At 43.9% G+C, this 113,668-nt stretch overlaps 1 protein-coding gene and 1 pseudogene across 2 annotated transcripts; one reads left to right on the forward strand and one right to left on the reverse strand.

The window, feature by feature from the left end:
* The first annotated feature begins 15,667 nt into the window (after positions 1-15,667).
* CSNK1D (casein kinase 1 delta) lies at positions 15,668-77,768 on the forward strand. 2 transcript variants are annotated; one of them, XM_073606697.1, is made up of 10 exons: positions 15,668-16,030; positions 32,650-32,760; positions 32,898-33,046; positions 49,051-49,279; positions 52,781-52,951; positions 55,883-56,031; positions 57,889-58,060; positions 61,666-61,805; positions 64,132-64,199; positions 75,951-77,768. In XM_073606697.1, exons 1-9 carry the CDS (start codon positions 15,955-15,957, stop codon positions 64,162-64,164), a joined length of 1,230 nt encoding a protein of 409 aa, XP_073462798.1. In that variant the 5' UTR covers positions 15,668-15,954; the 3' UTR covers positions 64,165-64,199; positions 75,951-77,768. The 2 variants fall into 2 exon arrangements, with proteins under 2 accessions (XP_073462798.1, XP_073462796.1); XM_073606695.1 differs by lacking the exon at positions 64,132-64,199.
* A 30,310-nt stretch (positions 77,769-108,078) lies between these two features.
* On the reverse strand, positions 108,079-108,143 carry LOC141114672 (U4 spliceosomal RNA; annotated as a pseudogene).
* Between the last annotated feature and the right edge of the window lie 5,525 nt (positions 108,144-113,668).

Below are 113,668 nucleotides of genomic sequence, written 5' to 3' on the forward strand. Positions count from 1 at the left end.
ACCTCAGAAAAACACTCAGCCACTTGGGCTCCTTGGATAATATTTCAGTCCACCCCCTTATATAAGGATATCATAGTGCAAACCTCATAAATTATTATATATACATCATTACCAAAAATTTTGATAACTCAACACTTTGTACATGTATGCCAGCACTTCCCCCCCCCCTTACCCTCTCCCTTCCCATCTTACTCTCTATTCTATTCACTATCCCCTTTCTCTCTTTTTATTTTCTCTTCTACTATCTAATTTTATGTATTCTATGCTTTCTGATCGCTTTATCATTCCTTTCTTTTCTAATTGAAGCAAGATTTTTCACCTTGATCTTACATCTTGAGTTCTATGTTTACATTGAAAGAAGCCTCTTTTCTACTCAACCACTACATTAATTCTCACCCTCCTTTTTGAATATACAGAACTGGTTAATGTATCTTTGGCTTCTTGAAACTCATCGTAAATATCCGAGCATTGACATTGACTTTGCTTCTTCATAATGTTTATACTCAGTTTGTGACATAACTGTTTATTCTTGTACTTATTTTCTTTAATAAAAATTTATTAAACAAAAAAACTCACAGGTTTGCTAATCTGACAGAACACTGCTGCTTTTATAATTCAACATGTAAAGAGTCCGATGCATTTCTAAATACTGTATTTGACCATATATGCTCCGTTTACTGTCCAAAATATCTGCAATGCAAAACTCTGGTGGGTGTAACAAGATGTAAGCTTGCCCCCTTCTCAGTGTGTCCTTACTGTGGAGGAGTGTGGGGTGTAGCAAGATGGCAGCAACGAGACCTCACTTCCGTTACCAAATCTGAAGGGTCGCCAAATCTTACGGAACAGAGGCATGAATTGGATGTTGTGTGTGAGAGGTGGGTCAAGAGGAAGTAGAGAGGAGACATTGCTGGAATTGGCAGCAGAGGAGGATGTATGATTAAGCCTTTGTTACATTTCCTTCCTCCTGACTGCAACTTCCAATTTGAAGTATAAATATAAGCAAAAGGTAACATTTTCAGGATATTGCTTAACACTTCTTTTCCCTGTAGGATAGCAAATCTTCACTTCTTAAGGTTTTTCCCACTTCCTACTAAAATGGCAATACCGAATGCTGAAGCTGATGGAATTCCTGTGCATGTGTGGGAGTCACTCGGCCCGGCCAGTGATAGAGACCTATAAGGCAGCCGCCCGAAGATGTCAGCTGGGGGCGGTGAATCGCTGGATTTAAAATGGAGTTCCACCCACTTTTACAACTCTTCAGCATCCCTCACTAAACTGCGCACTGTAAACGAATTGGATATTTTTAAATTTTTTTTCTCAGCACCTACTGTATATCTGCTGTATTCATTTTTCACTTCCTCCTCCCTGGCCGCGGCCCATCGCATCATTTCCTGTTTGCAATGCCTTCTGGGAAGGGGCGGCAACTTCCTCTGACACTGACGTTGCTATGGAAACCTGACCTGAAACCTATTACACTGCTTGTGCTGCACTGAGCATGTGCGAGATCTGCAAGGATGAGGTCCAGGAAGAAATACGATCTGGCTTCACATGCCCACACTTAAGATGGCCATGGCCTGCTGGAAGTTTATAAAATAACAAACTACTGCTATAAACTAACAAAACTGACCTTAGTTTACAGACTAACTTTACTAGAATACATTAAGCTTGTGTATTATAGGGGTATTTTTATTTAAAATGTATAATTTCGGCCGGAACACCACTTTAAGGTGAGTATAATTACACTTTAAGGCTGGGTTCACATACGTGCAAATTGTATGCAGGTTTCCCCCCCATCCAATACGCATGGCATGCGAGTGTGACCGGCTCTCAATGGAGCAGGTTCACACAGGACCAGGATGGCCGCGGTCCACATTCCAAAAGGGTCCTGTGCTTCTTTGGGTCCAGTTCAGGTACAAATTCAGGCAAAAATTTGGACCTGATTCACACCTGAACCGGTGAACAGGAACACACTGGACCCCATGCTGGCAACTGCGGCTGCACATATGTGAACCCGGCCTTAATCAAATCCCAGAAGCTCCACCCTTTGTTCAATTCCCCGCCCATCTTTTCATTGGATTTAGAGCTTGCGCAGCGCTGACTTCCTCCACTCCACTGTGACAGCGCATATCACATGCTTCCCCATACCTGGATGCACCTGAAATTTTTCTCTCTTAGAGGGGTAGTCATGTGAAGGGGAGTTGGGCTGCTGGAGGGGCCACCACTAAAGTGAACCTGCCTCGCTTTGCTGTGAATGGACAAAGTATAGAAGCATTTTAGGAATGGCATATGCTGACCTTTATTAATGCTGGTGCCAAACTTTGGTTTTGGAAAACTGATTGGGCAGTCCTGACCTACCAGCTGATGGTGACATACAGGCCTCAACCTGGGTCGCATTAAGCCGCGCACACATGATCGGAAATGCCGCCAGCAAAACTCAGATGAGAGCTTTTTGTCGGAAAATGCGACCGTGTGTATGCTCCATCAGTCTTTTGCTGGCGGAATTCCAGCCAGCAAAAGATTGAAAGCAGGTTCTCTATTTTACATATATATGCAATTCGGACGCGTAAAAAAAATCACGCATGCTCGGAAACAATTCGACGCGTGCTCGGAAGCATTGAACTTCATTTTCTCAGCTCGTCGTAGTGTTGTACGTCACGGCGTTCTTGATGGTCGAAAGTTCAGAGAACTTTTGTGTGACCGTGTGTATGCAAGGCAAGCTTGAGCGGAATTCCGTCGGGAAAGCCATCCAAGTTTTTTCTGACGGAAATTCCGATCGTGTGTACAGGGCATAAGTCTTAATCAGGATTGACTATAACCGCTATTCTTCCATACGTTCTGTCTCAGCCTCCCTTCTCCCTGGCAAGTTCTCCCCCCATTCCCTCCCTTTTTTTTTCTTTTTCCACCTTCTTTTCTTTTTTTTTTTCCTTAGTTCCTGTTCTTTTCCATCCTTACTCATACTCTTTCAAAAATATTTTTATGAAAACAATTTTTGCTGGAAGGTACTGGGTTCAGAAGTTTGTCAAGAAGTTAGGTGTGGGTGTGGCGCTATTCTGGTATCAAACAAGATACTATGCCTCTGTTATTGTCACCTCAGTTGGATCAGTATGAGTGATAAGATGGCTTGAGTTCCCAAAACCCTTTTTTTTCCAAAGGAAAAAGAAATCCTTAAATCAAGAGTAATAAAATAGAAATGCTGTGTATATAATTCCTTCAGCTCACCATCTATCATGTGATACTTAAAGTGGGGTTCCACCCAAAAAAACAAAAATACCTCAAAAATTCTAAAAAAAAAACAAAAAAAATTTGGATATTTTTTTTTTTTCACTTACCTCTAAATGCCTGTTGCTAGGTGGTCCCTCGTAGTCTGCCTCTTCCTTTGCCTGGGCTGGTGACATCACTTCCCCCTCGGCACAGGAAGGGCTCCGCTCTGCTCCCTCCCTCCTGTCAATCATCTGGGACCCATTACAGGTCCCAGGTGATCGAGCGGCCAATCACGGCGCGCTGCGCCGCTCGCGCATGCGCAGTGGGTGCCAGGCTGTGAAGCCACAGCCCGGCGCCCACAGTTGAAATGCCGGCGCCGATGAGCGGAGGGGGGGGATGAGCGGGGCTTCGAACCCCCGCATCGCTGGACCCTGGGACAGGTAAGTGTCCAATTATAAGTCAGCAGCTGCAGTATTTGTAGCTGCTGACTTTTAATTTTTTTTTTTTTTTTTGACGGCCCCCCTGGGTGGAACTCCTCTTTAATATGAAAAATATTATGAAACAACAATCTTCTTAATCCTGTGTTCTATTCGTGACTGTGTCTTTTAAACGTGCTCCTACTGTGCAAACACTCACCGGATACTCTCACCCCTACACCCCCCCCCACATGACTACACCACCCCAATGACGAAACGCGTAGGGCATGGCTTGAACGAACGTCTTGCGTCATCTCCTAACGGATCGAACATAGGATTTCTCTGACGGTTCAATTTCAAATCGTTTATGCTTAATTTGCATTTTTACAATGTGAGTACCATTCTATTTATTTTGGAATAAAAAGTTTTAAAACGTTTTTACGCTATGGGCACCCCTTCTTTCTGTATACCAACATAAACATGATCCGGAAAGCCAGGAATTGCTGCACAGTGGCACAAACTGTGACCGCGCTATACCCCTGTAAGGGTGAGAGTATCCGGTGAGTGTTTGCACAGTAGGAGCACGTTTAAAGGCACAGTCACGAATAGAACACAGGAATAAGAAGATTGTTGGTTCATAATATTTTTCATAATTTTTTCACAATATTGTTTTATTAAGAGGAATAAGCTTTTTAAGCACAGTATCAGTTGTGCTTTCTCAATTGGACTATCTAAATTAATATTGTCCTTTTTTGGATAACACTTGTTAACTTTGAGCACAAGTCACTATATCACTGCCCTGGTTTTCCCATCCCATTTCCTTCCCCATCTTTTGGACCTTTTTAGCTGTTATTGTGCTGCTATGTCATTGCTCGAGCAAATGTTAATTGTGTCTGTTAACCTATGCCTTTGTTAACCACTTAAAGCGGGGGTTCACCCACACCGCCAAAAAAAAAAAAATATTAAAAGCCAGCAGCTACAAATACTGCAGCTGCTGACTTTTAATACATGGCCACTTACCAGTCCCGGGGTCCAGCGATGTCGGCAGGGGACGCCGAGAACCCGCTCGGTTCTCGGCAGCTGCCGCCGCCATCCTAGGTGAGGGAATCAGGAAGTGAAGCGTTGGGGCTTCACTTCCCAGTTCCCTACTGCGCATGCGCGAGTCGCGCTGCGCATCCCTAGTGGTCCTCGCTCTCTCCTGGGAGCTGTGTGTTCCCAGCAGACAGCGCGGTCGGGACGGGAAGAGGCATTGACTCCCATGGGAGTCTATGCCGGAAGTGGGTGCAAATACCTGTTTTAGACAGGTATCTGCACCCCCCTCCCCCCTGAAAGGTGCCAAATGTGACACCGGAGGGGGGGAGGGTTCCGAAAAGCGGAAGTTCCATTTTTGTGTGGAACTCCGCTTTAAGCCCCGGACCATTTGGCTGGCCAAAGACCAGAGCACTTTTTGCGATTCGGCGCTGCGTCGCTTTAACTGACAATTGCGCGGTGGTGCGACGTGGCTCCCAAACAAAATTGAAGTCCTTTTTTTCCCACAAATAGAGCTTTCTTTTGGTGCTATTTGATCTCCTCTGCGGTTTTTATTTTTTGCGCTATAAACAAAATTTTGAAAAAAACGTATTATTTTTTACTTTTTGCTATAATAAATATCCCCAAAAAATATATAAAAACATTTTTTTTCCTCAGTTTAGACCGATACGTATTCTTCTACATATTTTTGGTAAAAAAAAAAATCGCAAAAAACGTTTATTGATTGGTTTGCGCAAAAGTTATAGCGTCTACAAAATAGGGGATAGTTTTATGTAATATTTATTCATAATTTTTTTTTTACTAGTTATGGTGGCGATCTGCGATTTTTATCGTGACTGCGACATTATGGCGGACACATCGGACAATTTTGACACATTTTTGGGACCATTGGCATTAATACAGCGATCAATGCTAAAAAAAATTGCATTGATTACTGTAAAAATGTCACTGGCAGTGAAGGGGTTAACCACTAGGTGGCGATGTAGGGATTAAGTGTGTCCTAGGGAGTGTTTCTAACTGTGGGGGGCTGTGTGTGACACGTCACTGATCACAGCTCCCGATCACAGGGAGCAGAGATCAGTGTCCTGTCACTAGGCAGAACGGGGAGATAGACTTCACTGGATCAAAAACGTGTATTGAAAAACGCAAGATGAAAACTGTAACCTACTTAGGTGTGACCCAGGCTTTAAAGGAAGCTGAATATCCCTAAAATGCATTACGATTTCTACCCTACCGGGCCCCTTGACTGCCCACCAAATTTTATTATAAAGGTGAACTAACCCTCGAACTAAGCAAAGCCTCATGCACACAGGATGTTTTTTTTTTCCTCCCCTAAATGTCTATACTCCGGGGAGGAAAAAGCAGCACAACGGTAAAGACAAACCTAAAGCAGCGTTTTGCAAACATGTTTAGGAGCATCAAGCGTTTTTTTCAGCTGAATTGCTCCTTTCCTGAACGCACTGGCCCTGAGTTTTTTTTTTTTCTGCCTGTAAGTGCATGGACACATAGGCTTAAGCCTCGTACACACGATCGGATTATTGGCCAAAAAGACCACAGACTTTTGTCCGAAGGGCGTTGGCCCAAACTTGTCTTGCATACACACGGCCACACAATTGTCGGCCAACAATCACAAACGTGGTTTTTCAGCTCTTTAGCGCCACCCTTTGGGCTCCTTCTGCTAATTTCGCTTTAGTAGAAGTTTGGTGAGTGTTGATTTGCACTTTTCATTTTGTGTTTTTCATTTAGCGCTTTTCAGGTTGCGCTTTTTATTTTGTGCTTTTCAGTTCGTTTCTAAACGGCCGTTCGTCAATCAGTGGAATCGGAGGAGATAACGTGTTATTTATTATTGGCCTTGGAGTTATTGCTTTGACATTATTTTTTTGGTTGAATAATGATTTGATTTGTTATATTTTCTATTTCCTGACAGACTCCATGGCAGCCTACGTGTGGGTTAACCCCGCCTCCTCTCCAATGCTATAGGACCCCATTCCCATAAATGAGCACTCACCACTAGCTGCTGCGTTCCTTTTTTTGTACTCCTCCAATGGACCTACACATGACGTTCGCGTCCGATCGGATGGATCCAAGATGTTGGCATACTTCAAGCGGTGCAGCTCAGAGTCCAGCCACGGGCGGACGAGTAACGTTTAGAGGCTGGAGTAATACCCTTATGGTGGAGGGATGGTAGCCTCTGTATGCCGGATGGATGGACGCACCAACGGCTGGCAAGGTCTGCAACAGTGTCCGTTTTTTCTCCATGGCAGTGTATTCTGTGTAATTTGTTATCCCCTCTATGCTGTCAAAGTCGGTCCTGTGGCTTATTGTGGCCGTTGTCAGGCCGTTTTTTCCCCTCATGGCGGCTGGAGCGCTTGTGCGTTCCAGCTCGCCTTGGCACTTACGGGTGCAGCCGTCTTCGCCGTTCGCGCATGCGCTGTAGCCTCCTCAGGACCGAGGCTTGGCTTGCGCGTGCGCTGTACGACGGGCCGCCCGGTGGCCGCGCATGCGCAGTGCGATCACCGCCCCACAGCGCAGGCGCATGGTGGGGGCAATGACGTCACGGGCGGGGAATTTAAAATCCGCTCTTAGCTCCTGTGCAATGGGGACCTCCTGTCAGTGAGAAGGAGTGGCGCGCTGAGCAGAGCGGTTTTCCCCAGCCCTGACCTCAGGTTAGTGCCTGCCTTGCTGTGTTTTGCAGCTATTTGATGTGGCTCTTCCTGGGACATGTCTATTTATTTAAAAAGAAAAAGAAAAAAAAACTTTTGGTAAATAAATAAAAAAAAAAAAAAAAAAATTAATATATACATAATAAAAAATTTTTATAATATAAAAAAAAAAAACACAAAAACAAAGGAAGAAAAGAGGATATAATATTAATATATTTATTTTGGGGGCGAGTTTGTTTTATAATTTCCCTCACTGGCGCCTTGGTTTTTTCATGGCATTCTTTGTCTGCAGACCATCCGTACTGTGTCGCTATTCGTCCAAAAATCATGGACAAGTCACCGCCTTTAAGTGGCCAGCCCTCACGCACAAGGTATGTGCTGGTGAGGGGAGGGGTTGAGGTACAGTCGCAAATGATTGCCTTTTTTGTGATGTTGTGTCTTGCCTTCCCCTTTTTCTTTTTTCAGCCCTTCTAGATCGGACCCTCGGATCATGGTCCAGAATGAACCAGACCTTGCCAGGCCACAATACCACTCGCCATCTAGATTCAGACGAGACTCTTCGCATGGAAACCACCACCAGAGGAGACGTTCCCATTCCTCCTCCAGACACCGCTCCCACCGCCATGACAGCCGCTCTGATCGGAGAGCCTGCTGGGGATGTGGAACATGAGTGCCGGAGGGCAAGTCACTGTGTGACCGTTGCTATGCCCGGGAAAAAGAGACGGAGAACCAACGTTTGGAGTCTCTCGTGAAATGTGTAGTGCAACAATCCCTGAAAGAATTGGATACACCACACACGTTGAGCCAGTCTACAACTTTATCTGGCCCTCCGGCTGACGAGGCCCGTGACAGTCCGGGCACTCCCCAGCCCTACGTTGCCTCTCTTGACTCTTCGGATGATGAACCTCAAGAAGAAGAGGACATCGGAGGCTTTGACTTCAGTATGGTTTCACCATTAATCAAGGCGATCAAGGAGGCCCTTAAGTGGAAAGACCCCTCCACCCCCCCAGCTAAACAGAAGAAGTTCCATCTGGGGAAGGAACGCTCAAACTTTCCGCTCCTTTCTGAATTAAAAGACATCATCGATGAGGAATGGAGTAGGACGGACAAGAAGTCCTCCATGTCAAATAAAACCTCCAGATTATACCCCTTCAAGTCAGAAGAGGTGAAGTGTCTGGAAAACGCTCCCCTTGTGGACGCAGCCTTAATGCGTCTGGCCAAACATGTTACTCTCCCTTTGGAAGATGCAGTGTCCTTCAAGGATGATCTTGAAAGAAGGATAGATCAGGATTTGAAGAAAATTTACGGTCTAGCAGGCACGGCCTGTAAACCGGCCCTGGCACTAGCGGCCATGTCGAAGGCCATGGAGGCCTGGACGGAGAATGTTGATTCCTTCCTTAAGGGTGTTTCGGAGGAGCTGGCGGGAAGTTCAGCAGCTGCAGAATTGAAACTAGCGGCAGTCTTCCTGGGGGAGGCGTCTATCGATTTGATCCGCCTATTGGCGCGAATTATGTTAGCATCGGTCACGGCTAAACGGGCTTTATGATTGTATCCTTGGCTCGCTGACCCGGTCTCCAAGCAAGCCTGGTGTAAAATCCCCTTTGAGGGGTCTTCACTGTTCGGCAACAAGTTAGATGATGCCATAACGTGGGCCACGGGTGGCAAGTCAGGCTTCCTCCCCCAGGACAGGCGTCTACTTGGACGGAAGAAACCCCAGTATAGAAGACGCACTCCGAAGCGCTCCAGGGAAGCACACTCCTACAAGCCTGGCCGGGACTTCAGGAAAAATTGGAGCAGAGGGCAGGCATCCTTTCATAAGCCCGCTAAAGGCCAGACATCCAGTGGTCGTGAGCAGGCGAAGTCCTTTTGAGATCGCACCCGCCCCGGCGGGTCGGTGGGGGCTCGTCTGCTCTTCTTCCGGCACGTCTGGGTGGCCTCAATCTCGGACTACTGGGTCATAAGGACAGTTTCGTCAGGGCACAGATGGGCCTTCTCCAGTACTCCTACCCCCAGATTCCTGCCCACTCTACTTCCTCGTTCAGAAGAGCAGAGACAAGTGTTACTGTCCTACGTGGACTTACTAAAGACTCAGGGAGCAGTGGTACATGTCCCAAAGGACGAATGGTTTCAGGGGATATACTCCCCTCTCTTCCTAGTTCAAAAGAAGAGTGGCTCTTGGCGCCCAGTCATAGACCTGACCTACCTCAACAAATTCATAGAGCACGGGAAGTTCAAGATGGAAACCCTATCAACCATCCAGCAAGCCATTCAGCCAGGCGATTGGATGATTTCAATCGACTTAAGAGACGCTTATTTTCATGTCCCGGTGGAAAAAGAACTTCATAAGTTTCTCCGGTTCCAAGTCGGGCAAGAATACCTACAATTTATTTGCCTCCCCTTCGGGCTGACAACATCCCCCCGGGTCTTTTCAAAGGTTCTCCTGGCCACAGTGACTTTCATCAGATTAAAAGGGGTACGTCTTTTCCATTACCTCGACAACCTCCTGGTGTTGTCTCAAATCAGAGAGCAGTTGCTGGTCCACCGGGAACAAGTGATCTCCACCTTGTCCAACTTCGGGTGGCTTTTTAATTGGGAACAAAGTAATCTGGATCCGGTTTAACGGCTAATATACTTAGGGGCTCAGTTTGACACAGTGGAAAACACCATCTCCCTTCCACTACTGAAAATCCCAGCTGTTCGAGACAGAATTTCCCAGGCCCTACACGCCCCGCACCTGAAAGCCTCCCAGTGCCTGGAGATAGTCGACACAATGGTCTCCACGACTCCCATGATCAAATGGGCCTTGTGGAGGTTACGCCCTTTCCAGTCAGGCTTCCTCAGGCAATGGAAGTCGGGAGACAAAAATCAAATAGTCCATATAACCACGACAATGAGGAACAGCCTCTTCTGGTGGCTTCAACGCAACAACCTTCTGAATTTCCACTCCATTGCTCCCATTTCTTGGGTCACGGTCACGACCGATGCCAGCGGGATACTGGGTGGGGAGCCCTCTGCGGGTCGAACCTTGCTCAGGGCATATGGGACACTCGCCTCCACAATCCAGGCTCGAATGTCCTGGAACTTTGAGCGGCATGGTGTGCTCTCCAGTCCTTCTCTCACATTCTAAAAGGGGAGTCGGTGTTATTAAGGATGGGCAACACCACGGCGGTCTCCTATGTGAAAAGGCAAGGGGGTACGTGGAGCTCCACACTCCTGCGAGAAGTCAAACCCATTCTATCATGGGCACAGCAGAATCTATCAAACATCTCAGCAGTCTTCATCCCAGGAGTCCAGAACACTCAAGCGGACTTCGAGTGGATCCTGACGTTGGGCATCGATCCCGAGGTAGATCTATTCGCTTCCCCCTGCAACTTCAAGGTGAAGAAATTCTACACCCGAGGCCGTTGCAGCCAGGCCTTCGGAACAGATGCCCTGACGGATCAATGGAGGTTCAGGAGGGTGTATGCCTTTCCCCCGCTCCCGGTTATCCTGAGATTCCTGCAGAGGCTCCGGGCGGAAGCAGTCAAAGTGGTGACAATAGCTCCCTATTGGTCGAACAGGCCGTGGTTCCCCCTCCTCGTCCAACTCAGTTTCCGGGACACGGTGCCTCTCCCTCTCAGGCCGGACCTTCTTTCTCAGGGGACAGTTCTACACCCTTGTCCGGCAGTACTGAGACTGATGGTCTGGTTCTTGAGAGGGAGAGGCTAGAATCACTTGGCTGTGCCCCAAGAGTGATCTCCACCCTAATGAGCTCAAGAAGACCAAGCACAAATAAGGTGTATGGGAGAATCTGGACCAAATTTGTGGAATTTTGCTCTTCTGTGCATAGGTCTTTCAGATACCCGGAAGTTCAGGATATCCTCAGCTTCCTTCAAACTGGTCTTGACCTACCCTTATCTATCAGCTCTCTCAGGGTCCAGGTATCTGCTTTATCGGCTTTCTCCGGTACTTCATGGGCGGTTCATCCCTTAATTCGGCAATTTTTCTGTGGAGCTTTTAGACTCAAGCCCCAAAGGAAACCCAGGTTCCCCAAGTGGGACCTTCCACTTGTCCTCGACTCAATCTGTGGACTCACGGGGCCCTCCCCGCTCTCCATCAAGGACTTTTCAGCAAAAGTGGCCTTTTTGGTAGCCGTCACCTCGGCTAAAAGGGTCTCTGAGATCGGATCACTGGGTCATGAAGAGCCCTTCTTGACGTTTTTCCCGGACCGTGTAGTTCTCATCCCTATGCTGGGTTCAAACCCAAAATTTTCTTCTGTGTTTCATGAGAATGAGGAGATCGTCTTACCTACTTTCAGGTCTCCGGGATCCACTGAAACTCACCCTTTGGATGTAGGTGAAGCTATTAAAAAATATCTATGAATTACTTCTTCCTTTAGACGTTCTGAGCACCTCTTTATCTTGCACTCGGGTAGCAACAAAGGGAAAAAAGCCTCAACCAGGACACTCACGGCCTGGATAGTGCAGACCATCCAGCAAGCATACAGGGCTAAGGGCTTGGCTCCTCCAGAGGCGGTGACAGTTCACTCCACCAGGGAATTGGCAGCTTCGTGGGCGGCGGCTCGACATGTGGCTCCAGACACCATTTGCAAGGCCTCTTGGGCCTCTATTAACACATTTATGGCTCATTACTGCATAGAGCCTGCATTTCTCTGTCTTCTGTAAACTTTGGTTTGAGAATCCTATCGGTTGATAGGACAAATTTAAATTATGATTTGTTCAGCATACCCACCCGTGTGGTCGGCTAGTTATTTTCCACACGTAGGCTGCCATGGAGTCTGTCAGGAAAAAGGAAAATTTATTATCAAATACTTACGGTAATTTTCCTTTCCTGATGGACTCCATGGCAGACGGAGTTCCCACCCATTGGTCTAAGAGTAGGCTAGTTACGGAACGCAGCAGCTAGTGGTGAGTGCTCATTTATGGGAATGGGGTCCTATAGCATTGGAGAGGAGGCGGGGTTAACCCACACGTAGGCTTCCATGGAGTCCATCAGGAAAGGAAAATTACGGTAAGTATTTGATAATAAATTTTCCTTTATTTTTGGATACATAGAATACACTTTTTGGTTAAGTTCTATTGGCTGATAGCATGTCTAATTGTATTTGTTTTCTTTTTTTTAATGCACAATAAAAAAAATTGTGTAGAATAATACTTGGCTATGTGTTTTACTTCAAATGACAGTTTGGGAGTAGGAAGTTACATTTAAAAAAAATACAACGTAAAATTGACAAGGGACACCAACATAGTTTCTTTGTATCTTTGATCTTAAAAACTACAGGATAATGGTGTTGTGGTAATTTGCACAAATAAAAAAAAAAAAACATAATAATATTATTCTTGATATCACTAGAAAAAAAAAAGCCTTTGAAAATTTGTTTGCAATAACTCCATCAGTATCACCAGCTAAGCAGCTTCATTATTATCCCATTAAAGAAGAAGAGAATTGTGCGCTGCATTTGGAGATTTCATAATTTGCCGCGTCACGAATGTTAATTCTCCATTACGAACGCTAGTTTACAAGACCGACCGCTTCCGGCTCGCCCTTGCTTCCAAGCATGCGTGTTTGTACTTTGGAATTTTGTCCGACGGACTTGTGTACACATGCTCGGAAAATCCGACAACACACATTTGTCCGCGGAAAATTTGAAAACCTGCCATCCAACATTTGTCTGCGGAAAATCCAACAATTGTCCGATGGAGCGTACACACGGTCGGATTTACCGCCAACAGCCTGTCATCACACGATTCCCATCGGAAAATCCGATCGTGTGTACGAGGCTTAACAGTGAGGGGTGTTTAGAGGCAGGAAAATAATGCAAAATGCCTCTAGAAACTGCGTTTTTTTCTTAACGCTTTCTGTGCATGAGGTCAAAATGTTAATTTCTTGATTTGTTTTGAATTCTTTGATTGGGTAAAAAGGTTAATTGACACAACAAAACGAATGACACTTTTTTAACATTCTGTCCAATCTTCTCTTCAAATCAGCGGAAAGTATTTGAATAAATATTACAGCTTATTCGTAAATACAATTAGAATACTTAAAAAAAAAACAAAAAAAACAAAAAAAACAAACAGAACACATAAGTAACAACAAAAGTTAAAACAAATTATTTTGCTAGCCCCTGCGTGGGCGGAATGATAGCATGTTAGCTACTTGTTAAAGAGGAACTGCAGTCTGCTCACATCATTTGTAATAAAAACATCTTTGCCATTCTGAAGCTTCCCTCCAACCACTTTGCATATTATTTTATATATACTGTGATTGTGATTCTATACTTGCCAAATGTACTGCAGAAATCTCTGGCTCCAACCATTTTAACTGTGGGCAGCTGAAGCTGCTGCCTGTTCACTTCCTGGATTTACACAGAGGCACACCTCCAGCTCTGCGGCTCTGCAGCTCTCATTGGCCCTCTTATGACTCATTCCCCCTTCCCTTCCTGGCAAACTCTCAGGAGAGTGAGCGAGAGAGAGAGAGCTGCGCATGATGTCATAAGCCTAGGCTAATGACCAGACAAGTAAGTGGGTTGTATAAGGTATTTACTGGCAGAAAAAAAATGTTTTACTATCCAAAGTTAAAACAACAACAAGGGCAGAAGATTTATTAGATGGAAAGTTGAAAAAATGACTGAAGGTCCGCTTTAAACTGAATAAAAATGATAGAAACAGGAAAAACATTTTTTATTTATTTTTAATTTGTAGCATTCATTTAAATAATAGCTGTGTTGTTTTGTAAAAAAAAAAAATAATAATAGCTGTGTTATAGGGTGACAACGCTCCCTCTAATATTAATAAAAACAAAATAAAAAAATAATAATAATCATAAAAAATATATATATATGAAAAATAACATAAACATATAGGTAAATAACCATAAAAAATATATAAAACATTTAAATAAACAAATACGAAAATAAGCAAATGAAACAGAAAATAAACAACTTTTTTTGGGGGGGGGTTGGTTTGGTGTGAGTTCTATTGTTATGGTTTTGTCTGTATTGTGTCAATGTTGTTTTCATATAAAATAATAAAAAGGATTTGATTAAAAAAAATAATAATAGCTGTGTTATAGGGTGAAACGCTCCCTCTAATATTAATAAGAACAAAATAAAAAAATAATAATAATCATAAAAATATATATATGAAAAATAACATAAACATATAGGTAAATAAACATTAAAAAAATATAAAACATTTAAATAAACAAACACGAAAACAAACAAATGACAAAGAAAATAAAACAACTTTTTTTGGGGGTGGGGTTGGTTTGGTGGGATTTCTATTTTATGGTTTTGTCTGTATTGTGTCAATGTTATTTTCATATAAAATAATAAAAAGGATTTGATTTCAAAGATTAAAAATAAAAATAAATAATAGCTGTGTTATAAGGTGACAACGCTCTCTCTAATATTAATAAAAACAAAATAAAAATAATAATAATCATAAAATATATATATATATATATGAAAAATAACATAAACATATAGGTAAATAAACATAAAAAATAATATAAAACAATTAAATAAACAACAAAATTAACAAATGGAAAAGAAAATAAACAACTTTTTTTTTGGGGGGGGGGGGGTTGGTTTGGTGTGATTTCTATTTTTATGGTTTTGTCTGTGTTGTGTCAATGTTGTTTTCATATAAAATAATAAAAAGGATTTGGTTTAAAAAAATATATAATAAATAATAGCTGTGTTATAGGGTGATAACACTCCCTCTAATATTCATAAAAACAAAATAAAAAAATAATAATAATCATACAAAAATATATATATGAAAAATAACATAAACATATAGGTAAATAAACATAAAAAATATAAAACATTTAAATAAACAAACACGAAAATAAACAAATGAGAAAGAAAATAAAACAACTTTTTTGGGGGGGTGGGGGGTGGGTTGGTTTGGTGTGATTTTTATTTTATGGTTTTGTCTGTATTGTGTCAATGTTATTTTCATATAAAATAATAAAAAAAGGATTTGATTTAAAAAAATAAAAAAAATAATAGCTGTGTTATAAGGCGACAACGCTCCCTCTAATATGAATAAAAACAAAATAAAAAAAATAATAATAATCATACAAAAATATATATGTGAAAAATAACATAAACATGTAGGTAAATAAAGATAAAAAAAATATATAAAACATTTAAATAAACAAACACGAAAATAAACAAATGAAAAATAAAATAAACAACTTTTTTTTTTTCTAACTGGAATTCCACCATGCACTCAGATGCAGTACCACAGCCGGGCCCTGCAGGTGGCAGCACCGAGAACACCCGCAGCCCTCTTTCGCGATCGATACTTTATGATCGCCGGTCACATGGTTACCTCGGAAAACACCGCCCATCGCATCGCAGCTTGTTGCTAGGTGGGGTGACGTCACCAGCCTTTAGTGACAGCCTCTTGCTAGGGTTATTTTCCGGGACGGAAGAAGAGGGGGGTCGGAGAAAATCCGCAGTAATCCTCCGTTACCGAGCCACCGAGGAGTCCCGGAGCAGCGGGGGACAGCGAGTACGGAGCCTGCCGTCACCTTCCAGCCCGGTATCGTTGGCCCTGAGCGCGGATGGAGGCCGGGAACTGATGGTGAAAAGTGCCCCGGGGTTCAGAGACGGAGTACGGGCCTGAGGAGCCGCCATGGAGCTGAGGGTCGGGAACCGGTACCGGCTGGGCCGGAAGATCGGCAGTGGTTCTTTTGGAGACATTTATTTAGGTAAGGAAGCTATTGGTGGGGAGGTAAGGGGGAAGTGGGGGGCCCCTGAGGTTGGGGGGTGGGGCCCCTGGGCTCCTCCTGCCTTGGGTGTCCTATGGACAATATTGGGGGGGCTGTGGGCCTCTGGTCAGGTTTGCCCAAGCCAGAGGGGCCTTCTGGGTCTTGGATTAGCAATGCTGGTACTTGTAGTTCAACCACACCCAGGATGTCCTCTCATTTCCCCACCATACATGGTCCTTCATCATTGGATTGGGTTATGGTCCCAAGGTTGGCCGCAGTGGACAACCATGGCTGACCACTTTTTAGAAGGGATCATGATTGGGCAGGATTGAACCCCCAAATCGGTATTGTTCCCCACTGTCTAGAGGCCCCCCCCCCCCCGATAAACATGCACACTCGGCTTGTAGTAGCGTACATATGTAGGTGACAGCGAGCCAATAGATGTTCCCCCGATTTCCTTTTAACTGACGCCCATTATAGGTCTATAGGTAGCCAAAGGGGCCTTCTATATTTGGTGGAGCAATGCCTGTACTTGTAGTTCAACCACACCCAGGATGTCCTCTCATTTCCCCACCATACATGGTCCTTCATCATTGGCTTGGGTTATGGTCCCAAGGTTGGCCACAGTGGACAACAATGACTGACCACTTTCAGGAGGGATCATGATCGGGCAGGATTGAACCCCCAAATCGGTATTGTTCCCCACTGTCTAGACGCTCCCCCCCCCCCAGATAAAAATGCACACCTGGCTCGTGGTCACGTACATATGTAGGTGACAGTGAGCCAATAGATGTTCCCCCGATTCTTTTGTAACTGACGGCCATTATAGGTCTATAGGTAGCCAAAGGGGCCTTCTATGTTTGGTGGAGCAATACTGGTACTTGTTCCACCACAACCAGGAGGTCCTCTCATTGCCCCACCATAGAGGACCTTCTATTACAGGATTGGTGTATGATCTTGTCGGCGGACAACCATTGGCTGACCGCTTTCGGGAGGGATCATGATTGGACTGCCCCAGATAAACGAACATGCTCGGCTCGTGCTGGCGTACATTTCTAGGTGACGGTGAGCCAATAGATGTTCCTCCGTTTCTTTTGTAACTGATGGCCGTTCTAGGTAGCCAAAGGGGTCTTCTATGTTTGGGGGAGCAATGCTGGTACTTGTAGTTTAGCCATACCCAGGAGGTCCTCTCATCCCATGGTAAAAGATCCTCCATCACTGGATTGATTCTATGATCTCGTGGGTGACAGCAGTGGTTGACCACTTTCAAGGGAGACCATGATTTGGCAGGATTGAGCATTCTGATTGCGATTTGTTCTCCACTGTCTAGATGCCCCCCCCCCCCCCTAGATAAATGTACATGCTAAGCTCAGCAAACTGATGGTCTCCTTGGTGTGTCTTTTGACCATTATAGGTCTGTAAGTAGCCAGCGGGGCCTTCCTGTTCTGGCTGGAGACCTTGTTTGTTCTACAGACTATTATGACTATGAGTTGCAATATTGTGGTCAGCCGATTGTTTGGCCAAGCCAAATTGACCCTCCATGTCTTGGAGGAGCAATGTTGGTACTTGTAGTTCATCCACACCCTGGAGGTCTTCTCATTTCCCCATCATACATGATCTTTCATCATTGGATTGGGTTATGGTCCCAAGGTTGGCAGCAGCGGACAACCATTGGTCGACTGCTTTCAGGGGGGCAGGATTGAACACCCTGATCGTTCTTGTTCCCCACTGTCTGGACGCTCCTCTCCACAGATAAACGGACACGCTCGGCTAATACTAGCGTACATATGTAGGTGACAGCGAGCTGATAGATGTTCCCCCGGTTCTTTTGTAACTGGCGGCCATTATAGGTCTACAGGTAGCCAAAGGAGCCTTCTATGTTTAGGGGAGCAATGCTGGTACTTGTAGTTCAACGACAACCAGGGGTCCTTCCATTGCCCCACCATAGAGGACCCTCTATCACTGTATTGATCTATGATCCCATGGGTGGCAGCGATGGATAACCATTGGGAGACCATAATTGGGCAGGATTGAGCACCCTGAACGTTGTTGTTTCCCACTGTCTAGATGCCCCCCCCCCCCCCGCCAGATAAACATACACACTCGGCTTATCCTAGCATACAGTGAGCTGATGGTCTCCTTGGTGTCTTTATTGATTATTATAGGTCTGTAAGTAGCCAGAGGGGTCTGGCTGGAGAAATTCTTGCTTGTTCTACAGACCATTATGGGGTGCTATATTGTGGTCAGCCAACTGTTTGGCCAAGCCAAAGGGGCCCTCCATGTCTTGGAGGAGCAATGTTGGTACTTTAAGTTCAACCACACCCAGGAGGCTTTCTCATTGCTCCACCATACAGTAGATGACTCTCCATCACTGGGTTGATCTGTAATACTGTGGTTGACTATTGATTGACCACTTTCAAGGGAGATCGTGATTGGACAGGATTAATACACCCTTATTGTTATTGTTTACTGCTGTCTAGGCGCTCCTCCCCCTAGATAAATCTACGTGCTTGGCTCGTCCAAGCGTACATATGTAGCTGACAGCAAGCCGATAGCTGCTCTCCTGAGTCTCTAGGTTGTCATGGGGGCCTTCTATGTTTGGGGGAGCAATATTGGTTCTTTTTAGTGCAACCACACCCTCTCATTGCTCCACCATAGAGGACCTTCCATCTCTGGGTTTGTCTATGATCCCATGGGTGACAGCAGTTGACGACTATTGGTTGACCATTTTCAAGGGAGACTATAATTGGGCAGGATGGAACACCCTGATCGACGATGTTCTCTAGACGCTCCTCCCTCTGGATAAACATACATATTCGACTTGTCCAATCATACTTATGCAGGTGACAGAGAGCCTATAGTTGTTCCTCTTGGTGCCTTTGTGATTGATGGATGTTATAGGTCTGTAGGTAGCCAAAGGGGCCTTCCTGGGGACGTTCTGTGTTGTTTGTCCTCTAAACTATATTGGGATGCAGTGGGCCTCTGGTCAGGTTTGGCCAAGCCAAAGGGGCCTTCTGTATTTGAGGAGCACTGCTGGTACTTGTAATTCAACCACACCCAAGAGGTCTAGTTGTTGGCCCACCACAGATGACCCTCCATTGCTATGATCCCATAAGTGTCAGTACCATGGGCTGCGCACTTTTGAGGGGGGGCAGTGCAGAGTTAAACAGCCTGAACGTTATTGTTCTTCCATTTAGCTGCCCCTCCCTTAGCTAAGTGAGGACTCTTGGTTTGTCCAAGCATACAGAATGACTGCCGTCTAGCTAGTCATACATACTTGGCTCATCCATGCGTACATACAGTATCTCACAAAAGTGAGTACACCCCTCACATTTTTGTAAATATTTTATTCTATCTTTTCATGTGACAACACTGAAGAAATGACACTTTAGTACAATGTAAAGCAGTGAGTGTACAACTTGTATAACAGTGAAAATTTGCTGCCCCCTCAAAATAACTCAACACAGCCATTAATGTCTAAACCGCTGGCAACAAAAGTGAGTACACCCCTAAGTGAAAATGTCCAAATTGGGCCCAATTAGCCACTTTGCCTCCGTGGTGTCATGTGACTTGCTAGTGTTACAAGGTCTTAGGTGTGAATGGGGAGCAGATGTGTTAAATTTGGTGTTATCGCTCTCACACTCTCATACTTTTCACTGGTAGTTCAACATGGCACCTCATGGCAAACGACTTTCTGAGGATCTGAAAAAAATAATTGTTGCTCTACATAAAGATGACCTAGGCTATAGGTAGATTGCCAAGACCCTGAAACTGTGCTGCAGCATGATGGCTAAGACCATACAGCAGTTTAACAGAGCAGGTTCCACTCGGAACAGGCCTCACCATGGTTGACCAAAGAATTTGAATGCATGTGCTCAGCGTCATATACAGATGTTGCCTTTGGGAAATAGACGAATGAGTGCTGCTAACATTGCTGCAGTGGTTGAAGGGGTGGGGGGGTCAGCCTGTTAGTGCTCAGACCATATGTAGCACACTGGATCAAATTGGTCTGCATGGCTGTTGTACCAGAAGGAAGCCTCTTCTTAAGATTTGCTGAGGACAAGAAGACTACGGACATGGATTCCTGGAACCATGTCCTGTGGTCTGATGAGACCAAGATTACCTTATTTGGTTCAGATGGTGTCAAGCGTGTGTGGTGGCAACCAGGTGAGGAGTACAAAGACAAGTGTCTTGCCTACAGTCAAGCATGGTGGTGGGAGTGTCATGGTCTGCATGAGTGCTGCCAGCACTGGGGAGCTACAGTTCAATGAGGGAACCATGAATGCCAACATGTACTGTGACATACTGAAGCAGAGCATGATCCCCTCCCTTCGGAGACTGGGCCGCAGGGCAGTATTCCAACATAAGGACCCCAAACACACCTCCAAGGCGACCACTGCCTTGCTGAAGAAGCTGAGGGTAAAGGTGATGGACTGGCCAAGCATGTCTCCAGACCTACCTAAACCCTATGGAGCTTCCTCGAACGGAAGGTGGAGGAGCGCAAAGTCTCTAACATCCACCAGTTTCATGATGTTGTCATGGAGGAGTGGAAGAGGACTCCAGTGGCAACCTGTGAAGCTCTGGTGAACTCCATGCCCAAGAGGGTTAAGGCAGTGCTGGAAAATAATGGTGGCCACACATAATATTGACACTTTGTGCCCAATTTGGACATTTTCACTTAGGGATGTACTCACTTTTGTTGCCAGACAATAGATATTGGCTGTGTTGAGTTATTTACACTGTCCTACAAGCTGTACACTCATTACTTTACATTGTGGCAAAGTGTCTTTTCTTCAGTGTCACACGAAAAGATCTAATAAAATATTTACAAAAATGTGAGGGGTGTGCTCACTTTTGTGAGATACTGTATGTAGGTGACAGCAAGGCGATAATTTTCCCCTTTTGCTTTTGTGACTGACAACCATTATTAAGTCTTTATGAAGCCAAACGAGCCCTCTGTTTTGGGGGGAGCAATTCTGGTACTTGTAGTTTAACCACACCCAGGAGATCCTGTCACTGCCCCACCATAGAGGACTTTCCATCACTGGTTTGGTCTGTGATCCCATAGTTGACAGAAGTGAAGGACTATTGGTAAACTATTTTCAAGGGAGATTATGATTGGGCAGGATTAAACACCCCGATCGTGATTGTTCTCCACTGTCTAGGCGCTCTTCTCCCTAGATAAACGTACGTGCTCGACTCATCCTAGCATACAGCAAGCCTATACAGTCTTCCTGGTGTCTTTGTGATTGACAGCCATTATCAATCTGCAGGTAGCCAAAGGCGCCTTCTGTTCTGGCTGGAGACATTCTTGTTTGTCCTATAGACTATAATGGGGTGCGATATTGTGGTCAGCCAAAGGAGCCTTTTGTATCTTGAAGGGGCAATGCTGGTACTTGTAGTTTAACCACACCCCAGGGGGCCCAGTTGTTGCACCACCATAGATTATACTCTCACTATAGCTGGATTGGGTTATAACAGCGGCAGACTACTATTGGATGACCAATTTCGAGGGGGAAATTAAATGGGCAGAGGTAAACAGCCTGATCGTTATTGCTCTTCCCAAGACTGGCCACCATCTAGCCACCCATCCCTTAGCGTAAATGCTTGGTTTGTACAAGCTTACAAGATGACTGCCATCTAGCTAAATGTACGCGCTCAGCTCTTCTGAGCATACATATACAGGTGACAGCGAGCCAATAGATGTTCCCCTTGGTGCCTTTGTGGTTGACAGACATTATAGGTCTGTAGGTAGGCCAAAGTGCCTTCCATGTTTTGGAGGAGCAATGCTGGTACTTGTTTATCCACACCCCAGGAGGTTCTGTATTGCCCCACCCTAGATGAACCTTCATCACTGGATTGGGCTATGGTCCCATAGGTAGTGGCTGCGGCAAACTTCTGTTGGCTGACCACTTTCGGGAAGGATCATGATCGGGCAGGATTAAATACCCTGACCGTCATTGTTCTCCACTGTCTAGACGCTCTTCTCCCTAGATAAAAGTACGTGCTCTGCTTATCCTATCATCCATATACAGGTGACAGTAAGCTGATAGATGTTCTCCCTGAAGCCTTTTGTGATTGACAGCCATTATAGGTCCTTAGGATGCCAAATGGGCCTTCTATGTTTTGAGGCAGAAATGCTGGTATCTGTAGTTTAATCACACCCAGGAGATCCTGTTTGTTTTTTTTTGTTTTTTACCCTCCCTAGACGACACTGGAATGAGCTATGGTCCTATGGGTGGCAGCAGCGAATTACCATTGGCTGACCACTTTCGAGGGAGATCATGATTGGTCAGTATTGAACACCTGATCGGTATTGTTCCCCAAAATCTAGCCACTCCTCCCCCTAGATAAACGTATACGCTCGGCTTATCCAAGCATATGTATGTAGGTGACAGCTAGCTAATACGCGTTCCTCTGGTGTCTTTATGATTGACAGCAATTTATAGATCTGTAGGTAGCCAAAGGGGCTTGCCATGCTTTGGTGGACTTCTAGTTCAACCACACCCAGGAGGTCCTGTTATTGCCACACCATAGATAACCCTCCATCATTGGGTTGGGCTATGACGCCATGGGTGGTAGTGGCGGACTACTATTGGCTAACTACTTTTGAAGGAGATCATGATCGGTATTGTTCCTTGCCATGTAGACACACACACTCACACACTCTTGGCTTATTCAAATGTATGTAGGTAACTGCTAACTGATAGATGTTCCCTCTGGTGTCTTTGTGATTGACAGTCATTATAGGCTGGTACTCGTAGTTCAACCACATGTAGGAAAGTCCAGTTGTTGCACCACCATAGGTGACCCTCCATCACTATGGCTGGATTGGGCTCTGATCTCACAGGTGGCAGTGGTGGACTATCATGGGTTGGCCACTTTTGAGGGGGAAAGTGATTGGGCGGTGTTAAACAGCCTGATTTGTTGTTGTGCGTCTCAAGACTGGCCACTGTCTAGCTGTTCCTTCTTTAGCTAAACATACACACTCAGCTGGTCCAAGTATACAAAACTGGCCACGATATAGCCTCATTTCTATTGATTTATCTAAGGTCAGTGATGGTAAGCCTTGGCACTCCAGATGTTTTGGAACTACATTTCCCATGATGCTCATGCACTCTGCAGTGTAGTGGAGCATCATGGGAAATGTAAATGCATCTGGGGTGCCAACTTTCACCATCACTGATCTAAGGTGATCTAAGTTGTCAGCAAGCCAATAGATGTCCCCCTGGTGCCTTTGTGTTTTGGTGGTCATTAAAAAGTCGGTAGGTAGTCAAAGGGGCCTTCCACATTTTGAGGAGTAGTTTTGGTGCTTCCAATTCAACCACACCCAGGAGGTCTTGGTGTTTCATCACCAGACATGATAGTCCATCATTATGGCTGTATTGAGCTATGATCCTATGGGTGGCAGCAGCCAATTGCTCCCATAGCTAAACCTACATGCTTGGAAGATGATTGTTGTGTTGTCTGTACTTTTGTATGTTTGTACCATATCAAAATCCAATACGTTTTTCAAATAAATAAATAAAACCTACACTTGAGTCATCTGAGGATACACATGCAGTTGACAGTGGGCCAAATAGATGTTTCCCTTGGTGCCTTTGTGACTGATCACTATTTATAGGTCTGTAGGTAGCCGAAGGGGCCTTCCATGCTTTGAAGGAGCAGTATTGGTACTTGTAGTTGAACCTCTCCCAAGAGGCCTTGTTGTTGCACCACAATAGATGACTCTCCAGCACTATGGCTGGATTGGGCTATGATCCTAGGGGTGGCAGTGGCAGATGACTAGTGGCCAACCACTTTAGAGGGGAAATTTATGGGGCAGGTATGAATACTGTTATTGTTCCCCTCGAGACTAGCCACACCTCCCTTAGCTAACCATATGTGTTTATCTCGTCCAAGGGTGCAAGTTTAGTCACTGTCTAGCCAAATCTCCCTTAGCTAAATCTACATGCTCAGTTCGTCCAAATGTACATATGCAGATTACAGCGGCTGGTAGTTTCCCCTGATGCCTTCATGATTCACAGTCATTATCAGTCTGTAGGCAGGCAAAGGGTTCTTCCTTGTTTTGAAAGAACAGCTAGGCATGTGGACACTTGTCGTTTCTCCACACCTAAGAGCTGCGTTTTTTAAGTTTGCGACTATTAATTTCTATTAAAATCCTGCATGCTACATCTGTGATGCGCTTTTATCAAAACACGTGTTTTTCATAGAGTTCAGTGGTAGCGTGCATAAAAAAGCATTGCCAAAACTGCACCACACACGTGAACCAGCCCTATGGATCAACCCTGATGGGAGTTGACAGTTGCTTGTTCCGGCCACAACTTTTGTGTGTCTGGCATTAGTCAACTGTTCTTGGGTGTGAGAACTGCTGTTCCCCCAAGATAGGTGATCAACCGAGCTGCTGGCTTGTTCTCCCCTCTACATTCAGCTAGATGTATGTCTAGCTGAATGGCCAGAGCAGACGTATTTAGCAGATGGCTGGCTGGTGCATTTTCGGTACAGGTTTTGGCCATTTAAGTGAATATTGAAGCACCTTCCCCTATTTAAAAAGAAAATGCTATATGGAAGCAATAAAAGAATGTAAACCTTGGAACAAAACTCTTGCCTTACGCTCAGGCTTCTGGCCCATCCCTATAGGCATTAGTCATCATTGGACTTTATTATGGGATCACTGGAATGTTGAGGATCCCAAATCTTGTGAGAAGATGATGAAATACAGTTACCAGGATCCAATCTATAGGATTTGGGATCCTTGCCTTTCCCAGGTTTCCTTGAAAATATCCGGCTGACACAGGCCTCCATACAACTGCATTTGTATGTTTGGGGCCAACATGTAAAGTGAACCTTGAAGTGTCTCTCCCAATAAAATAAAAGGCGACCTGGAAGCAATAGAAGAATGTTAACAATACAACAAAGATTCACCGGGCTTCACTGTGGAATCCTGGAACCGTTGAGTATCCCAAATCTTGTGAGAAGATGCTGGTATTGGTCTGGAGGGCATTCTTGTGGGATTTGAGATGTTTGGCTTTCTTGGGATCCTGCTGAAAGACCCAATGATATCACCCTTGCCTAGGAGAGCTCACCTAGAAGCTAAGTGTCTACGGCTTCATGTACACGAGACGTTTTTACAACCTCTCCTGAACTATTTAACTTGACAGATAGTAACTCACGTTTAAAACGTCTGTTTTGCTGCGTTTACATGCCGCGTTTAGCGGCGTTTTGCCATGTTTGCGCTTACAGGTGTTTTTCATTTTTGACAGTTTTTTTTAAACGAATCGCGGCTAAATGCGAGTTGCCGCGGTTAGCCGTGATTTAGAAGCATTAGGCACTTGAAATGCGTTCCAAAAAAAGCCTCTAAACTCAACTACCTAGAAACGACTAAACGATCCTGTGTACATGTACTGATAAAATAACAGAGGAGTTGAAAAAAAATGCCCAACTGCTCCTAAACGTCCGTTTACCAGCAGCAGTGTACATGAGGCCTTACAAGTGGTGTGTGTTATTTATTTTGGGGGGTAAGGGAGGGGGTGTTCTTTACATTTTTCTTCTAATATTATTATTATTTTATTTAAAAAAAAAAAAAAAAAAAATTTAAGGAGCATCCATGGTCAGCTTGAAAGGTGGCCCCAAACATACGATTGTGATCAATCATGCAGGCATTTGTTGGTATACCTTTAGGGAATAAGTGCACTTTCAGACAAAGTGCTCCCATTTGTTTTGCTCTGATCTAAACGATTCCCCTCTCCCCCTCTACAGATGTATACTTATTGAGATTTGACGGCCGTGACCTCCATTATTTATATCCAGCAGTGAAAGGCTTCCTCTCCTGGCTGCACCTGTGCAACCCCATAAATGACTGTAGGCTTCTCGACTGGGACATAGCACCATAAGTCTCTGGGGATGTATTGCGCAGGCGTGACCAGGAGAGGGAGTCTTTCACGGTTGGATGTAAACAAACACCAGATGCTGCAGCCATCAGATCTCAGTGAGGCAGCCTATAGGTGAGTCAGTTTTTTTTTGGGGGGGGGGGGGGTTTTCTTTTCCGTTTTAACCAGCAATTGGAACAAAAAAAAACTGACTTAATTCCCCCATCCACATATTTCGAGGTGGATGAGGGAATCCTCCATGCTTTCAAAATACAATGACTTAGTTCTCTGACATCGGGATACGCTGATCAGCGCTGAAGTCTATAGCCTGCAGTTCTGATCTAGCGTCTAAAATCCGACCAGGCAAATCAACTTCTGTTGAGCCACCGTGGCCATACATGGATCCATGTATGGCCAGTTGCAGAGGGGGAGGGGGTAGGGTGGCTAAAATCCGACTAGGCAAATGAACTTCTGTTGACCCACCGTGGCCATACATGGATCCATGTATGGCCAGTTGCAGAGGGGGAGGGGGTAGGGTGGTTTAAGTCAAGGCACAAGGGTGAAAAGAAAAAGTGCATTTATTCTTTAACCCGCCTAGCTTCAATGTCCCTTAAGTTATTATGCCTGGGGTCACGAAGGTCTGTACAATCGCATGACCAATGTAATGTCACAGTGGTCACATGATCAGGAGCTGGTCCCACTGGCTCCTGATCATTAATGGAGACTAGGAGCTACCATTGACAGCTTGGACATTGTGCTAGGAGTGTACGATGAGTCCACGTTCAGCACAGAAACCTTTTACTACCCGTGGATACATAAGTGGGCATTGAAGCCCACCCTCTTTGCTGCGGCACCTATGCATTACGTTGGTAACGGCATGGTAAAAATGTCAGTCTGGTTCAGGCAAGAGTTTTGTCTATGGCTACTTTGAGCTGCTCCAGGTAGACGGTCCTCTGAATCAATTGACTTGTGAGCTTCCTGTTGTTGTTTCCAGAGAGTTGCTAATACAGGGAGATCATGCAAGACGTTGAAATTGAGGTCAGTCATTAGCAAATGTACAATGAGCAAGAGACATGTCTGTGCTGAACGAAGGATGTGCGTCAGCTTTCAGATCCTCCGTTGCCAATTGAATGAAAAATTGTAGCCTAGCCAATAGCCCCTTTGCCTTGACACAGATGACCCAAGGAGGTCCTGAATGTGTATAACTGTCACTCCACAGGAGCCCTGATCTAAAAGGCTTTAGGTTGGGAGGTGTCCCCAGCCCTTCCCCCACCACCACCGTGGCTTCTGCAGTGATACTGGATAAATAAAGCACTTCCTCTCTCTCGGCTGATAATTGTAGTGTGTGTGTGTTTTGTTGCTTTTTATATGACAGCTGTATATAAAATTCTGCACGCATCATATAAGATTAGTATTGTGTTTTGGTTTCTGACATTTTAGCGATGTTTTAGTAGTATTGCTGCTTCCTCTATATAGACCCCACATCATTTTATGTGACAGATCTCCTGTTTGACATGTTATTTTAAATCCGTGTTTTGAATTGTGAATGAGGAAGGCCCAATCCTTCTAATAGAGTGTAATATGACTTATGAGATGTATGCAGCATTAATGCTGATTGGTCAGTGTGAGATCTTCTTGCCCTCATTGGTCAGCTGCCCAGGTCTATTGTGATGATCGTCTAATACAGTAATACCTTGGATTCCGAGCATAATTCCTTCCAGAAGAATGCTTGTCGTCCAAAGCACTCGTATATCAAAGCGAGTTTCCCTATAGGAAATAATGGAAACTAGAGCTGTACGATTCTGGCTAAAATAAGAATCACGATTTTTTTTTGCTTAGAAGATAGATCGCGATTCACGCTGCGTTTTCGGGGTGTTTTTTTTTTATTCATTGAAGTGTATTTTTTTCCAAAAAAAATTCCGTTTGAAAGACCTCTGGGCGAATACAGTGTGACATAAAATATTGCAGCAATTGCCATTTTATTCCATAGGGTCTCTGCTAAAATATATATATAATGTTTGGGGGTTCCAAGTTTCTAGCAAAAAATATTGATTTTAACTTAAGAAATGTCAGAAAAAGATTTAAACTTTAAGACCCCTTTCACACCGAGGGCGTTTTGCAGGCGCTATAGCGTTTAAAAATAGCGCCTGCAATCCGCCCTCAAACAGCTGCTACCCGAGGGCTTTCACACCGGAGCGGTGCGCTGGCAGGACATCAGGAAAAGTCCTGTCAGCAGCTTCTTTGGAGCGGTAAAGTAGCGGTGTGTTTACCGCTCCTCCACCGCTGCTCCCCATTGAAATCAATGGGGCAGCGCTGGGATACCGCCGGCAAAACGCCGCTATTGTGGGTGGTTTTAACCCTTTCTCGGCTGCTAGCGGGGGTAAAAGCGCCCCGCTAGCAGCCGACATGCGCCGCAAATCCGACGGCGTTTTACCGCTGACGCCATAGGCGGGGGGGGGGGGGGGGGGCTGGCTGGAGACACTTGGAAATGCTCGGGAACTGAGTGTTTCCTAATGTCTCTGGTGCCCCTGCACCTCTGGCCAAATGCGGTACTGCACACCTCAGCTTTGAATCCTGCTTGTCTTGCGAGTCGGGTTTTAAGAAAAATTAAAAATAAAAAAGCTTGTGTTTTGCGAAGCACTCGTAAACCACGTTACTCGCAATGCAATGTACTAACAAAAGCATAAACACGGTACTTTTTTCCTTTATCCGTACTAAAGGGAGAATATACAATGGGGGGGGGGGAGGAGTATTTGATCTCCTGCTGATTTTGTACGGTTGCCCACTGACAAAGAAATGATCAGGCTATAATTTTAATGGTAGGTTTATTTTAACAGCGCGAGACAGAATAACAACAAAAATATCCAGGAAAAAACGCATTTCAAAAAAGTTATAAATTGATTTGTATTTTAACGAGTGAAACAAGTATTTGATCAGCTTTAAGGGCTCATTGAAAGACGGTCCAATTCACATGTTATGCGAATTGCATGCGGTGAAAAAAATGCATCCGATTCGCATATGTGTGAACTGAGCCTAAAGTTGATACAAAACGCATAGTTTAATTTATGTTGTCCCTTCTATTTCTGTATGTGGATAATCGCACTAATTTAATGGTTAAAAAAAATCAAAGTACCTTTTTCCTAATCGATATCCAGCTATCACATGACCCAGATCTCTCCCAGCCTGTCTGCAGGGAAACATAAGCAGGAGGAGCTTCTAGTCCTCTGCTGCTGGTCACATGTTCAAAGTGAAAAAAAAAATAATAATAATTTGAGATGCAGAGTAAAAAAATTTAATAAAAATCAAACTTTTAAGTTGTCCTACAAATCCTTTTTTTTTTTTCTTTTCCTTTTTTGGCAATAACACAGTGTGGGCAAATTTCTGCCAGTCACAGGCTGTGTCACTCCTCTCCAGCCTGTGTCTTAGACCCCTTTCACACTGGGGCGGTTTGCAGGCGCTATTGCGCTAAAAATAGCGCCTGCAAACCGACCCAAAACAGCCACTGCTGTGTCTCCAGTGTGAAAGCCCCGAGGGCATTCACACTGGAGCGTGTGCTGGCAGGACAGGAAAAAAAGTCCTGCTAGCAGCATCTTCGGAGCTCCTTCACCGCTCCTGCCCATTGAAATCAGTGGGGCAGCGCGGCTATACTGCCGGCAAAGCGCCTCTGCAGAGGCGATTTTTGGTGGTTTTTAACCCTTTCTCGGCCGCTAGCGGGGGGGTAAAACCGCCCCCCGCTAGCACCCGAATATCGCTGCAAAAATGACAGTAAAGCGCCATTATTATTATTACCGCCGACACACCTCCCGCCCCAGTGTGAAAGGGGCCTTAGAGAAGGAGGGAGGAAAAGCCCTCATTAAGCACTTAAGGCCCGGAAGATTTGCCCCCTTAATGACCAGGCTGGTTGGAAAGTAGTTAATCTACATGTAATATCCCACCTTTGTTGTGTTTTAGCTGGTTAGTGGACATGGTGGGAGGGAGTGGGCTGTCATTTACCACTCTGTAGACACCCACATGTGTGACTCTATAGTCACATGGGCTGCTCGGATGTGATGGGGGGGAAATGCTCAGCATAGAAACGCACTGAAAACTGAGCATGTGCAGAGTTGCCATCACAGCTGTAAAATCCGTAGCCGATTTGAAGACATGAACAGAAGGGGGAGATAGAGAGCAGCAGGATCAACTATATTTACAGAAAACTAAGTATGAACAGCATTGTAACACACCATTTTTTTTATATTTATTTATTTATTTATTTTTTTTATGATGTGGGTTTAGTGACACTTTATCGCAAACTGAAATTCAATGGATCCAGGGCCGCAGCTGAGAAGGAAAGAGCTAGATTTTGTTTGACGTCCTCCTGCCAGGAAATGAGGCGGGCTCGATCTGATGTGCTGCAGTTTCTAATTCACACTGTGAGAAGCTCGCAGTGTGCAGTGAGTAAATGCTTTCAGTACAGGAGAGGAGGCGGTACAACTGTGCAAGACTGGAGCTAGACCAAGCCCTCCCTATAATGCCGCTGTCCCTCCTGGGCTTTTGCAAAGTGCTGAAGGATGTAAGCGCTGCCTGCTCATGTTGGCTGGGTAATGCAGAGCAAGGATCTTCCTGCACAGCGGCACCCATTCTAATCTCTTCATAATGTTTCTTTTCTACCCCTCTCCTCTAACCATGGGCGGGGAATGTAGAAGCCTCTTGGCCGTGCTTCTCCCATCATTATCTTGCCAACCAAGGACAAGGTACACTATATAGTTGCTTTTAACAGACACAATTTTTTTTTTTGTTTACTTAGAAATCCATAGATCAGTAAATATAAAACTATAAGGCTACTTTCACACTGAGGCGCTTTACAGGCGTTTTATCGCTAAAAAAAAAAGTGCCTGTAAAGCGCCTCTCCTCTCACTCTTTAGAGCAGTGGGACGCTCAAAGTCCTGCAAGCCGCATCTTTGAGGCCCTTTAAGAGCGGTGTATACCGCCGGCGCCTACCTGCCCCAGTGTGAAGGTGTCCTAGGGCTGCTTTCACACTGAGGCGTTTTACAGGTGTTTTTGCACTAAAAATAGTGCATGAAAAACGCCTGTAAACTGGCTTGAGCGGTGCTTTACGGGCGCTTTTTTTAGCACAAAAACTCTTGAAAAGCGCCCCAGTGTGAAAGGGGTCTAAGGGTTTGACATTTTGTGCATTTGTCAACCATGGGTATCACTTATGGCTCATTCAAACAAGCTTTGGTCACTGAAGAGCTATTCACATTTGGATCCCTCTTCAGAGAGCATTTGACAGGTGGTGGCATTTTTTTCATCTCCTGCTTTTACCCCCCTTGATTGCTGTTTGCAGGGCACTTGCCGAGAGGTAAGGATGAGCTCAGGCGTGTTTGCACAGCCCACGTGCCGAGCCCGCCAGGAAGTCGGCACTGCGCTAATCGCAGGCGGTGAGTCATTTCCTGATCTCTGCAGCCACACATCGGGACAACGTCTCACTGCCTGTGATCAGCGCAGTGCCGGCTTCCTGGCGGGCTCGGCACGTGGGCTGTGCGAACACGCCGGAGCTCATCCTTACCGAGAGGCCCCATTCACTTAGGTGGGTCTCATGAGGCAGTGCATGGTGAAAGCGACGAGGTATAGTCCCTGCCGGGGCCACAAAGCTCACAGCCACAACATGTGTACACCCTCACAGCTATAGGGGGTAGTGGTGATGGTCGGAGGAGCCCCCCCCAAACTGCTTAGTGTGAATGAGCCCTTAAAGCGGAGCTCCACCCAAAAGGGGAAGTTCCGCTTTAAGGACTCATTCCCCACGCCTCTTAAACAGTTGCCACTTTTAGGGGTGGGGGGTGCAGGTACCGGATTTTGACAGGTACCCACTTTCGTTCGGAAGCTGAAGTTCTCCACCCTCCCCCCTGCAGTTCTTCTGACAGGTCCCAGAAGACGGGCATCCACCACTCACGATGCGCGACTCGCGCATGTGCAGTGGGCACCCCGGCTGTGAAGCCACAAGCTGTCACAGCCGGGTGCCCATAGTGAAGATGCCGGGGACCGAAGACCGGGGGTGAGGCAGACACGGGTGACACACCGCTTGGTCAAGGGACAGATGAGTGGCTGCTTTTTAAAAAGCGGCTACAGTTTTTATACCTGCTGAATTTTTTTTATATTTTTTTTCCCAGGTGGCTGGAACTCCTCTTTGAGGTCCGTACACTCGATCAGAAAATCGTACAAAAAAATACCGCTTTTGAAGCGATCGTACAATAATCTGATCATTGGTACACAGCTTTCGTCCAAAAGGACAAATACGAAAAAATTTTCTTGTACTATACCAGATCATACAATTTTTGTTTAACCCTTTTCACCCCTGTAAGAGGTTTATGACTTTCTGTTAAAATAAAAATAAAAAGAGTTTAATGCTGGGAGGCGGGGCCAAGCGGTCGCATGTTTACGTGCAGCCGGCGCCAAGGGGCTAATCGGTACAGTTTTTGACCAAAAATACAATACAAATGCACTACAACACATGACATCACTTCCAAATTTTTATTGTCGTACGAGATTTTTCGTATTCTTTATTTTCGATCTGGAGACTAGCATGCAAAAAAACAAAAAAAAAAAAACGAAGGTCATTTGTCCGATAATCTGCTAGGCTTTACAACGATTTATCTGCTTTATGTGGTAAAGCAGTTTGATATCTATCATTATTATTTTATTTTTTCTAGCTTTGTTAGCCTTAGAATTACTTTATAAAATATTTAATATTTGATATCTGTTTATTTGCAGGCACTGACATCGCAGCCGCTGAGGAAGTTGCAATAAAGTTAGAATGTGTGAAGACGAAACATCCCCAGCTCCACATCGAGAGCAAGATCTACAAGATGATGCAAGGAGGAGGTGAGGACCACCTGGACATAAAGATGTCCTCAGCTTCTTGTGACACGCCACAAACTACCTACAGCCTCGGCAAGGAGACTTTCCATTCTGTGTCCAGCATTGTTTACCAGCTTGTTTTTTTTTTTTTTTCTCTTTAGTGGGAATCCCGACCATAAAGTGGTGTGGAGCGGAGGGTGACTATAACGTCATGGTGATGGAGCTTCTGGGACCAAGCTTGGAAGATCTTTTCAACTTTTGTTCCAGGAAATTCAGCTTGAAAACCGTACTGCTGCTAGCCGACCAGATGGTAAGTTTGTTTTGGCAATGAACATGATGGGGGAGGGGGGGTCCGCGTCTCGTGTGGTAATTATGCGGAATAAGTAAGGAACTGTTGAATGGTAGGACAATTAAGAACGTAATCTGTTGATGAGCACGTGAAAAGACAACCCCTTTGGCTATTTGATGTCTGAATTGATATCTGGAAGGATGTTGCACGGGGAACACATTACTTGACATCATATGACCATGTCTGTTTTGCTCCTGCTGTGTGTGTTGCTTTGTTAACCACTTGACCTCTGGAAGTTTTACCCCCCCCCCCCCCCCCTCGTGACCAGGGTATTTTTTGTGATACAGCCCCTCGTTACTTTAACTGACAATTGCACGGACGCGTGACACTGTACTCAAATGAAGTGTGTCTTCTTTTTTTTTTTTTTCCCCTACAAATAGCTTTCTTTTGGTGGTATTTGATCATCTTTCTATTTGTTTTTTTTTTTTTTTTTTTGCGCTATAAACAAAAAAACCTACAATTTTGGGGAAAAAATGTTTTTTTTACTTTTTTTTACTTTCTGCTATAAAACGCATCTAATAAAATTTTGAAAAACAATCTAATTTCTTCATCAATTTAGGCCAGGGGTCTCAAACTGGCAGCCCTCTAGTTTTTTGCGAAACTACAATTCTCATGAGGCATTGCAAGGCTGACAGTTCCAAGCATGATTCTCACAGGCATGATGGGACTTGTAGTTTTGCAACAGCTGGGGGGGGGGGGGGGGGCGCCAGTTTGAGACCCCTGATTTAGGCCAATATGTATTCTTCTACACATTTTTGGTTAGAAAAAAAATCCCAATAAGCGTATATTGATTTGTCTGCGCAAAAGTTATAGGTTCTACAAACCTGGTTTATTTTTATTTATTTATTTTTTTACTTTTTTTTACTAGTAATAGAGGCGATCAGTGACTTATAGCGGGACTGTGATAATGCGGTGGACATTCTGACACTTTTTGGGGGCCAGTGACACTAATACAGTGATCAGTGCTAAAAATATGCACTCTCACTGTACTAATGACACTGGCAGGAAAGGTGTTAAAAGGAGCAATCAAAGGGTTAAATGTGTGCCTAGCCAGTGTTTTACTACCATGGGGGAGGTGCTTTTACTAGGGGAAGAGATGGAATTTATGCCCTGCTTTGCACACAAACTCCATGCCCCCCCCCCCCATCAGGATGGTGACCCGCCTTGTTTACATAGGCACATCGCAGTTATGTCTCTGCCTGACGATTGGCGGGTGCCGGAGGACATCAGGTATCCTGCACCCGCTGATCGGCTTCCACTGTGTGTAATCGCAGCGGAAGCGCGCATGCATGCCCCCTACCCGGAAGTGTCTGATCGTGTGTGTATATAGAGTGGCGTGATCTAGAGCACAGGTTCCGTCCTGTAGCAGTAAAACTGCTATAGGGAGGGGGACTTAAAGTGGACTGTTCAGTACTTTTGATAAATTATACTGTTGCTGTAAAATTATATTTTTCAAATTTGTATCAGTATATGGGCTCTTTTCGATCAGGCCCGCCTGTCAGTTTTTCAGGTGGACCAGATCGTTTACACCTGACCACGGGGCGGTCACTGCCAGGTGTCAAAGGTTTACAACCCCTTCACTTCAATACCTCAGGGCATCATATGACTTTGTGCGGAGATACCTGAATGATGCCTGCAGCTACAGGCATCATTCAGATATCATTATTTCCAGCCGGCGATTCTGTGCACGATAAGAACGATCATAGCGGCTGCTCCACCACTTGATCGTTCTACTAGATGGGAGGAGGCGACCCTCCCGGTGCCGATTCTTTCTCCGGGCCCCCTGGGTTCTGAGTAGTTTTCTAGCAAAAAAAATGATGATTTTTACATGTAGGAGAGAAGTGCCAGAATAGGCCCGGTATTGAAGTGGTTAAACGTGAAAGATCACTCCACACTCACCAGATCACTCCACACTCACCAGATCACTCCACACTCACCAGGTCTCATCCAATTGGGATGTGGTGGAACTGAGATCGGCATCATGGATCTGCAGCAACAGTGTGATGCCATCATGTCACTATGGAGCAAAATCTCAGAGAAATTTTTCCAACACCTTTTTATCTATGCCACAAAGAATGAAGGCAAAAGGGGGTCCAACCCGATACTAGCAAGGTGTACCTAATAATAAAGTGGCCAGTAAATGTAAAATTCAATTATGTTTACAGCTGTTGGCCTGAAGTTCCCCTTCATAATAGGCGAATTGTTCTCGGCATAACCTCGTCTAATTAGAATTTTAGGTTTGTCTATCGTGTGGGCGAGAGGGATTGATTGCCACAGTTTTTTGTAGAAAGTTATTTGGGAGAAAAACAGCTGACTATGAGGATCAAAATTCCCCAACAAGGGCGCTCCCTCCAGCAGACAGACGGTGGCTGCCAAATTCAGGACAGCTGTGTTTGAGTGTGATTGGTGATGGCTGATTATGGCCTGAGGATGGGCCAGATGCATTTGTTTAAGGAAGAGGAAGTTTGCCCAATTAGCATCATTGGTCTAATATGATGTGAGCCCGGTGTTTTGGCTCGTCAGATCGTTCTGGATTTGTACATTTACTTAAATAATCCGTCTTTTCCTGTTTTCACGTGTCAGTGTAACAAGATACGGCTTTTTTATTTATTTCACATTTTTTATTTCCGTATTTTTTTTAGGTAAAGGTCTACTGTGGAGAAACGCAGTGCTGTAAAAATACTATACATGAGAGGATCTAATGTTTGAAAACTGAACAGGCTTTCCCTCCCAATGTGTCAGCCCGGGTTCACACTGCTGCGGTTTGAGACAACACATGTAATTCGTACAGGAATCGCAGCACATTCCTGTGTGAATTACATGCGGTGTCTCTAGGGTGCGATTTTGAGCCATTGTTTTGTATGGCTCAGATTGCACCGCATTCGCAGCAAACTCGTGCAGGCCCTTTTTTTTCTTTTTTTCCCCACACCAGAATCGGATCGCATGGGTGTTCATACCCATGTGATCCGATTCTGGGAATTGCACTGCATTTTCCAAACCGATTATGGGGTGCCGTTAACATAGTCTTTTTTTTTTTTTTGCGGTGCATACTAGCTCATTATGCCTTTGTCTTGCAGGTGTTTTGTTTTTAGGGATGGTTTTACAACCACTTTAAAGCTTGTAGGAGATGAAAAGAATTTAAAAAAAAAAAAAAAAAAAAAGCTTGGAGGAGTTTTCATTCTCCTATAAGGCTGCAGGACCCTTGACCCTCTGTCTGGGCAGTGCTTATTGGCCCTGTGCTGATCACATGCACTCTCCCAAGAAAAAAGAAAAACTCTCTAGCAGTGCACACCAGACTGAGCATGTGCAGAGTGTCCCCAAGGCTCTGTTCTTTCAGGAGATGGTTTGAGGACAGTGGAAGAAGGGGAGTATCGGAGAATACAGGATCAAACAGCCTTTTTACACAATGCAGAGGATTAACCCCTTAGGTTCCACAATGAGTGTAACAAGCATGCTTTACTGCATATACACACTATATACGCACAAGGTCGTAGCGAGCCACGTCACGATGAAGCTATCCAGCTGTATTTTTTTTATTTTTTTTTTTGCTGTTTTGTTTGTTTTGATGTAAGCCGATTGATGCTTGAAGAATTGAGCTTCATCACCCATTTAATTACAATGAAATTGTGATTCCACGGTGTAGCTGTTCCTGTAAAATAAAGGCCGTCTGCTGGGATTGGTCTGACTCACTAGACCTACGCCCCGTGTACAGTGAACACTTCGGATGACTTGTCTCTTGCAAAATTATTTAGTGACACCTTCAAAACAGAAAGTGGTGTCATGGTAGGTTGAAAGGATTGACTCATCAAGTGATGCACCTCGAGGAACCAGTCCTCGTTCTCACAGTGTCACGTTTGTTTAGACACCCGTGTACTGCTTGTGAGTACGCCATGATCTGCAGTTTAATCCTGGAGCTCAGCAGGGCAGCGTGTTTACCTTACGTAAACAAAGCTGCTTTGTGTCGCAAGCTGCTTGCTTTCTATTACTGCTGCCGACATCTGCCCAGTGTCATGGGGTGCGACGTTATACAAAGATTGGTTTAAAGGGAAACTGTGTATTTTCAGCAAGTGCATATTTTGGGTCATTTTAACGCCTGCCAGAATTTTTTTTTTTTTTTTTTTTTGCATATTCAAGTCAAGCTGTAGAGTTCTCTACAGTAGTGGTTCTCAACCCTGTCCTCAAGTACCCCCAACAGGCCATGTTTTGGGAATTTCTCTTAGATAAAATAGCTGTCCAAAATACCAAGCCATTGAAGGAAAACCTGCAAACATGGCCTGTTGGGGGTACTTGAGGACAGGGATGAGAACCACTGCTGTACAGGATTACTGGACATGTTTTCTCTTTTTTTTTATTTTTTTTTTTTATATCACTATCATTTTTTCAGTGCCGATACAATATTTTGTCCACCTCTCAGGCCGATATTCTGTACATTTAACATTTTTATTATTTTTACACTGTCCTTTTTTACTTTTTTTTTTTTTTTTTTATCACTATTATTGCTGTAACTAGGAATGTAAACCTCCCCTGTGGTAGTAATAGGCATTGACAGGTACTCTTTATGGAGAGATCGGGGGTCTATAAGACCCCAAACCCCTATTCTGCACTTGAAAGTATTCAAAACGTCAAGATCTGCATTCTTTAATAATTTCTATTCTTTTAAAATGGAGCCTTTAAGATGTCAGTAATCCGGGAATTGATGTCAGTGCATCGCTTCCGGGTTATTAGATCCGAGACCCGAATGAAGCATCAGCTTTGCTGGGTCTTCGGCCAGTCGGGGGACATGCCGGCCGGTTGCTCAGGCCTCTCGGTATGACAGGAGAGCCCGGGCGAGAGGCGGAAGGGGGGGACGTCCCCTCCCGCTGCTTGTAATAACAGCCGAAACTGGACTCTTGCCGCTCACCCAGGCTCTCCTGTCATACTGGGAGGCCTGAGCACCCAGCCGCCACGTCCGCCGGCTGGCCGTAGACCCTAACAAAGCTGATGCTTCATTCGGGTCTCGGATCTAGTAACCCGGAAGTGATGTCATGACATCAATTCCCGGATTACTGACATCTTAAAGAGGAAGTAAACCCAGATGGGTTTTACTTCCTCTTTGTTTCCCTGCAAAGGTAAAGCATAATGGGCTACTATGCATCGCATAGTAGCCCATTATGTGTCACTTACCTGACAAGGGAGCCTGCGATGTCACCACTGTCCCTTCTCCTATGAAGCGTCCATCTTCTTTCCGGGTATTGTGGCTCCGGAGCTGTGATTGGCTGGAGCCGCGATGATGTCACTCCCGCGCATGCGCGCTGGTGCCGCCACTAACGGCATGATCACCGCTAGAGACGGCACGCTCAGTGCGCCTGCGCGCCGCTGTCTATGGCGCATGTCTTTTGGAAATATCTCCTAAACCATGTAGGTTTAGGAGATATTTCTTGCACCTACAGGTAAGCCTTAATCTAGGCTTACCTGTAGGTAAAAGTGGTCTAAGGGTTTACAACCACTTTAAAGGCTCCAGTTTTAAAAGTATTCAAAAACGCCGATCTTGTCATTTTGAAGACCCCCTGATCTCTCTATAACTATTACTGTCACAGGGGATGTTTACATTTCTAGTGACAGCAATAACAGTGATTTAAAAAAAGTAAAAGTACAGTGTAAAAATAATAAAAATTTTAAATGTACAGAATATCGGCCTGAGATGTGGCCGAAATATTGGTATTGTATCGGCACCGAAAAAACGATATCGGTTGATCCCTAACCTAGTACACACAATGATATTATTGGACAAATGATCGTCCTTTTTTTTTTTTTCTTTTGGTTGCTAGTCTCTTTATCTCAAATGAATAGGTTATGAAAGTACGAAAATTCTCCTATGGCCGAATAAAAATTCAGAAGTGATGTATTGTAATTTCGAATGACTGTACTGATTAAATGAAAATCATACGAGAAAAATGTTCCTGTTTTGTCCCTTTGTAAAATTTCAGATGACAGCTGTGTACTAACGATCAGATGATCGTACGATTGCTTTGAAATCAGTATTTTCATTTTTTTTTTGATATTCTGATCGTGTGTGCGGGGCTTTACGCTAAAGCACATCACCGGTGCAAAATGTTTGTGCTTATCTTGCCAAGAATAAGATGCTGATTGGAGCTCTTTCTTTTCCCAGGTTAGGTAATGATCACATGGTATCTGGCTACAAGGTGCAATGTGGGTGTTTGGATATCAGTGTACTGCATAGTCTTATTGTTTTCAATCCGTAAGGACGTATCGATGTAACAGGATGAGCTTGGTAATGTAATGAGCAAATATGCCCCCCCCCCCCCCCCCCCATAGGTAGCTAGAGCCTAGACACAACACACAATGTAAAAAAAAACTTTAATGCAGAAATAACATTTTTAAGTGATTAAAAAAAGTGTGCGTGCAATAGAAAAAAATGTGTGTGTGTATGTAGATAGCTATAGATAGATCTACATAAAAAAAAGATAGATAGATATAGAGAGAGAAATATATAATTTTCCCTTTCCGTCATTTCAGGACAGCCACAATAGAGAGATAGTCTCCTCCCCTTCCTCTGGAAACACTGCGCCAGCCCATAAAATCTCTCCTCCCCTGCCAGACCTCAGTTATTAGTGTTTCCTCCGGTGGGGAGACACTGTGCAGAGGAACCAGGCCGGGTGCAGTCAGGGAGACTGTGGCCTCTTTCTAAGAAAATCATCCCTAGGGAAGCAGGGGCTTCCAGGATGAAGAGTGGCGGTACATACCGCAGCTGAAAGCCACCCCTTCCTTGCCGAGCGCGGCATCAGGTCGTGGGGGACCCCTATCGCGTCCACAGGGCCGCAGCAGGGAGACAGTCCGCTCTCCCCTGTATCCATACAGGCCGCAAAATTTGGAACCAGCGGGCCGGACGACGGGTGACGTCATTTCCGGCGGGGGGGCGGACGCTTTCCCTTTGAACCGCGACTTCCGGTTCCGGGTCGCGGGGCTGATAGGGGGCCGGGCTCAGGCTGGAGTGAGTCGCTTCACATGTACACAGTGTGAGACTCTACACAGGCAACCACCTGCAGTCATGTCTGAGGCAGATGCTGCAGCTCATTCGGACGCTGTCTCCAGCCTTCCAAAGGTAAGAGTTCCCTGGGGAGGGGTCCTCTCTATCTAAGGTTTGCTCTCCCTCTTGTATGGTTCCTTACTTAGAGGGAGGGCAGTCCCCCTGGGTGGTCAGGGGGTGGGGGGGTGAGCGCAGTTCCCTTAAGATGGATCTGGTACTCCCCCAGGGTTGTTTCCACTTAAACTTGCTGGAAGTAATATGGTTTTTTTGTATGTATTTTCAGAAATCTACAGAAAAAACAAAGTCCACTCATGTCTCTAAAAGGAAGTGTGCCTCTTGTAGAGACAGTTTAGGGGAAGCATGGACTAAAGTTTTATGTAAGGAGTGCATAGACTCCCTGGTTAAGGAAAGGGAATCTGAACAGCAGTCTGGGTTGGCAGCTTCTGTGAAAGAACTGTCATCCACCTTTTCATCTTTTAAAACCTTTTTTGAGACGTTCAAGCTTCCCTCTAAACCCATTCAGCAGGACACAACCCCGCCTCATGCTCAGGGCTCTGCACCTGCCAGATCTACCAATTTAGTTATGGCAGAGGAGATGTCAGGCCCTTCCGGGGTGGAGCAGAGGCAACCGGACAGTGGCACGTCTGATTCCCATGAGGAATCAGAAGGGGAGGACCAGGACGGGGAGTCCAGGAAAATCTCCAGGTATAAATTGTCCCTGGATGAGGTGGAAGATCTCTTGGGGGCAATATATACAACCCTCGGGATACACGAGGATAAAAAACCCCTATCTCTCCATGACCTTATGTATAAGGGCTTGGGAGATCAAAAAAGAAAAGTTTTTCCAGTACATGAAGTGCTGGTGGAAACGATTAAGAAGGAGTGGCAGGATCCTGAGAGGAAACCCTTCTTTTCTAGCTCCCTTAAGAGAAGGTTTCCATTTTCAGAGGATCCAGCGTCCATTTGGAATAAAAATCCCAAGTTGGATGCCGCCTTCTCTCAGGTCTCTAGACACACAGACCTGGCATTCGAGGATATGGGGGCTTTGTCGGATGTCATGGACAAAAGGATAGACTCACTTCTAAAAAAGACGTGGGACTCAACTGTGGGTAACTTAAAGCCAGAAATGGCTGTTACGGTCGTAGCCCGCAATTTAGAGCACTGGCTTTTCCAGATTCAGGAGCACATTGAATCTGGCACAGCCAAGGAGACTATCCTAGCCTCGTTCCCCACGATTCTGCGAGGAATCGCATACATTGCAGACGCCTCAGCAGAGTCAGTCCGTATGTCGGCCAGATCAGCGGCACTGGCGAATTCGGCCAGAAGAGCGCTCTGGCTGAAAACTTGGCCGGGGGACACCGCCTCCAAGGTCAAATTGTGCGGGATACCCCTGACAGGTGATCTACTCTTTGGCCCTGGTTTAGAGACGGTCTTAGACCGTACAGCGGACAAAAAGAAGTCCTTTCCGCCTAAGAGGAAAGCCCCAGCTCAGACGAGAAAGGGGTTTCGTCCGAAAAAAGGCAGGGAATCTCCCAAGCAAGGGAAGAAAACTTGGGGCCAAAGAGGCAAGGGCAGAGGAGGGGCGATTTTTCGCCCTCCTGAGAAGGCCCGTAAAGATCAATGACTCTCTAGGGACGGTGGGAGGAAGACTGGGGGCCTTCCTTCCACATTGGGAGACCCTCTCACCCAATCGATTCATCCTGGGGGTCATAAGAAGGGGGTATCTCTTGGAATTCTCAAGACCACCCCCGCAAAGGTTCCTTGTTACGAAGCTTCCCAGCTGCACAGCAAGGGCCGAAGCTTTGGTGGACGCCCTGAAGGAACTGGAGATTCAGAACGTAGTTCACAGAGTACCAAGGGGGCAGGAAGGAGAGGGGTTCTATTCCCACGTATTTGTGGTGAAAAAGCCCTCGGGAAAATTCAGACTGATTCTGAATTTAAAACCCTTAAACAGGTCAATTTGCTACAAAAGGTTCCGCATGGAGTCAATCTTTACGGTCAGGGCCCTGCTACCACACAACTGTTATATGGTGTCTCTGGATCTCAGAGACGCATATTTACACGTCCCTATCGCAGAAACCTCCCAGAGGTTCCTCCGTTTAGCAGTAGACCTGCAGGGCACAATACTGCATCTGCAGTTTCAAGCGCTGCCCTTCGGGCTATCCTCCTCGCCCCGCATATTCACAAAGGTACTGGCAGAGGCGTTGGCTTTCCTGCGACTCCAGGGGGTATCAGTTATAGCCTATCTGGACGACCTGCTTCTTTTTGCAGTATCCCCAGAACAGTTGATCAGAGACCTCGATCTAACCAAGAGGGTTCTAACAGGTTTGGGGTGGCTGCTGAACTTAGAAAAGTCCAGTCTCATTCCCTCACAGCGCATTGTGTACCTGGGGTACCTGTTGGACACTACGCTCTCGAGAGTTTTTCTTCCAAGGGAAAAAATTCTAAAACTGGACAGAGCAGTTCTCTCCCTCCAGTGCAACCATCTGGTGTCCAAGAGGTCCATAATGTCAACATTAGGCCTTCTAACTTCTACTCTTCCAGCAGTACAGTGGGCAGGATTACATTTTCGCCCCCTACAATCATATGTACTAAGAGTATGGGACCACAGTCAGAGGGATCTAGACACCTTAGTACAGGTTCCCCATCAAATAAAGAGATCTCTTTGGTGGTGGAGGAAGGAAGTGAACTTGTCACAGGGACGTCTGTGGCTCATCCCAGTCCCACAGATCCTAACCACGGATGCAAGTGGCAAGGGCTGGGGGGCACATCTGGGATCCCTTCTAGCGCAGGGCACATGGAAGGGCGACGAGCTGCAGAGGTCTTCCAATTGGAAAGAGCTGAGGGCAGTAGGCCTAGCCCTCAGATTCTTCAAAAAGGAACTCCAGGGCCACCATGTACAGGTACGGTCGGACAACTCATCCACCGTGGCCTATATAAACAAGCAGGGAGGCACCAGGAGCGGAAGTCTGCTGGCCCTAGCAGAAGACATTCTAAGCTGGGCCGAGTCCAACACTCTCTCACTCTCAGCGGTTTTTCTGAGAGGGGAGAGGAATATAATCGCAGATTTTCTCAGCCGGAGGAGTCTAAAGGAAGGAGATTGGGCCCTCAACCAGGAGGTTTTCAATCTCATATCCGAGAAATGGGGACCCCCGGAAGTGGATCTTTTCGCTTCAAAAGACAACGCGAAAACCCCCTGTTTTTTCTCCCTAAACGCAGGGGAAGGAGCACTGGGAGTGGACGCATTATCTCAGAGTTGGCATTTCAGGACATGTTATGCCTTCCCTCCTCCGGTACTATTACCGGCGGTTCTGAGGAAGTTTCAATTAGAGAGCACCTCTCTTATTCTGGTAGCTCCACATTGGCCGAAAAGGGCATGGTTTTCAATCCTCAGTCAGTTAGCAGCGGAACCTCCCCTTTTCCTTCCACCTCGAAAGGATCTTCTGTCGCAGGGTCCAGTCCTCTGCCCACAGGTGCAGCAGTGGAAATTAGCGGCCTGGCTACTGAGGAGGGTATATTAAGATCCAAGGGGTTTTCAGAGAGCTTGATCTCTACCCTCCTCAACAGTAGGAAAAAGGAGACCCGTAAGATTTACAAAAAGGTCTGGCTCCTTTTCAACAAATGGTGCATAGAAAACTCCTTCTCGGTGCAGAGTCCCGTAGCTGTGTTGGAATTTCTGCAGTGTGGAGCGGACAAGGGTTTATCTGTAGCTACCCTTAAAAGTCAGGTTTCAGCACTCAGTGCTTACCTGGAGAAGTCTCTGGCTACCAATCCATGGGTGGTCAGATTCTTTAGGGCACTGTCAAGACAGAGACCTACCAGGGGTCCTCCCTTTCCCGGGTGGGACCTATCTCTGGTTTTACAGAGCCTTACGGGAAGTCCCTTTGAGCCATTGGGCAAGTGCCTGTTAAGGGAACTTACCCTAAAAACAGTATTTTTAGTTGCAGTGACAACTGCCAGGAGGGTCAGCGAAATTGAGGCGTTATCAATTAGACCTCCTTTTTGTGTTATTTTGCCAGACAGGATAGTCCTTAAGACTGATCCAGCTTTTTTGCCTAAGGTGGCGTCAGGCTTTCATAGAAGCCAGGAAGTAGTCCTACCCTCGTTTTGTCCCAATCCTTCAGGTGAAAGGGAACTAAAACTTCATTTTTTAGATGTAAGGAGGTGTATCCTACAATACCTAGAGATGACTAAAACAATAAGGAAGTCTGATTCTCTATTTATTTTATTTTCTGGGGCCAGAAAGGGTCTCAGAGCGTCCCGACGCACGATTGCCAGGTGGCTTAGATTAGCTATTGGGCAGGCATATTCTTTAGCAGGGAAGGAGGTCCCTAGAGGCATAAAGGCACACTCCATCAGAGCAGTGGCAACTTCCCAGGCAGAGAAGGCTGGAGCAACGCCAGAGCAAATATGCAAGGCAGCGACATGGTCCAGCTACTCCACTTTCGTTAGACATTACAGAGTGGACCTGGTGGCGGCAGGTGAGCAGGCTTTTGGGCGAAAAGTTCTGCAAGCCGTAGTCCCACCCTAATTGGTAAGTGCTCGATTATCCTCTCTATTGTGGCTGTCCTGAAATGACGGAAAGGGAAAATTAAAGTTACGTACCGGTAACGTCTTTTCCTGTAGTCTTTCAGGACAGCCCTAGTTACCCACCCTAAGCTTGGGGGGGTCTTATTAAAGACCAGAACGCAATATGGTAATGATATTGATTGGTATGTTATTAATGTGTTCTTGTGTCTCCCCAGCTGGCCGGAGGTACTCTTGAAAGAACTGAGGTCTGGCAGGGGAGGAGAGATTTTATGGGCTGGCGCAGTGTTTCCAGAGGAAGGGGAGGAGACTATCTCTCTATTGTGGCTGTCCTGAAAGACTACAGGAAAAGACGTTACCGGTACGTAACTTTAATTTTTTTTTTTTTTTTTTTCAAACATGTCATACTTGCCTGCTCTGTGTAATGGTTCCACACAAAGCCACTCTGGTCCTCCTCTTCTTTGGTCCCCTGCTGGCACTCCTGGCTCCTCCACCACCCCAGGTGCTGTGGGGGGCACTTGTGTGGGCTCACTCCCCGAGCTGGCTCTTTCCATTGACACAGAGCATGGCTCTTCCCCCCCCCCCCCCCTTTTTTCCTTTTCGCTGGCTGTGATTGTCAGAAGCCAATAACTCGCTGCTATATCATGGCTCTGCCACCCCCTTCCTTTTCTCACTGGCTGTGATTAGCTTGAGCCAATAGCACTCACTGCTGTCTCTGAGCCAATGAGGATTGAGAGAGCTGCTGCTGTTGCCTGCATGGCTGGATCAAGATTGGGCTTACTAAATATACTGGGGGTTGCACTCAGAAGGTCATTAAGGTGAAAAACCTTCAGCCTTTAGAACCACTTTAACAACCGCAGGCAGCTTTTTATTGCAGAAAATGTGTCTCCTGCAATGAAATGCACTTCCCTGCCTGCTGACAGTCTTCTAATGAATGGGCATGGAGCTGTACATGCGTGGCTCCGTGTGCATTCCTGGCACACTCCGGATATGCTGGAATGACTTCCATGCGCAGATCATCCCCGGGTGGCCAGACACCCAGAAGCAGCTCAAGGAGAAGATGAAAGCGGCCGCCGAAGAATGCAACTGTCACATTTCTGGAAGTTGTAGATGAGTATTTTGCAGAGTTTAGTACTACTTCAAAGTTGAATTTCAAGGAAACATGTAAATACTCAGAATAAATACATATAGCGTTTTTACCTGTTTTAAGGATTTGTATTTTTCTACTCACTCCTAAGGTTTGCACATAGTAATGGCAAACAAGTAACATTACTTTTCTCTGTTAGGATTAAAGGGGTTGTAAAGGTAATTTTTTTTATTTTTTAAAAATAACAAACATGTTATACTTACCTTCACTGTGCAGCTCGTTCTGCACAGAGTGGCCCCGAACCTGCTTTTCTGGGGTCCCTCGGCGGCTGTTTCAGTTCCTCCCCGCAAGAACTAACCACCTCAATGCGAGCTCCCTCGCATGGTGATTAGTTATTGTGGGCGCTCTCCCGTGATACAGCCGGCGGCTATAGCCGCTCGCTGTATCACTCGGCCCCGCCCCCAGCGCGCCGCGTCATTGGATGTGATTGACAGCAGCGCGAGCCAATGGCTGCGCTGCTTCCAATCCATCCACTGTAGCCAATCAGCGGCCAGGCTGAGCAGCGGAATGGATGTCGGGAACGAGCAGCCGACTTTCGAGGGGTCAGGTAAGTAAAACGGGGGGGCTGGGGGCGGCGGTATTGTCAGTAGTTTTTTTACCTTAATGCATAGAATGCATTAAGGTGAAAAAATGTTTACCTTTACAACCCCTTTAAGGAATGTGCTGCTAAAACTACCCTGTCCCTGTGCTGAAGTAGGTAGGAGGAGACTGATGAGGTTCTCTTGTTCATTCTCCTCCTGTCAAATTGTTCATTTCCTTTATAAGAGTCCCGCCCCTTCCCCACTCCCAGTTTGGGGTCAGCTGTACAGGGGATTGAAAAGAGGCGGATACCAGGTCAGATTCAGGTATATTCACTAGTTAATTTAAAAAAAAAAAGATGCATTTAAGTGTTATTGAATTCAGAACAAATCCTATTTGAATGGCAAATTCAATTGAAACGTGGAGGTGCTTAGATGTGCTAGATTGACCTTCATTTACATGAGAGGAAAACCATCTGCCGTTCTGTCCTGAAGCGGCCAATCAGATTTTCCTATCCAAACCCTTGTGCTGTGAATGTGTGATTGGTTTCTATGATGAGGACTGCACATGTTACACAATGTCCTCTTGCCTTGCCTCTAAATTTGCCTTCAGATAGATGCCATTGGGGCTGCCATTTGTATGTAAAAGGCTTAGAATCCTTGTTGGGTTTTGATTTCTGTCTTGTGTCCACGTTTTGGGAAGACTTACCCTCTCTCTTGGTGAATGTCACTGGAATTGAAAGTGAGTGAAAACTTAAGTGGTCACTGGAACACGATAAGAGGGAAAATCTTTCATTGTGTCAATCTGTGTCATTTTAATCACACACATAGGTTGGACTTGTGTCTTTATTCAACCTCACCTACTAAGTAACTATCTGTTCTGGTGATGGCAGTCTAAGAAGTCAAGGAAGAGCTTCCCAATGGAACACAAAGGAAAACAAGTTGACTGGTTTCAGTCTCCCCCTTCTCTATATAAAGCTAAAAAGATGTCTTGGTTTTAGAGCTACGTTAACTAAGATATTGGTGACGTTCATTGAAAAAATCTGATTGGTTTAGAAGACACGGACTGGTCTAACATATGGCTCACATCTAAGTCATCTTCACCCAACATCTTAGCACTGGAGACAAATTATAAAGTCCTAACTCGCTGGTACCTTGTACCCGCTAGAGTGGCAAAATATTCACCTAATACCTCAGCTCTTTGTTTTCGAGGATGCCCAGAAATAGGCACATATTTACACATATGGTGGACGTGCCCAGTAATCCAAACCTTCTGGAAGGAAGTCTTCGTGATTGCATCTAAAATATTTAAAAAAATAATACAACCAGATCCATATTTAACTTGACTTAATCTAAAACCGGAATGGTTAACACTCTCTCAATTCAAACTTATGATCCAACTAATAACGGCTGCAAAACAAACAGTGGCCAAGGCATGGAAATCTCCTACATTGGTACTAGCAGAAACAATTCACAGAATGAATAATACAATGTCCCATGCTAAGATGGTAGCCATCGATCAAAATCAAATTCCAAAATTTGAAAAACTTTGGCATCCTTGGATAAAACAACAGTTCCTGTCAAACTTCAATGACTCTGTCCTGTTGCCATGGTAACAGATTAAATGACTTACAGAGACACCCATTCTAAGGCTTCAAAGAGAACTAAAAAGAATAATAAACTGACGAGCGGGACAACCTTGTGGACCATACCTCTACCTTTCAACCCTTTTTCTTCTTTTTCTTTCCTTTTCTCCACCTTACGATTAAAGCTCATTATCAGAATTTATTTGACCTATATACACTCTACTTGTAAACAATATGTATAGTAGGTATAAATCATTTAAATACCTACAAAAGTAACTAAGGAAATGATATATATCTTTAATTTAAGTTTACGTAAACCCAATGTTTAATATTTGAAATTTCATTATATTTACCTATAGAAACCCTACTGTAAAACAATGAGCTTACTTTATAGATCCTTGTAAACTTACTTTATGTATCTTTATAACATTGTATACTCAATAAACTTCTTTTGACAAGGAAAAAATCTGATTGGAAAATGCTCTATGCGTAGTCTTTAGTTGTACAGGTCAGTGTGCAATCAAGGACGCTGCTGCTTTTGGACTTGGACTCCATTCACACTGGTACTACTCCAAAATTGCAACGACGTTGGGTGGGGTTGAGCGTTGGGTGGGGTTTGGCTTTGACCAGTGATAATGGACAACCAATGCATTGTATAACATTCAGTTATCTTTTGAAGGTTAACGTTGTAGTCTATGGCCCTCAAGTTGCATGAAAGTTAGACCAAAGTAGTGCATAAACTACTTTGCTGCAACTTTAAGTCGAACGTATATGAATGATTATTATTTAAAAACACGGGGAACTACTTGTCATACGACTTTGATGTCCAAAGTTGCATGACAAGTCGCTCAAGTGTGAATGGAATCTAAAGTTCCATAGATCATTTTGCAGGCTGAGTAAGCTGTGCTTGTGCCTTTTACCTGTTTTGGTTGACTGATCGGCAAGATATTGTAGTTTGTTCAAAGTGTATTTGGGCATACTAGTGCCAGTTTGCACACCTTTTTTGCAGATCTGAAAGGCCAGCTTGACTTGTGTGGGTTTTTATTTTACACTATGGTTGTTGATGAATGCAGCACGTATACTCCCACAGCCATGCAAATTTAAAAAAAAAAAAAAAATCAGGGTAAAACATGGATGTTCTTTCTCTCTTGTCGTTGCAGATTAGTCGCATTGAGTACATCCATTCCAAGAACTTCATTCATCGAGATGTCAAGCCAGATAACTTTCTAATGGGCCTCGGCAAGAAAGGAAATCTGGTCTACATTATAGACTTTGGCCTTGCGAAGAAGTACAGAGATGCCCGCACACACCAGCATATACCCTATCGCGAAAACAAGAACTTAACCGGCACCGCAAGATATGCCTCCATAAACACTCACCTGGGCATAGGTAAGTGGACAAACGTTTGCTGTTTTATAGTGTTTAATGTAGTGGATGCCCACACAACAGTCAAAATAATACTCCTTTATTGATCTAAATTGATAAAATGTTTACAACATGGGAAAAAAGATCTCTACAACTTTTCATGCTTAATCCTAGTCTCTGGATAAATCTGGTCTAGGCACCTATGACCTTTGGTCACAAAAAAGGTTTAAAATAAAACTAATTGAGCCAAAGTAACGCTAGTCAGAGCTTTTCTGAATAGCAGGCACCCTATTGTACAAAAAAGTAACAATACCTGTATACTTAAAGCATCCTGGTAGACGCCACCGTATGTTGACTGTCTAAAAGTTGGTATTTGCAGAAGACTAGATGTACACCCTAGGGGTGTGCATCTTCACTGGTGATTCGATTTGATTGTGATTTGCCTGTCCATGATTCGATTTGATTTTACAATGCATCACGATGAAGGCACATGGTTAAAAATGTTTTATCCAAAAATTCAAGCAGTCAGAAAAACTCAATTTTTGATGGCTGGGATCAGAGGCAGAGGGATGGCGGTAGTAGAGGGATGGGGTCAGTGACACTGGCACTCACCTGATTAGTGTCAGTGGATTCCTCACCCGTCAAACTGAGCATGTGATCTCAAATATGAGGAAGTTACCTTGATTAGAAAATCCATGTCAGATCCAGCAGTTTGCAGCCTTGCTGGTGATCTGAAATAAAGTGCTTGTCCCCTCTGCTCACATCTAGTATACAGTGCAGTCACACAACTGAAAGTATAATCAATCATAGCTGTACCATAGCACAGGGTGCCCACTTCCAACAGAATGTAGATCAGCCATTCCTGATTTTGAACATTTTGTTCCCCCAGCCATATTCCCCCTGGGTCCTGCCCATTCCTGTCCCTACTCTGTATACTTGTCTACAGTATATCCCTCGTGACACTGCTAATTTTTCCTATGATAAATTTTTTTTTTTTTTTTCCCCTGATCGGTGCTGCATGGGCCCTCTTTTCCGGCACTGCCATTTTGCAAATGTTTGTGATACAGCGCATGCGTGAGATGAAGCGCATAAAATCCTGGACTCTAACCTGTCCGTTGAGCCCCAAATCCAAACGCTGTCCAAATCTTGCAGACTTCACCTCCGTAACATTTCCAAAATACACCCCTTTTTAACTGTTGAAACCACTAAGCAACTTATTCACTCCCATGTTATTTCTCGTCTTGACTAGTGTAACTCCCTCCTCATTGGCCTACCTCTCTGCAAGCTATCCCCTCTTCAGTCTATCATGAATGCTGCTGCCAGACTCAACCACCTTACCAACTGTTCAGTGCCTGCCACCCCCTCTCTGCCAATCCCTCCACTGGCCTCCATTCAGTGTCCTACACCTTTCTCCACCAATCCCTCCACTGGCCTCCATTCAGTGTCCAACACCTTTCTCTGCCAATCCCTCCACTGGCCTCCATTCAGTGTCCAACACCTTTCTCCACCAATTCCTCCACTGGCTTCCCATTGCCCAACAAAATTCAAAACACTAACAATAACATACAAAGTCATTCACAACTCTGCCCTGAGCTTCCTCCCCAATCTTGTCTCCAAATATCACCCAAACCATCCTCTCTGCTCCTCTCAAGACCTCCTACTCTCTAGCTCCCTTGTCTCCTCCCATGCTCGTCTCTATAACTTCTCCAGAGCCTCTCCTATTCTCTGGAACTCTTTACCCCAATCTGTTGGGTTATCTATTACTCTGCCCACTTTTAGGCGATCCCTAAAAACTCATCTCTTCAGAGAGGCCTATCCAGCTAACTGAATCTTCTACTTCCCTCATCAGTTCATCCCTCACAGTTACTACCTTTTTGTTTCACCAGCCTCTCCCTGTTAGATTGTAAGCCCCCAGAAGCAGGGCCATTCTAACCCTCTTGTATTGTTGCTGTACTGTCTTCGCTTATGTTGTAAAGAGCTGCGTAAACTGTTGCTGCTACATAAATTCTGTATAATAATGATGTCATGTGTTTCATCATGCGTTGTGCAACACTACGTGCATCTGTTAAAAGAAAAACAAACCCTTCCCTGAGCTCTCGGTGAGAAGCTTGATGATGCCCTGCACTTCCTGCATGTACACAGCATAACAAAACTGCGAAATTTTACAGTTGAGGTGCAAGATTTCCCTGCAGGAAATGGCGACATAGCCCGGGGCACATAGATGTCTCCTGGAAAGGCAATGTCGTCACAGTCTTCAAGGAAGCCAGAAAGTAGAGGAGAAAAAAGTAAACCTGAAAAACAAACATATATTAAGAAAAAATTTGGTACATTTCACATCAGCATGTAAAGATACATGCTGATGTGAGATTTAGGGAAAGGTCCGCTTTAAATGTTAATGTCACCTTATTGGGAGGGGAATAGGTTTGTAGCTTTGGATCTGGTTGAATCATTGTTTGCAGTTTTGCACTATTGCTCTTACTTGTCGCTAACGTGACTTTTTAATTGCTGACCTTAACTAGAGTAACAGTGGTCTTAACCATGCAAATCCACAGATAATCTGTAGAGCGCCAGCCGTGTGACGCTCTTTAACCACTTCAGCCCCAGGAGGTTTTACCCCCTTTATGACAGGCCATTTTTTTTTTTGCGATAAGGCAGTGCGTTACTTTAACTGATAGAATAGATAGATATATCTAGATATAGATATAGATATATAGATAGATATATCTATATATTCATATTATTGTATAATTTTTTTTTTATTTTTTTTTTTACTTTCCAATAAGAAGAGAAAAAATCAAATTTCTTCTTCAATTTAGGCCAATATGTATTCTGCTACATATTTTTGGTAAAAACAATCCCAGTAAGCTTATATTGATTGGTTTGCCCAAAAGTTATAGCGTCTACAAACTATGGGATAGATTTATGAAATTATTTATTTTTACTATTAATGGCGATCAGTGACTTATAGCGGGACTGCAACATTGCGGCGAACAAATTGGACACTAAGTGACACTTTTTTGGGGACCTGTGACATTTATTACGCGATCAGTGCTAAATAATATGCACTGTAACTGTACTAATGACACTGGCAGGGAAGGGATTAACACCAGGGGCAATCAAAGGGTTAAATGTGTCCCTAGGGAGTACTTTCTAACTGAGGGGGGGGGGTGCTTGTACTGTGGGAAGACAGAGATCCGTGTTCCTGCTTAGCAGAAAGATGAGATCTCTGTCTTCTCCTGTCAGATTAGTGATCTGCCTTGTTTACAGACCACCGTTCTGTCTTGGGAATGATAAGCGGGTCCCGGCAGACATCAGGTCCGCCAGACCTGCCGATTGGCTCCTACTGTGTCTAATCAGAGTGGGAGCTAGCTGGTTGCCAGCGGAGCGCGTGTGCGCCCCAGACCTGGAAGGGCGAAATCACGTACCTGTACCGGAGAGGCCGCGATTTTTGTGTTTATTGGCAGGAGAGGAAAAGTAATGTCTTCTTTTACAGTCTTACATTTTCCTTTTCTTTTTCCATGTAAGAACAATCTCGCAGAGATGATCTGGAGTCACTCGGCTACGTGCTGATGTATTTCAACCTGGGCTCCCTTCCATGGCAAGGACTGAAAGCTGCCACCAAGAGGCAGAAATATGAACGCATCAGCGAGAAAAAGATGTCAACGCCTATCGAAGTCTTATGTAAAAGTTACCCTTGTAAGTTTGCCAGGTGAACCAGTATACCTGCTGGTACTTTGCTATTGAAACAAATGAGAAAAAAAATGTAGAGGCTGTCCAGCTGTAAAGGTTTTTGATTTAGGCTATCCTTTGGTATTTAACCACTTGCCACCCGCCATATTGCAATAGGACGTTGGCAAAGGACGTCATATGACGTCGCCTGGATATCAAGCCGCTGCGCCCCCCGGGGGCGCGCATCGCGGTGATCGTTGTTGCGGTGTGTCAGTCTGAAAGACCGCAACTCTGATCTAGGTAGAGTCTCTGACGGAGACTCTCTACCACGTGATCAGCCATGTCCAATCACGGCTGATCACAGTGTAAACAGGCAGAGCCGTTGGTCGCTTTTCCTCACTCGCGTCTATCAGACGCGAGTAGAGGAGAGCCGATCGGCTGCTCCTCTGACAGGGGAGGTCTGTGCTGATTGATTATCAGCACAGCCTCCCTGAAGATGCCCACACTGGACCACCAGTGACGCTACCAGGTCCACCAGGTATGTCACCCTAGACCACCAGGGATGCCAACCAGTGCCCACAATGTATGCAAATCAATGCTTACAATGGACATCACTGATTGGCAGGCATTATTGTTTGGCACTGATTGGCATCCATCAGTACCACCAATAGTGTACATCAGTGCCAATCCATGCCCATCCGTGCCACCTATCAGTGCCCCATCATCAGTGCCGCCTTAACAGTGCCCGTCAGTGCAGCCCCATCAGTGCCCATCAGTGAAGAAGAAAAATTACTTATTTACGAAGTTTTGTAACAGAAACAAAAAAAGTTTTCGGTCCTTTTTTTTATTTGTTAAGCAGAAAATAAAAATCCCAGAGGTGATCAAATACCACCAAAAGAAAGCTCTATTTGTGGGAACAAAATGGTAAAAATTTAGTTTGAGTACAGTGTTGTATGACGGCGCAATTGTCATTCAAAGTGCGACAGCACTGAAAGCTGAAAATTGGTCTGGGCAGGAAGGTGTATAAGTGCCCGGTATTGAAATGGTTAATCTTTTCGTGTGATTAAAGTGTTTAACCTTCATTAACTTGGCCAAATCCTTCCATTTGTGGCTCACACACTCCTCTTCGCAAATACTGCAGCTCACAATGGTAGGCGGTCAGCATTAACTCCTTGCCTACACAGGGAATTTCACCCCCTTCCTGCCCAGTCCAGATTTCAGAGCTGTCACACTTTGAATGACAAGTGCACGGTGATGTAACACTTTACCCAAACCAAATTATCAATTTTTTTTTTTTTTTTTTTTTTTTTTTTTTTTTTTTTGAGGCCCAATCAAACGAAAAAAGACCAAAAGTTTTGGAAAAAGTATTTTTCTTAGGTTCAGTTATAAAATTTTCTAAATAAGTAATTTTTCTCTTTCATTGATGTGTACAGATTGGCAGAATTTGTGGGCATTGTTGAGGCTGCACACCTAATCAGATCAGTGCCCCGATTGTCAGTGTAGATGTCCCCTGTGTGGATTTGCTGGTCATCGGCTCTCCTCTTCTTATGCGCTGTCAGCATGAGGAGAAGATTGCCGATAACCGGTAAATTCTGTTTATGCTGTGATTGGACACAGCTGGTCAAGTGGTAAAAAAAAAAAAAAAAAAACCCCTGTGATTGGCTCTTTACCCCGATCTGTGATCAGCTGTGTCCTAAGGACACGGCGATCACAGATCCCTGTCGTGGGCAGCGTGATCATGGGAGGACACCCGTAGACCTCCTCCTTCCCGGCAATGTGAGCCTGCGCTGTAGCCATCTTTCAGGTATAGCGCAGGCAGGGAGAGGTTAAAATGGTTCTAAAGCCTAAACCTTTTTTTTTTTTTTTTTTTTTTAACCTTGAAGCATTCTCTGCATTAAGGTTAAACCAATGTTCCAGTAGCGGAATCGCCCCCTCACTGCCACTTATTCTTACTTTAGTCCTCACTCGATCCAGCATGGCTCTCTTCTCACCCCGCTCTCACAGGCTTTGCTGTGACAAGTGAGCAAGGGGCGGGGCCAATCCACTCTGTGTGTGTGTGTGTCTATGGAGGCAGGCAGCGTTGTTCAGGATCGAGCCCACACGTGCGCCCCCTTAGGAAGCAACTTTCTATGGGTGCACATAGAGAAGAGGAGGAGCCAGAAGAGCAGTGAGGGACCCCGAAAGAAAGGTGATTGGAGCCGCTTTGTGCAATTTCATCACACAGAGCAGGTAAGTAAAACATGTTTTCTTGTTCTGGTATGCGTGTGTTTTTTTTTTTTTTTTTTTTTTTTTTCTTAACCAATCTAAAGTCAGCTCTGCCAATCTGGAAAGCAGAGGGCAGGACTATGTATGTGGCCAGGTGCTGATTGACTAGCACAGTCTACATGCGGGTGACAACACTGCTTTCTCCTCTGTAGCAGTTTTGTCTCCCCACTACAGAAAGCTACAAGGGGTGGACTTTAGTGGTTGGTGGGGATATATATATATGTGTGTGTGTGTGTGTGTGTGTGTGTGTATGTTATTTGTATTACTTACACACATTCTTAAATGATACTCTTTTTCAGTAGTAGGCAGTCCTCACTGCTGAGTAAAATGCAATGCAAGCACCAATCACTGTGTGCCCTGGGCATCATAATTCTACACCTCCAAAGGTTGTGTCCTTGATGACCTGGGCTCACAGAAAGTGGGTTAAATGTTGCAGTGGTCATTCAAGCCAGAAGAGGCGCAGTACTGGACAAATGGAATAGTCTGTCTGAGGGGGGGCAGTGTCATGGGTAGTATTACGAAGAGAGCTACATTTTTCAATTTCAAGACCTGCTGTGCAATTTTATAAAAAATTGTGGAGTTGGTGCTTTAACCTGCACATCAATGTTGAGGTGTAGTAAAGCGTGTGTGCACGAAAATGGTTTTTCTAAAATTTATTATGTTTTTTTTTGGTTTTTTTTTTCCCTCTTTTAGCGGAGTTTGCCACCTACTTGAACTTCTGTAGGTCTCTACGTTTTGATGACAAGCCAGACTATTCTTACTTGAGGCAGTTATTCAGGAATCTGTTCCACCGTCAAGGCTTCTCCTACGATTATGTGTTTGACTGGAACATGCTGAAATTTGTGAGTAAATTGCTGGACTGTGAAGTGTTCTGAGTTCTCATATTTGCGAGGCAGCTTCAATACTTCCCCCGCAGAGCACACTACAGAGCTAGGATGTAGCACATTGGGTGTAAAGCAAGCCGTAAACACTTGGGACAGTCTCAGTGGGAATATTTTATGCCCTTAACCTTTTGAGACTGAATCCTGAATGTTAGAAAGTAAAGCAGTTTCTTACAGACACCATTGTTTACGACCCTGATTTGTTGTTGAATGCATATTCTACATGACACAGGAATGTGGGGATATATATATATATATATATATATATATATATATATATATATATATACATATGTATATGCTGACGATCACTTTAAGCAAGTTGCAGAAGGCTTCATCACCGTCCATTAAGATCTTAGCACTTTCATTGAAGTGATACTAAAGGATCGTTTTTTAATTTTTTTTAAATAACAAACATATCATACTTGACTCCACTGTGCGGCTCGTTTTGCACAGAGTGGCCCCGAACATCCATTTGTCCCTCGGCAGCTCTTTTGGCTCCTCTCCGCATTAGATAAGCGCTCTCCCGAGGGGGCTACCTTGCGAGCGCGCTCCCGAGTCCAGAATTCGGCGTCCAAAGAGGCCGAATTCAGGGCTCGGCCCCACCCCCCGCGTCATTGTATTTGATTGATGGCAGCGGGAGCCAATGGCTGCGCTGCTATCAGTCTATCCAATCAAGAGCCGGGAACATGTGGGGAGAGGGAAGGCGGGGAAATTTTTGGGCTCAGGTAATTAAAACGGGGGGCTAGGGGGCCGGTGTCTGCAAGGTGTTTTTTCACCTTAATGCATATGATGCATTAAGGTGAAAAAACACGAGCTTTTACAACCCCTTTTTAAGATCTGTTTTTAACATCCCAATGCTAGAACTAAAGTTTAGTGCTTTTAAAATACCTTTTAAAAGCACTAAATGCTTTTTGCAAAAGCATCCTGTATACTATTTTTAAAACAGACTGATGTCTATATGAATAAAGTCTTAGAGACACTGGTGACATACACCCCCCCCCCCCCCCACATGTGGCAGTGCTCGGGTCTAGCAGCTAGTCCCTGGGCCCGGGCACTATCCTATGATCATGGGAGTTACATCACTGCTACCTTAAGTGTCCAACACCTTTAAATTTCTGTTCTGGCTGCAGTGGGGTGCTAATGAAGCGTGTTTTATTTGGGTTGGGTCAGGCTCTTTAAAAAAACACACATACACACATACACATACACACATACATACACATACACACATGGTCATATTGCCTAGCAAAGGAATATTTTCAATTAGGAAGTCCTAGGTTGGTATCAAAAAGTTTGGAGACTAGTTTTGTAACCTGCCAACAGATGGAAGCACAAGGCTGCACGCCCACTCACCTGGAGCGCTGACCTTCATAAGTCAGTGTGCCAAAAGACATCGTCCTGTGTACATCGAAAGCTGTGCAACTGGTGCTATTGTCAGCAGGTGCATTACCATGTCTGGTATTTCATCATGGACAGTACCCACCTTGCGGCCTTCGCCCTCTTCCCAAAGATGAAGATCTAGCTCAAATGTCGTCGTTTTGACACCGCTGCGGAGATCCAGCGAGAATCGCAGAAGGTGCTTGGCGTGCTTAGAAAAGAAGACTTCCAGGATACATTCCAGAAGTGGCAGGAACGCTGGGAGTGCTGTATTGCTGTGCAAGGGGACTATTTTGAAGGAGATACAGTACTTTCTTGTAAACAGAGCTAGTCTCAAAAAGTTTTGATACCACCTCGTACATATAAGCAAATAGAACACCACGCAGAAGGGTGGAGGTAGTGCTGTTTTTTTGACCGTCTTTTCATTCTTTCATTTAGGGGGCAAGCCGCGCTGCCGAAGATGCAGAACGTGAACGGAGAGAGCGTGAAGAGCGTCTAAGACACACACGGAACCCCGCAGCCCGAGGGCTACCCTCCACTGCTTCAGGTAGACTAAGAGGCACCCAGGAAGTCACTCCACCAACTCCTCTCACTCCAACCTCCCACACAGGTATGGTGGGGCCACTGCCATTGCTCTGTTTTTCCTGTTTGGCTACTTTTGAGGAAAGTAATGTGTCCTATTCATATTGATCAGTCAAGTTTTTTTTTTTTTCTTCACTTAAACGTTAAATTTTGTTAGGGCTGAAAAGGGGCTTTAATACAGTCTTATTACCTCCTCAGGGCTAGGCTGATGAAAGAAAACGCTCAGTACAGGTGAATGTTTACCAGCTTTCTGTCTGTTCCCTATTGCAGACAGTAAACCTATTTGATCATGTTTGATTAGCTCTGAAAATGTTTACCTGAAAAAGTGTTTCATACAGCAAGCTCTGTCTTTCTGTCTACAGGGCTCTCCCTCTCCCCAGTGGCAAAGCAGCCCTGATTAAAAGTGAGGACAGAGTGCAGTTGACAAGGCAGAAGAGTCTGTGAAGAAAACACTGCTCTCTTTTTAGCCAGGTCTAAGAAGTAGAAAAAAAAATAACTCACAGCTAATGGTTGCTGAAAGGGGCTGGAAGGGTGGAGGCATGTCCAGTCACCAGAAGTGCTACACCCCCTTCTACCCTCAGGGTCAAGTAAACTTGTACGGAGTCATCTGTGTTGCCTTAATGGGACCAGCTTCCCGTAAAGCACCATGCTATTGTTCCCACCCAGTGGTTTTGGCTTTCTAGATTTTAAGTGCACCTCAAGTCAAAAACATCAATGTTTTCTTTGTTATATGGGTTATATCTAGAAATGTTAAAGCGGTTTTTCCAGTCATTTTTTGGAAAATTAAAAGTCAACAGCTACAGATACTGTAAGGCCCCTTTCACACATTTCGGCGGTTTGCAGGCGCTATTGCACTAAAAATAGCACCTGCAAACCGACCCAAAACAGCCGCTGCTGTCTTTCCAGTGTGAAAGGCCCGAGGGCTTTCACACTGGAGCGATGCGCTGGCAGGACGGGAAAAAAAGTCCTGCTAGCAGTATCTTCGGAGCAGTGTATATGCCACTCCTGCCCATTGAAATCAATGGGATACCGCCAGCAAAGCGCCCCTGCAGAGGCGCTTTGCGGTGGTTTTTATCCCTTTCTCGGCTGCTAGCGGAGGGTAAAACCGCTCCACTAGCGGCCAAATACCGACGGTAAAGCACCGCTAACAATAGCAGCGTTTTACCCCCGCCCCAGTGTGAAAGGGGCCTAACTGTTGCCTTTTTAAATAAAAGGACACTTGCCTGTCCAATGATTCAGCATTGTCATCACCCAGGTCACTATTATACCAGTCTTTGGGTCCCTGGCTCCGGCATGTTTATTGTGGGGCTTCACAGCTGGCTCCCCGCTTCGCTGTGTAAATGGTCCTTCAGGTTGCTGGAACCTCTGTTCCCAGGAGGTTTTGTGGAAGGGGATAGACTTCCGGTGGCATCGTCTAGGCCAGTGATGGCGAACCTTGGCACCCCAGATGTTTTGAAACTACATTTCCCATGATGCTCAACTACTTTGCAGAGTGCATGAGCATCATGGAAAATATAGTTCCAAAACGTCTGGGGTGCCAAGGTTCACCATCGCTGGTCTAGATGATTCCAGGGAAAGTGGGACCGGGTACTTGACAAAACTAGGTACCCACTTCCCCAAAAAATTCTAAAACTGTTAGGTGGGGAGGAGGACATAAAACATAACTTCTCTTTTTTTTTTAAATTCATTTATTTATTTGTAGATTATTTTCTTCTTTAACTGTAAATAAGCGGTACCCTGAAAAACTTTTTTGCTTGAAATATTGCCTGAAAATTAGCTGGGTACTCCTGTGTCATGAGCTTACTGTTCTCCTTGCTGGAGGGAATGCTGCAGTGCAGGATCTCCTTGATTCATTGGCACTACTGCCTGCTGGTTATTGTTCATTATCCAACCAGTCCATTCCCCAGGGGGGCAGCTGTGACAGGAGGAAGCTCATCTTTGATTCTGTACTAAGATGGCCACTTCTGTACAGACCGTGCAGAACAAGGTATGGTATGTCAGTAATGGTAAAAAGGGAGACCACGGGTAATACTGGTGACTAGTTCGCCTTCTGCCGGTCTCCTTTTTGCCACAGCTGGTATAGTTAAGGCCATCTTTAACCACTTCAGCCCCGGAAGGATTTACCTCCTTCCTGACCAGAGCACTTTTTGTGATTCGGCACTGCGTCTCTTTAACTGACAACTGCACGGTCGTGCGACGTTGCACCCAAACAAAATTGACTTCCTTTTTTCCCCACAAATAGAGCTTTCTTTTGGTGGTATTTGATCACCTCTGCGTTTTTTTTAATTTTTTGCGCTATAAACAAAAAATTTTGAAAAAAAAAGCAATATTTTTTACTTTTTGCTATAATAAATATCTCCAAAAAATATATAAAAAAAACAATTTTTTTTCTCGGTTTAGGCCGATATGTATTCTTCTACATATTTTTGGTTAAAAAAAAATCGCAATAAGCGTATATTGATTGGTTTGCGCAGAAGTTATCGCATCTACAAAATAGGGGATAGTTTTATGGCATCTTTATTATTACTTTTTTTTTTTTTATTAGTAATGGTGGTGATCTGCGATTTTTATCGTGACTGCGACATTATGGCGGACATATCGGACACTTTTGACACTATTTTGGGACCATTGTCATTTATACAGCGATCAGTGCTATAAAAATGCACTGATTACTGTGTAAATTACACCGGCAGGGAAGGGGTTAAACACTAGGGGGCGATCAAGGGGTTAAGTGTGTCCTAGAGAGTGATTCTAACTGTGGGAGGGATGGGCTACCACTGACATGACAGCGATCACTGCTCCCGCTGACAGGGAGCAGTAGATCCCTGTCATGTCACTAGGCAGAACAGGGAAATGCCTTGTTTACATTTCCCCGTTCTGCTGCTCCGTGACACGTTCGCAGGCCCCCCGGCCGACATAGAGTCTGCGGGACCCGCGGGCATGGTCACAGAGTACGTGGCGGGCGCACGCCCACAATGCCGCAATTCAAAGGGGATGTACCTGTACGCCCATTTGCCTAGCCGTGCCTTTGTGCCGACGTACATCGTCGTGAGCTGGTCGGCATGTGGTTAAAGGAGAATTGTGGTCAAAGCTACTCTGGCTCAGCTTTTCCTATCAATTGTTCTGCACTCCTGTGACCAGCTTTAAGCCGACAGGCTAGTCCACTGTTGGTTGACGCAACTAAGCCGGTCCAGGCTCTGAAAAGATCCCGACTTTTAAGTCTGAATCCACCCAGATGCCTGGACCAGTAGCTGTCTCAGCCTCTCGGCGAGCTGCTAAGAGCCTGAGCCAGCCACTCCCGCCTCCTCCACAGCAGGATGCTCCAGTGAATGCTGGAGGGACAGAGCAGAGAGCTGGTGATCGACAGTCACAGGCTTTCTGCTCGCTGAAGACTGAAAACTGAGAGATCAGCAGTCTTTGATCGCTCAGTTTTTAGTCTTGGAGGTGGCAGGGGACGGATATAGGATTCACCGAGGGTAGTAAAAAGTGGTGTATCTTTACCTCCTGAACTTCCCTTTTTAATGTTACTTCCGTCGGCAGTATAGCTATATATAGCACTGTAGTAAAATGTGGACCTTGCTAAGATCTTTTAGATTGAAGTTCATTTGGCCTGCCTCTTAAAATCTGTTACAGCAAACACTTCACCACGACCCGTTTCTGGCATGGAGCGCGAGCGCAAAGTCAGCATGAGATTACATCGTGGCGCTCCTGTTAACGTGTCGTCCTCTGATCTTACCGGCAGACAAGATACCTCCCGCATGTCAACCTCACAGGTACAGCCTGAGATCCTCCGGGGCTTGGCGGGGAAATAACTTGCTTATGCTTCTAAGCTTGCCGCCAGCAATGCTGTCCTTCCTCCTTAATTTTATTTCCAGGGGTTGTTCAAAAGGGTGTGCTGTATAACTACTATGGGTAGTCTCTCCATCTTTGTGCATAGTTATATCCGTTCATGGGAGGAGCAAATGAGGCCATCAAAAGTCAAAGACTCTCCTGCAAACCAGGGCACAACTTTTTTTTTTTTTTTTTTCCTGTGCTGGTTTTGTGATATGCAGCTTATCATGAAGTCATCACCTTTTTTTATAAGAGTCTCTGAGTACATTGAGGCTTTTATTTTTTGGAAAATCAGCTGTTCCCCTATAAAAAAAAATAAAAAATTAATTTTCCCCATGCAAGTCAGAGAGTGAAAGATGAAGCCTGATTGGTTTTTGGTTGTCATTTGTTTCATTTTTTTTTCTTTGCTGCATTCAAATCTATAAAAAAAAAAAAAAAAACCCAGTCTGCCTGAACATGAATATTTCATTCTCAGCCACTCCCATGAAAGCCATGGACAGCACTGCCTTGCATACCAAATGACAGTATGTGTCTAGTATAAGCGCATGGGGATGCAAATAGTAATGCTTCATAATTTGTACATGAGAACATCAAACAGCATTGCTTATGAAGAGGTTTTCCAGGAAATAGTAAACTTACAGACATTGATCATCAGGCCACTAAACCATCTTTGTAATGAAACATTATGGTACAAATGTGCCTAAAGTGGGGACAGTGCTTATTAGACACCCTCAGCCTCTTAGACTGGGCTGGGTTTTTCCCAGTTGACAGCCCCCCCCCCCCCCCCCCCCTCCCTTTCAACTTGGGTTTTCGAACATTTGGCGTGATTGGGAAGGACATAAGCCCTTCATCAGGGTGATAGTACTTTGTAGGAACCTTTTTTTTTTTATATATATATAGAATACCTTAGTCTATTTCCCTTTTTTTAGTTTTACATACGCCATACCCATCTGTCCATTGTTTGTCAGGCTCTGCATGCCTTTAATCTGGATTTATATGATATTCCATACCCTGCCTCTCTTGTCCGCCTTGCACTAAATATCAGCATGGCAAGGTTTATATTTTAGGTGCTAAATCTCTTTGATAACCTGTGAATGCTGTGAATTGACACTGCTTTATTTGGCCAAAGTGTTTGTCTTTCATCCCTCATCCATAGACTCTGCATTGGTTTCTTCCTCCCCCTGCTCTATAGTTTACTAAGCAGTGTGCAGGCGCAAAGCTCTTGAGTGTACAAAAGCGAAGGCACAAAATAAACTCCCCGACCCCACTCAGGTGGAAAAAATGGTTAACTCTTTACTGGGAAACCTTAACTTAACGTAGGATTCCAGCTAAAGCCCAATAGTCTTAAAAATGCCCCCCTCCTGACACCCATACTAGCCTGTGTAAAAAGATAGATATACTTGCCTATTTTCAGACCGGTCTGGTCATGTGATCCAGCTCCCCTGTGTCAGCCAGTGGCAGCTGCAAGGGAGAAGAGGGACCGCTGACAACACTGCTGCACCATGGGAGCCTGTGGGTTACATAATCACTCCCGGCTTTGCTCTCCCTCCATTCCCATAGACACAGGGGATCATGTGACTGGAGGAAGCTGAAAATAGGCAATTAGCTACACCCCCCCCCCCCCCCCCCTCCTTCTTCGTTCCTTTTTTTTTTTTTTTTTACACAGGTAGTCAGTATAGGTGTTTGGGGGCGGGGGAAATGGAGGGAGCAATTTTAAGACAAGTTAGGATTTAGCTGGAATTCTACTTTAAAGCTATCTGATGCAAGCATAGTCTGTCCATACAGTTGTTATGCAGCTGGAAGCCCCAGTGTGTCCTGGGTTATGTGACATGCTGGAACTTGTAGTCCTTTGACATCTGAGGAGCTTTATAGACTGATAACTGTTTCCAAATTATTTGCATCCCCAGTGAGTGCATGTGACACAGATTATATTCTTCATTGGGTAGATTTAGAGTGCGAGAATCTGAGGGTGTGGGCTGGGTACATGGTGTGGTGACATGAGAGCATGCTATGGGAGGCTGGGGTAGGGATACGTTGCTAGCTGCAATGACAGGATCTCCTGAGGAACTCCATTCACACACGTATCTTGTCATTTTAAACACATGGAGTCCCTCAGAGATCCTCCAATTCTCAGCCACAGCTTCACACTTTCTTCTGGCTGGCGCTCTGTGGGTGTATGCTAACACACAAAGCCAATGTACGTTTTGCTCACAGTAAACTGCTGGGTTGTTGGGACAGTGACAAGCAGCTGTCTTTTCCCCACCTCAGAATAGCATTCCTTTCGAACATCATGGCAAGTAGCTGCTCGCCCCATTCTCGGCTGAAGGCAGCACTGGGTGAGTCTTGTTTAGAAAGCATCCCTATGAACTGCAGCCATTTTACCTTTTTTAAATGATACACATTTATGTCCAGTGATACGTTTTCAAAGATAGACACTTTAAAGAATATATAATCCTAAGAACAAAATATGTGGCAGCTTACCAGTCCCTGGTGTGACCTAATCAAAGAACCTGAAGGGTTGCTCCACCCTTGCTATACATTGCGGATGGACAAATCTGCTGTTGGACATGTTGTATTCTAACAGCCACTTCAGACCAAATACCCAAAGAGTTGGCTTCATCTGATTGGATGCAGCTGTTCTTTGTATGAAAATGTTCCATCTGAGCAGTAGAGGTCCAAACAGGGCCTCCCACATAGTAAATTTCCTGATAGAACAGCGGAAATTCAGAGTGTGTTCAGTTTAAGCACATTTTGCTACAAATGCAGATGGCAGTTAAGTCACTTTGGTAGCCCTCTTTTCTCTCTCCCCACCTGGGGAAATCTTTTCTCTAGATGCCAGTTAAGGCCCAGTTCACTTCGGTGCGGCATGTCGTACCCCATTCAGTGCAAAGAAACCATTCTAATAGGAGCGACTTGAGTTCCTGCACTACTTCTGGTGCGATTTTGGCACGACTTGCGTTGACTTCTATTAAAGAGTAATTAAGCAGAAAAGGTTGGGGCTTTAAATGAGACACAGGTCTCCATCCCTAAACGAACATGAAGCAAAGAGGTTTGGGACTTTAGATGAGGTGGGTGAGGTGAGGTCAAGGAGCAGTCACCATTGTAAAAAAATCATTTTATTAGGAAACACTAACATAGTATCATAATAGATATGTGATAACGGTCACATCATACAGTATGTACACAATGATTAGTACATTATAAACAGAATGGAAAGCCCCCAGAGGATACAGGGCAGAAAATCCTTAATAGGTGATGCACCCATTCTAAATTGACACAATCACAAAAAAAACACACTGATGTGTTTAAAACCTGATACGGGGGTTGATTGTTTGGTGCATGGCGTAAGCCCGACGCGTTTCGTGTATCAAAACACTCTTCAGGGGCAGTTTGCACCAAAATCTGCAGAAAATCCTTAATAGGTGATGCACCCATTCTAAATTGACACAATTGCAAAAGTTGTAAAAACACACTGATGTGTTTAAAACCCAATACGGGGGGTTGATTGGTGCATGGCGTGAACTGACGCGTTTCGTGTATCAAAACACTCTTCAAGGGCAGTTTGCACCAAAATCTAAAAAAAGATAAAGGTCAGTAAATAGACTTCAATGTGCATTGTTGTGGGAAGGGTATACGTATAAGAGAAGAGAAAGAGTCACTCATTCCCAATGGATACTCACATGCCAGTACAGTGCGAACCCCAGGAGGTCCACAGGCCACCAAAAGGAGCCAAGTCCGGAAACTGAGGGAGAGCCGTGCTGGGGGGGGGGGGAGAAAAGGAAAGAGGAAAAAAGAGGGGGGAGAAAAAAGGGGGAAGGGGGAAAAGAAAAGAGAGGAGGGGAAAAGAAAGAGAAAAAGAAAAAGGGGGAGGAAGGAAGAGAAGAAAAGAAAATGAATAAGAGAAAAGAGTGTGCTAAAACTAAAATAAACAAAAGAAGTGAATGGCGGTAAAAATCTGAGTGGAAAGCTGGGGGAACTAAGAAAGATCCCCCTACCTGTGATGCATGAATGCTGGCCAAATGTATGTGCCTGGTGAAAGACGTGCTGCCGGAGGACCGGTTAGCACAAAATGAGGGCCATTAAATGCGCCCAGCCAGCCCCCCCAGGTTCCGCCCAGCGTCACATGGGGCAAACACCAGAGCGAGTGGAGGCCTCGTCCAGCTGAGCGGAAAACGCCGCCCACAACCGCTGGGGATGCCACCATCCACGTGTTTACCCGGATGTGAGACACAATGCCAATGCCTATTAAAGAAGTCGTATGCAAGTTGTGCCAAAGTCGCACTGGGATTCGGCTTCGAAGTCGCGGCAGCGGGAACCCGGGGCTTATCCCACCCTGAATATCAAACAACGTTTTCCCAGCTATCTTCTGTGTACAGGGGGTCCCCAACTTACAAACATCCGACTTACAAACGACTCCTACTTACAAACGGAGGGAGACAACAGCAAGTGAGAGGAAATCTACACCTAGGAAGGGAAATTCACTCCTGTAAGAGTTAATATGGGAAAAAGGTGTCTCCACTGATGCTTTATCACCTATCCTTATTTCCCTAATAACCCCAAATTTTAAAAATACAATTGTCATTGGGACAGAAAGTGAGGTGAAATCTTCTGAACAGGGGCACAGACAGCAAATCAAATGTTACAAGGGTGATAACCCTTCCCTATGCTATCTACAAAACTTAAAAATAGATTTTTTGGCTGGAGCTACACTTAAAAAATTTACCTGTTCCGACTTACAAACAGATTCAACTTAAGAACAAACCTAAAGTCCCTATCTTGTTTGTAACCCGGGGACCCCCTGTACTACAAAAAAAGGCTCCCTATGTGATCGAGTGGGAGAGGTTTGTAGTACAGACTAGGAGAGTCACACCTAGGAGGACAATGCTGGGCCCCCATTGATAGAACCATAAGTGAATGTTATCACCCTAGGACAGAAAGCGTTACTGACAGTGTAATCAGCTGAAAGCCAATAGGGAAAAAATAACCCTGCATAAAACAAATGCAGTCACCCCATCTAAGGACCAGTAAGCTGCAATATATTACTTTTTTTTGTTTTTTTGTTTTTGGGTTAAGCTTTAATAAAACTTGGTGTGTTTATCCGGACCACCAGATATGTATTTCTTGAAAAAAAAAGAAACACTGGAACTCCTATAAAAACTGGACAAAAGTGTACCCCACAGCAACCAATCAGATTCTAGAAGACCTATTTGTATAAGCCCCTGCCTACAGGACATTTGGCACCAAGAAGTCTCCTCCCCTCCAGGCTCTACTCTGGCCAGCAGGAAGTCTCTTTACCTGGTGGAAATAAAAGGTGTGCAGACTTCCTCTCTCTTTAAAGTGAGCCTATTGTTTATTTAAAACTAAGATGATGATGTTTAAAGCTAAACTCCAGGCAAATGTATATTTAAAAAGCCCCCACCAATTAATATAGTACAATTTCTTAATAAAAAACAACTAGTACATCTACCTGGAATAAATACACATTTATTCTAGAACAGATGTGGGCCGAAGCCATACGCTACGCTGCTCAGTGTATATTCTAATAATTGTGAATTGTAAATGTTTATTCCAGAAGAGACCGAGCAATAAAGAGCCCACTTTTGTTTCCTGCTTGGGGGGGATATATATATATATATATATATATATATATATATATATATATATATATATATATATATATATATATATATATATATATATATATATATATAATATTTATTTATTATAATATAATATACACACACATTTTAATGCCATCCCAGTCTTAGTCCGTAGGGTTCAATATTGAGTTGGCCCACCCTTTGCAGCTATAACAGCTTCAGCTCTTCTAGAAAGGCTGTCCACAAGGTTTAGGAGTGTGTCTATGGGAATGTTTGATCATTCTTCCAGAAGCGCATTTGTGAGGTCAGGCACTGATGTTGGACAAGAAGGCCTGGCTCGCAGTCTCCGCTCTAATTCATTTTAAAGGTGTTCTATCAGGTTGAGGTCAGTACTCTGTGCAGGCCAGCCAAGTTTCTCCACCCTAAACTCGCTCATCCATGTCTTTATGGACCTTGCTTTGGGGACAAAATGGCAAAGTTCTAAAAGGGTATTTTAACCTTTTCCCATTTTGAGGGGCCTAAACTTGTGTCAGAATACCTCAAACCAATCAGATTCCAGCAGGTAGTCTTTTATTTATAATTTACGATCTAATTGGTTGCTGTGTGATATATATATATATCCTCCAACCCACTTTTCCTTTCCTCCTTCTTTTTATTCTTTTGGTTTTTTTTTTAATTGAAAGCGAGTAGTTGCTAGATTGTGTAGACGGGTGCTGTACCTAAGAACATTGACCTATGACCTGAATCTGTCACCTTTACCGGCTACACTAGATTTCTCACTGCAAGGATTCTGGATGAACACCATTTACTTGTCTCCATTTACTTGAAGTGTCAACAAAATATGCAGATCTGGGTTTTAAATGGTCATTATAGTTTATTATTGTTTTGTAACTGTACTGTCTGCTCTCATGTTGTACAGCGCTGTGCAAACTGTTGGGCGCTAGCTATATAAATCCTGTATTACTATAATAATAATAATATTTTCCCGTCAGAAGATATGAAGTCTTGTGGACAGCAGGAACTTTACAATTTAAGAAAAAAAAAATACTCTTTTTATAGTGAGAGATTGTGTGCTGGTCCAAACACACTCTTTGCTTGCACTGGCTGTCAGCACTGTATAAAGTTTATAAAACCTCAGCTACATCCAGTAGACGGCGCTGTGTTTCGGCAGTCCTGTCTGACTCCTGGAACAAAATTGGGTTAAGCACTGCTCAGCCATTCACAGGAATGTACTGTATGTAACTGAGGCTATTTTTTTTTTTTTTTTTTTTTTTAATGAATACAAAGCTTCCTCTGATTGGCTGACGTGGAAAATGACATCATGATCCCCACCTCAGCCAATCAGAGGAAGCTTTGTATTCATTAAAAAAAAATAGCCTCAGCTACATACAATATACAGCGCTGTGGTCCGGCAGCCCTGCCCGGCTCCTGGAACAAAATCAACTCGGGTTGAGCGCTACTCAGCCGTTCACAGGAAGTCTTTTTTTTATTTTTTGAATAAATATAAAGCTTCCTCTGGCTGAGGCGGAAAACAGGATGTCATCCTCCACCTCAGCCAATCAGAGGAAGCTTTGTATTCATTTGCAAAAAAGGTGCACCGAATGGAAATTTTGGTACCGAAAACTTAGGATGTACTAAATTGAAAATGACCATTTAAAGAAAATATATATGGATGTTTTTATAGATAATGGTATTTGACTTTTTAATTAAACTGTGTGTAAAGTCTCGTTTGTTATTTTTTTTTTTAAACTAAAAAAAAAAAAAAAGTCATACTTACCTGCTCTGTGTAATGGTTTTGCACAGTGCAGCCCCGATCCTCCTCTTCTCGGGTCCCTCTTCTGTGATCCTGGCCTCTCCCTCCTGTCGAGTGCCCCCACAGCAAGCAGATTGCTATGAGGGCACCCGAGCAGAGTCATCGCTCCTTATGTCCATTCAGACGCGGAGCTGCGAACTGGCCCTGTCCCCCTCTCTCCATATTGGCTGACTGACTTTGACAGCAGCGGGAACCAATGACGCTGCTGCTGTGTCTCAGCCAGTCAGGAAGGAGAGTCTCGGACGGCCGAGGGACTCGTGGACATCGCTGGAGAGAGATGGGCTCAGGTAAGTATTAGGGGGTGCTGGGGCGGCTGCTACACACAGGTTTATCTTAATGCATAGAATACATTAAGATGAAAAACCTTCTGCCTTTACAACTCCTTTAATATAGAGCTGACAGCTGCTGCACATATTAGTGAAGCAAATGGGATGTTTGGACCATCTTGGTCCAAACAAACGATATAAAATTCTGTAAAACGTGGTGTTCGGCTCCAACGTTTCCCTGCACAATGCTGCTTACATTTCCTTTCGCAGCTTGGAGCGCACAGCACTGCGTGTTCCTAGCTGTGAGAGCCAGCCTGTCAAACAGCGCCAGCTCTCAACTAACCAATCGGCATGGTTTCTGACCATGTGGTCTCCATCACCACCTTCTTCCTTTTTTTTTTTTTTTTTTCATCCATTTTTCAACCTCTTAACCTCTGGTTCAGTATTTAATGTGTCCGTGTTCCACACACAGGGGATCGGGGCTGCAATGTACATCAATAGGAGAATGATTGGGGATGGGGTCTGTCAGGTCCTCCATTCTTCTTTATGAACCAGACTGCCCCTCCGAGTACATTGTCTGCCCCTAGTCACTTTATCTGGAGTGTTGGACAATGCAAGTACTATGCCAGAGACCTATAGGCCAAGAAGGTGGTAGAAAGACTGCTTGGAGGGGACACGGGTTTATATGTGGTCTTGGTTTTTCCCAACGTCCATGGGCCATTATGTTTTCCTGACACCATTACTTTATTTACATGTCCCAAAGAGCCTCTTGAGACTTGAAAGGGGGTTCCACATACAATATGTCTACATCTAGTAAGAATGTGCTAGGTTCATATTAAAGGGCACTTTGTTAATGCAGGGAAAAGTAACAGGATCACTTTTAAGGATAAGTTCACCTTTTGTTACATGTTACACCCATATACGTTGTGGCAGCTAGTGGGGGATCTGCTACCTGTCAAAAAAAAAAAAAAACGCACCCATGCAGGGCCCCGCCCTCTTGGCTGCGTTACTCATTCACAGTACTGTAAATCGAAAACTACAAGACCCAGCAGCCGTTGCGGCTGTCGGCTTGGAGTTTTCAATGACTTACCACGGAGCTGTGAGCGCTGTGGTAGTTCATTAACCCTTTCACGCCTAAGTCTATTTCTGTCATTTGGTGTTTACAAGTTAAAAAATCCATATTTTTTGCTGGAAAATTACTAAAAAATATACACAGGGGGTCCCCGGGTTACAAACAAGTTAGGGACTGTAGGTTTGTTCTTAAGTTGAATCTGTTTGTAAGTCGGAACAGGTAAATTTTTTAAGTGTAGCTCCAGCCAAAAAAAACTATTTTTAAGCTTTTTGGATAGCATAGGGAAGGGTTAACACCCCTGTAACATTTGTTTTGCTTTCTATGCCCCTGTTAAGAAGATTTCACCTCACTTTCTGTCCCAATGACAATTGGATTTTGAAAATTTTAGGTTGTTGTGGAAACAAGCCTTGGTGATAAAGCATCAGTGGAGGTACCTTTTCCCCATAATAGCTCTTACAGGAGTGAATTTCCCTTCCTAGGGGTAGATTTCCTCTCACTTCCTGTTGTCTCCCTCCCTTTGTAAGTCGGATGTTTGTAACTAGGGGACCCCCTGTATATATATATATTTTTTTTTTTAGTAGAGACCCTAGAGAATAAAATGGCGATTGTTGCAATATTTTATGTCACACGGTATTTGTGCAGCTGTGTTTTAAACGCAACTTTTTGAGAAAAGGGACACTTTCATGAATTAAAAAAAAACAATAAAACAATAAAGTTAGCCCAATTTTTTGCATAATGTGAAAGATGTTACCCCAAGTAAATAGATGCCAAACATGTCACGCTTTATAATTGCACGCACTCGTGGAATGGCGACAAACTACGGTACCTAAAAATCTCCATAGGCGACACTTTAAATTTTTTTTTACGGTTACCAGGTTAGAGTTACAGAGGAGGTCTAGTGCTAGAATTATTGCTCTCGCTCTGACAATCGCAGATACCACACATGTGTGCTTTGAACACCGTTTACATATGCGGGCGTGACTTCCGTATGTGTTTTCTTTGCTGCACAAGCTCGCGGGGACGGGGCGCTTTAAAAAAAAGTATATATTTTTAAATTTATTTTTATATAATTAAATTGTGTTTTTAAAAGAATTATAATTTGTCACTTTTATTGCTGTCACAAGGAATTTATACATCCCTTCTGACAGTAATTGGTGGTAATAGGTGGTGACAGGTACTCTTTATGGAGGGATCGGGGGTCTAAAAGACCTCCAATCCCTCCTTTTGAACTTCAAAGTATTCAGATCGCCGAAAACCACGATTTCTGAATACTGTATATTTTTTTTAAATCCGGCGCCATTGGCAGCCGAGTAAACAGGAAGTGACGTCCCTTCCGTGTTTACATTCAGGAGACTGGCACGAAGCCATTTCTGGCTTCATGCCAGTCTCTCTCTAGCCTCCGGAAGGTTCCCTCCCGCTCCTCCGGGATAACAATCGAGCGGCTTTTAGCTGCATTGGTAGTTATCTCTGGATAGCCGATCGCCCGCTCTAAAAAACGGTACTGGGATGATGCCTGCAGCTGCGGGCATCATCCTGGTATAACCCCCGAAAGTCGAGAACGCATATCTGCATATGCTCGGCGGGAAGGGGTTAAAGGGTTTGTAAACCCTCTTTAAAAAAAAAAAAAAAAAAAACCATGCCTCCACTGTGCAGTTTGTTTTGCACAGAGTGACCCCGATCATTGTCTTCTGGGGTCCCCCAACGGCGCTTGTGACTCCTCCCCGCATCAGTAAATTTTCTAGGAGAAGCAATCGCCCTGGTGGGGTTACCGTGCGGGCGCGCTCCTGAGTCCAGCATTTCCATCCATAGACACAGAATGCCGGACTCAGCGCCCGCGTCATTGAATTTGATTGACAGCAGCGGGAGCCAATGGCTGCGCTTCCTTCAATCTATCCAATCAAGAACCGAGAACCCCGGCCAGAGAGGTAGAGCACGCCTTCGGTGTGGGAACGAACGGGCTCAGGTGAGTAAAACTGGGGGGCTGGTCAGTGAAGTTTTTTCACCTTAATGCATAGGATGCATTAAAGCAGAATTCCGCCAAAAAAAAATTTAAAAGTCAGCACTTACAAATACTGCAGCTGCTGACTATTTATTTTAGGGCACTTACCTGTCCAGGGCGCCCGCGATGTCCTTACCTGAAGCCAATATGTCCCTCGGCTCCCGGGTGCAGGCGCCGGCATCTTCAGTAAGGGAATCGGGAAGTGAAGGCTTGCGGCTACACAGCCTGGTTCCCTACTGCATAAGTCGGGCTGTGTGTCCTGACTGGTCCCTGCTGTCTTTTGGGACCTGTGTGTCTCTCAGAAGATGGGGGGGGCTGGGGGGCGTGCCGGACATGGTGTAGATTGCCTTGGCATCTGCAGCAATCAATCGCCAGGAGTGGGAGCAAATACCTGTATTATACAGGTATCTGCTCCCCCCTTAAAAGGACCGGAAAAGCAGAAGTTCTATTTTTGGGTGGAACTCTGTTTTAAGGTGAAAACAGTGTTTACAACCCCTTTAATTCTTCCTGTCAGAATGTATCGGGCTTCTTCGTATGAGGGAGCCGATACAGTGACAGATCTGCAGGAGACCTGCATGGCATCAGCGATTTGCTGATTGCTGGTGCAATGCTTTGCAGGCTCCTGCAACAAAAACTAATAAATGCACATTTTTTTCACCTGCAAAAAAAAATATTTTGTCAGAAGGTTACTTATCCTTTTTAATGGCCGTCCCACTGACAGGAGATACTTTTTGCTTCTCTGGTGCTCTGTTCCGGGAGCAGAGTTATCCAGAACAGTAAAGGAATCGTGTGACTTAGTCCCCTTCCTCTGGTGTGACCACGGTAGTGCGTTGCCTCTTCAGCACCTCGTAAGGTTGCATGGGAGTAGGTGGGTGTACTAGGAAGCTCTATCTGCCCCATTACTGATATGGAGCTTCAAAGGCCTCTTCTCTTCACTCTAAACAGCCAGACAGTGTGTTCGGACAGAAGCTGAACGCATGCAGCGGATTGGGTCACTAATGAAGTGATCTGTCTTTCCCCTGCATGAGCGAAACAGAGGTTGACATAACGCGATCAATGTTTTTGTATGTTAATTGAACAACATTTTAAAGGAAACCTGTGCTGAGTGAAATATAGAGACTTGTGACCGGTCTGTCATGCTAGTTTTCTGAGTCGTGGATCGTCTGAAACCAAAGGGTCCAGCAAATCGGCTGAAGTCAGAACTTTGACCTGTGTACAAGTTTTGTGTTGAAGACACGGAATGAGTGTAGCAGGAGGAGAGGACGGCAGTGCTGTCGTTTCTCTAAGCACAGGTTCTCTTTAATGACAATAGTGGCTTGATGGAAATATTCATTTCAAGGTTTGTTAAAACCAGAAATATTTGATCAATTCGAGGAATTACGGGGTACTTTATTATTTTCCAACCATCCAGTAATCTGTGACATGTATGCTCACACGTGTTTGTTTTTTTTTCTTGTTACTTTAGCTGAAAATAGTGCCTTATAGAGAAAAAGGCTTTACTATTTTTAATATTGGCTATTTTTGTCTTCAGCTCTGGGTACTTTTTCAACGTGGTGTGTGTGTTTTTTTTTTTTTTTTTTTTGGGGGGGGGGGTTTCTTTTTTTATTAGTTTTTGTTATTCGTTTAGTCTTAGGGGCTCCTTTTAATGACATCAGCTAAATAATGATGCTCAATCTTCAAAGCCCAACTTGGTGTTCTTTTTAATAAAAAATAAATAAAATGTTTTTACTTTAATAACAAACATGTAATACCTGCTCTGTGCAGTGGTATTGCACAGAGTGGCCCGATCCTCCTCCTCCTTCTGGGGTGGCGATCTTGGCTCCTCCTCTTCCTCTTAGGACTACCATAGCCAGCTGCTGGCTATAGGGAGAGCGTTGTCTGCTCGCTCCAAAACTGTGCCCTCCATAGACTTTCATAGTGGGACTTAGGCCTGCCCTCCACTTCCTCTTCACTGCATCTGATTGACAGCAGCAAGAGCCAATGGGTCCTGCTGCTGTTCAAAGTTGAAAAGAGGGGAGAATAGATGCAGCTGTGCACAGCTCTGATCTCTTCTCCTCTCTCTTCCCCTTCACACAGGGAAGGGGGGCACAGAGAAACGGAAAACGTTTTTTACCTTTTATTGCAAACAATGCATTAAGGCAGGGGTCTTCAAACTGCGGCCCTCCAGGTGTTCAGGAACTACAATTCCCATCATGCCTAGTCATGTCTGTGAATGTCAGAGTTTTACAATGCCTCATGGGATGTGTAGTTCTGCAACAGCTGGAGGATCCCCGCATTAAGGTAAAAAAAACCTTTAGGTTTAGTAACATTTTAAGGTACCGTATATACTCGAGTATAAGCTGAGTTTTTCAGCACATTGTTTTTGTGCTGAAAGTGCCCCCCTCGGCTTATACTCGAGCACTTTTCTTCAGAAAAGAATGACGTTTTCCGAACTGAATTTGGGGCCTCGTATCTCGGGGCCACTTGGTGCTAGGAACCTCAAATTTGTTGTGCAAACCCAGTGGAACTAGCACTACAACATATCCAAAGCTGGGGCTCCTAGCAACCAAGTGGCCCCGAGATACGGGGCCCCAAATTCGGTTCAGAAAATGTCATTCTCTGCTGCAGAAAAGTGCTTGACATTTTTGAACCGATTTGGGGCCCAGTATCTCGGGGCCACTTGGTGCTAGGAACCCCTGCTATGGATATGTTGTAGTGCTAGTTCCACTGGGTTTGCACACCAATTTTGGGGTTCCTAGCACCAAGTGGCTCTGAGATACAGGGCCCCAAATTCGGTCAACTATGTCCATCTGCAGCAATGTCGTTTCGGGACCCCAAATTTTGGCTGCAGCTAGGGGGCATCTAGGAACCCTTAACTACTGAGTTTGAAGTTCGGGGGACCTATGGCTGCAAATGGGCATTGTTGACCCCCTTTTCCACTTACAGTAGCTGCGCATTTCTCACCCTAGGCTTATACTCGAGTCAATAAGTTTTCCCAATTTGTTGTGGTAAAATTAGGTGCCTCGGCTTATATTCAAGTATATACGGTAAGCTGTTTAATTTAGGATAGAGAAGAGTAAAGCCAGCCATAGACAGTGCGATTTTTCTTTGGTGGAAAAAATAATCGCTCCATTCCCCCATCAACACAGTGTGGAGATATTGAGGTCAGACGAAAAGATTCTCACGCTCTATCCACAACTAAACATTTTTAAAAAACAGCCTAAGTTAGGATTCAGGAAGGAGATATATATATATATATAGAGAGAGAGAGATCTCTATCATACTTATTTTTATTTTTCTCTGATTTTGTACCGATTTTAGTAATTCAGACTGTAACCTTATTCCTTTTGCCTTACAGATTCCAAGTCGGGTGGCTTCCAGCGGATTCCCTTCCACCGTGCACCGATGATCACATTCCTCTTGGAGGGTGGTTTAATGCATGGCTAACCTTTTTCAGTGGTTTCACTAGCAAAAAAAATCAATAAAAAATTGAAAAAAATAAAAAATAAAAATTCACAGCCACAACAGAACCCTGAATTAAAAACGAACCAAATGGAAAATGGAGCTTTACATGCTTTTTACCAAGATAATAATCTGAGCAATTACCAGCTGGCGGGACGGAGTTTGTGGAGTGGCGCGATAGCCATGCGAGAACTTTGAGCACCCGTGTGCAAGCGTAGACTCTTGACGCCAAATACAGAATTGCCATCTTTTACTTTTTATCAGGGGCCCTTTTTATTCTGTACGTTAAATGTATTTTTTCTTTTTTTGTGTGTGTGTGTGTTTAGAAAAAAAAAAAAAAATTACATCTGTCAGTGCCAGACTTTTCTGCTTAGTGACAGCAGTTTTGTAGCATGTAAGGTGAGCAGTTGGTAATTTTACTGGAAAAGTGTCCAGGCGCGGATGGGCTTCGTTAGTTTTTTGTTTTGTTTTTTTTCCCCCTCCCTTTAATCAATATTTAATTTTTTTTTTTTTAATTTGTGTGCATTTTCCCCTTTTTTAAATTTTTAGTTTTCCCAAGTAAAGTACATATTTTGTTCATATTTTTAATTCTTCAACTTTTTTTTTTTTTATTGGGGTCGATAAAAGCATTCCTATGCATAGCTGTTATAGGTTTAACGCAGCAAAAATCGCAGCATTGGCGTTCATGGTGTCAAAAAAAAAAATTTGTTACCTCTATTTTCTACGGAAAAAAAAAAAAAAAAAACGTGCAATTTTTTTTCCCTCAGTCTTTGTTCTAAAACATATCACTGTTGTTGTATAGACACCATTTAGTTCCATATCGGAAGTCACGATCTTGTCCATTTTGTAGATTTTTGAAGCCTTGGATGGTCTCGGATCATTGCATCGCCACTGTTCTCGAAGCCTCAAGTTATCACTGTAGCAAATAAAATTTTGAAGGCCACTTCAGTGTTCGTAGAGTTTGACATCAACTTGTCCCAACGTGCATCCCTCACGTACGATGAGCAGCAGTGCGAAACCCTCGGAGGTGCTGGCTCATAAGATGGGTTGCCCACAAGAAAAGGATGTTTTTTTTTTTTTGCAATATTGACGATTGTCTAAATTTTGTGATGGGTGGGTGGGGCTAGCGGGAGGGGGTGGGGGGATGGGTTTCAAATGTTCGATGTGGTCTATTGGTTGTGTTTTTAAAAGGTTTAAATATCTTCTTCCTTCTGTAGCCTTCACAGCAATCCTTTTTATGGTACAGGAGTGTGTTAGGTGGGTATTTACAGTACTAAGTAGGGCTTTGTGTTCTTGTTGTAAGGGAGTTTTACTGATTATTTCTTAAAAATAACGTGAGGCTTGTCCCAGAAGGAATTGTCCTTTGTATGCTAGTATAACCCGTAAGACTTTTTTGCGCATGTCCCATGTTCCTTGTACGATTCTTCACAGCGTGCTTTTTTTTTTTTTTTTCTTTGTAAATATCTATGAATGTCCTGTTAACTGACCGACTTTTCTAACCACTGTACACAAGATCTTTGCGTCGTCTATTCCAGCCGAGGGGAGCGCTCCTTCCCTCGTTTTTATTTTTGCCATAAAACGACCGAATGTTTTCCTGGGATCGGGAAAAAAAAATAATCCTGTACATTGATACTTATTGCTCAAACAACAATTTGTATCACTACTGTATTTGTGTACTTTACAAATTGTGTAAATAATAAATTCGTAACTTCTACGTTGTCTGTGTAAAATGTTTTGTGCATGGCTGACGCTAAAGGGGGATTTTACTATTTTTTGAGAGGCGTTTACAGCTGTAAGTATTGGAAGCCTGGTTCCATTTCTGACATTTTAACCTCTTCGCGCCTAAAGGGTAAAACAAATATTAATGTATAAGCACAATTTTGCAACTTTGACATACGTTTAGTAAACCTGTACATATCATCACAACTACTTTGTGCATCCAGGTGGGCTATACCACGTTTTGTTTTTTTTGTTTTTTTTTCAGGACAAATTGAGCTTTTATTTGGTGGTAAATGGTAATGATATCTTCTGTGTGTGTTTTTTTTTTTTTTTTTTTTTATTATCGAAGGAAAACTGTCCCCAACAAAAAAGATTTTATTTTAAATTTAACTGTATATTTCTTGCTATTTCCATAACCTACCACCAAAGACCAACCCAAAACAAAATTCTCCTTCTCCTGACAATTTCAGCAATACCACATATGTGTATGTTGTTGTTTGTACCCGTAGTACAGCACCAAAACAATAGTGTGCATTTTTTTTTTTATATTGCCTAAAACACACCAACACTGACACTAATTAAAAAATACTGACCCAAACACTAACCCTGGGGCTGACCTTGAGATATATATATATATATATATATATATATATATATATATATATATATACATATACATATACATATACATATACATTTTTTTTTTTTCTTCTTTTCTTCTTTTTTTTTTTTTTTTTACACCTTTTTTTTTTTTTTTTTTTTTTTTTCTATTTCCAAGGACAATGAAAGATGCAATGTATCTGTCTCATCCATTCAGAGACAGAAAACACGGGGGCGGGATTCACAGTGACTGATCAAAACAATCAGGTGACCCGGTATCGGGGGTTCTGGGTCCCGATCGTTAGAACGGGGGCTCTCTGTGAGACCCCAGTCTCTGTGCTGGGACACACAAAGGAGATATTCAAATATGCAGCCCCTTGGGGAAAAAAAAGCCCAGTCTTAGTGGGGCTGCATGTTTTTCGTTCGGATGGTGTGAAAGGTTTAAGAAAGTGTTAAAGGCCAATTCTAGCCAAAACATTTTATTTTTCCCTTTTTTATGGAAAGAATGGGAAAGGTTGGCTTTATATAGCTTTGTCCTTGGGAAAATTACACCTTGCATCCTATTCCGGAATACCCACATTATAGAGTATAAAAATGGTAATAAACACAGCACTATCATTAGCATGAATCACAATAACATAAGTGGCAGTATTAGACTATGAACGCAGCTCAAGCTGGGGAAACCAAACTTCCGCAGTCACCAGGGAGAAAGGTGCAGGCTGCCAAAGGTGTTCATCCGAAGTGATGCATGTATCAAATCAAAGAAGCGCCGCACGCCCGTCCCAGCTAAGCTAGTCTGCCAAAGCCACACCCCCTGACATGTTTCGACCCACCCACCAGAACTTAATTATCGGGTTAATAAAGATATAAAAATGTGTTTATCTTTATATCGCACAACTCATATTAACCCCTTCATACCCAAAGGGGAAAACATGTTTCATGCCTAAGCATAATTTTGCAACTTTGACATGAGTTGATAAAACCATACATACAATCACAACTACTTTGTGCATCCAGGTGGATTATATTTATTTTTTTCCAGTAAAGATTGGGTTTTCATTTGGTAAATGGTAGTGTACAACCCCTGGCAAAAATTATGGAATCACCAGTCCCTGAGGATGTTCCTTCAGTTGTTTGCTGTTGTAGAAAAAAAAAAGCAGATCACAGACATGGCCAAAAACTAAAGGCAATTATGGAATCACCCTGTAAATTTGCATTACAAACACTAACACCTGCATCAGATTTAATCTGCTTGTTAGTATGTAGGTAAAAAGGAGTGATCACACCTTGGAGAGCTGTTGCAACAAGTGGACTGACATGAAGCATGGCTCCAACACCAGAGATGTTAATTGAAAAAAAGGAGAGGATTATCAAACTCCGTAAATCATCACGCAGTGTTGCACAAGATGTTGGTTGTTCAGTCGGCTGTGTCTAAAACATGGACCAAATACAAACAACATGGGAAGGTGGTAAAGGCAAGCATACTGGTAGACCAAGGAAGACATCAAAGCGTCAAGACAGAAATCCAATCATCCACAGTCCACGATTGCCTTTCCTTAGCCCTTTGTAACCTTGTTTTTTTGTGTTTAGGTGTTAGAGATGGCTTTCTTTTAGCTTTTCTGTATGTAAATCCCATTTCCTTTAGGCGGTTTCTTACAGTTCGGTCACAGATGTTGACTCCAGTTTCTTCCCATTTGTTCCTCATTTGTTTTGTTGTACATTTTCTGTTTTCAAGGCATATTGCTTTAAGTTTTCTGTCTTCACGCTTTGATGTCTTCCTTGGTCTACCAGTATGCTTGCCTTTAACCACCTTCCCATGTTGTTTGTATTTGGTCCATGTTTTAGACACAGCCGACTGTGAACAACCAACATCTTGTGCAACACTGCGTGATGATTTACCCTCTTTAACCACTTCAGCCCCGGAAGGATTTACCCCCTTCCTGACCAGAGCACTTTTTACAATTTGGCACTGCGTCGCTTTAACTGCTAATTGCGCGGTCATGCAATGCTGTAACCAAACGAAATTTGCGTCCTTTTCTTCCCACAAATAGAGCTTTCTTTTGATGGTATTTGATCACCTCTGCCGTTTTTATTTTTTGCGCTATACACGGAAAAAGACCGAAAATTTTGAAAAAAAATGATATTTTCTACTTTTTGTTCTAAAAAAAATCCAATAAACTCAATTTTAGCCATACATTTAGGCCAAAATGTATTTGGCCACATGTCTTTGGTAAAAAAAATGTCAATAAGTGTATATTTATTGGTTTGCGCAAAAGTTATAGCGCCTACAAACTAGGGTACATTTTCTGGAATTTACACAGTCTTTAATTTATGACTGCCTATGTCATTTCTTGAGGTGCTAAAATGACAGGGCAGTACAAAACCCCCACAAATGACCCCATTTTGGAAAGTAGACACCCCAAGGAAATTGCTGAGAGGCATGTTGAGCCCATTGAATATTCATTTTTTTTGTCCCAAGTGATTGAATAATGAAAAATAAAAAAAAAAAAAAAAAAAAAATTACAAAAAGTTGTCACTAAATGATATATTGCTCACACAGGCCATGGGCATATGTGGAATTGCACCCCAAAATACATTTAGCTGCTTCTCCTGAGTATGGGGATACCACATGTGTGGGACTTTTTGGGAGCCTAGCCGCATACGGGGCCCCGAAAACCAATCACTGCCTTCAGGATTTCTAAGGGCGTACATTTTTGATTTTACTCCTCACTACCTATCACAGTTTTGAAGGCCATAAAATGCCCAGATGGCACAAACCCCCCCCAAATGACCCCATTTTGGAAAGTAGACACCCCAAGCTATTTGCTGAGAGGCATGTTGAGTCCATGGAATATTTTATATTTTGACACAAGTTGCGGGAAAGTGACAATTTATTTTATTTTTTTTTTTTTTTTTGCACAAAGTTGTCACTAAATGATATATTGCTCACACAGGTCATGGGCATATGTGGAATTGCACCCCAAAATACATTCTGCTGCTTCTCTTGAGTACGGGGATACCACATGTGTGGGACTTTTTAGGAGCCTAGCCGCGTACGGGACCCCGAAAACCAATCACCGCCTTCAGGATTTCTAAGGGTGTACATTTTTGATTTCACTCTTCACTGCCTATCACAGTTTCGGAGGCCATGGAATGCCCAGGTGGCACAAACCCCCCCAAATGACCCCATTTTGGAAAGTAGACACCCCAAGCTATTTGCTGAGAGGCATGGTGAGTATTTTGCAGCTCTCATTTGTTTTTGAAAATGAAGAAAGACAAAAAAAAAAATTTTTTTTTTCTTTTTTTAATTTTCAAAACTTTGTGACAAAAAGTGAGGTCTGCAAAATACTCACTATACCTCTCAGCAAATAGCTTGGGGTGTCTACTTTCCAAAATGGGGTCATTTGGGGGGGGTTTGTGCCACCTGGGCATTCCATGGCCTCCGAGACTGTGATAGGCAGTGAAGAGTGAAATCAAAAATTTACGCCCTTAGAAAGCCTGAAGGCGGTGCTTGGTTTTCGGGGTCCCATACGTGGCTAGGCTCCCAAAAAGTCTCACACATGTGGTATCCCCGTACTCAGGAGAAGCAACAGAATGTATTTTGGGGTGTAATTTCACATATTCCCATGGCATGTTTGAGCAATATATAATTTAGTGACAACTTTGTGCAAAAAAAAAAAAAAATAATAATAATTTGTCTCTTTCCCGCAACTTGTGTCACAATATAAAATATTCCATGGACTCGACATGCCTCTCAGCAAATAGCTTGGGGTGTCTACTTTCCAAAATGGGGTCATTTGGGGGGGGTTTGAACTGTCCTGGCATTTTATGCACAACATTTAGAAGCTTATGTCACACATCACCCACTCTTCTAACCACTTGAAGACAAAGCCCTTTCTGACACTTTTTGATTACATGAAAAAATTATTTTTTTTTGCAAGAAAATTACTTTGAACCCCCACACATTATATATTTTTTTAAAGCAAATGCCCTACAGATTAAAATGGTGGGTGTTTAATTTTTTTTTTTCACACAGTATTTGCGCAGCGATTTTTCAAACGCATTTTTTGGGGAAAAAACACACTTTTTTACATTTTAATGCACTAAAACACACTATATTGCCCATATGTTTGATGAAATAAAAAAGATGATCTTAGGCCGAGTACATGGATACCAAACATGACATGCTTTACAATTGCGCACAAACGTGCAGTGACAACAAAATAAATACATTTTTAAAAGCCTTTAAAAGCCTTTACAGGTTACCACTTTAGATTTACAGAGGAGGTCTACTGCTAAAATTACTGCCCTCGATCTGACCGTCGCGGTGATACCTCACATGCATGGTGCAATTGCTGTTTACATTTGACGCCAGACCGACGCTTGCGTTCGCCTTAGCGCGAGAGCAGGGGGGACAGGGGTGCTTTTTTTTTTTTTTTTTTTTTTTTTTTTTTTTTTTTTTTTTTCTTTATTTTTTTTTGCTTTTTTATCTTATTTTAAAACTGTTCCTTTCATTTTTTTTTTTTTTATCATTTTTATTGTTATCTCAGGGAATGTAAATATCCCCTATGATAGCAATAGGTAGTGACAGGTACTCTTTTTTGAAAAAATTGGGGTCTATTAGACCCTAGATTTCTCCTCTGCCCTCAAAGCATCTGACCACACCAAGATCGGTATGATAAAATGCTTTCCCAATTTCCCAATGGCGCTATTTACATCCGGCGAAATCTAAGTCATAAAATGCTCGTAGCTTCCGGTTTCTTAGGCCATAGAGATGTTTGGAGCCACTCTGGTCTCTGATCAGCTCTATGGTCAGCTGGCTGAATCACCGGCTGCATTCTCAGGTTCCCTGTTGAGACAGGAGAGCCAGAGAAAAACACGGAAGACGGTGGGGGGGGGGGGGGGGCATTCTCTCCCACTGCTTGTAAAAGCAGTCTAGAGGCTAATTAGCCGCTAGGATTGCTTTTGCATGAAAGCCGACCGCTGGCTGAAAAGAATGATACCAAGATGATACCTAAACCTGCAAGCATTCTGGTATAACCACTCAAAGTCGTGAATGCTGTACCTGAAGACAAAAATATGGTTAACAATAAAGCACAGTAAACGGTAAAGTATAAAAAATTGCAGACCTGAAAAGCAAACATGATAAAACATAATAACAATAAAACATTGCAGAATAGAATACAGTAAAAAAGAGCAGAACAATAGAGAGAATAGAGAGAGAGAATAGAGAGAGAACAATAAAACGACAACTATTATTTTTTATTTTATATTTTTGTTTGTGTTTTTTTTTTTTTTACACTTTTTTTGTAACTGTAACTTTTATAACTGTAACCGGTTCCAGGTTCGGGTCTCTCAAAATGCGATCGCATCTTGGGAGACCCTGTGAAAGTGTGTCCTAGTCTGTGCAATGCTGTACCCTACGCTAATACTCAACTAGTGAATGGTAGCGTTCAAAACATTCACCAATGCAAAGACCAGGATTGTCAGGACAGGAGGGACAATAATAGCGGGTGTCACGCCTATATCCGCGCTTGCTGCAGACACAACATCTTTTTTGGGGGGGTTCGTTGGGTAGGGGTACTCGGGAGGACATAAAAATGCCTCTCATGCAGCCGACTGCATTCGGTTGGGGATGTGAATGGGGGAAGTACGGGCGCTGCAGAAGTGGTGGGTTCCCAATTAGGATTGGCGAATGCAGCAGGAAGGGCACTATGGGCATGACTGGCCTGTGTTTGTCTTCTTGGTGGCAGCGGGACACTATTTGTGCTTGCCACCTCACCAGCTTGAACTGCACTTATGGGACTCGCCACGTCACCAAGTGTTACTGCAGTGCTGGTTTGACTACGACCGGGGTGTACTAGGCCGCTGGCGCTTGCCAGTTCACCAAAACGCTACCAAAAAAACTGTTAACGATCGCAGGGATCAGGCCTGACTCTGCGAACGCTGCAGTTATGCATTTAGTGTTTTGTAAGTGACGGTGATCGATCGATACTGCACTTGGGTGGGCTGGGCTGGGCTGGGCCGGGCGGAGGGGCAAAACGCAGGTGCTAGCAGGTATCTGGGCTGATCCCGCTAACACTGCGTTTTTGGGAACCCTAAACTGCTGGGGACGCCAGTATAGATCTGATCGGATCAGATATTGATCAGTTCAGATACTATACCACTAAGGGAGGTGTACGGTGCGTGCGTGGGTGTTAGCGCTACTGGCACTAACCTGACGCTGCCTGGGGCTGGTGCTTGCCAGTTCACCAAAACGCTACCAAAAAAAACTGTTAGCGATCGCAGGGATCAAGGCCTGACTCTGCGAACGCTGCAGTTATGCGTTTAGTGTTTTGTAAGTGACAGTGATCGATCAATACTGCACTTGGGTGGGCTGGGCTGGGCCGGGCGGAGGGGTAAAACGCAGTTGCTAGCAGGTATCTGGGTTGATCCCGCTAACACTGCGTTTTTGGGAACCCTAAACTGCTGGGGACGCTAGTATAGATCTGATCGGATCAGATATTGATGCGTTCAGATACTATACCACTAAGGGAGGTGTACGGTGCGTGCGTGGGTGTTAGCGGTACTGGCGCTAACCTGACGCTGCCTGGGGCTGGTGCTTGCCATTTCACCAAAATGCTACCAAAAAAACTGTTAGCGATCGCAGGGATCAGGCCTGACTCTGCGAACGCTGCAGTTATGCGTTTAGTGTTTTGTAAGTGACAGTGATCGATCGATACTGCACTTGGGTGGGCTGGGCCGAGCCGGGCGGAGGGGCAAAATGCAGGTGCTAGCAGGTATCTGGGCTGATCCCGCTAACACTGTGTTTTTGGGAACCCTAAACTGCTGGGGACGCTAGTATAGATCTGATCAGATCAGATATTGATCCGTACAGATACTATACCACTAAGGGAGGCGTATGCTGCGTGCGTGGGTGTTAGCGGTACTGGCGCTAATCTGACGCTGCCTGGGGCGACGCATATCACCGTCGGGTGATCAGGGGGCTAAATCTTTATTCGGTAATAAACGGCGGGTGCCCTGACACTATAAAAAATAAACAAACTAACCAGCGTCACCCGTAACGGTTATACAGTGATCAGTGGTGAAAGGGTTAACTAGGGGGCAATCAAGGGGTTAAAACATTTATTCGGTAGTATATGGGGGTCCCTGTCGCTATAAAACGCTGACGGCGAACCTAAATATTTACGTCCCTAACTAGCGTCACCAGCGACACTAATACAGCGATCAGAAAAATGATCGCTTAGCGACACTGGTGACAGGGGGTGATCAAGGGGTTAAAACTTTATTAGGGGGGGGTTAAGGGGGTATCCTAGACCTACAGGGGGCCTAACACTCACTGCCCTGACACTGTAACTGTCACAAACTGACACCAATACAGTAATCAGAAAAAAAAAAAAAAAACCTGCTTGGTGTCAGTTTGTGACAGGGGGGGGGGGGTGATTGGGGGGGGATCGGGGGGCGATCGGGGGGGGATCGGGGTGTTTTGTGTGCCTGGCATGTTCTACTGTGTGTAGTGTGTTGGTGCACTTACATTGCAGTCTTCTCTCCTCGGCCCGGAACGGAAAATACCGAGCCGAGGAGAGATGACATCATTTCCTCTGCCTCTGTGTACAATACAGAGGCAGGGAAATGATCCCATTGGCTGAGAGCGATCGCGAGGGGGGGGCCACGAATGGATGGCCTCCCCCTCACCTCCGATCGCCGGGGGAGATTTGCCGACCGCCGCAGGCACCGGGGGGGGGTCCGATCGGACCCCCCACCCGCGGGCAGGCAAGGACGTACATACACGTCCTTTTGCCTGCCCGTGCCATTCTGCCGACGTATATAGTCGTGCGGCGGTCGGCAAGTGGTTAAGGAGTTTGATAATCCTCTCCTTTTTTTCAATTGCCATCTCTGGTGTTGGAGCCATGCTTCATGTCAGTCCACTTGTTGCAACAGCTCTCCAAGGTGTGATCACTCCTTTTTACCTACATACTAACAAGCAGATTTAATCTGATGCAGGTGTTAGTGTTTGTAATGCAAATTTACAGGGTGATTCCATAATTTTTTCCTCAGAATTGAGTGATTCCATAATTTATTCCCTGTGCTTGTTCTATAAATCTAACTGTTACTGGCCACCACAATTATTTTTCTTGATTTCTTTTAGTGTTTCTTAAAGCCAGAAAGTTGCCATTTGAAATGCCTTTAGTTTTTGGCCATGTCTGTGATCTGCTTTTTTTCTACAACAATAAACACCTGAAGGAACATCCTCAGGGACTGGTGATTCCATAATTTTTGCCAGGGGTTGTATATCGCCTAATTTTTATTTATTTTTTTTTTCTTCATTATTATCTATGGTAACAGAAAAAAATTTTTTTTTGGCTGTATATTTCTTGTTACCATAACCCACCACCAAAGAACAACGCAAAATTAATTCTCCTGCTCCCAGGGATCGCAGCAATACTGCATGTGTATGTTTTGTACCCGTAGTACAGAAACAATAGTGTGCATTTTTTTTTTCCTGCCTAAAACACAGATACTGATTTAAAAAAAAAAGTAAAAATCCTGCCCAAAATATACTGACTCTGACCTTTCACCCTTACCCAAACACACTGGCACTGACCTAGATCAAACCTTCATCTAGGTATTTTTTCTTTACATTTATTTATTTTTCACACAGTTTATTTGCAAGGCGAGAGAAATGTATCTTTCCGCTCCATTCACAGAGCGAGAAACACATGGGCAGGCTTCACAGTGACTGATCACTGTGATAGCCTGTGAAAGCCAATCAGAGGCCATCGCAGTGATCAGGTTACCCAGAATCGGCAGTCCTGGGTCCAGATCGTTGTTTTAGGACCCATGGCACCCGCTGAGACCCTGACCTCTGTGCTGGGGATCATCGAATGATTTTGCACTCCTACAATGTGTGGGCTTTTTGGAGGAGCTGTCCGGATTTTAAAGTTATCTGGATGAATGTCAGTTCTGGAAGCGTGGGAGTTCCTAGGCGGACTCTATTTGCATGGTAATGCCACATGTGCTGTTGGCCTCTGTAAATGAAAGAACTGATATTCAATGAATGAAAGGGATGGTCCAGGGGTAGTTGGGCTGGGGAGGTAAGAGCTAGATGATGGGCATCCTCCAGTCAGAAACAAGGTGGGCTATGACTTTCTGCAGCTTCTAAGGCTTCATTCACACCTGAGCAATTTGGATCGCAAGCGGAACCGTGTTATTTCCTAATGACACCCCAAACCCGGGGGGGAAATTTTGCTGCGCTTGTCAAGCACCAAATCCCGGCACAATCATGTCAAAAATCGCGACCGCACACGCTCCTGGCTCTGTTGCCAAGATTTGGTACATGAGCTTCTTTGGAGTGGGGTGGGGAGGCTTATTCAAATGAATGGTAACGCTCCACTAAAAAAAGCTAAAAATAAAATGAGCTGTCGCTGCAGATCGCTCAGGTGTGAATGGAGCCTGATGCACCTTGTGAGAAGCCACCCCACTCGTTCCATATAGCAACTAAAGTGAAAACTAGCAATGATAAGGTACATCAGCCATACACTGTATATAGTAGTCCTACAAATTCCTCCCATCTATGCTATACAGCCCGGGTAGACAAGTCTGCTGTGCCCACTGTATTCTGACAGTTGCTGCATCTGATTGGATTCAGCTGAACATTTTTCATCTGGCTTCGTTATTGAAATTATTTCAGGTACTTATATAGCACTGTCAATTTATGCAGTGCTTTACATATCAGTCCCTTCACATCAGTCCCTACCCTCAAGGAGCTTACAATCTAATGTACCTAACTCACATTCATACATACTAGGGACAATTTTTAGACCGGATCCAATTAACCTACCAGCATGTCTTTGGAGTGTGGGAGGAAACCGGAGTACCCGGAGGAAACCCACGCAGGCACAGGGAGAACATGCAAACTCCAGGCAGGTAGTGTCGTGGTTGGGATTCGAACCTGCGACCCTTCTTACTGCTAGGCGAGAGTGCTACCCACTACACCACTGTGCCACCCTCGATGGGTATCTGGCAGGAGGGGGCCCCATCAGTGCCACCATGTAGCAAATTTGGCAGGAACTGGTTGAAATTTGCAGGGTGTAAGGCTGGGTCCACACTATTGTGAATTGGATGCACATCCTCCTCCACATCCAATTCGCATTACAGGAGACTGAAATGTGACTGGCTCTCTATAGAGCCAGTGCGAATTTGCACAGGAGTCCTGTGCATCTTCTGGTCCGTTTTCGGGTCTGAATTCGGGCTGAAATGGTGAATGGGGATGCACTGTGAGCCGTTTCATACTTAAGTGTGAACCCAGCCTAAAGTGCAAAGTTTCAAGCCACCAAACAGGCATGCTTCTTCCCGCATTAAATATTGGTGACTTAAAACAGACCGAGGATGGTAGTTTTCTCTGCTGATATGACTTTACTTTTTTTTTTGTACCTTAGTTTCTGTTGCTTCATTTTCATTGTGTAACCTGAAAGTATGCGGTCAGAATACCTTGTAATTGTTATGAAACCTGAAAATAATCTGTAACTTCAGGCTATAAACGGTTCCAATTTTGGTGTTCCTTGTTTCACTTTTATACTAGTGGCCTTAAAAAGTGTTAGGTGCCACCACAAGTTTTGCTTTTATACGAGTGAAACTTTTATACTACCGACTCCTTAATGTAGAAAGCCAGAGCGGCTCTCCTGTGCTGGATCATGTATCTAGTACGTGATCCAGCGCTGCTGGGTAGAGGGCGTGCGCCTGCCGTACCAGCTGTCCCGTGACTTGTCCCAGCACAAGCTGATCAGCAGGTGCCAGGCAATGATTGACCACTGGCATCTGCTGATCGGTCTTGCTCCTGCAGGTGGCGACAGCAAGCCCACTTGTCATGAAGATCTGCTGTGTCCCTCAATGTACTCGGAGAAAAGAATTTTATGGCGAGTACAACAATCCCGTTTTCTAATGAAGGACTCGTTCACACCAGCCTGCATGCTAAAACGATCCATTTTAGCATATGAGCTGTGCTTGGCATGGGTTTTTTTTTTTTTTACTGAAATGTCAAAATTACATTTCGTTCATTTTTATGCTCTAACTGTGAATTTATGTGAGCTTTTGGTGCATTGGTGAAAAATACTACAACCAACCTCCAAGGCTGTATTGTGACTATAACAGAGCATGTGTCAACTGTTGTATGCAATGGGGGAGATTTACTAAAACGGGCAGCTGTCCATAAGAACCAATCAGCTTCCAACTTTAGCTTGTTCAATTAGGCTTTGATAATAAAACCTAGAAGCCGATTGGTTACTATGCATAGCTGCACCAGATTCTGTGTGCAACAGCTTTATTAAATATCCCCCCAATGTGTTGATCTTTTTAGATCAATGCAGCTCAACTGAAGGCTTTCGTTGGCATCTACCATTTTAAAAATATAAAAGTATAATATATGTAAACAGTCACTAAAATCTCACAAATCTTTAACCTATTGTTGCTGATCCAAAGATCACTTTCAGTATCCATTAAAATAGTATCTGGTGTTCCTGCCAAGAAGGTCCTTGTTCAAGAATCTACTGGTATTAGGTGACAACACTCTGTCCTTGTTTCCCACCTTGTCACATGGGATTCCAATGGAGACTACAAATGACTCATTCAACACACATTACACAGGCTTTGACCATCGTTATCATCAGGCTCGTTGCTGGTTTTGTAGCCAAATGCCGGAGCACTTAACATATGATCTGAAAAGTGGCCCTTTAAGTAGGGGCTTTCAGGCAGCCAGTCATGGGTCTGTGCTTGGACTCTGATTAGCAGTTGTTTTTTGTTTTATAAATGAACCTAAATACAGTATCAAGGACAGGTCTAGTGGTTTTACATATGTATTCCTCTTGATTTTTGTTATCCAAAAGGCCCTCATATATTTTTGGGCTGTGATTGCTCACCAGTGGATGCAGATGCTGTATTGTATAATGCACGCATGTCAAACAGGTTTTTATTTGGGCTTCGTGCAACCTGCTAGCTCTTTTTGGCTCTTAGCGGCTCGGAAATTTAAATTGAACGAGGCCCCAATTGATAAAGGCAACACTTAAAGTGACCCTGTAATTTAAAAAACACTTCCAAATAGGTATACCTGTTAAGGTTGAGAAGAAATATTTGCATTTCACTCGCCACTCCAGCGAGGAACCTGACATTTTTTGGAGTGCTGATCTCCTGGTACCCCAGTGGAGCTCAGACGTTTCTCCCACCAGGCTCCACCTCCCTTCAGAACAAAGCAACAGAAAATTGTATTTTACTTACTGTAATTTTTCTTTCCTGGTGCCTATCCATGGCAGCATACATGTGGTAGTATGCTGCCAAAGAGGCACCAGGAAAACAGAAAACTGTATCCTACCGTATTTTTCCTTTCCTGATGCATTTCCATGGCAGCATACTACCACATGTATATGTTGTCTCTGTAGGAGAAGCAACTACAAGTGTGTAACCCTAAAGTGTTACAATATCCCAAGGGATATATACAAGTAAATATTGGTAAATACTTTAAGTGTGTAAAAGGGTGAAATGTTACAAAGCAAACCCTGGGTTAATCAGAAAACAAAAATGCAAAAATGCCGTAATCAAACAGTATTCAAAGAAAAACATTAAGCAGTGTCCCAATATATTAGGTGTATAACTCTATAAAGGACATATTGTCCATATGTGAAAATGCTCAAAGGAAAAGTGTCCAAAATCCTAAAAGGGTGAACAAATAAAAATATAATGTATAAAAAATAAAAGTCTATTTGATGAAGAGGTGCAATACTTCAGGCGGACCTCACAGCTATTTAGATGTAAGCCGGCTTCATATATGGAAGTTGAAAGGTAGCCTTAAAGATGAATCCTTCACTTATGTAGGTATTTTCAACACCAATAGAAAAAGACAAAAAGATGCCCTTACCAGAGAAGGTGGACTCACAGGCCCTTAGCAGTGAGTCAAACAGGCTTGTACCGTCAAGCGGTGTAGGATGGTATTCCGTGAGAAGACTTGGTGTAGAATCCAATCAAGGGTCCTCAAATAATGTGCTGGTATGGAAACAGGAACATCCACGGGTCAGCTTCGATCGCCGGTTGATCGTTTCCTCAGTGGTCCATCCCGTATATAAATGAATAAATGAAAGAAAAAGGCTTCCACATGGTGTAAATCCTTATTTTTCAAAAAGGCATAGTGACACTTTATTCAGATATATACTCCGAAAAATTTACAAACAGGGGCGGTAAAAACTCGGTGCAGAGTACAAATGCGAGTAAAAAATGGTTAAAAAAAGATCTAAAAACAGCGCAGTGAGTAGTGGTGGGGTATAAACATAGAAACCCGACGCGTTTCGCCCTCCAAGGCTTCTGCTGGGGTATGGATAAGCCCCCCACACAACTGCGCTTTATATACTTTCTTTTTGAATGAAGTGTAACAGCTGATTAGCGCTGTTACAAGAGATGACTTCCGGGTTCGGCGGCGTCATAGATGACCAACGGTCACATGATATTTTTGTGGCCAATCACATCTCTGAGAGGTTGTTCAGAGAGCCAAGCTTCACTTCCACTATCCACTCAGCAGGGCATCACTCCTATTGGGCTCTAACGTCACGTGTCGGTCACGTGACGTATATCTCAAGGAGTGACGAAAGGCCGCTCACGGCCTGCGTATCACAGGAGATAGGAAGTGATAGCTTGGCATACTAGGAGCTGGAACGCAAACGCAGTTGCGGTCCCTAGTTGTATTTAGGGTCCAATTTCATATGAAACGGGCTGGATCCCGGGAATCTTCCCCCAAAACACTTCAAAAACTCTGTACTTTGCACAATAGATATGGCCATTAAAGGTTTACATGTGCACAGGAACAGACAGGAATATAGTACAATGTGACATTTTCTTTTAAAAATTAAAATAAAAATATTAAAAGTACATAACTAATTCGAAGAATCTGTGCAACCTGTACATAAGACAGCCTACACAAATTATATAGCAGAGATAGCAGAGATCTGAAACAATTCAATTTATATGTGAAAGCACAGAACATGTTAAAATATATTTAAGTCTTTTACATATCGAGGAATCTTCTAAAAGAAAAAATCTTAGTCAGCCTAAAAGAATGTGTCAATACAAAAAATATGGGTGACAGTAAGATCTATGGAGTAAGGTAAGTACAGCTGAGATGCTAAGGAGTTAGTACTATCTAGAGGGAGATAGTGTTTCACATCAAGCATCAAGATTTTATAGTTCCTCTACCCCAATAGCATGTAAGGTAAGACGAACTTAGAATAAAAAATCTATAAAATATAAATGTGACCAAGAGGCTGGAAGAATGTTAAACAAGATTCTGAGAATTCCTGAATAGGATTCTGGAAACTCCTATATAAGAAAGATAATAAGGATAATAAAGATCCTTAAAAACATGTTCTACGGGGTGGAAAAGAGTGTATGTCAGGAACCTCTAGGGAGTACTCATAAATCTCATATAGATACGCTGAAGAGAGATACAACAATGAGAAGAATGTATATATCTAGGTAATGTAGAGGGGTACCATATGGGCCACAAATGATCAGGGACAACCATCGGGGGGATACCCGCGCCTAGGACTGATTAATAAAGGCGTTGATATCCCACTCGACGTTGAGTCCATATGGCACATAACACCTCATTAGGTGTATCCAAAAGGTTTCGAGTTTGGAGACACCCCTCGTATTTGGTTCCCCTCTCCAGTGAGGAACGAATTTGTCAATAATTTGAAACTTCGTTCCAGAAGGGTTCTGATTGTGATAGTGTAAATAGTGTTTGGGAACACTATGATTGGTGCGTCCTTTCAATATAGCTGTAATATGTTCGTTCACTCGTATAGAAAAATTACGTATAGTACGCCCTATATACTGCTTACCGCAGGGACAAGTGATAAGGTATACGATGAACTTAGTAGTGCAGGTAGCGAAATGTTTCATCTTATATTCCCTCCCAGTTGAGGATGACACAAAATTATCGATTTTGCGGGATTTGCAAGCGTTAACTTTACATACCCCGCATTTCCTACAAGGGTAAAAACCCTTGAGGTCAAGAAAAAATGATGGTACCTTTGGGGGGTCCACTACACCCGGTGCAATCTTACTCCCTATCGATGGTGCACCCTTATAGATCACACCAGCCTGTTTGGGTAATAATGGGCCTAGTATTCGGTCGTTTTTCAATACTTTCCAATGTCTTGAAATGATGTTTTTTATTTGCTTATGTTGGATGGAATAATTGGTGAGAAAGGCCCATCTATGTCTATCATCCAAGGGTCTTTTGGGTTGTTCCACCAACAGTGAGGAGCGATCGATGTGAGCTACTTTGTGGATCTCTTGATCGATTAAACCTCCATCGTAGCCTTTTTCCTTGAACCTAGACTTAATGGTCTCTGCTTGTTTGTAGTAGTCTGGCAAAAGAGAGCAATTGCGTCTGATTCGCATCAGTTGGCTCCGAGGTACTGATTTCAGCCATGCTGTATGGTGACAGCTGTCAATCGGAATATATCCGTTACGGTCAGTAACTTTGAAGAAGGTTTTCGTCTCCAGTTGACCGTTGACAGCTGAAATTTCTAGATCTAAGAAATGAATTGTAGAGGAGCTAGCTTCATAGGATAAGTGAATGCCCACCTCATTGTCGTTAAGGGTCGACATGAACTGGTTCAGTGTTTCCATGGAGCCTCTCCATAGGAGGAGGATGTCGTCGATGTACCTGGCCCACAGAGCTAGTTGTGGGGGTTTCAGGGCACCGACGACATCCTCCTCCCATTTGGCCATAAAAATGTTGGCCAGAGCTAGCTTCATAGGATAAGTGAATGCCCACCTCATTGTCCTTAAGGGTCGACATGAACTGGTTCAGTGTTTCCATGGAGCCTCTCCATAGGAGGAGGATGTCGTCGATGTACCTGGCCCACAGAGCTAGTTGTGGGGGTTTCAGGGCACCGACGACATCCTCCTCCCATTTGGCCATAAAAATGTTGGCCAGACTGGGGGCAAACTTTGCCCCCATAGCTACCCCCTTTGTCTGTAGATAGTAGCAATCATTGTACCAGAAATAATTTGACTTGGTGGCAAAACATAGTAAGTCCATAATGAACCTCTTTTGGATCGTGGGGATATTTCTATCCCTTGATAAGAAGAGTTCCACTGCTCCTAGGCCCAGTTCATGGGGGATAATGGTGTAGAGGGAAGTAACATCTGCAGTTACTAAGATGAGATCGTTACTATACGTGATCTGCTGTAATTTATTGATGGTGTCACGAGTATCCTTCAAAAAGGATGGTATCGTTTTCACAATGGGCTGCAGATAGTGATCAATGTATTTCCCTATGCGTGATGTTATAGAATTAATCCCGCTAATGATAGGGCGACCTGGAGGTTGGGTGATGTTTTTATGTATCTTGGGTAAATAATACATTATGGGGATGCGAGGAGCCACCGGAATCAAAAAGTTTTTTTCTTTTTTGTTTAGTATACCAAGTTGGAAGCCGGTATCAACCAGATCCACTAGTGTTCTTTTGAAGCCTATGGTAGGATTGGAACCAAGAGGCAGATACGTCTCTGTGTCGCTCAGAATCTTGGTCATTTCCGCTTGGTAGTCTTTTCTATCGAGAACGACAATTCCTCCGCCCTTGTCCGCCGGGCGGATGACAAGGTCGTTACGTTCGCAGAGAGACTTTAAGCCAATTTTTATATTGGGGTCCGTATGGTATTTTTTATTTGGAAGGACATCCAAGTCTTCCAGTACTAGGTCGCGGAATACTTTGATGGCAGGAGCTATAGGTGCTGGGGGGTTAAATAAAGATGGGTTGGCTAGTCCAGAATGGACCGAATGAGAATTTGTAAAAAGGTTTAAAGGCCTACTTGAATTGGACGCAATATATCTCTGTATATTCAGTTTGCGCACAAATTTGTGCACATCTATGAAAGTAGAGAATTTACTAAGAGTTTTTTGGGGGGCAAATTTCAGTCCTTTATTCAGGACACAGAGTTCCGCTGGGGTGAAATCAACTTTGCTTAAATTGAAAATACCATTGTCCTTTACACCCGTTTTCTTTTTATTGGAACGCCTCCCCCCTCGGGTACCACGTTTTGTTCTAAATTTCGTGTGGGGTATTCTTGTTCTCTGTAAAAACCCCCCGGGTACGGAGGCTTCGGTTTATCCTGGTTGTAGTTGAAAGGTGATCGATCAAAATGATCTCTGTCCCAATAATCATAACGGTATTGGGAATTTCGGAAATTATTAGATCTTTCATCTCTAAGTGGTGAGAATCTGTTTCTCGTATTAATAGGGGTTCTCGGTGGAAATGATTGATAGTACTGATAATCGTTCTGGCTTGTATTTCGTCTTTGGGGGGAGTAAACTTGTCTATAATCTTCATAATGTACGGATCGATCCCTAGTACCCCTACCCTTTCCCCTGTTATTTCTTCCTCTATTCCCAGAATTAGAGGGGGGGCCATTATAATGGGTTGTGGACGCCTGAGGGGGACGGGTAGGCCGTCTATTAGTATCTGTTGGAATGGGTGGAGGCACTAAAGGGATCTGTGGTACATCTGAGCTCCCTGTCTCCATAGGGTGGCTCGTGTTATTAGGTGAATCTTTAGTTTGGCCATTAGATTGCCAGCTAAAAACATTTCCATTTTTATAATCAGTGAAGTCTCTGCTATATTTCTTCTGTTTTTTAATTTTTTGTTGGCGCAATTTTTACACCTTCCTTTCTATACGTTTTTCTTTGACAGTATTATTGCAGCCTCTCCGTATATTTTGGTAATCCACTTAATATGGATGTGTTCGATTATCGGACTAGCCGCACTTTTAACACAGAAGGGGTTTTCACAGCCCTTAACACAGACTCAGAGATAGGGGGCCTTTTCCTCAGACTAAAAAACCTGATGGTCTCCGAATTACACTTGGAGTGGGACATTGCCTTCTTGGAGCAGTATACCAAGGAACGCATGGTCCCAAGAGGCCTAAGGTGGACTATCCATCCCCAACAAGGGGACCTAGACATTGAGTCATGGTATCATTATTTTAATGAAGCAGGGATATCCTTACTGGGGTTCCTTATAGATAGAAAACGCACAAGAAGAATTATCATAGACAAAGAGATTAAGGAAATCAGGGACAAACTTCTTCCACACAAATCTACTATAGAGTATACCAACCTCTCCACTAGTCTTAAGAACCATTTGGAAAAAGAAGAACGGGAACAAAAAATTAAAAAACAGAAGAAATATAGCAGAGACTTCACTGATTATAAAAATGGAAATGTTTTTAGCTGGCAATCTAATGGCCAAACTAAAGATTCACCTAATAACACGAGCCACCCTATGGAGACAGGGAGCTCAGATGTACCACAGATCCCTTTAGTGCCTCCACCCATTCCAACAGATACTAATAGACGGCCTACCCGTCCCCCTCAGGCGTCCACAACCCATTATAATGGCCCCCCCTCTAATTCTGGGAATAGAGGAAGAAATAACAGGGGAAAGGGTAGGGGTACTAGGGATCGATCCGTACATTATGAAGATTATAGACAAGTTTACTCCCCCCAAAGACGAAATACAAGCCAGAACGATTATCAGTACTATCAATCATTTCCACCGAGAACCCCTATTAATACGAGAAACAGATTCTCACCACTTAGAGATGAAAGATCTAATAATTTCCGAAATTCCCAATACCATTATGATTATTGGGACAGAGATCATTTTGATCGATCACCTTTCAACTACAACCAGGATAAACCGAAGCCTCCGTACCCGGGGGGTTTTTACAGAGAACAAGAATACCCCACACGAAATTTAGAACAAAACGTGGTACCCGAGGGGGGAGGCGTTCCAATAAAAAGAAAACGGGTGTAAAGGACAATGGTATTTTCAATTTAAGCAAAGTTGATTTCACCCCAGCGGAACTCTGTGTCCTGAATAAAGGACTGAAATTTGCCCCCCCAAAAACTCTTAGTAAATTCTCTACTTTCATAGATGTGCACAAATTTGTGCGCAAACTGAATATACAGAGATATATTGCGTCCAATTCAAGTAGGCCTTTAAACCTTTTTACAAATTCTCATTCGGTCCATTCTGGACTAGCCAACCCATCTTTATTTAACCCCCCAGCACCTATAGCTCCTGCCATCAAAGTATTCCGCGACCTAGTACTGGAAGACTTGGATGTCCTTCCAAATAAAAAATACCATACGGACCCCAATATAAAAATTGGCTTAAAGTCTCTCTGCGAACGTAACGACCTTGTCATCCGCCCGGCGGACAAGGGCGGAGGAATTGTCGTTCTCGATAGAAAAGACTACCAAGCGGAAATGACCAAGATTCTGAGCGACACAGAGACGTATCTGCCTCTTGGTTCCAATCCTACCATAGGCTTCAAAAGAACACTAGTGGATCTGGTTGATACCGGCTTCCAACTTGGTATACTAAACAAAAAAGAAAAAAACTTTTTGATTCCGGTGGCTCCTCGCATCCCCATAATGTATTATTTACCCAAGATACATAAAAACATCACCCAACCTCCAGGTCGCCCTATCATTAGCGGGATTAATTCTATAACATCACGCATAGGGAAATACATTGATCACTATCTGCAGCCCATTGTGAAAACGATACCATCCTTTTTGAAGGATACTCGTGACACCATCAATAAATTACAGCAGATCACGTATAGTAACGATCTCATCTTAGTAACTGCAGATGTTACTTCCCTCTACACCATTATCCCCCATGAACTGGGCCTAGGAGCAGTGGAACTCTTCTTATCAAGGGATAGAAATATCCCCACGATCCAAAAGAGGTTCATTATGGACTTACTATGTTTTGCCACCAAGTCAAATTATTTCTGGTACAATGATTGCTACTATCTACAGACAAAGGGGGTAGCTATGGGGGCAAAGTTTGCCCCCAGTCTGGCCAACATTTTTATGGCCAAATGGGAGGAGGATGTCGTCGGTGCCCTGAAACCCCCACAACTAGCTCTGTGGGCCAGGTACATCGACGACATCCTCCTCCTATGGAGAGGCTCCATGGAAACACTGAACCAGTTCATGTCGACCCTTAACGACAATGAGGTGGGCATTCACTTATCCTATGAAGCTAGCTCCTCTACAATTCATTTCTTAGATCTAGAAATTTCAGCTGTCAGCGGTCAACTGGAGACGAAAACCTTCTTCAAAGTTACTGACCGTAACGGATATATTCCGATTGACAGCTGTCACCATACAGCATGGCTGAAATTAGTACCTCGGAGCCAACTGATGCGAATCAGACGCAATTGCTCTCTTTTGCCAGACTACTACAAACAAGCAGAGACCATTAAGTCTAGGTTCAAGGAAAAAGGCTACGATGGAGGTTTAATCGATCAAGAGATCCACAAAGTAGCTCACATCGATCGCTCCTCACTGTTGGTGGAACAACCCAAAAGACCCTTGGATGATAGACATAGATGGGCCTTTCTCACCAATTATTCCATCCAACATAAGCAAATAAAAAACATCATTTCAAGACATTGGAAAGTATTGAAAAACGACCGAATACTAGGCCCATTATTACCCAAACAGGCTGGTGTGATCTATAAGGGTGCACCATCGATAGGGAGTAAGATTGCACCGGGTGTAGTGGACCCCCCAAAGGTACCATCATTTTTTCTTGACCTCAAGGGTTTTTACCCTTGTAGGAAATGCGGGGTATGCAAAGTTAACGCTTGCAAATCCCGCAAAATCGATAATTTTGTGTCATCCTCAACTGGGAGGGAATATAAGATGAAACATTTCGCTACCTGCACTACTAAGTTCATCGTATACCTTATCACTTGTCCCTGCGGTAAGCAGTATATAGGGCGTACTATACGTAATTTTTCTATACGAGTGAACGAACATATTACAGCTATATTGAAAGGACGCACCAATCATAGTGTTCCCAAACACTATTTACACTATCACAATCAGAACCCTTCTGGAACGAAGTTTCAAATTATTGACAAATTCGTTCCTCACTGGAGAGGGGAACCAAATACGAGGGGTGTCTCCAAACTCGAAACCTTTTGGATACACCTAATGAGGTGTTATGTGCCATATGGACTCAACGTCGAGTGGGATATCAACGCCTTTATTAATCAGTCCTAGGCGCGGGTATCCCCCCGATGGTTGTCCCTGATCATTTGTGGCCCATATGGTACCCCTCTACATTACCTAGATATATACATTCTTCTCATTGTTGTATCTCTCTTCAGCGTATCTATATGAGATTTATGAGTACTCCCTAGAGGTTCCTGACATACACTCTTTTCCACCCCGTAGAACATGTTTTTAAGGATCTTTATTATCCTTATTATCTTTCTTATATAGGAGTTTCCAGAATCCTATTCAGGAATTCTCAGAATCTTGTTTAACATTCTTCCAGCCTCTTGGTCACATTTATATTTTATAGATTTTTTATTCTAAGTTCGTCTTACCTTACATGCTATTGGGGTAGAGGAACTATAAAATCTTGATGCTTGATGTGAAACACTATCTCCCTCTAGATAGTACTAACTCCTTAGCATCTCAGCTGTACTTACCTTACTCCATAGATCTTACTGTCACCCATATTTTTTGTATTGACACATTCTTTTAGGCTGACTAAGATTTTTTCTTTTAGAAGATTCCTCGATATGTAAAAGACTTAAATATATTTTAACATGTTCTGTGCTTTCACATATAAATTGAATTGTTTCAGATCTCTGCTATCTCTGCTATATAATTTGTGTAGGCTGTCTTATGTACAGGTTGCACAGATTCTTCGAATTAGTTATGTACTTTTAATATTTTTATTTTTATAATTTTTAAAAGAAAATGTCACATTGTACTATATTCCTGTCTGTTCCTGTGCACATGTAAACCTTTAATGGCCATATCTATTGTGCAAAGTACAGAGTTTTTGAAGTGTTTTGGGGGAAGATTCCCGGGATCCAGCCCGTTTCATATGAAATTGGACCCTAAATACAACTAGGGACCGCAACTGCGTTTGCGTTCCAGCTCCTAGTATGCCAAGCTATCACTTCCTATCTCCTGTGATACGCAGGCCGTGAGCGGCCTTTCGTCACTCCTTGAGATATACGTCACGTGACCGACACGTGACGTTAGAGCCCAATAGGAGTGATGCCCTGCTGAGTGGATAGTGGAAGTGAGGCTTGGCTCTCTGAACAACCTCTCAGAGATGTGATTGGCCACAAAAATATCATGTGACCGTTGGTCATCTATGACGCCGCCGAACCCGGAAGTCATCTCGTGTAACAGCGCTAATCAGCTGTTACACTTCATTCAAAAAGAAAGTATATAAAGCGCAGTTGTGTGGGGGGCTTATCCATACCCCAGCAGAAGCCTTGGAGGGCGAAACGCGTCGGGTTTCTATGTTTATACCCCACCACTACTCACTGCGCTGTTTTTAGATCTTTTTTTAACCATTTTTTACTCGCATTTGTACTCTGCACCGAGTTTTTACCGCCCCTGTTTGTAAATTTTTCGGAGTATATATCTGAATAAAGTGTCACTATGCCTTTTTGAAAAATAAGGATTTACACCATGTGGAAGCCTTTTTCTTTCATTTATTCATTTATATACGGGATGGACCACTGAGGAAACGATCAACCGGCGATCGAAGCTGACCCGTGGATGTTCCTGTTTCCATACCAGCACATTATTTGAGGACCCTTGATTGGATTCTACACCAAGTCTTCTCACGGAATACCATCCTACACCGCTTGACGGTACAAGCCTGTTTGACTCACTGCTAAGGGCCTGTGAGTCCACCTTCTCTGGTAAGGGCATCTTTTTGTCTTTTTCTATTGGTGTTGAAAATACCTACATAAGTGAAGGATTCATCTTTAAGGCTACCTTTCAACTTCCATATATGAAGCCGGCTTACATCTAAATAGCTGTGAGGTCCGCCTGAAGTATTGCACCTCTTCATCAAATAGACTTTTATTTTTTATACATTATATTTTTATTTGTTCACCCTTTTAGGATTTTGGACACTTTTCCTTTGAGCATTTTCACATATGGACAATATGTCCTTTATAGAGTTATACACCTAATATATTGGGACACTGCTTAATGTTTTTCTTTGAATACTGTTTGATTACGGCATTTTTGCATTTTTGTTTTATGATTAACCCAGGGTTTGCTTTGTAACATTTCACCCTTTTACACACTTAAAGTATTTACCAATATTTACTTGTATATATCCCTTGGGATATTGTAACACTTTAGGGTTACACACTTGTAGTTGCTTCTCCTACAGAGACCACTATTTTTCACTTATTTTGTTTTTCATTAGCGCCACACTTGATTATTATTTTTACATCTACAACGGTCAGATTGTTGTGTTGGCTGCTCCCTTTCGTTTAGTTTGGGAGTTGGCGCAATTTTTACACCTTCCTTTCCACATGTATATGTTGCCATGGAGGCACCAGGAAAGTGGTTTAGAAGTTAGCAGACTTTGGGAAATCTCCAGGTCCCTCACAATGCTCAGATGTTTCTTCGACCAGGCAACACCAAGTTTGTGGGAGGAACCAATGGAAGAAAAGAGCGATGGACGGCCGCACTCCAATACAACACCTTTATTCATCTAAATCATGATCCATACCCCCAACAGAGGTACAGGTTACAGATGCAAATAACTGAGGTGTTTCACACTAGTGGTGCTTAATCATAGCGGGAGGAACCACTGACACTTTTGGAGTGTCAATCTCCTGGTCCTCCACAGCGCTCAGTGGTTCTTGCCACCAGGCTTCAGAACAAAGTAGTGGCATAGAAGTTGGCGGGAGGAATCGGTGAGAGCTGCGGGGGACCAAAAGATTGACATTACCTTAAGTGTTGGTTTCCCAACCAACTTCATTGGAGAATTTCATGTGAATGAGATGTTTTATGTCCTCATTCTCTTGGATAAAATAGCAACTATTACTATTTTATTCACCTAAGTGCTATATTTTTTTCTGGAAATGGGTTGGTGTGGCCTCTTGAAGATTATATCTACTTTAACTTATTCTTTGATTGTGACGTGCCTGATCTAGTGGAAGAGCAGTGGAACAGTTCTGTACTCGGAAATGTTTCTTGTCGCTTGACTTATGGGGTGTCGTCACAAAGGGATGCCTGGCAGGCTGTTGTTCTTTGTAATCCTGGTGTGGTAGGCACCCAAGTCTTGGGCAATGTTTATATGAAAATACAGGAAGTGAGACACGTGATGTTTACATTCTACAATTTAAAATGATCATAAACATAATGACTACCTGCTGTTACACAGGATTTCATTATTAGAATACCCAGCATGCATCAGCTGCATGTAAGATATTTTCTTTCTCGTGCGTTGAAGGACACAGAAAACAAAAATCATTTACTACTTATTTATTTATTTGAATTCAATTGATGGGTATACCACTGCCCACAGGAGAATTAGACACTAGCAACCAAAAATATGTACGCCATTACAGGAAAACCCCTCCTCTAAATGCCTCTTGTTTTTTTTTTCTCATTTCTTTTTTTCTTCAGTCAAGGTTCCTTGCTACGTTGCTACTTGAACAAACCTCTACATAGCAGAAATCTGCATTGGCCTAGCTTTGGAGTGCAATACACAGCCTCCGATTGACTGGACATTTACAAAAGGTTTTATTAATATGCAATCCAACAGTTAAAGAACAATATCTTGAAGGTTACAGAACATCATAAGCCAGATGAGACTAAATTCAAAAGCAAAAACAATTAATACTACTCCAGGCCCATACACAGTGTCCCTAAGCAGGGAACGATCAATTGACACCGTTCAAAGAACCCAGAAGATCCAAGGTGCGTTGCAGAAAACAAGGGAACAAGAGTGTCCCAACATAGGACTAGGCATGACTAAATTTAAAGCATTATCATAGTATAATATATAAAAAAAAATAAAGGAAAATTATCTCCTGGTGGCCTAATAGGCTTTTAAAGTGGATGCATGAAACAGATCCAATAGGGTGAAGAAGAAAAGGAAAAAAAAAAAAAAAAAACGTAATGAGGATATAAAGAAAAGAAAAGGAAGGGCAGAGGAGAGGAGTCCACGGGGCTAGAGCTAAAAAAAGTGCTAAATCGAGAAGGGCATTCTCAAACCTAGAAGGTTGGATATGTGTGACCCACGGTTGCCAGACCCGAAAGAATTTACCGTGTGTGTCTGAGAGGATAGCTGTCAATTTCTCATTCACCATGATGGCATTCATGCGATTCTTAACCTCCTCAAAACTGAGTACAGGAGTCTTCCATGTCCTCGCAATGGTTAATTTAGTTGCAGTAAAAAAGATGTTGAGCCAGTTGATGCTCCGGACGAAGCAATTGGTTAGCCCAGAAGAGCCTCGTAAGGATCCCTCTTGAGGTTAACATGAAATATATTGCGAAGAACATAAACTCTGACCCATAACCTACAAACCCTTGGACACGACCACCGAATGTGTGCCATAGTGCCCTCCTGTCAACATCCTCTGAAGCAAAGTGGGGGATAAAATGGGCCAGTCTAACCGATGTATAGTACCATCTGTATAAAACTTTGTAGGCATTTTCTAATATGATGTTTTTGGAGCATTTTGAAAGTGCAATAGTCATGATTTGCCAATCCTCTGGATCAAGCTGCCTCCCCAATTCCCTTTCCCATTGGATATGATAAGGTCTCAATGGAGGCTTTTTGGAGGAGGTTATTGATGAATAGATTAGCGAGATAAGTCCCGGGGAGTGTGGATGGGCTCTGCAAAGGCTCTCAGAGGGGGTCAAAGTATACGGGGTAGGTCAGGATTGTATCAGCTGCTGAAGAAAATGTCTAATTTGCAGGTAACTATAATATTCTTGTAAGATAACATCATTAGAAGATCGTAGGGCATCAAACGTTAGTATCCTAGTAGGGGTGAACAGAGAATGTATGTCAAGAAACCCACTGGCGACCCACCAAGAGAATTGTGCAGGGTTTTCTCACCCTGGGGGGAATATTGGCCAGTGGATAAGACGGAGTAAGGGGAGGTGGGGTGAGATCAAACCCGCAGAGTATTTGACTGAATCCCACAATCTAAGGGAATGGGCAAAACACGGTCCTAATATGGTTGGGCAATGAATAGGGGGAAGCCAGGGCAGGAAAGAGATGGGTATAGGGTGAGAATCCAGAATATCAATAGTAGCCCAAAGTGGCAGTTGGTATGTTTCATGAAGGTGGGCCAATGGGGCAACATTCACTGCTGTATAGTAGGCCTGTAGGTTGGGAACTGAAAGACCGCCATTGATCCTACGGGCGTACAAAACCCATTGATTGATCCGGGGTCGGGAGGATCCTCAGATAAACTTCAATAGTCTGTGTCGATGTATACGTAAAAGGCTGGACATTTTTCAAACAAGACTTCTCTACATGACTCGACATCATTGCTAAAGCAGATTTTTTTTTAAAGCAGTTATCCAGCAATTCCATCCTCTGCCTGGCATTTCCCGACGTTGCAGTGCTAGCCTGGAAGTGACCTTTGGGCACTGGGTTCCACTTTAGCTTTCCAGACCTTGTTCTGGTAACAAGTTAAGCCTTGGAGCACATTCCAGGTCCAGATTCACAGGCCTCTGCACTTGCCCTGTCTTTGAAGACTCACACCGTGTGTAGGCCAATCAGACTAAGCTTTGGGAATTAACTCACTGTTTGCACTGCTAGCTGCCTTTGAATTACCTGCTTTTTGCTGGTTTTACTGTGAAGAGTTAACACTGAGAGCTGATCCCTGCTTTTCAAAAGAGCCACTTAGAACTCCGATTTTAACTCCCTTCTTGCTGCTGGTCTACAGTAGACCTTAGTCACCTCCGGCCTTCAGACCCCAATCAACTACCAGATGCCTAGGTTTGTAAGTACCTGTAGCCTTGCTCGTACCATGAACATAGTTGTATCACTACCACATGGTTGAAACACATCTGTGTGTAGACATACAGAGGATGGTGCCACTAAAACAGGTGGCCCCAGCTCAGTGTCAATTACTGTTTGTGGGGACGTTTACATTGTACTTTCTAAAAGACGCTGATCTGTCTGTCTGTAATTTGGAATCGTGTTGCCCTGGGATTTTAGAGTCTAACTCACTGAAATGTCCCCTTTAGCTCTCAGTGGGGCCAAGTCCTCTGTCTTGTCATCAGGAAACTCTACTGCAGTCATAGAGGACTTTGTGGTCAAATCCACCCATTTCCGCGCAGGTGCTGACTGCAAAGGCTGTAGGTGCACTCCCATGAGAATCCATCTCTGATCTCCCCACAACCTTGAAAGAGGCCATTCCACCAGTCACAGTGACCAGCTCTGACTGAGTCACAACAGTTTCTCCAATGAGATTGGGTTTTGAGAAATCCGTCTCCTGCCATTATCCCAGTTGTACAGGTGACTGTTTTGGCCCTTATCGATGTAGTACATACTACTTCTGCAACTTGCAGTCTCCAGCCTTGGGTCCTTTGGAGCTCCTACAGCTGCAAAGACATCTCCACTACACTCGCTATTTGAGGTGAACTATATGTGAACTGGAAGCACCCTGAAGGGTCCTAGACCCCACCTGAACTGTTTCCCTTTTAGGCAGGAATTTGCTAAATAGAGGTCCTTAATATTTGAGGATCTGTCAGTGAGCCACCTTAACAGGTAAACCACTGACCAGTAGAAGGCATGGGTACTTTAAGACCCCTTTCACATTGAGGAGTTTTTCAAGTGCCTTTGCGTTACAAAAAAGTTCCTGAAAAGCTCATGAAAACTGCTTCCCAATAAAATCAATGGATGCTTTCACACTGTGGTGAAAAAACTCCTGCAAGCAGCATCTTTGGAGCCTGTTTGGAGAGCTAAAAAAACTCCTCAAAAGCGCCCCACTCCATTGAAATGATTGGAAAGCTCTTCAAAAGCACCTAAAAAGCTTTTCAATTGCGCCTGAAAAGCTCTTCAAAAGCACCTGAAAAGCACCGCAAAAGCGCTCAGTGTTTTACTCGCAGTTTAGAAGCGCCTCAGTGTGAAAGGGGTCTTAAGGATTCCACTGTCTGGAAACATCAGTTTTTTCTACTCTTTGCTCCGCCCTGGCTGTAACCCTAATCTGTCAACTGGCAAAATCCCTCAAAAGAGATCTCTGCTGCCATGGTGGACCACTTCTTGGTAGGGCATGTCTGGATACATGTGCTTCAGTTATGATTTTTAGAAGTATCTAAGCTTGTGCCTTGTATGGGTCTCTTATTCATTCAGATACGCAAAGTTTAAGGTGCTGGGAAGTGGATGCCATTTCCAATGGTGGCTATGGGCTTCAAAGGTGACCTGTCACCTAACAGCTGTTGTGGAACCACAACTCCAAGCGTGTTTGACAGTTTCTGCTGGACGTCTACTTCTACGGGAGCTGGAGAAGTTTGTTAAACCTACATTCTTCATGTGTGAGGATAGGCAAGAGCACCTGTGTTACACAGGTGTTATAGAACAGTGTTTCTCAACCCTGCCCTCAAGTACCCCCAACAGGCCATGTTTGCAGGTTTTCCTTTGTCTTGCACAGGTGCTTTAACCCCTTCAGATCCACTCTATCGAAAAGCCAGTGGCGTGCAAAACACACCTCAAAAACTTCCACCCGGTGCCAAAAAAAAGTGCCCACACATAGAGAGTGAAACACAAAAAAGTGCAATGGGTGTACAGAGTCCTCCACTAGGGAAGGACCTTACCCTGATCCCCCGGGGCGTTAGGCTCCAGACAGGGACTGAGGTACTCAGACAAAGGGTCCATCTGGCCGAAACCAGGTGGACCCCCACAACTGGAAGGTCTGCCGAAGCAGACCGACCCAAGTACAGTGGGGCTCCCCCAAAGGGAGACCCCTCAAAGGAGAGGGCGAACCAAGCCAAAAGGCCTATGTCCACCCCCTCCCAAGACTTTCAGAGTAGGCCCGAGGACCCACACCCTACTCGCCACACAGTGACAAAACGTGTATACAAAGACAACCAAAAAAAGACAAAAAGGTGACAAACAGGGGTAAAAGAAAGAGTGGGGAAGATAGTGAGATGGGAGAGTGAAAGTGGCCATTGTGCTATACAATGGCCGGCCCTCCGGCCAGGCATAAAAATTTCCCCTGGTCCTGGCCAAAAGGCCCGGCCCAAGAGGCAGGTGCGAAAAACGTGTGTTGTGGTGAAGTGACCATGGTGCCATAAAATCAAGTGCTTTCACACCGTGACTATACGGCACCCCTGAACTGCCACTTCAGGGGCACATTCACCACTGGCTTTTCGAAAAAGCCCCGACCCCCCCAGCCCAGACCACAGCAGACCCCACCACAGGCAGAAAGGATATGGAGATCAGGAAGCCGGAAAGAGTCCTTTATCAGGCTCTGCCGTCGCTCCCATCACTCCCTCCTAATTACATTCGGGAAGTACTAACCACTCCCCCCCTGTAAGAGGGAAGTAAGCGTTCTCTCCCAAATAACTGTCCAGAGCTAGATCTGCCCCAATCCAGGCCAGAAGGCCAGGGTCCCGACCCTCTGGTTCAGACCCCGTGGTTCTCCATCCCCATCAGAAGGCTTCCCTTTCGGCTACAAACCGCTCCAGGTCACCTTCACTCCAGCAGTTTTTGCATAGCAACCGCAATCCCATCTCTATTTCGCCATAGATCAGGGACGGAAGCAAGCGCCACCTCCTGGAAACTGATAAGAACAGATACTACACTTGATCTTCGCCAAAAGGCCAAGAAGCAATTAGCAATAATCACGCCTCAGTTGAACCTCATTGGCTATGATACTGCCACTGCGCAAAGCCAAATGACGGCTATAGCGTGGACCTACTTTGCTGGGAGGACATCAATAGACATCCTCCCCTTTGCATGCTCCCTGCGTGCCGCTCGTTGTGATCACCAAGTCAGTGACACTCGGGTGATCACAGATCGGAGTAAGGGGCCGATCCCGGCCCCTTACCACGTGATCAGCTGTCGGCCAATGACATCTGATCACATGATGTAAACAGAATATCGGTAATCTGTTTTTTTTCTCTGCATGCTGAGAGCGTGAGGAGAAAAAAAAGCCGATCATCGGCTTCTGTGCAAGGGACATCCGTCCCAAAGAGGAAGATGCACAGCCATCTCATCTGTGCCCACAAGTACATAACAGTGCCAGCAATCAGTGCCACCTATCAATGCCCACCAGTGGTGCCAATCAGTGCCACCTAGCAGTGCTGCCTATTAGTGTCACCTACCAGTGCCCATCACTGACACCCATCAGTGCCACGTATCAATGCCCTTCAGTGCCCACCAATGCCACCTATCAGTGCCCACCAGTGCCGCCTATCAGTGCTCATCAGTACCGCCTTGGTGCCAATCAATGCAGCCTTTATCAGCGTACATCAATGAAGGAGAAAAATTACCTGTTTACAAAATTTAATAAAATATAAAACAGTTTTGTATTTCTTTTTTTTTTATTATTCATAAAATAAAAAACCCAGAGGTGATCAAATACCACCAAAATAAAGCTCTATTTGTGGCGAAAAAATGATAAAAATTTCGGTACAGTGTAGTATGACCGCGCAATTGACGTTCAAAGAGTGACAGCGCTAAAAGCTGAAAATTGGTCTGGGCAGGAGGGCAGGGGGCAGGAGCCCAGTAAGCAAGTGGTTAAATCAGAGTCAATGGCTTGGTATTTTGAACAGCTATTTTATCTAAGAGAAATTCCCAAAACATGGCATAATTGAGGACAGGGTTGAGAAACACTGTTAGAGAACCACAAGTCCCGCATGTCCTGACTTCTGCTGACCTTTTATAGAACTGATATCCTGTATATATTGTATATAGAACTTGTACAGCATTGTGTGCTTGAAACTGCCCTGACGTGTGCTTCTTGACAGCTTCCCCATCCCCCTCCCTGTCCTGCCCACATCTTTTCCACATTTTGTCATGTTACAACCAAAAAACGGAAATGTATATTATTGGGATTTTATGTGATAGACCAACACAAATTGGCACATAATTGTGAAGTGGAAGGAAAATGATAAATGGTTTTCAAAAGTTTTTACAAATAAATATGTGAAACGTGTGGGGTACATTTGTATAGCGCCCTCCTGAGTCAATACTTTGTAGAACCTCCTTTCACTGTAATTACAGCTGCAAGTCTTTTTGGGGATGTCTCTACCAGCTTTGCACATCTAGAGAGGGACATTTTTGCCCATTCTTCTTTGCAAAATATCTCAAGCTCTTTCAAATTGGATGGGGAGCGTCTGTGAACAGCAATTTTCAAGTCTTGCCACAGATTCTCAATTGGATTTAGGTCTGGACTTTGACTGGGCCATTCTAACACATGAATATGCTTTTATCTAAACCATCCCATTGTAGCTCTGGCTGTATGTTTCGGGTGGTTGTCCTGCTGGAAGGCGAACCTCCGCCCCAGTCTCAAGTCTTTTGCAGACTCTAACATGTTTTCTTCTAAAATTTCCCTATATTTGGCTCCATCCATCTTCCCATCAACTCTGACCAGCTTCCCTGTCTCTGCTAAAGAAAAGCATCCCCACAACATAATGCTGCCACCACCATGTTTCACGGTGGGGATGGTGTGTTCAGGGTGATGTGCAGTGTTAGTTTTTCACCACACATAGCGTTTTGCTTTTAGGCCAAAAAGTTCAATTTTGGTCTCATCTGACCAGAGCACCTTCTTCCACATGTTTGCTGTGTCCCCCACATGGCTTCTTGCAAACTGCAAACGGGACTTCTTATGACTTTCTTTCAACAATGGCTTTCTTCTTGCCACTCTTCCATAAAGACCAGATTTGTGGAGTACACGACTAATAGTTGTCCTGTGAACAGATTCTCCCACCTGAGCTGTGGATTTCTGCAGCTCCCCCAGAGTTACCATGGGCCTCTTGGTTGCTTCTCTGATTAATGCTCTCCTTGCCCGGCCGGTCAGTTTAGGTGGACGGCCATGTCTTGGTAGGTTTGCAGTTGTGCCATACTCTTTCCATTTTTGGAGGATGGATTGTGAGATGTTCAAAGCTTTGGATATTTTATTTATAACCTAACACTGCCTGTCTGGTATGTTCTTTGGCCTTAATGATGCTGTTTGTTCACTAAGGTTAATCCAACAAACCTCTGAGGGCTTCACAGAACAGCTGTATTTATACTGAGATTAAATTACACACAGGTGGACTCTATTTACTAATTAGGTGACTTCTGAAGGCAATTGGTTCCACTAGATTTTAGTTAGGGGTGTCAGAGTTAGGCTCGGTTCACATATGACCCGCACGCGGCTCACAGCAGGGGTCTGGTGCGTGCTGGTTCACCATTTCAGGTCCGATTTCACCCCGAATTTTGGGCTTAATTCGGACCTGAAATGGACCAAAAGAAGCACAGCGTTTTTTGTGCAAAATGCACCAGACCAGCTGAGGAGATATGTGAACCAGCTCCATAGAGAGCCGGTCAAAATACTGCTGCAGGAGGGATTCCCCCATCAACAATCAGTGTGTTGATGGGGGAATCGAGGGATTATGGATTGCAAAAAAAAACATTTCTTAATGTATGGGCCTGCCTTAGGAGATTCTTATGTAAGTTTTCCCACTCAAGAATACCGCAAGGTTAACTTGTGAAATTATTCTCTTACAGTGCCTTGAAAAAGTATTCATACCCCTTGAAATTTTCCACATTTTGTCATGTTACAACTAAAAACATAAATGGTATTTTATTGGGATTTTATGTGATAGACCAACACAAAGTGGCACATAATTGTGAAGTGAAGGGAAAATGATAAATGATTTTCAACATTTTTTACAAATAAATATATGAAAAGTATGGTGTGCATTTGTATTCAGCCCCCCTTACTCTGATACCCCTAACTAAAATCTAGTGGAACCAATTGCCTTTGGAAGTCACCTAATTAGTTAATAGAGTCCACCTGTGTGTAATTTAATCTCAGTATAAATACAGCTGTTCTGTGAAGACCTCAGAGGTTTGTTAGAGAACCTTAGTGAACAAACAGCATCATAAATACCAAGGAACACACCAGACAGGTCAGGAATAAAGTTGTGGAGAAGTTTAAGGAAGGGTTAGGTTAGGAAAAAAAAAACCCCAGGCTTTGAACATCTCACGGAGCTCTGTTCAATCCATCATCCGAAAATGGAAATAGTATGGCACAACTGCAAACCTACCAAGACATGGCCGTCCACCTAAACTGACAGGCCGTGTAATGAGAGCATTCATTAGAGAAGCAGCCAAGATGGTAACTCTGGAGGAGCTGCAGAGATCCACAGCTCAGGTGGGAGAATCTGTCCACAGGACAACTATTAGTCGTGCTCTCCACAAAGAAGTCCAGTTTACAGTTTGCTAGAAGCCATGTGGGGGACACAGCAAGCATGTGGAAGAAGGTGCTCTGGTCAGATGAGACCAAAATTGTACTTTTTGGCCTAAAAGCAAAACGCTATGGGGGTAATCGGTATCGGCGAGTACTTGAAAAAAAGTATCAGTACTTGTACTCGGTCTTAAAAAAGTGGTATCGGGACATCCCTAGTTTTAATCACTTATTTTATGTATCGTTAATCAGTTAAGTGAGGTATAAACATTGCCAACACAGATGGTGCCCCTTGTGTGAGGAAGTTTAACGTTTGGGTGAATGTTATTTCTTGTATGGAAGACAGAGCTGGTCTATACAGTCCTAACTATGGAAAAGCATTTCGTGTTCATCTGTCTCCCGTCTGAATACCCAGACTAAAAAACTTCAGAACTTTCCTGTTTACCTTTTTGTTTCCACTGATGCAACTTCAAAGTCGCATGATTTAGAGTGTGACTGTGCAACTTTGGTGTGGCTTTGAATGCGACTTTGATCCAAATTTACACTCTAGGTCGGAGTCGCATCCGGAGTCACATCAGAGTGGTGCAGGTACCTTTTCATAGTCGTTGCAGCTTTGAGTCGCATAGATTGGGACTGGTGCTATTGAAATCAATGAGCTGCGACTTGTAATGCGACTTTGTGTCCAAAGTCGCATGGCAAATTGCATTAGTGGAAACGTAGCCTAAGTCACACTGAATGATCTTGATATGTATGAATTAGGACTGCAACTGACGATTGTTTTCATGGTCGATTGGTTGGCCGATTGTTTTGATTGATTGATTAATCAGTTAATGGCCATGGAAAAAAGGGTGGTGTATAATTTGGTTAATGTGTAAGGTTTGAAAAGGAAGGGCAATTTGTTCTTAGATATCTCTATGCAGTGGTAGGTGTAAGTGGCCAACTGTATGGTTAGGGAGCAGGGTGTCTGGTCCGCTCTGAGAATGACAGACGGAGAGATATAGTGTATATGCTATTAGAAGAGATATACTGTATATACTATTGGAGGGTGAATCTGGTGGATATCATCAGATTCAGAGATCACATTTTTTTTATTTGAAAAACAAACAATGTCTTCCTTTAAAAAAAGTGTTGTTTTAGGAGTGTTCGTTTGATTTGTTAATCGTTAGTGGGGTCGGGTCGACTTTTTTTTTCAACTACAGTAATGGGAAGATTTGGAGATAATGGGGAACTTCTTGGTCAAGGGAATTTTCAGACAGTGTATGTGGTTTTCGTTCAGAAATTACGTTTTAAAAAAAGAATGTTAAAAACAAGTTAAAATTTCAAATATTCTTTCATTCAGAGAATGTACAAAGATTTTTTCGTCTGAATATTCTCATCTGAAAATTGATCCGTGTGGCCAGCATAAGGCTCATTACACACCTGTGCAGTTTGCTTTTAATCTGTTTCTGCAGTGCTTTTTGCCGTGCGTTTTGATTTTTGCGCACCTGATTTTGCTGCGATTTGCGTTTTTGTTTTTTTTGGCCGGTTTGTTGTTGGTCAGATTGGGGGACACGGGTTGCTGCAGGGGCGCATTGCATGCTTTTCTGCAGCTTCTCCATTGAAGTGTATTTAATAGAAGGGCACCAGTGGGCCCATGGAGGTGGACCAGGTCTAAGATGTTTATTAACCTAATGGGGTGAGAAGGCTAGGGTTGGCCCTTTGTGGTGCAGGGAGGAGCGGATCGTCGCTACTGTAAGGGGGTTCATTTTTTTACTGTAGAACTGTGAAAGTAATATTTACAGTGGCGATTGTTTGCTCTTTTTGTACTATAGAGGTCTCATTTTGGCTTTTTTTAACCCCATTGTTACTGGCCGATTGATGGATTGTGAAAATAGTAATCGCTTAGTTTCATAATCGATTAGTTGTCGAGTAGTCGATTAGTGGTTTCAGCCCTAGTATGAATCTGTCTCTTTGTAAACTACTAATTGGGGATTGTGAGCTTCGTAATTAGACCTGTAAACACTGGCTGTATTGTAACTGCTA

The sequence above is a fragment of the Aquarana catesbeiana genome, linkage group LG12, assembly GCF_042186555.1.
Source record: "Aquarana catesbeiana isolate 2022-GZ linkage group LG12, ASM4218655v1, whole genome shotgun sequence".
NCBI classification, from domain to species: Eukaryota; Metazoa; Chordata; class Amphibia; order Anura; family Ranidae; genus Aquarana; species Aquarana catesbeiana.

Excerpts from the sequence above, each read along its gene's own strand:
- CSNK1D (XM_073606695.1), top strand. The coding sequence starts at position 15,955 with ATGGAGCTGAGGGTCGGGAACCGGTACCGGCTGGGCCGGAAGATCGGC. Across the intron at positions 32,761-32,897 it reads CAAGATGATGCAAGGAGGAG|TGGGAATCCCGACCATAAAG; the intron begins GTGAGGACCACC and ends TTTTCTCTTTAG. Across the intron at positions 52,952-55,882 it reads CTTATGTAAAAGTTACCCTT|CGGAGTTTGCCACCTACTTG; the intron begins GTAAGTTTGCCA and ends TCCCTCTTTTAG.